Here is a 144179-nt window from a genome sequence, read left to right on the forward strand (position 1 = left end):
TCTTTTTTTACTATTAAGTTGGTTAAGTTTGATAGACACTGGCTGATCCTCTGTATGTTAAAATTACATATGTTGTCTGTTGCAGGTGCATAGGTGATTGAAATCGGTCATTCTCAATAAAACTGTCACCAACCTCACATCACTTAAACCTATGTTTCAATATACAACAGAAATGACATATAACAGAAATGTCGAGACCCTCAAATTTAAACCCTCCCTCTTTATCTTGATTAACTGTGTCCAACTGTATTTATCAGTTTGGAGTCCACACTAACTCAATTATCTCATAAAAACAGTGAATTTATAGAAAAGTACTGTGCTTTTATCTCACTTTAAAGCCCTTTACAAAGCTTATGAATTTCATTAGATGTAGGGAGTGAATAATGTGTGTGAATATTATCAATTACAAATTACTTTAAAGATTTTAAACTCAGGTTTTCAGTTGGTATTGGAGCCATTTGTTGTAACTTTTCTGAATTAGATATAGTCTTTACCTGAGACATGAGCAGAGCTGACTTTGCCATTTATTAATGCTTTATCATGGAGGTGGGTGAACTCATATAAAGGCGAGGGAACAGTGACAATGTTTACCCTTCACCACATCCATCCAAATAGTGGATAGAAAAACTTCTGAAGTATCCACTTTTTAGTTTCTGAAATGCATCACTGCACACAGACCTTCCTAACTCCAACAACACTTACAAACTCACACTTTTCCAATCTATAGAACTTCTGCTGGGGAACTGACTTACACCACAGTAATCTCAAGAGAGATGGATACATTTGAAATAAATGCTAATTTGGTGCAATAATGTGCAGACACGGGGCTTCAGTCACAGTTGCACAGTTAATGGACACTTCTCTGACCTCACTTTTCTCCCCACCGTTGCTGGTGGCATGACAAAACAGTGCTGAGCTGAAACAAATAAACACAAACCAACAGGAGGAGTGATGCCTCATTATTTAGTCAACAGAGTACTGGAGTTCTTCTGTTGCACACAGTTTATTTAACAATATGGTATATAAGTAAGAAATGAGTCTTTTACCAGTTTATACAGTGATTTCATTCTCTCTTCCTTATATTTATAGTATTTTGCTTAATAACTTGATTTACAATAGGAGAAAAAGTAAATCCCCCCAATTCAAGTTTTTGTGAGAGAGGAATGAGGGTTGATAGAACATTTAGTTTTCCTCAGGGTGAATCTCAAATGTGTCCCTCATCCCTAGATAGCACACAACTTAGTGTAAAATTTAGAGGATGGGGCGTCATCCGAGATGTGGCCTACAAACAACCGGTGATCATTCCACCTCAGCTTAGGGGGCTGGTCTCTTTCTCACACTCTCTTTACACTTTACAACATTTGTATGACAAAAAGGTATGACAAATTCTTTTTAATGTCAAAGCAACAATTTTCTACACCTGCAAGACAGATTTTTCCAAATCCCAGGCCACTGAGATGTAGGCTGCAGTCCTTGTTGTCTGTGTTGGTGAAACCAGTCGGAGCTATGTTTCTCTTAGTGACTGTGAGGGTTTGTGTCAGTGTCTTCATGTGTGCCTGCATACATGCCTGTGTATACACAACCTGGCGCAGTCCATTTCCTATTTTAATACAACTGAGTGCTCTTCATACACACAAAGAGGAAGGGAGCAGTCTCTGCCCCCGAACGCATCGTCTTGGAGTAATGGTACAACACTAGATTACAATTGCCAGGAATGACAGTTTGAGAAGAAGAACAAAAAACCTGGCCCATTTCCCAGACAAATTATTTTACAGTTTCAACACAAAAATGCTTTAAGTTTTTTTTCCAAAGGTACAAAATAAAAAGATATGAATAATATAATGCAATTGTACATTTTCTTAAAAAAAAAAAAAAAAAAAAGAAAAAAGAAAAGAAAGAAATGAGAAAGGCATGAAACCATACCAAAAGCAAACTAAAAATAAATTGAGTATTGAACACATTTGGTCTCAACCAAAAAATATATTCTTTGTGATTTAAATTTCATTTAAGAAGCAACTTGCAAATCCCTCAACATCTTAAGGAAGAAACACCCTTCCACTTGGGTTTAGGAAACAATTATATTCCCTAGAAGTGTTGACTTTTTTTGTTTTGTTTTGTTTTTTCTCAACCAAATTTTCTTTTTTTTTCTTTTTACAACAGTTGAAACTTTTTACATGTCAGTACAAAAAACCGTTCTCAACCTTAGAAACAACAAACAAAGCCCTCTAACGGCATAAAGAGTCTGAGGGGAAACTAGGAGCAAGAGGAGGAGTGGGAAATTGGGTCCGTGGGAGCGAGATTGTGTTCTTTAGTTCCCAGCAGAAATGCTACAATCCCTCCACAAACTTCTCCAGAGTGTCCCCTGTAGCATCTCCCACCATCCCCAAGTCACTGTTCAGCCCCCCTCTGTTGGGTGTGTTAAGCTGCGGTAGCATGGCACTCTGTTCTGGTGTCCCCAAGTGTCCCTGCTCCATGGACTGCAGTGGGCCCCCGAGTCCCGGGTGTGGAGAACCCGAGTGTGGTGGAGGCGGGTGCTGCGGCGAGGGCTGGGGCTGGTTCTGGACTTGTGGTGAGGGACTGGAATGTGGTGGCTGGGGCTGCTGGGACTGCTGTTGCGAGGGCGGACAGGGGGACTGGACGGGCGCGGGGGAACGGACCTGGTTGCTGAGGGCGTTGGCGAGCGCGGGCTGGCCGGGGAGGTGGGCTCCTCCCTGGGGTTGGCCAGCCAGCAAATGGGTCTGGGGGCTCATTGGACTGGGCTGGGCAGGGGAGCCCATCTGCTGCTTGAGGACGGCCTGCTGCTGCTGGGGAAGCTGCTGCTGCTGCTGCTGTTGCTGCTGGAGCATTCGCTGATGCAGCAAGTTCTGGGTGGAGTCCATCCCCATGCCGGGCTGGGCCATCTGAGCCATGGGTGGAAGCTGGCCCATGGGACCCCCAGCTGCTCCTGCGCCTGCCTGCATGGCTATCTGCTGCTGCTGTTGCTGCATACGGAGCTGGGAGTACGTAGCTGCTGTACCTGGCGTCTGTGCAGGGAACTGGCCGGGGTGGCCCTGAGCCATCACTCCCTGCTGTTGCTGCTGTTGCTGTTGTTGCTGCTGCTGCTGCTGCTGTTGTCTTAGGAGCTGCCGACGATAGAGCTCCTGGATCTGGGGGTTGGTGTTGTGTGCTGCATTCAGCAGCTGCCCTTGAGCCCCTAGTGCTGCCATTCCCTGCGCAGGAGGCTGCTGGGGCTGCTGTGGGGGCATCCCCGGCCTCTGGACTGCCCCTCCTGGCATGGCCATGGTCTGCATTGTTTGCATGCTGGGCTGTTGTTGCTGACCTGCTTGCTGCTGCTGCTGTTGTGGTGGCTGGTTGGCATGGTACTTTGCTGTTCGCTGTTTGATGAAAGCAGCCATTAGCTGAGGGTTTGATTTGAGAATGTTGAGGACTTGTTGCTGCTGCTGGGGTGAGCTGGGAGACTTGAGGGTGCGAAGGAGGTCCTGTAGGGCATTGGGGGCTATAGCACCAGGTCTCTGGGGTGTTTGTGGCCGGGCACCGGGCTGCTGTGGTATGAGCATCCTCTGCCCTTGCTGAGGTTGCTGCCCTGGAGGCATCATGGCTCTCTGCATGGTCATGGCCTGCTGTGGGGTCTGGCCTGGGACAAGGCCTGGTTGTTGAGTCTGAGCTGCCTGCAGGGGCCCTGCAGCTCCAGGCCACTGTCCTGGGGCCATGCCCGGTTGCATGACCTGTGGTCCCCTGGGCCCTGGCACCATCTGCATGGGTGGCTGCATCGGTCCGGGCATGCGCTGCTGTGGCTGCTGGGGATTCATGGGCAAGCCATTCATGTTGACCCGGTAGTTCTGCTGGTTCTGTTGGGCCTGTGCCATCATCTCGATGTGCCGTGCCATCTTGACTGCAGCTAGGGGAGGCTGCTGTAGCGGCTGAGGTGGCTGAGGCGGCTGGGGCAGAGGGGACTGCTGCTGGTGTAAAGGGGAGGCCTGGGGCCCCGGCTTGCCCTGGGACACCGGTGTTTGAGGCTGGCCATTGCGAGGTGCGTTGGGGAAAGAAGGAGACATGACGCCGGCTGAGTTGGGGGTCTGCGGCTGGTTGGAGAGTGGCTGCTGGGGTGTCTGGGGAGTGTTGGGCTGGGCATGGGAAGTGGGAGTACTGGGGGCAGCTGAGGCCGGTGGGGACGGCAGCGGCATGGTTCTTCCTTGCATGGTGGCCATTCTTCTCCTCATCAGCTGGGCCTGCTGGAGCCTGTGCTGCAGCTGCTGCTGGCGAAGCTTGTGCTTGATGTTCAGGCAGAACGGGACAGGACACTTGTTCTCCTGACAGTGCTTTGCGTGGTAACAACATAAAGCAATAAGCTGCTTGCATACAGGACAGCCACCGTTGGTTTTGCGCTTGCAGCCCTTGGTGTGCTGAACCACTCGCTTCATCTTCTGGCAGGACGGCAGAGAGCAGTTGGCATTGCGACACTGACAGGCGTGGACCAGGGACTGGATGCAGCGTTGGATACTTAGACGCCTGCTCTCCTGTGGGCTCTTGGAGGCCTCTCCACTCTGACTGTTGTTGTCGTCGTCCAGCCCGAGGCCCCACTTCACCATCTGGTGCTCGTGGCCCTTCGTGTTATAACAATTGATGCAAAGATCAAAGTCCTGAGAAAGGGCAGAGAGAGCAGGACACAGTCATTAACATGAATCTAACAAGATCTGGTGAACAGATTTTTTTTCACAAGTTATCTCTAGTCCATCCACCCAGTCCATATCATTTCACAGTGTGAGTCTAACCATTTCAGAGACGACTAATTCCAGTGTAAAAACTCAGTGCAGCACAGCGATAGCTGTAACTCACCTCGCACACAGTGCAGTGCCAGCGTGTCTCCACATGGTGCTTGCACTCATTACAAGTGTACACAAAGCGGTCCTGTCCTTGGTTGTGCAACTCAACCAGCATGCACATGGTGCTCCACTTGCACCTCCTGAGGGAGCTGAACTCCCAGTGTTTGTCCCTGGCTAGAGTCAGGAAGGCATCGCGGCCATCCATCAGGTCACAGGAGAGCAAGGGGTCGGGGTCAATGATGGGTGGCAGGGTGTTGACCATGGGACCAGAGTGGAGGTGGATCACAAAGAACACCTTCAGGAGACAGAGACACAGAAATGAGAGTCAGAGAAGCATAAGCGTGATGAATGCACCTCAAAAGCATGTTATGCCTATTGACCACAAAACAGCTTTTAGTATCACATGTAAACAATATAAAAAACAAATCTCACCTCTTTGTGCTTCTCCATGGTGGCATATAGCTTCTGGGACAAATCATTGGCTACATTCGGCATCCCAGGCTTCTTTTTATTGGCTCTACTCACACTGCTCTTGTTTTTATTGGTCTTCTTATTGTTCTTCTTCTTAGCATTTTTGCTGTCACTTGGTGTACCCTGGGGGAGATACGCAATGACAGATATTAAACAAAACAGTGTATTAAATGATCACATATTCTCACTGTGTTAATTATCAACAAACACGTTCTGTAGTAGTACTCATTACAGTGAAGATTTTGGTTGTCTTCAAGATGCCTTGTGTTCCCCAGTTAAACTGTGTTACTCCTTGTCACCTTGACCCATCCTCTCATAGACATTCATTAAAAGTAATCAAATTTGATTCAGATTGTGTTGATAACAATATTCCAGGAGGTAAAAAGAAGTGGCATCTGAAAGATTATTCTCTCTATAGAAACCTTTAAGGGCAAAATGCCTATCAAAGATGACAATACATGACTAAACAGTGGAGTTGTAAATTAATTTGTACTCTAGTATCATGTCATCAAGCCATAAAACAAAGCACTAACCTCAGGAGTTTCAGAGGCGGCTGTGTTCTCCTCTTTCTTCCTCTCTTCCTCCTCCTGTTCCAGCTCCTTGATGCTCTCCTCCAGCACGTTGGGCCAGAAGTCACCTTCAAAGTACGGCAGCTCATTGGCGCTGGTCAGTCGGTCCTCAGTTCGCCTGTTTGAAGATGTCCTGGGAGGAAGACAAAAAACATTCATGATTCAAAGCCATTCAGTAATCAAAAATGTTGGGTTTTTAAATGTTTTGTGTGGTAGTAAATGTGTTCTGACTAGGACACAAAATGTGAACTGGGACGTGATCAGAAACAGGTAATCAAAACCAGAACAAGACTCCTTTAACAAATTAATCAAACTTTCAAATGCGCATGTAATTTTCCCTTTGATCTAAATACTACAGACTGCAAATTCAGAAGTACGCCTTTTTGGCCTATTTGAAAGATCTTTCTCCTCCTCACCTTGTAGTCATGCAGGATCCTCTCGGCAAAGGCCTTGTCCAGCATCTTCCTATACCACTCCTGCAGCCTCTTTGGCTTGGGGATCTTCTGATCGGGAGGATGGCAGTGGAAGATGTAGTCGTCTCCTTCACTGGGAGGACATGCCCAGATGTGGCCCTGAGCGTACCTGCAGAGGCACACACACCAAAAACCAAGGGTTAGGCCTATAACTGGATGCCATCACAGAGTTCTTTCCCAAGACTCTTCTCCATGTTGTAAGCTTTTGAAAGGAGAAGCAGAGGAGCAGAGGGGTGAGACTTACCCGAGTTTCTTGACATATTCTAGATAGCCGATGAGGATCTCATGGTAAACTGCTGTTCGTAGAATCCGAGGTCTGAAGAAGTGAATACTGTCAAGGTATGATATGTAGACCCGTCTGCAGAGGTAGAGAGAGGGAGGATAGTCAATTTCACAGGTAAGATCCCAGATAAAATGCCATTTTCCTGTTGCCATGTACAACACGATATTTAGATGTACAGACCTAGTGTTGGGGAATGGGCACTCGGAGCCATACTCCTGCACGTGCATGCCAAAGAAGCAAACGTCGACACCGTCAATCTCCTCAAAGGCGAAAAGTGCTTTGGTTCTGTAGGGAAAGGCTTCGGGCATTTCACCCGTGTCAACAAACCTGTTGTGATAAAGAAAAACAAATTAGAATGTGTTAACAGATCTCATGATCTACACAAGAAGCTAGAATATTCTGTTACATTCAGCTTTGGTTTATTGTTTATTGTTATTGTATGACTTTAAAAAGTTTTTTTTTTTTTTTCATTTTTTTCTGGGAAACAAGAGTCACAAGCTGACCAAGATGCTTCCTTATGTGTCGCTGGGTTTAGAGACACTCAAAGGTATAATGGGACAATTCAATTTGAGTGGCCTTGAGTCAATAAAAAGCAAATGGCTTTAAATCAGTCCACCTGAAGATAACAGGTTGCTGGATGAGGGCCTCCTCCCCGCCAGGATGGGACAAACACTGCAGACTTTTGATCTTGTGTGAGGCAACAATGAAAAACCCTTTGAGGTACTCAGAGAGGGTGTACACTCCATCTTGTCAAACATGCAGGTTCCACAATCACTCTGAGTGGGTATAAAAGCTTTATAGAGGGCATTCAGCTTTGTATGGCAGGGACAATAAAAATAACTTCACGACAAATATGAGCTGTGCCAGTGCATCAACAAATCAAAGAGGGTGAGGCAGGTATTTGGTTGTTTACAACATTATGGCCTCCCTCATCTCAAGTCTAGTTGATAGATAATAAATAATAATCAAGTAATATAAACAATAAAGTAATAAAATTCTAAGCATACATTGCTTAAAATAACCAGCCTGTTTTAAGTAACCTGTATTGGTCCTGAATGGAAACTAGATCTAAATCTTATTCCACCCAGACCTCTGGTCTTCCTGTGGTCAGTGATGCACTCACCTGGCTTTCATGCCTGGTTTAACCTCCACTGTTTTGTCAGAGCTCGCCACCACTCGCACAAACACCTCTCCAGCCTCTGGGTGGTTCTGTCTCTTCAAGTATTTATTCACACGGTCCTCTATGTACATTCCCAATCGTGTCGACTGCAGCCCTTTAGTGAACAAACACACGGGAGAAATATTTCAAACCTGCTACTTCTATTAACTTTCCAGGATGAAAGAAGAGAGAACATGTCTAAAACAACAAGCAGCTGCTATCAAGTTAAGAATAATACCAGTGAAATCACAAGTCCAGCCACAGAAACAACAAAGCTGCCAATGCAGGAAAACTACTTAGAGACATATGCAGTGCTTGTACAGATGGAGGTGGTTTATATCACCTTGTGTGCATGAGACAGTTATCTGTTGACATTTTGAACACTGCACGTAATTTTACATGGAAAGCTGGCTCAAGATTATTTACATATATGGAACATGACAGCGGCAACATTTAGTCGATTAATTCATTAGTCAACTGACCAAAGAGTAATCTTCAACTATTGGACTAATCCAAAAATGTCAAATATGAGGATGATATTTAATGGCTTATTCTAGTCATATATTAAAGTGAATATCTTTGGGTGCTGTACTGTTGGTCAGACAAAAGAAACTGGTGAGTGTAAAGAAAGGCGCTAACTTTTTGCTGAGAACTTGTTTTCCTTCCGTGTTTTTCCACTCTTCTTCAAACAGTTGTCACAAATGAATCTGTAAAGAGAAAGAGAGAAAAATAAGACTTATTGTTACAATTAAAACATGAAACATACAAAATACATATTTAGAAGTTGAGTTTGACATCTCACCCAGATGGCCAAATGACCTCGTAGTGTAAGACGCATATCTGGTGCATTTTCCGTCCACAATCTTTACATTCAACAAACCTGAAGAACAGCAAACACATATATGAGACTTCAGACATTTCTACATCGAGTGTAGGTCTAATGTTCAAAAATGCAGAATCTAGCGGAACTAAATTAAAGGCAACTGCACCGTTCAGTTCGCTGCTCGACATGGACGACTGAGAATTTTCATGCACATTAAGCACAGATTAAAAAACACTGTTCCAGTTCTCAAATCTGTCCAAGTCATGTTTCTGAAGGCCATTATTTGTATGAATGTTGATATCTTAGCTGCTGAAACAGCAAGACAAACATCTCCATTCAAGTTCATGTTCCTCCAGTTGTTACGCAATTGCAAGCCAGCCAGTGCAAGTGCGCCTTTGAGGGAGGTTTAGTAAGTTTTCTGCATCTAATTTAAAAAGAAAAGTCACAATGACAACAAGAAAGGCAATCACTGCATGTCAAAGTACTTAGAGCCTGCGCTCTCTGATGGAAAAACTCTCATTGGAGACACACAGAGTTTTAAGTTCCACTCAGCAGGTGGCGTTGCTGAGTTGCCCTGAGGCTGCACTGAAACCGAAGTGATTGATCAGAGAGCTCCAGAGAGAAAATATGCAGACTGTGCACCAAATGCACAAAAAGAAAGCCAGATGTTGGTGGCAGAAAATAACTTTTAAAGACGTGATCCGGAACACAAAAGTAGGAAACATTAGTAAAATGATTATTCAACACAAATTAAACTAACTTCCAGAAAGGAAGCACAGAAAGAACATGGTTGTCTGTCGCCGTTAGTCCCTCTCTTTAAAGGGTGTGGGGTTTGAGTCAACTTACGGTTCAGGGTCGAGTACATCATTCTTCTTCCGTTCGAACTGGTCTTTTGATATCATCCTGAAGCGTTAGGGAACGGAAGGAGAAGAAGAAAGGGAAGAGTAAGTAATACAACACACCCATGCACACACAAACAGTTTTTCAGCCCAGCTCAGCTCTGTTTCTCATTGCTGGCTGAGTCGTCATAACAATTTAAATACAACAAAAAATGGTCTTGAAGGTCAGCGGGTAGCTGTGTGGACTGTTGTTCAGTGCGGTTTCAATAATGCATACACAATAAACATCTAAAAATGACCAATACACTGTTTATGAAATATGAGCATTGACAGATCTGTAATTAAAATCCATTAAAAGGTGCTAAATAGTGAATATTAACTCATCATGCAAGCAACATGCCTCAATGAAATGTTTGAAACAGCTGGAGAGATTCCCAATATTTTATTACAAATTGTAAAGGACACAAGTATTTAAAATGATTAACAGTAAAGTTTGTTTGCTAGATTGTAAAATACTATGGAACATGAGGATAAACCGTGTTCTTGAGCAAGGCTATGTCTATGAGATACATAGCTGCTGTCCTGAATCTGATGTGGTACTTCTGATGAGTGACAGGGACATTTCTGTTTGCTGTTAAAAAAAATAAGTTGGGAAGTTCCAGAAATAAAAAACACCTGAGGTCTCCTCTCACAATATGTTTCTTAATATGACAGACTAAAACTTAAGTTGTTGTTTGTCTTTTGTATCAACCAGTTTACTCACGTCTGTGGCTGTGCAGGATCATCTCCTAGCGTCACACTCTCCCCTTGGATCTCATTGAAGCACTTCTCACAGAAATGATACCTGCAACAACACACATTCAACATTCAGCACATTCAACACTATAAAGGTGGCTGAACAACAGTTAAATGCAGATCCTCCTGTTCTTCTTTTACACTGCATTGCAACATTTAGTATTCGGTTGCTGGTTTATGTGTCTTCAGTACAACTGTGCACAAAATAACACTAGTCTTTTATGGTTTTATAATAGAGAGCGGGGAATCCCTGAGCTCCCATTGAGAGTGTAAATGGACTGCGCTGCAGGAGCCTCATGCTGTCTGTCAGGCTGTGCTGTTTCACTACTGCTGCTGTGCTGCTCTGCTCTCAAAGTGCCCAGTCAAAGTGTGAAAAGAGGGCTGCAGTTACACACTTTATACAGCAGGGGGTGCAAGGGAACGTGGTGTAGACCGTTATCTGCTGGCTTTCAACTGAGACGAAAAGGCAATGATGGGCAATGCCGTTTTGTGGCCTTCACCAAAGCATTATATTTTCATCTGTCGCACAAGTGAGGGGGTGACTGTGACACTGAATTCACTCAGTCCCTTGATAAAAGCTGAGAGAAAAACAATAAGCACACTGCTCTCCTGCTTTCAGTGTCTGACACTCTTTTGAGTTTAGGGTCTTCAGAGTGTTTCCCTTTATGGGAATAGGATGCAGTGCTAGAACCTGACTGTTAATAAATGTTGTTGTGAGCAAAACCCATTTACTCCTTCTCATGTGGTGCCAGGACCAAAAGGCAGAGCCATTAAATCTGTAGCTGTCAGGATGACAGCGCTGCCTGGACCATAGCGGTCTGTCTACAGCTACAGAGGAACAGATCCCAGGCTGCAGGGGATGGGTAATACAGTTCAAATGGCTGCATTTATTGCCCATCAAAACACTTAATAAGCAACTGCGTATGCAAATGTGTGACGTGTATGACATCATTCAGTGAGATTAAAATTCCTGAGAGGGCAATATTATTTTATACCTGAGTTCACAGCCACCCATAACTGTAAAGACATACACAGACACACATAGACACAGCACAGGTACCTGTTCTGGTAACTGTAGTATGTGCCTCCAGTAGGTATGGTGCAGAGCTGCTTGCCATAGCAACAGAGGGTTTGAGGAGAAAACTCGTACTGCAGAAAAAAAGTGAGATAACAAAGGTCGTTAAACATTCAAGAGAAATTTTCAATTAATCCTTCAGGAGAAGGGAAATCAATAAGTCTGACGGTTATAATTTTAAAGTTTAGCAATTTGGTTTAGTATCTAAGTAAGCCTCATCTCTTAGTCAGTGCTGGATGATGTTGACAAAATGTAGAGAAAACACCAAAATTTTCATGATTACACTGTGAAAAGTAAAACTCATGTTCATAGTCTTACCAAACTAAATCCAAGAGTGAAATTAGAAGTTAACATTGAATTTTGAGTGACTTGGCAGCTAACACCTAGGAGCTATTTATGGCGGACAGCGTATCAATGCTGTTTCAGTCTTTCCTACTCTATTTATTGTATCTTTAATTTCCCTGTAGTCTGCTCCCTCCATCTCACCTTCCTCCCACAGCAATAGCCCAGGCCCTGCATGACAGGGTCGATCTCTGACTCAAACACCTCAGCCAGCTTGGAGCAGTACTTGTAGACACGGGACGTCTTGCGGTTGTAGAGCCAGGCGTTGTTGAACATCAGCCAGACATCGTCAACGTACTGCCAGGGTTCTTGGTATTGACCCGTGTCGAGCTTGCGCTTTATTGTGGACAGATCTATTGGATTCTTAACGATGTCAAAGTAGTCCTAGAGAGAGCAAACAGACAAAAATTTTTGGGTTACAGATCAAAGAGCTAATATAGTGCAGCTGAATGACATGCGTCAACCACAGCGAAAACATTAGATGATAAATGAATATGTACTACCTACCGGGATACCAAGAAGCATGGGGTCTACTGGCTGTCTGAAGGGCAGTGACTCAGGGTCCTGCCTGTAGAGAGACTCCAAAGTTGGCATCAGAGCCTGGCGCAACTCCTCGGGCTTAAAGACTGAAAAAAGCGCAATGAAAAAACTGTTAAGTTAAACAAAAAATGTTTACTATACATTAAATATGAGAGGAAGCAAGAAAAAAACAGAAAGGAGAGAAGGCTACTGTAACACATATTGTGCTACCTTTTTCAGAAGATCTCCTAAATTTTCCTGTGGTTAAAAATAAGTGCAACATTTTTGTCTCGTTTGCACCCTCACATAATTTTGGGGGGAAATTCTGAATTGCCTTCAGAAACACATCAGTCTCAATGAAAGCTACACAATAGTCAAAAAAACAGTACTTTTCTTCAATGACTATAAACACTGAGTTTTGATTATCTCTAAATTTAACCCACATTATTACTTGTTCGTAAATCAATAGTCACTGAATTGAGTCAAGTGGCGTTCAAACAGAGGATATTCTACTAGCAGATGCACAGCCTGTTCATTATTTATGTAAAGTGCCAGCAAGGTCAAAGACTCTGGACACTCTTCAGAGTCAGTCTCCAGTCGCAATAATATGTTTTACTGAAACTTGGTACAAGTCATGACTGTCTTACAGTTGGCACCGTGTGGGTGTATGATCATTACTGGCAATAACAAATACCTTGCTGTTTACTTAGTGGAGCTTGTTTCTATCAGTCATAGAGACTCCTACACAGGTTTTATTCATCCCCTGGTTTCAGACTCACTTTTCCTCCGTGACTGAGAGGGGGATGAGGAGGTTGTGCTGTTGGCTCCACCCTCTTCCTCTTCTTTGGGTTCTGTCTTCATTTCCGGCTTTTTCTCCTCCACCTCCATTGGCTCCGGCTTCTCCTCTGGCTCCTCCTTCTTCACCAACGTTGAAGTAGAGTCGTCCTCAGTCTACAAGACGGACAGACAAACGACTCATTGTACCACTGTCAGGTTTTAAACTTGAACACTCTACGGGGTTTAAAGACTGATAGCATTCCTGATTCCAATACAAACTATAAGGCAGTATGCTCATTCTACTGAGGCTATGTCCACAGATGAAAAGAGATGGTTTGCTCCTCAATCAACAAGTCTCCAAATTTATTCAACTGTTTGGTCCTAATGGCTGCCGAGGGGAAAGAAGCTCACTAGATACTGACAGTCAGTCAGTATCTAGTGAGTACATTTAAAGTCTTAAGATCTACAATATCAAACAATTCAACAGCCTACAATATCATAAATCCACAGGGGAGAAATGCCAAATTAAAAGTGAATTAATGATCAAACTTCAAGCTTCAGAGGCTTTACTTTATAGAAAAACACAAGGTGTATGACAGATTGGAGACTGTTGGCTGGTCTGTATGACACGCTGCATGATATCGTTGCATGAAGTGGGTGTGCTCGTCAAACTTCCAATTCTGACATCGGAGGGGGTTTCAGATGCTGTTTGACCATCTGACAAGCACCATGTCTAAAGCATACTGATGCTTTTAGTGTCTTTGACCATGCAGCCCCAACCCACCTCCATCTTGGGCTCAGTTTTGCCGCCAGCGGCCTCAAACTCCTGTTGGTCGTGGTGCGTCTCCGCTTTGACCTCCTGGACAGGCAGGTCTGCTCCAACATGCTGCGAATGCAGGTCGGCACTGGCGGCTGAGGCTGGCGTGGGCACCCGGTTATCCAGACTGGCTCCTGGCTGAGATAGCTGAAACACAGAGGAGGGAGGGAGGCAGAAAAAGAAAGACAAATATGAGCTATATGCAACAGCTTTACTGCTTTATTGCATGCAGTACTGAAGCTATGACACAGATGAACACCTCCCATATTCAATTCAATGCTCCCTTTAAGATGTAACATTCCCATTGTGACGGATGCTACAAACAGTGGTGAAGATGCAGTTATAAGACAGAGAGGTGGATGTGGATGGGACAAGTTGATACATGGCAGTCAGAGGGATGGGAGTTTGCACGGGAGGGGGTGGGGTGGGGTTCAGAGTGGAGGGCATGCGGAGGGTCTCAGTCTCACCGGCGTGGTAGGGGGCTGAGGTGGGGGCTGCGTCTGTGCTGCTGCGGGGAGCTCCGCCTGGGGTTGGGGCTGGGTGGGACAGGGCGGGGTGGCACCCTGGGCTTGGGCAGGGCCAGGGAGGGTGGGGGTGGAGCTGCGGCTGGAGGGCTGGGGGTGCGGCAGGTTAGTGGCCCCCCCAGCCGTGGAGGCAGAGGAGGCAGCAGGCGGAGGCGTGGAGTGCAAGGGGGTTTGGGAGGAGGCTAGCTGAGGGCCCAGCGAGGGGCCAAGTGCATTCATGGGGATGTTAGCGCTCTGCTGCTGCTGCTGGAGAGAAGGACACACACAAAGGGCAGGCACACATACACATACACACACACAAGAGAAGCAGACAAACATACAGTCATAAGGTCAAACAGACAAACACAACACCACACACAATTTGGGGTTTAGAGGGCACCTTGTGATTGGTACAAGAACAATTTTAGAGAAATTAGTGTGTAGTATGATTGGTTAAAGTTTGAGTTTAGTTCCCCAGCAGCTAGTTGGAATTAGCACAACTTTGTAGCATCTCAAAAAGGGATAGCATTACCGAATACAACCAATCAGTTGTCCAACTTAGTATACTACAGCTCTTGACTCCTCTTACCTGAGTAACAGCAGCCTGTGCCTGTGGCTGACCCATGCCAGGGCCCACAGTGACATTCATGGCGCCTGTTGCAGCGACTGCAGCAGTTCCTGCAGGGAACTGGGTCTGAGCCAGAAACTGTCCCTGGTTGGCCGTCTGGCCCACCATGTTGCCACCACCGTGTCCGGTCATCATGCCCTGGGCCTGGGGCATCCTGGAGGGAGACATGCCCAGCTACAAGGCACGAAAACAAGATGTTACTATGGGCATAGTGAAAGAAATTCTTGGACTGCTTCCACTGACCAACACCATCACAAAGATCAATCACATAACTGACATTCTGGCTGCACAATAATGCAGCTCTGATGTATTATGAATATTTTCCATCTACAGTAAGGCTGTATGAGAGTGTGTGTGATGGTAGATTGAGGACTGAAACATCTAAATCATCTACATTCCCCTCTGCTTCACAGTCAGACTTCAGTCCATACTGCTGCTGAAATTATTAGATTCTTGTTTTTTAGTGTACAAATGGGTAAATGCTTTCATTTAAGTACTCTGCATGTTTGTCCTCATCTAATTAAAATCTTAAAAAACATATTAAGTTTGATCCTTTGAAATTAGTTTTATCCATTTGTTGACTAATAACAAACTGTGTGATAACAGGAGTATAAATTCAGAGTGATTAATTTGTTTTATTTCATTGATGATTCAAATAATTAACTTGCTTAATTTAAGATTACAAAACCTAATTTACTTGTGTTGTGATTTGAAAACAGGGAATGTCAATTGTTTCAGTAAGGATTTCACAGAGGAGAAGCATGAATGTAGTATTGTTAAACTTTATTATACAACATTACTATACATCTTTTTTATTTATTTAATGTAATTCTCAAGTCTTCGTATCGGCCATGTGTTACCTCCTTGTTGACTCACAATCACTTGAAAAGAAATGCACATGTTCACATTTGTGAAACCTTAATTAACAAAAGGCTGAGAACTACCTACCTCTACCCAAATTCTATGGAATTATTTTCAATAAAATTAGGTAAATATTTAAATTAGTCTCTCTCACACTGCACTGGTTAGGCTTATTTTTATCCAGGATAGAAATGAACAAAAATGGCCATGACACAAACTCTGTGTTCATTGAGTTCCTGTACTTTAACAAGACATGTATTAACAGGCACAGTCCGTCACCCATCACCTCTAACACGCACAAAATCTCTCCAGTGCCTAACAAGCACAGCTTGGCTAATCATGATGCTGTGCAGCAACACAATGGAAAAATCCACATAAGCAATAGGTCGCTCTTTTCTGTATCGTTACCGGCTTCTGCTAACAGCAGGTCTTTGTCCACTTGGTGCAGTGACCCGTCCATCTTGAAAATTCACCAAACACTCACGACCTGACCAGTCGACTACATTTTTAATAAGCCTGAGGTACCTTGTGCAGACAGCCAGAGTTTGCTCATGTTACTTGTATGGTTCTGTGTATCTGTGTGTGTGTGTGTGTGTGTGTGTGTGTGTGTGTGTGTGTGTGTGTGTGTGTGTGTGTGTGTGCGTGTGCGTGTGTGTGTCTCTCCACTGTGATTTGTATGCCCCTGTGGCTCCTGCCCTCCTTACCGATGGGACGGAGCTCATGTTCATTTGCTGTGGGTGGTTCATAGGTGAGGCAGCTCGGGCTCCCATAGGTGCCTGGGATATCTGGGCATTGGGCAGGGCCATGTGGTTGAACTGGTTGATTCCTGGACAGAAGAGTGAGCCACAATGTTTAACAATGGACACACAGAAGAACTACACAAAGACAGTGGTGAGTGTTTATACATCTTTAAGTCTCCTCCTTTGTTTTTCTACTGCATCCTTCTTTTTCTTTTGTCTCTTGCTCATCTTCTCCTGTGCTACTTTTTCTTCATAAGCACAAGCAGCCTATTTCTGCTCAGTATTCAGACTAAAAGTTGTTTTATTTGACTCTCCCTATGTAATCTGAGTCTGAAATGACGTACCTTGTGAAACCTGCATGCGATTCATGATCTGATTTGGCATGTTGGGCAGAGGTACAGGTCCATCTATAGAATAAAAACAAAATATAACCAACATGTAGACAGAGAATATATACATAAATAATCACCACATTACCAGCTCTAATGAAAAACTCCACTGCCACGGCATAGTTTTCTGTTTTAGAATTATATAGTTACTCTCAACTTTATAAAAGAAAACAAAAAAATTGAATATGTTTCATCAGTGCCAGCAGTGGCTAAATACAGGGGTAGGAAAATTGAATAAAATCACTGCACACAAACACAAAAAGTTTGAATTTATGGCAGAGCTTTTGTTAGCTCATCACTAGCTAGGTAACATGTTAACTCAAAAATCATTTGAGATTTTACCTGAAATTCTGTTTTATTTACACTTACTCTGTGGCCTTGGGCCCAAAGCATTGGGCTGGGCGAGGCCAGGCTGCTGGGTCCCCTGGGCGGCCATTGGTGCCTGGTTGATGATCTGCTTCTGTAGCCTTGAGCGTCTCTTTTCCTCCAATTCCTTTTGGATTTTATAGATTTTCTCCGCCAGGAAGTGATAGTACTCATCCTGTAGGCAATAAGGTGGGAAGAGATGGAAGGAGATAGTAAAATTAATTTTAAAAAATACATAAACTGTGTATTTTGTGGCCAAAAGGCTTTGTGACCTTCATAAGGTGACCAACTCAAGTCATGTCTTGATTGAGAACCAGTTTAAAAGACCTACCCGGCTGTTAGCTGACTCGTACATGTCTCCCTCCACCTTTCTGGCGTAGGCCACCAGGTTCTCCATTCGTCTGTCCTTTAAAGCTGCCGGGTCAGGGGTAGGGAATATGGCTTGTACTCTGCCAAAGAAGAACAGAATTTGGAAACAATTAATATCTCTGGCAGTTTCTACTGCAGTCACTTCTGGCCTTGAAACAAAAGTCAAGAGGGGGTAAGGAACAAGTAAGGAGACTACCAAGCAATCTCCAACTGTTACATCCAGCAGGGTTATGTACTTACAGTTTGTGTACGAGGTGATTGCGCAGGTCCTGAGTGACATGCTCATGCCAGGCTTTCCTGGTGCCTGTGGCAGAGACGGGTGCTGCTGTAGGTAGGTTGCCCATCGACCCCACAGCTGATCCATCTGACAGCAGCTGACTGGAGGTGGAACGGGAGGAACAAAGAAGGTGAGTTGTTACATACAGTTTCCATTCATACATATAATAAGAAATTCACACATGAAATCAGCTCAGTGAATTGAAGCCAGTGGTTATTGGCAAGGACTTACTTGTTAGTGTTGAGTGTGTTGGGAAGGGAGTCTGTGTGCAGGTTTGTCTGTTCTGAAGTGGTCACACCCAATGCCGCACCTCCAAGAGCCATCTGGTTACCTGTAAATACAGAACACTGAGCAAACAGCACTGCCTGATTTCAAAATCAAGCTCAGTACATACAGTATGGCTTTGAATAGCTGCCATGTCTACAACTGAAGTGAACTCTACAGAGCAAAATGTGTTAAAAAGTACTGAAGTTTACAGTTTTATGTCTGAACATATTTTTATAATATATAATTTTAGACTATATTTAGGATCCCTGTTAGTAAGGTGTGCTGTGTATTTATAAGTCAGTCAATACACACATACAGACAAAAATCAACAAGAGAAAACAGAGAATACAATGTTGGAAGGCTGGTAACAGTGCTCACAGAAACTCTAGGAATAAAATCAGCTTTTCTGGCTTTACCAAGTGCGTTGATGGGTCTCATCTGCTGCGAAAGCTGTTGTTGTTGCTGGGCCTGTGCATTCTGTGCTCCTGCTGTCTGTCCTGGGCCTGGGGCCTGCTGGGCCTGAGCCTGCCCAGTGGCCTGGCTGCTGTAAGGCAGCCCAAGTGCCGCGTAGGCTCTCTGCATGGAGCTGGGGTCTATGGGGGCTGAGGTATTGATGGTGGGAGCACTGGGCTGGCCCACACCAACAGAAGACATGGGGTTCTGGAGGCCTGTATTAGGAGAGCTCAGCATGGCTGGGGAGAGAGACGGATCTGTCAGTCCAAGACACTCACATATAATCATACTGACTTTACTGTTGGCAGCTTGCAGTATTGACCATGTTGCTAACTCTGTTGCTGCACCAGCTAGGGTACGTAAACAATATGCAAATGTTGACACCATGTGCCAAGCCCAATAAATACCAAAAGAATGGTGAAAACACAGGAAGGACGTAGAATACTTATAACAGGCAAGACAAAATACACATGCATTTGGACACTTTGACCTCTGGCAAGAAGAAGTCATAATATGGTGGCATGATACAGTGAGAACATTAATGTAAGGTTAAATGCTTTAAAAAGCAGTGAACTGAATAAATGCATAAATCCCTTCGGGGGACAGAGCATTAGCATATTTTTTTGGGTTCAGGCTTTGGTTGGGCTAAAAAAGCACTCGGTTTGTGCAAAGACAAAAATCGGAGGAGGCAGAACAAAGAAATTCTGCGCTCTGTTTGCGTTGGCAGGAGAGACACAAGCCCCGGCATCATGTTCTTTAACATGCAAGCCAAACAGGGACAGACCAACACTGGAATGCTCTGAGTGATGAAAGATGCTGAGCAGAGTGGTGAAGTAAAAAAAAACAGAGAGGGAACAAAAATAGGGGAGACTGTTTAAAATACATAATGTAAATAATCAAGCAACTAATACAAGCAATCCAGAGAAGTCTCCAAAAGATAGAAGAGCATAAAACACAACAGAGTGTGAGCCCATGACAACAGTTACATGGAAAGAGTGAAAAACAAAACAGAAAGAGGAGCAGTTTTGGTATGAGGCAGAAAGTGCGTCAAACTCAGCTCTGTTCTAGTGGGGAGTAGCGGTGAACAACCTAACAGCCAATGGCTCAGCAGGACTTCTCGAGCACACGCTCCCCATTTCCACCCTCTCTCTCTCTTCATCACACTTCTATCCCTCCTGTGTGTCAGATTACAAGCCCAGCAGGACCACACTCTTACTCATCGAGTGCTTTTAGTCATTGTGGAGGAGCATGAGCCTAGAAATAAATTGCCTGACTGGCTTGAATGGTGAAACATAAACACATTCTACGCACAAACATCTTTAACTGGTTTCAGGAAAGAAACAAGCAGGTCTGATTCCTTCTACAGCTGTCACTATGGACTATTAGAGCACAGTATACCAACATAATATCCTGTCATGACTTAGGTAAAAATTGAGACCTTTGTAATTTGATCCCACAGGTTGCCATGTCTAGATGTCCTGCTTATTCAACACAGTCAACAGGAGGTAATCCAGCCTTTGTGTTTACAGTGAGTGGTTAAAGACAAACAACTTGACAATGGTTAAGCGACAGTGGGCCAGAGCCTGCTACTCGTACTCACGCTGTTGGGTGCGCTTGTCGCTGGCATTCTTCAGCGGCAGGCAGACGGGACAATCATGTCGTGTGCAATTTTTCCAGTGGGAGATGATCTGTCTGGACGACGCACAGTGAGCCACTGCGGAGAGAAAGAAAGAGGGGGGGTGGGGTGAGCGACGAGGTATAAAATCTTTATGTTGACTATTTTCTGCACTTGGTCACGACCAAATACTTAACACAAGGGAAGGGCAATATTACCTGAAAGTACTATAATGGCTGTTATATTTGACCCATTGACAATGCATATTTTGTATTTATTGAAGTGTGTGAGACCATATGACCAACATGGCATTTTGTATCTGTTCCAGCATTCTGTATCATAGACTATGCAATTTTAGCAAATGACATTACATATGTTAGTCATGAGGAAAGATGCTGCATACAGGTTCTATAAACCTGGTTAAAGGATGGACCTAGTGGGGAAAAAAAGAAAGAAGACATTTGCAATCTAGTGAGACAGATGGTCAGAGAGTAAATGAGAGAATCTAGAGAAAAGAAATGTGGCTGCCCAAAACTCAAAGATCTCAGGTTCGGCTCACTGCAGTAGTTTCTTGGAAGGGAAGAGGGAACCTAAACCATATTTCCTGGTGCGTGACTGAACAAACTGAGGCACTTCATTTCATCTGTGGCCAGGCTAATGTGCTAGCAGCTAATCTGACAAGAAATCACAAGTAAGCTAAACAAAAAAAAATACAAAATCTGCCTTGCTAGATGCCTGGCACTTTTAAGTGCTGCTCCATATACAATTACTACACAGCTTCAAGCTTCAAGGGCTATACACAAATAAACACAATTAAATCTTATTTTCCTTGTAAGAACGCCAATACTACTGGCGAAGACTCAAACATAGCAGTGTTATCATGTTGGTGGCTTTCTGTGATTTGGAATGCAGTGATAAACAAAGAAAAGCCAAACCAAAGCCAAACCAAGCAGAGTCCAGGGTCCGTCAGGTGAAAATGAACTAAGCCAACAAACATCAGATAGATCTGAAATCTTAGACATGATAACTACGTGTTAGGGAACAAAATCTCTCACCATTGTTATTTCAGTGGCAGTGAGAAGCAAAGATCTTGAGCAAGAGGAAATGAGCTGGCAGACTCCTTTACCCTAAACACACCTGAGCCTCTCAATGTTTGTCTTGAAATTTAACTTTAGCATTCAAGTCAGAGAACAGCGCAAAAAACATGGACTCAAACTAAAAATCAGAGTAGCTTGAGGGGAATTTTTCATCACAGTAACGCTAACAGTGAAAACAGGAAGGAGTGAAGTGGGGGGTTCAAGAGCAGACAGAGACAGACAATATCGTCAATCTAGATAAAGAAATTAGTGGTGGGAGGAGCAGCAGATCAAGATGCAAGGGCAAACAGGCAAGCCAGTAGGAGGGGAAGAGTTGTTTTTTTTTTTTTATTGGATGGAAATCCCCCAGTATGGAGTCTGAATTAGGCTGAGACCCATGGTATGACCAACAAGGAATGAAGGGAAACATATGATTGGTCCTGGCTGGGCTACTATCCTCCCCATGGAGAACAGGGAGGGATGTAAAGCATAGAGATGACAGGAAGCAAGGCTGCTCAATTAATGGGTTAATGTGAATATGACTGAATTAAATTTTGCATCCAACAACTCTCACATGTTTATGATTTATTATAACTCTAATTATGTCTGGCCGATGCCATGTTTTTGAAGTCTGTTGTTATTAATGTTCATGTGTTGTTTTTAATGTTATGTGGTGAAGCCAAAGACAATTTTTCAGATTATGGACAATTAAGTTTCTTAACTGACTTTGACATCATGACCATATGCAACCATTATGTTTGTAAAAACTGAGTTTAAGTTGGAAAACAGGCCAGAAAAGACACAACTGACATGGACCACATTATCAGTGTTAAGCAGAGTGATGAAGTTTGAATGATCTAATTAATCGAGCAAATATCTGGAGACATATTTTTACAAAGATGATTACATCAAGAGCAAGTCTGATCCAATGTAGCAAAAGTAAACGAAGAAGAAAGTGTACTTGATGTCTACTATGTGATATAAATGCATTATTGTGCAAAATAACTGGGATTATCATTGTGCAACTTCATAAAGTAAAATCTACTGGTAATTTTGCAAATGCTAACTGAATGTAAAAAGTCAGCCGTTAACCCTAACTTTCCTACATTAAATATACGTTACATCCAGTTGTCAACATTTCATTTTAACTGCCCACTCTCAACACCCACTACACACCTTATTGTCCCATTAGGGAAGTTCCCATCTATGCTGATGCAATTTTCTTGTTGTCCTTAATGAGTTTATCATTGCCTGCTAGTTTTACATGATGTGGTAGGTGTTATTTTTGCCTACTGTTTTTGTATGTGGTAGGTGTAAAATCTACCCAGACCGTAAGTAAAAAGGTTATAGCAACATAAGGCATGTAATAAATTGCATGCTAAATTGAGTGCTGTCTGATCTTTAAGTGTGGTTGTATAAAGAGAACTGACTGTCAGACACTCAATGTTAAGAGCAGTATGGGTACATGTGTTCACCATTGAAGTTTATTTGTTCATGACTGACAAATAAGATTTGGTAGCATATTTGTTGTATTTCTAGCTACGCAAGGCACAAGCAGGTGGTACAACCTGCAAACTTTTTTTTGGCAACGATACACATCTTTGGGGAATCACAGAGGGTAGGGAAAGTAATATAATGCTATAAATGTTATTTTCCAAAACAGGAGTACTTTCAAAATTATTTTCCACCAATTTTCCACCAACCAATGCAGAAGCAAATTTGAAAATCAGTGGTTTGCATACAATGCTCTGTTTGTGGCATTAAATTTGAAAACAACAGGAGTGGTATCATCATCCTAAAATGTTGTCATTTAAATGTCACTTCATTAACTGGTTCAAAACAAAGTTGGGTATTTTACACAGGATGCAGAAATCAAGAGGTTTATGACCAACATTTTTTTTTTTACTTTGTCAAGACTGACAAGAACATTAATTAACAACCAGAAAGAACTGAATTGTGTTCTGATCCATTAATAGCAAAGTCTCAAGCAGTAAACAGTGGAGTTCCTTTCTTTCTTTCAGACTTTTAACACCTGGAAATCATCAATTTGATTTCACTGTATATTCTTTTCCGATACTCACCCTGGCAGGACTTGCCGGCCTGGCAGTGGGTCATGTGGTTGAGGACGTTCTTCATGGTGCGGCAGTGAGGCAGGGCACAGGCCCTCACCTCCCCATTGGCCTGCTCCCGTCGCTGGCACTTGTGTGCGTGAAGCAGCAGGACCAGCTGCTGCTGGATCAGCTTGCGCTTCTCTGGGTCAGCTGTAGGGCCTGCCGAAGGCACTGCCACGCCTCCGCTGCCGGCCAGGGGGAGCATCGCCGCCTGCTGCTGAGGCTGCTGCTGGAGCTGCTGCATGGTTGACAAAGAAAAAGGCAGATGTGTGTCAAAGTTATAATGAGTTAAAATAATGCTGCCAGTCTCTTCTTGCTGGCTCTTCCTCTTGTCGGTCAGTTAAGGGGAGATGTTTCTCCATATTTGGTTCTGAAACTTCATCAGGGACTTCAAGTGGTGCTAAAACAATTAGTCAAAATATGCTATCAGAGTTTTCTGAGCTGTTCATTCATCAGTAGTAGTAAAGTACAAAAAAAATAATGTTTCTGAAGAGTAAAAAAAATTAAATACTACACAGCACAGTAAATAATTTCACCAATGCTAAAAAAAAAATGTCATCATGCATCAGTTCTCATGCAGCTCTTATTATATGAAGTTATAAAAGTTCTTGGCAATTGCAAGGCCTTTCAACATATAATACAGCAGATAAGTCATCCAACTATAGTCTGTCAACTTCCAATTATCATGAATCATCCCACATTGATCAAAGCAAGATTTAAAACATTCCTCAAGTTCTGTAACCACTTTACAAAAACTGAAATAAATTAAAGCTTTAACAGTTATTAATTGTAGAATATAATCTATACCGAAACACTGATCACAGACAGACATTTGGAGTTGAGAGGTTGGACACAGATCTGAAAATTATCAAGATATGTGAGTGTTATTAGAAATAATTAATTATGTATTTATAATGTATTTATTTTGTCACTAATAAACCTGGTAGTTGAAAGAGTACTGTACATGCATGCTGTTCATAGCTGTATCACTAATTCAAAATATGTTTCTAAAACATAGAGAGAAATGCTGTGTTATAATCTGTATGGTAATGTCTGATTGCGTGTAACAAGCACTAACCATGTTTGGCACGCTAGTGACGGCGGCCCCTTTGAGCTCACTAGGGGAACGGTGGCAGACTGTTGGCAAGAGCAGCCTTGTTCTGGAGCTGCTGCTGAGGATTTAGCTGCTGGCCCGGCCCTGCAGCACCCTGACCGTAGGGCTGAGCCCCAAATGGACCCCCATTGCTACCCAGGCCCATCTGGAAAAACAGACACATTGACAGAAATGTTAATGAAATAATTTAGCAGCATTAGCTTCACAGACTGACAGGATAAACTGCTTTACAGCCCTAAATTCTGAATGGCTTGACATGGCTTGTTCAAAGTATTAATGAATTTAAAATATCGATTTGATATGCTTTAATATTTACCTGGGGGATTATAACTCACTGTACCCAAAAATCATTTACACGCTGCTACTACTTAGCAAGTGGGTAACATCTGTGAGAAAATAATGTGGTGCCATTCATGAAACACTATCCATAAACAAAGACTCATAACTGTTCCTGAACAGTTGCAGTTTACTGTTTTGAGAAGTCCAGATGTTACAGTTTATTGAGATTTTCTTAAATATTCTTATTCACCTACATCTATCAAAACAGCACCAACATGCCAACAAAGGTTCCACCTCCATTTCAGTGCCAATTTGTCATTACAAGATCCCCTCTCTGCCAATGCAGGCACTAATGTAGCTGCGCCAGGCTGGCTGTGATGGTTTGATCTTAACCAGCCCACTGATGCTCTGGCACCATAACAGCTCAGCATGACACCAGCTATTGGCAGGAAGGATTTCTCCACCCCTCAACTACAGAAACACTTCCAACCTTCTCCTCCTCCGCCCCCTCTCTTCTTTTCTACAACCTACAACAGTAGTAGAGTTTGCAACCAGTGGATCCGCTAGAGACAACACAGTTAAAATCATTTCTAATGCTGTAGCAAGTAGGTGAGAGAGCCACCAGATAAATGCTGTTCTATTTTGGCAAAGTGTTTCTTCAATTAGCCACTCTGACAAGTAATTAAGCACAAACTTGGCAGTCGTATTCTCAAGATCCTGTTGGTTGTAGAGCAAATTAAGTTTTCAGCTAATTAAGGCCCATAAATGAATTTTCTGCACTTACGGGTCTCCCAACAGGAAGAAAATATATCAAGAGACTATGGCTTGGCAATGTCAGAGATGATATTGTGTTGTTTTCCAAAATTCATGAATTGAAGCAAAGTGCAAAGAGTTTTATCACACAGTTTACTGTGCAGCAGTCCTGCAGTACATCCTAACTTTATCAGAATTAGTTTTTGTTCAGTTTTTATTGAAACTGTCTTAGAGAGGTGTTGTTCAACTATATGATCATGAAGCAGACGAAATAACAGAAAGAAAATAATATTGATCCAATACATTTCAACAGCACCACAAAGTATTTCCTCCAAAATGATCATAAATTTGAATCAGCAATCTGTTGAGCTGCTTCAACAAAAGCTAAACATTCTAATTTTTATAAAATGTAGGATTTGTTACAGGGCTGTTGTATTAGACATTATTAGTTTTAGATTGGTTTATTAAATAAAATCCCAAATGACAGTATATCACAATATGAAATTACTGTGATAAAGAGTTTACTTATTCTGCCCACCTTTAACAACCATGACTGCGTACATTGAGATGTGAGGAGCCAGGGGGATTAAAACCCCTGTTATTGCCATGCTTTACACACTCAACAACTTGCTGCTCTCTCTTCCACGGAGCTGCTGGGAGACCAGACCAGACTCCGCCATGCCAGGCCAGGCTGTATCCCCTCAGGCTGTTGACACCACTCCAACAGACCAGATAAAAAAAGACCCAGCTGAGACGACTAGACACTGGCAGCCTTTCAACACAGCTGAGCAGGCAGACACACACAGTTGCGCGCACACACACACACAAATATGCACACCCCCTCTGCTCCCTTCTTCCCATTCAGCCACCTCCCCCCGCTCCCGCCTGCTCTCTAACACACTCCACACATCGGCAGGCAGGACAGTTGCCACCTATCACCTCAACGCTCTGCTGCCAGGCCAGACTATTCAGCTGAGCTGAGCTGAGCTGAGCTGCCCTCCCTCCTCCCTCCTCCTCACTGCACTCGCCCTCTGTCATTGTAACTGATTAAGAGGTTTACAATACCTGTCTTCCCCCGTGTGACTGACAGGGCAAGCTGCCATCCAATAAGCCAGAGAAAGCGGGGGGAGTGTTCACGCATATACAATAACAAAGGAGCATGAGGCGGGAAGGAGTGACAGCAGCCTCTCACCAACACACATGCCCAGAAAGAGATTTACAACCTGCGATTAAAGCACAATAGAGGAAGCCACACACAACGACTGGGCCCAGTGGTTTTCTCCTCTAGAGCTGTTGGTGACATGATAATCACAGGAGACTGGCCCAGCTTACAACACACACACACACACACACACACACACACACACACACACACACACACACACACACACACACACAGGGCTCTTCTTTCATGATGCTGCCCTACATCAACTTGTAACCTTTCTTGTGGTTAAAGCACGTGTACATAATCTATTTAAGAATGAATCTCAATACAAATATTCACCATCTCTCCTAGTCTCTTCTCAGTAGCTCGCAGCATCTATCTGTGTGTTGTGGTTAGGTAGCGCTTTAGTGTCTTGGCTCTGACACACAGCCAGTAAAATAGATGGCTTCCTACTGATTTCCTGTGAAACCACATTGGTGGCAATCTTGCATTTAACCAGCCAATGACACTATGAACTCTCTCTCTCTCTCGCTTGCACACACGCACACGCACGCACGCATGCGCGCGCGCACACACGCACACACACACACACACACACACACACACACACACACACTGTTCAGAGTCCCAAGACTAATCTTTACAATGACTGAGCGGTTGACAGTCGTGTCAATATCAGTTCTTTGCCAAAAGTGAGAGTAGAGCTGCCAAGTGTAGAGTGTACATTTCATTTCTAGCCAGTCAGAGTGCTGAAAATGAGCAGCCAGGTAGAAAAGACTGTGCAGATAAACCAACAGAGCAACTGGCACAATGTGTAGATACAGGCATACCACAAATGCAAAAATCTGTAGTGTAGGAGGAAGTTCCATATCACTGACCTCAAACATTTTGGATCGTTCCTGTAGTGAATACATGAATATATTTCTTAATCAGATTTTGTTTGTTGGCACCTATAACTCCTGCACATTTTTCCGTAATCTTAGTTTTTAAAGTTCGTTAAATTTGCATGCAAACGCTGTAGCGTTGTACTATGTCAGTTGAACCAATGACACGGAAAACTACAAGTCACGTGATGTTATTCAGCGAATCAGACATAGATATGCGAAGAACAGCTGTTGATCGCAAGTTTCAGCTGGTGGACACAGCAAAAAAAAAAAAAAAACCAACTAAATATTATGAGCTAAAGAAGCAGCTTCTACATGTGTAAGTAAGTATTAATCTCTTTTGGAAAATGCTAGCTATGCTATTTATTTTATATATAACATTTTGTCAATGTTTAACAAATTGTAAAGGTAACACTCGCCTTTAGTCTAATTTTAGGTCTTGTTAACGGCATCCGATCCGGTGTCACAGCTCTCGTCTCGGTGGCACCAAAACGCGCCCCGTAACTCGAAATCTCTTGTTTAGAGATTATAGTAATAATAGTACACAAATACACACATTGTAACACGTTTATTATAATCCACTGCTCCACTGATTAATTTCTCAATGGCTTCGTTGAAAACAGCTGCACACGGCTGAGAGGAGGGTTAGCAAAACAGAGGAAAAATTACCAGATTTGCGTAGCTCACATTTAAGTGCACATGAAGCTCAAGAGACTTGAATCTATATTTCAATATCGCTTAATAAATTATTCTTGTATTAATATTACATTATTCATTTCATGTAGTGTGAAATAACCTAAATTATTGGAAGTTAAGAGTGTGGTAATTTGGCAGCTGGCCAGCGTCAATCATTAAGAGCTTAACAAGCTATGTGTAAAGCTAAGCTAAGTATAAAATTATACTCACACACTGTGTTAAGATTAACGTTCTGGTTAGTTTATTTAGTGTATTTCATTGCTGTTACCATAATGTAAATTGCCAGAGAGAGAGATAACAATCCCATTACATTCATGTTGTAATGGGACTAGCGTCCAGCAAGAAAGTTGTTATCACATCTTAATTTTTTCACATATTTCTGAGAAGAATGTAATAATAAGCTTATGCCATAAGAGTTAAAGACAAAGTTTGGTTCTCAAATGTAATGTGCATAATGTCATTGTGCCTTGATGCTAATTTACAATCTCTTTCTACACAGATTCACAGTTGAAGATTAACATTGACATGATGATCTCTGCACTGCCTCTTCTGCCACAGTACTCTCTCTGGTACCAAGGTCTTTCCACAGAAACACAGAATTAATAAATTTCTGTAAAATGGGTTATCAGGACCATCTTTCTCAAAAACATGCATACAGCACTCCATATCTGTGGTGTTTGCTAGCAAACATAGTTTAAACAAGAGGGGAGTAGTGTGTGTGTGGCTCATTGTTGTGACATTATGCTCATCATTTTGTCAGAAGATTGACAGGTGAAAAAAACTATTCACTGGAACTCAAATGTGGGAAATCAGTAATATGTATTATGTGCAAAGTCCATAATGCCATTTTGAGAACATCATTAATGTTACAGGAGAATTACATTTTCAAAAGAAGGGATGACAGTAAGAACTACATTAAATCAGACATTTCCTCCCTTTACCAAACTTAATATGAACTTTGGAGACCGTTAACTTTTGATTCATTTCACATCTCTTTAAAAGTGATTGCTACACAGATCTGTTGTAATTTTAACAATGTGTTTAAGTGTATAGTGCGATCTTTAACTGGTTAATGTACTCAGCGAAATATAAACTCCGATAGCGCTAGCTTACAGCCGCCGCGGCAGAGATAAAATCCGGCACATTTTGAGGCATGTCATTGGAACAATAACTACAACTACATCATGCATGTAGGACCTTGAGCATAGCTGCCCGCTCGGTTTGCCGGAGCCGGTAACTCCAACAAAGTTACAGATAATCAAAAAATGTGCAAGAGGTAAGAGTGCCAACAATTTTTGTTTAATTTGTTGAAAAATGAAGATGTTGTTAACAAAAAAATGAGGTCCTCCCTTGGCAGGCATTGTCTAAATACATGAAGTCTCCCCTTGGCCCACCGCCTATATCAAGCCATTTGAGACAAAGCATGAATGGTGTTATGGCTGCTCATGAAACATCTCCTCTCTCATTAACCAGCCAATTAAGAGCTACTTGAAGTTGAGCACTAGCAATTATCACACACTCACAAAAGCAATTCAAAAACAAGCCACTGTACGCAGACCAAAGCCCCACTCTCAATATGAGTAACTGAGGCTTGATTCATTGTTGATGATTTGCCAGGATTTGCCATATATCTGGAGCTGTTATCAGAAGCAGAGCAAAAAGCCCCCCCCCCCCCCCAAGTTCAAAGGTCATAACATAATGAGTTATCAGATGAAGCGCATAGCTGTCTACACTGCTGCCAGACCAACAGAGGAGTTAGCAGTGACATGGACCACTGTTTACATCCTTTTGACACTGTAATTTGGAAAGTAAAGAGAAGACAAACAAACAAACAAACAAACAAAAATAAGTCACACCCAAAAATTATCTGTTTAGCTTCCAACCAGCTGTGGTGCTGATGAGCAATGTTTAATTAGAGGGTCGCCATACACCATTGTGTCTCATGCTGTATAGTGGTAATGCACCATAAAAGGCAGCAATGTACCAATAAAATTTAGTTCACAGCCATGACACCATGCTAGCCAATCACATTTGAAGAGATTACGGTTTGCCACTGTTCACTAACATTGTTTTTATTCCAAAATAAGTGAATGCAAGTTCAAAGTCTGCCAAACAAGAATGAACACGCAATCATGTTGATTGCTAACTTGTCAGTTTGGATCAGTCGAGCTTCACCGAGCTTCAGGAAGAAAACACAGAAACACAGAAATCATCATCATCAAGCTTATTAAGTTTGTCTGTCGGGAGTCTGCACACTTCCAGAAGGCACACATTCATTTGTGTTCAATGTTAAAATGGTTTCCACCCACGCTCCAATCCACACATCCTGAGATTGGCAAATTAATCATTCTATACAAATTACTGAATCAACAATGAATGAATCACAGCTTGAGATATATTTTGTTGATTAGTTGTGATGTCATCGTTAAGACATGCCCTCCACCAAAACCAAAATAATAATATGTTGTCATGTCATGTTTTTTGCAGTGTAGTGTACAGATACACTAACTTTACCTTCCAAGCCCCACTCATCAACAATGCACCTCAGACTAGTGGTGACGTTCTCAGCAGTGTGTCTCATCTGTGCTGTGATTCTGGAGCACAGAACCGGAAATGTTCCAGTAACTGTCCATGTAACGGCAGGTGACAGTGACATAAGACTCTGATGTGAGAGCTGTCAATGCAGCGATTCTTTTTTTAGAGCTGTAGAGCTGCTTCATTGTGCCTTTTCTCAATCTGGCTGGTAATGGTATTTTCACCCGACTACTTTCTTAATGTGTCAAGTCACTTTACCATCACTTTCTATAACGACGTCTGGATCTTGCGTAACAGAGAAACAAGCTGAGCAGACAGCCCCTCTCAACGTCCTGTGTCCGTGTCACGGAGAAACATAGATTTTTTTATATGAAACTGCTTTATTCAGTGTTTCGACCGACTTTAATTACTTGGTCCGGTTGTTTTGGAGTTAATGAGACCGCTGTAGATAGTTTGGCTCCCAGTAAAAACCTCCTGAACAATGAACACTCACAGAATCCTAACCTAAAAACAAGCAAAGCATCTAACAACAACCTGAGCTAACGTTAGCAGCAGCTCATTTAACAGCCCGCTTCCCTCCTTCTTATTGCCGACGTCTGTTCCAGTGTTTTGCTTGCACCACACAGAGAGAAGATGCGCACTTGGGCATAAACAGAACCATAAACATTAGTTCTGTTTCTCTATGAAGTAAAACATAAATCTCCTCCCACCCCAACCAAATAAAAGTTAGTCAAAATAAAAATTAGTTGATTCTTAAAAAGGTGTCGACTATGCTTACTGTTTCAACTAATCGACTAATTGATTATTCGTGCACATCCCTAACACGTACTATACTGAAAAGAATGGTGATGGAAAATGGAGGTGTGACTCACCTTGTTCATGTTGCCTGCTTGCTGGGCTGCACTGAGGGTGGCAAGGGCTCCTATCTGCTGCCCTCCCTGGGTGAGAGTCTCTGCCAAAGCACTACTTGCTCCTCCTGGTCCTGCTGCAGCTCCCTGCATTCCCGGTCCTTGGTACTGCATGCCTGCTACTCCTGCTCCCCGTCCTCTCCCAGCTCCAGGTCCAAGACCACCATTCATGACCTGCCCAGGTTGGGGCTGCCCTCCCTGGGTCAGTAGCCCAGCATGGCCCTGGCTATTGTTAATTATGGCCTGGTTGAATCCAGGAGTGTTCAAGCCCATTGTTGCAGTATTGTTGTTGTTGTTCTGTCCTGCTATTCCAGTTGGTGTTCCTGCTTTCTGGGCCTGGGGGGATGGGTGGTTGTTGGGGGAACCCTGGCTAAGGGGGCTCTTACCCAACGGTGTGCCCAGCTGAGGCCCCATACCACCTGGCTGGGGGCTAGCGGAGTTCAGCCCTGCGCCTGCGATACTGGAGGTGCTACCGGCTCGAAGGAGCTCTGAGAGCTGCTTGTGCTTGGCGGCTGCATCTGGGACGACAGGGGTGCCACCTGGCCCGCCAGCTCCAGGTGCTGCTCCACCATTTGAAGGCATCCCACCCATCAGGACTGAGATCTCCACCATTAGGGATCAATTCATCTGGAAGGTCATTCTCCAAATCATCCCAGGATAGTGACCCCAGATCTAGGAGAGAAGGAACAGGGGAGAAAAATTTGATTAAGATTTCAAGGAAGTTTGATGGTGGTTTCAACAGTACCACATTTAATTGCCTGGAAAAAATTGCATATAGGCATTTAAACAATGTGTGTCAGTCAGTGAGGAACATTCACTTTGGTAAGCCACACTGCCACTACCATCACATGAGCCTGTACAAGAAGCATTTATTGCTAAGTATTTATATCTTCCACACGTACCACTGGCAACACAACCTACAATTCAGCACACACGACAGTAGGTGTCAAAAATGAAACAAATATCTTACTCCTCAGTCGACCCTCATTCTCAGCTCAAATGTTCACAAACACTCCCAATTATGGGATATTAATGAGCCAACATGCTAACTGGTGCTGCATCGTGGCCTCGTCCCTGCAGCACAAGACAGAAACAAGACGCAATGCGATAATAAGAGCATCGCTACTGGCTGACAAACGCAGTGTGACAACAGAAAGGATCCAGCAGCACTCAGGGTTCCTGCTGGGCGGTGGAGGAATATTTGTGTCACACCATCCAGAGGTGTGAGCATAATTTTGAGTGCCTAGGGAGCCATGATTTGTTTGAGATGAAGTGATTAAGACAGAGAGAAAAGAAGCATTAGGGCTGTCCTCGACCAAAAAAACCTGTCTGACTCATCAGTTAGACTTGTACAAAAAAGACTAATGAGTTACACTGTTTCATTCGTGTGAGAATGTACTGGTTAATGTCTCTAGAGCCACAAGACTGAGCCACACTGTGTAGACAGAAAACAACTGTGATCACAACCTGTGCAGGTAGGCAGTGATTTTCAACATGAAAGAAGGTATGGTAAAAGCTGTTGTCAGTGATTAACCTCAAGACATGTCAGAGATAAGTGACCACTCACACTGTAATGAAAGCACATGCTCACCTGTTGCTCCTAATCTAACCAGACCATCAGTGTTTGGTTTTCTCATTTCTCTGCAATACAATACAATCCCTTGTAAAAATGAACTAATTGAACCTTTCAATTAGTAAGGTACTGTACACTGGGGTATTGTGCATGTGCAGGACACAGTGGCAGGGAATAAGCCAACCATTAAAAAACTTATAGAATTTTAAGGTAACCCACTAAATAATCTCATGGGAAAACTTGAATAAGTTAGAATTTCCTCCACTAAACAGGCCTAAAGCTGCATTCAGACAGATTTTGACTGTGAAATAAAGCAAAAAATGTCAGGGTCTTCCAGTTTAACGGTTCAACCTGGCTCAACATTTTGCTGGAATGCAATGTGACATCAGCTAGCAAGGTGCTACAGTGGCCAATATTTCTACTGTTTAGCTTGAAGTTGCCAGAAACAAAAGATAAAATGGTGTGACACCTGAGTAACCTTCAAACTTACAGATATGTTACTCTAAGTGAACCTCCTGGATTGCATCTCAAAGTATGTCTCAACAACACTGTCCTTTACCTTGTTTAATATAGGGCTGTTTTTGATCTGAATGCCCACTAACAGTTACAAAAAAAATAGGGGGAGAGGGCAGAACAGTGAGGAAGTCAGCGTCCCATCTGCCGTCTGCTGCTGCTTGATGTCTTCATTGAGATTCAATCAGGATCCAGCCTTTAATGAGGGCACCAGACCTACACACTTCCCTGAGTAAACACAGCCTTCCAGATCTGCCATGCTAGCCCGCTGTCTGTCCCTGGCATCAGGCAAGCAGGTGCTCCATGTGGTGGAAGCTTGTTTAAGGCTGAGGGAACCATCCGTCTTTTCCTCACTCACTCCTCTCAGTCCCTCCTCTCTAACCAGCAGCCACATGGATACTCTCAGAGCAGCAGCATTCAGTTCAATCACATGTGCTCAAGCCTGGCCCTGCATTCATTTCTGAATGGGGACACACATACACACGCTGTGCGACCTTGCCCCCAGGCTCCTTGGCTGGAGACCAACGATGCAAAGCAATGTTTTGGTTAGGTAGCGCCACATGCAGTCAGGGGAGCCCCAACCATTAAAGGAGGGGGAAGGGAGACAGAAACTAAGTACTGCTCTTCTCTTCTTGCAGCACCCCCCCCCCCAATTTTCCGTTCTTACATTTGTTTCCTATTAATCCTTCCTTCTTATGTCCTTTTACTTAATTATCTAACTTCTTTAACTGACTTATTGCCACAATACTCTCTATTTTTTCCTGTTATATTCCCTGTGGCTCCTGTCTGGGAGTTGGTGGCTATAAATACCCGCAAAAGCAGCCCCAGCAGTGGTCCAGACTGGGGCTGTCTGTCATCTTGCCTTAGGGCTGAGTGTCTGGCCTTAGAGGGACAGGTGCAGCATGGCTGCTGGCAGCCTTTCACTTACTGTTCAGAATCACAGCAGGAGAAAGAGAAAGCCACTTAAGTAAAAAAGTAATCTATCCATTGCTATTTCAACAATACTTTACGTGTCCTTGGAGTGGGTAACAACACTCTTGAGAGGGAATGCCTGTTAAGGCAAAGTGACGTTGGAGGTGTGGAGAAAAGACTGATTAATGTCCACATTAGCCATCCCTGTTCTGTGTGAGCATTTTACTGTGACACCTCATTAGCAAAACAACACCATTGTTTCTATACTTCACCTAACTGTCTGCATATGTCAGCATTGACCAGCATACTTGGCAAAAAAGCAAATTATTAGCCGAATCATGCTCCAGCCAACTTTATCTCTCTCGGCAGTCTCCCCTTTTTCTTGTACTCCCTGTAACTCTCCCTCAACTCATACTGTGACTTCCTTTCCTTTTCTTTATGCATGTTTGTGTCCAACCAAGTTTTAAAAACATTGTATCAGTTAACACGCTCGCGTTCGCGACAGATGGCAGCTACCTTTCAACGGTACTGCACAGGCACACAGGCGCAAATGTTGATGTTGCAGCACTAAGTAACAGAGACAGTCCCACAAAAATCATTAGCAGAACAACAATGTCACAGGAAAACAACATAAAATTCAGTTCTAGTTTGTTTTTATGTCAGTATTTTAACTTGCCCGAGCCCTGCATACATAGACAAATGAGTCTGCTATGAGAAATTTCTCAGATAAGATGTATCATCAGTCATCTTGAACATGGGTGCTGCACCATTGTTTCTCAAGTCTCTGTTTCTACCCATCCAGTCTAAAACACAACCCCAGAGTTTTCAAACTAAAACAGGGCTGGCCACGTTACCAGAGGTCTCCATTTTAGGGGCTTGAAAACTCTGGTGTACTATGCACGCCATGATCACTCTGGGAATAATTTTCACTGAACAGCAGTATCTCGAACTAGAAACCAGCTGCTCATTGCAACTACTGGAAGGCCAATTCAGCCAGGTTTGTCCACTTTCATGAGTTTATCCATGCTAGTGGAATGGCCCCTGTTAATAGGTAGGAGCAGTTTATAATTATAATTATATAAACTTTCAGTTTATAATTTAAACTTTCAGTTTATAATTGTGGTGTCTGACCAAGTATTAATAGCTAGTATTTTACAGTATTAGTTTTTTATTTGATGAACATGGGACTTACCGCTGATACACAAAAATGAACCAAATGGATTTTATGTCTATTAAAAACTTTTAAAAAAACACAGTGGGGCCAGTGGGAAAGTTATGAAATTGGAACGTGCCTGAACATCATGTAACCCTGGTAACACCTACTACCGCAACAACCCTACTCTCCAGTGTTTTAATCTATCAACAGTTTTGTTCCTTGTCTATTATTACAATGTGTCAGAATTACACCCTCATGGGGCCACTCTGGCTCAGAAGGCAGAGCAGTCGCCCACCAAGGTTGGTGGTTCGATCCCCGGCTTCTCTAGTACCGCATGAGCAAGATACTGAACCCTAATTTGCCACTGATGTGTCATCCATGTGTGAATGTGTATGAATGAATTAGAAAGCACTTTGTGAGTATAGAACAAGTGGTGTATGAATGTATGAATGTGAACTGTAGAGTGAAGCGCTTTGAGTGGAAGACTAGAAAAGTGCTATAGAACTGCGGTCCACTTACCATTTAATGGGCTAACTGCAGATTTCTGTTGGCTATTGACAGATTCCTGTGAAGTCAGTCTTGATGTATCTTTACACAACATAGGCCCTAGAATAGCCTGAGAAAACCTAAACAGGTCTGAAAAAACAAATTGCTTACAATGATTTGGTGTCCTCCGTTACATGGTAAAATGTGTGATAGTAAGTGAAATCACCTAGAGCTACAGGAGATGTATATATGAATATTATATTGATGAAAACAGCACTGTAGGCTAATCATGACAGATCACGTCAAAAATTCCAGAAACTTCAGCGAGATAAAATTTAATGGTACCACATTTCTCAGAGAGAAATCTACATGGGGAGCTGGAGGACAGAGGATTGTCAGTGTCCATCTGTTGCACTAGGAAGGCCTGGACAGGAATTATACATTTTTTATCTCCTTCACACAGTGACAAAATACTGAAATTTAAATTCGGTTTACCCTAACAAAGGCAGACAGACATTTGTTTTTATCCAGCTCTTCTCACACTGCTCACTGACACACACTGACAGATAATCATTAACTGAAACAGCAGGATGCTGAACGCTTTTGGGTTGACTTGCTCCCAAAACTGTGTGACAGAAGACTTTCCAGGGTTTTAATGGAAATCAACAGCTTCTGACAGCTAATGTATCCTGGGCAAACAAACAAAGGATCATAAATGAGTATGAAGGAATTACATAACAATTTTACATAACAAAACATTCGATCCTGGCTCTTTGGTGATTGGCTCAGGGGCATCACTACTACTGCCATTAGGCCTAAAGTGATCACTACACCTGTGTCTCCTGACTTTGAGATAACCAGACCCTGACTGATAATGATCCACCAACAACAAAGATACAGACCAAGTCACTGCCAACTGCAGCTACTGCTCTATGAAAAAGTTGTTACACCTCTTCACATTTTGCACATTTGTTGTGTTACAAAATTATTTAAAGATGTAAATATTATCACCAATATCCAAAATGTTGATTGAGATATGTACAATGTATTTTAATACACAGATTTAAGTACTGTACTTTAATATGTTTGAAACAACTAAAACTCAAATAAAATTGTGCCAAAAAATGTATGTATACAACCCATGTGAAGAAAATTAAGTAGTATTAAATGTGACATTCTTGAAAAATTCACTCCTGAGTTGCAAATAGTATGTACAACTGCATGATGTAAATTTTTAGCAAGGAGAATTTGCGGCCGTGGACCGTATGTACTGACACGCCTACCTAAGCAGAGACCCAGTGAAGCAAAAATGTACTTTAGTGATGCATAAGTCAGCATTAAACCTCCAATAATTAATTTTTTTGGTCACTTGGGCAAAGTTCCAATACCATGTGAAACACACCTTTGACATACTATCACTCTAAGTTGATAAAGCAAACAGTTGCTTATTTACACACCCAGCAGTTATGGCAACATTACAATTCCTTTGGAGCCAGTTTCTTTCCAACTTATGAACATAGGACAAATATAAACTTTCTTTTAGAATTGTGTTTGGTCTTTACCAACACCTGGCTCTTTAGAAGCTAAATGCTCCACAATGCTCACAAGCTAGTTGCTAACTTTATCGGTCTGCTATCTGATGCTCAGCACATAGCATACAGTGGATTTTTTGAGCTTTTTTGCTGATTAACAGCTCCCTGCCTTGGCCAATAATGACACTGTGAGAGTGTTGAGAGTAAACCAGGGTACTAAGGTTGTGGGCCAGCCGACCAAACAGTGACCTGAAACTCACTATAAAGATCTGTAAAGCCAAGCAGAGATGCAGATTCAGGTGGTAACTCTCTGTAGGTTCATTTCTATGAGTGAGCCCTTTCACACTTATTCACATGGTAATTTGATACACTGCTGTTATGAAAATATGATTACTGCCGCTTTTAATTTTTCAATTTTGTCTGGACACCTGATCTACACACTTCAGTGTTAGCTTGTTGAAAACTTATTTTATATCCTCATAGGCACTCTCTTGGTTAGCATCCTCAGCAGATTATATGCCTCAATAATTAATAAGTCAAAGTGACATACTGACATGTCCAGCACATGTCAGTATGTCACTTTGACTTCTTATTGAGTAAGGCCCTCTTCTCCCCCAGTAAAAAATGTGAGATGGTCTGGTTAAATGCAAAAGCAAGAGATTTGATGATTATGCAGAGCTTCCTTTCAAGTCTTCCCACAACAGCTGGATAAGGTTGCATTTCCTAGGCAAATGCTTTGGGACATAATGTGAATTACTAAAAGATCTATTTCATATAATAAGAAAGTTTGTGGTGGGACATTTATATTTGAAAAGCCAGCTTTCTTTTGTATAAATGTTTGCAAAAAGAAAAGGCATTACTATCTAGGTTGTCTACAAACACAAAAATGTACTTTATTTTCAGCATCAGTCTCACACATTATATCTCACACACAGACTGTATTATAACAAGGAAATGGAGCTTAAACAGACACGTGATGAGTGGCACTGAAAAAAATGATCAGACCAAAATTCATTATTAGCCCGTGCAGCAAACAAAACCAGCTAAAAAAAGAGATGCCGTCATCAATAAGGAGGGGTTTGCGGGTGGTGGCGCACCACCCGTCACCACCCCCCTCTGCTCCTCTGATCCCCCTTCATTTTTTCAGGGTTTTTCTGGTTGCCCGCAGGCAAAAGCATAAATGGCTCCATTAGCGACTGCGTCATGAGCTTACTCTCTGCCTGCTAGGCATTTAAGGTGCCATTTGTGTGATGGTAAGTGAACATTTGGGTACTGGGATGGTGGGAGTGGGGGGTTCACTGACATGGCCGTGACACATGGAGTTGAACTAACATCTCAGACAAGCATGTATCAAATATTCACTAGTTGGGTTTTAGCACTAACACCGAGTACACTGAAACTCACCCTACCCACACACACCCCAACTTTGCCAGAGAAAAGAGGTCTAATAGCCAAAGACCGTCTGCCATTTTCAGACTGTGATTAAAATGCGATCTGTGAAAATACAGCAACACCAGATGTGTATTAACACATGTTTGAACAACAACAGCCATTGCCCAAAATTCAAATGAGTCACTACAATGTCAAGACATTTTAATAAAACCTATTTGCACTACCAATGGATTTTTTTCTGGACAGGGGGGTAAGGGGAATTGAGGGACCCTGCAGGGTGACAGATGGCCTGAATAGACAGACAGGGGGCACGTGTTTGCTCTCTGCCACAACAATAAAAGGAACCTCCCCAAATGAACACAAAATTTGACTAAATAAAAACATCACAAGTACAGAGACACTGCAAGTATGTATGCTCTACACACATGATTATGCAAAGCACAAACACTCCCCATAAAATGTGCAAAATTACACCCAAAAATGTGACATGCAGTTCAAACCAGGCTCTACTGCAAAAGGCAAAGGCCAAATGTCAAGGCCGCAGGCTGCTGCTCACAAAGCTCTAGACATGACAGTCGTCAAAGAGTGAAAGCCAACTCTTTATCTGTAGTAATTTACGGCTGATGATGGTGCTGCCCAGTGCTGTCCCATGGGGTCCGTTAAGTCCCAATTGTAACTGGCAAAAACTATAAAGAGGAGGCGGGATAGGTTTAATGATTGATCACTGCAGACATGTGGTGCCTCTGCCATGTGTGATGGGCGTTGTAATTCATTGTTGTTGTGACTGCTGTTTTTTTTTTTTGAAAGGCTGTCCAGCTTATTATTTTTCTTGCAGACTCGACAAAATTAAACTCAATGAAGAACACGTGCCATTTCATAGACATGATCCTCAAGAAAATAGTTATTCTCTGTGCATTATGCAAAATGTGTGACAGGGGTTCTGCAGCCTTATAACTTTACTTAGATACAATTCTAAAACTTTTCGGGCCCAAATACATGACTTTTTGTCTTTGAAAAATCATGTATGAAAGGTGAGGGTCCTATTTTAATTGCAGACTATTCCTTGAAGTATTCATAACAGCAGGCAGACTAAGTACAGCTTGTATATAGCACTGGCTTATAAAATTATTTCAGTTAATGTGTTACAATATAACAGATTTATACACTTATTTGCATTCATGTTTGTCTTTAAGCTCTCTTTTAGATTCCACAAACTCCTAACAAAACTTAACAAATGATAAGACTTTTTCACCAACCACGTAGTAACTGTACTGTTTAGTGCTGGACACAGAGTGTACAGTACAACAGTTTTTGGTGGAAGCAGCTGTCTACAGGGTTCGATGAGACCAGCTTACACTCAAACATACAGTAAATCAGCAGGTCGCAAAACAAAAACAATGACCTATAAGAGGCTAAAAGTTAAGTCTCTGTGATTCCAATTTAATATCAAACATACTGATTGATTCAGGTTGTAGACTGTGGTATTATGGGATCTGCTGTTATAAATCAGTCCCAACAGTGTCTAGTAAACACAGTTTCACCTCCAGGGGTTGTCTGTTGGCTAATGTTACATGTTTTGCTGCCGTAGACAAAATAAATTCCTAATAACCTCTTTGACTCAGAAATGGACCAGAGAATAATCTGTCAAGCAGCCAAGAAACACAAGTCACAGAATATCATCTCAGAAGATGACAAGTCCGAAGAGGTTGAGAAAACCTCTTTCTCAAACCAGCAGCTTCCAAGAGCACAGCAGAGTGTGTGTATGTGTTTAGTGCACTAGAAACAACCTCATTTAGTTATTTTATTTGTACTGAATTACTAAATTGAGCAATACATGTAAAATACGTTTGATACAGAATGAAAGCATGCTGTGTTATAATCTAAAATATCTCCAAAATGTACTTATTCTGAAACAATATTCCAAAAGGGGACAGACAGAGAGAAATGTCACATAACAACTTTGTACAATGTGTAATGCAATCTGGAAGAACTTCAGCAAATAAAATGTTTACTGTGTAATTTAAGTCCAGTGGCACCCAGATTGGTGTGTGGGTTTATATGCTTGCTTAGGGTCGCTGTGGCTGAGGAGATGACAGAGTTTGTGATTCTTTTAATTCATGTTTTAATGCTCAGTAACTGAATCAAGCTCCAGCATCAAAAACTGTTTCTTACCAACCCTAACTGGAAACTAAGGCCTGATCGACATACTAGACAGACCTGAACACATAAATAAAATGTAATCTCTCCTCTAATGAATGGAACCACTTTAGCAGGGCCAGCCTGGAAATTTGATTAGCTAAATTAGACACAGATGTCTGATGCAAAGTATGCAATAAGTTGAAGTGGTATCTGACTTTAGAAAGAGTGTGATTTTGTGGCTGATTTTGCATTATTTAAGTATGTGAGATAATCTTAAGTCATAAGACACACTGTCTCCATCATTATCTGCTACTATGTATGTTACAGACTACCAGAAAGGACACCACAGTCTTGTACCTACATCTGTGCTGAACAATTATCTCTATCGTTAAAACTTTCTAAACAGGGTCATTGACTACAAGTTCGGCACATTTAAGAAGTACTCTTTGCAAACACGTACATGTATGCTCAGTTGCCAGTGAGGTACACTTTGTTAAAACTAGAGCAGTCTAATGGCAAAACGCTGCAAGATATCCAACTTCTTTTAAGCAAGAATGCTCAGTTTTTTGCTGTTAACTGTTTTAGAGAGGCGTGGCTTTAACTGTGTGGTCATTTTGGAGCTTGTAGTTTATACAACTGTTTGTTTTGTTGAGCTAAACAGCGTTATCAGTCATTGAGGTAGAATTAGTCGCATGCCTGTTGTAACAACTGTATTCGACTGCATTAGCCAAAGGGAAGTGTACCTAATAAACTGGCTTTTAGGTGTTCAGGGTAGGTCTTAGCAATTACATGCTCACCACAGAACCAAACCACAACACTGCAGCAAATGCAGTAAAACCACAGTAACAACTACCAACTACCACCTCGGCAAACTTAGCTGACCTGATAACTTTACACTGAGCTGCACGGGTGGACGGAGGACTTATCAACCAATGTCACGCAGGAATGTGAAGTGTAAAAAATATAAATGAAATCGGTGTTTAAATGTGCAGACAGTGTCGAGGCCTTTACCTTGTCCATCAGACGCTGACAGGGCAGGTGAATTCAGCTTCGGCCGCTTAGAGTTGGGAGGTCCGACGTCCAGCAGGTTTTCAGCCATAGTTGTTCTCTTGTTCGGCTGGTTGCTTAAGCTGATAATTATGATTACCTTATGACAAGGAGATGTTCAATAAACCTGAACCTTCCCTGTTAGCACATTAGCAAGCTGGCAGCCTGCTAACGTTAACTAACTGGCTAATAGCTAGCTAATTGCCTGCTACCAGCTAAGTTAACTGTTAGCGTTAGCTACTTCTTGCTGCGAGAGTCCGTGTCTTTCAAAAGAGATGCAATAGCGCCCCGCTTCGCCACCGCCATTCACCCCATGATAATCCAACACCCAACACCCACATTATTATCGTTAAATAACCCAGAATAAAATATTCCCCATGTAAAAATCGAACTTCACAATGACAATCCAATAAAATCAGGTGGATTGCTGCATTCCGAGGGGAAAGTCGTAATTTCTAGATGTTCAAAGTACCCATTTTGCGTGACGTCAAATTTCTTCATGCAAAAATCGCGCGAAGCTCCACAAAAATGCACAATTGCATAAAAATGCTGTATTTTTGCAAATCACTTCGAAAGTCGCGACCTGGTCTCCGCTTGCCCACGGTAAACAATACTGCTCCCGAACGGCGACAGGGGCTGAATCGCCGCACTCTGAAGGGGAAATCAGATATACGGAGCTTTTCTGCCCGACGACCACCGATCCAATTCCCGTTTTTTCTCACAAAATGTCTCCGAGGCGACGTTAAGATTTCGTTTTCGGGGGAAGGACGCTTTCATATCGCGGTAAGGATGCTCGATTTCTACGTAAAAACCAGTGTTGGACCGAAATCCTAATTCCGAGCCACGACAAGATGGCGGCTGTTGATTCCTTCGATACAAAAAAGTTTTTTTTTTTCTTTTCCAGATCGGCTGTGGAGGGGGAGGGGCCGCGCAATCACGCCCTACGTGAAAACACCGCTCCTGTTAACCACTGGGGGCGCTACAGCATTGCCACAGATACATACTGCTCAGTTACTACATTTTATAAGTTAAGTTAATTATTCCATGTACATTATGGTTAAATTACATATAAATAAAATAATTTTAAATCAATATTAATAATGAAGTATCACATGTTTAATTAGATATTCAAAAACAAATCTGCATTTAAATTATGAATTAATGTTGCACGTTATGTAGGTAAATTGCTTATTAAATTCATAAAATTAAATTAGATATTAAATTCAATACAGTTATGGCTCACTTAACACATTGATAATGGTAGTAAGATAACCCGTTTTTAATTCAAAAAGGAAAAAAGTTAACCTAGACTCATATCACTGTATCCTTGAGCTTGAAGTAAAAATGATCATAACATTTATTTTTCAATAACAATAATATGATTTTCTTTATCACAAATGTAACGCAGAGTATGTCAGAGAATGTCAGTCGTCCCTGCAGATGTGTACAGGCTACAACAAAAAACAACAGCAGATGCCAACAGTCAGTTGGTGACTGCGTAGTTCACTGATTTCCTTTTGGATTACATTTTACTGATCTGTGTTATTTTTAATGTCTACACTCTCATCTTTCTTTTACTCTGCTGCTAGAAGTCAATGACTACACGTCTAAAGCAAATTATGCACTTACATAGGTACTGACTGAATATTTAGTAAAATATACTGTAGATACCCAACGTTGGCTATTAGCTGGCTGATCAAAGACCTCCACCCTGCTGCCAGTGTTGGAACCATGTAGATTTTGGTGAGCCTAAAATTAGGCTAAATTTCAATGTGTGTATAGCCTGGTTCCAGGCCTCTAAATCGCTGCCCACATCTTTTTTTTTTTCTTTTTTCAAAAAACTGAAAAACAGTGGCAATTCAGTCTGATTATCCGACTAATGTGCATATATGCTTCGACATGAACCCATCCTCACTTGATACTTCACAGCGCACTCAACTATTTTCTGCTTTGAGATTTATTTCTCTCATACTGGAAAAGAAAAGGGTAATAAAATCATAACACTCACACTTACTCAAACAGACACAGATTGAATCTGTTTGATAATATGTGTCTCTTTTCATTGTTTTCTGGCAAAGTCTGACACATGCACATGTATAAAAAAATCATATGTGACATAAAATAACTGCATATGTACAAACACTGAGTGCTTTGTGCAAATGTGTACAGATTACGATCATGTGTTGATAAATGATAACATGGGTATTGTGCACAAAACATACATAATACATCTCATTCATAAACAAAGCAAATACACAAAGATTTAAAAACAACTCTGTCTAATTTTTGTCCCAGTGTAATTAAAAACACATACGGGTTGAATTTACTAGAAAATGTATCATGAAAACATGTGGAGCTGTCACCATTTAAATGAGTGATTAGGCAATGCTATTTTGCTGTGATGCTTTTAACAAGTGCGAATAAAACACTCTATTCCTTTATGCCTCTCCCTTTTTTTCTGTCACAGAGCAGAATCACACTTCTTCAACAAAAATGGATGAGTGAATCCCTTAAACTTCAGCTGTTTTCTTTTATTTGGAGCACTGGACATCTAGGAACTCTTCTTTCCCTCTGCCAAAACTAAAAGAAACCTTGTCATACACACATCATCTGACAATACAGCGTCAGAGAGGGGTGAAATCCACGTAACTTTAAATGAGCAAAGCTTAGTGATTTGAGGAATCCTGCGTGTTGGCAATACATGCTTAATGTTCAACATAAGTGGAGAAAGAATGACACTGAAATGAAATACAAGGATGAGAGTATGGTGCAGAATCAAACTAAAATGTAGTGTGTCTAGCAAAGAGGAAAATTGTCCATCCATTCCCATGCAAACAAGTTCACGCTCACTCATCCCCACCCACCCCCCCAACTGTATCACAGATCACAGAGCCAGCAGTGTTCACTTTAATGTTTTATTTATACGTGTGTACAGATGTGCGCTATTGGAGAGGTGGTGTGCCCATCAACCTGTGGAGTCCCACACCTCAAATCTACTATGGACAGTTTCGGATATGGACAGCTACAGTGCAACAGCCTGAAAATCACAGAGGATTATCTAATAACGTAAGGCAGGAGGGTAATCTGGAAAATGTGCACCAAGAGGGGGGGGGGCTTTCCTTCACAACTGACACCTGATATTCTTATTTGTTTCCATAACTTTTTGTGCTATGGTTTATTAGGTTTGGCAAACATGAGCTTGTTGACAATATGCATTACAAGAGTACAACGCGAGATGTGCCTGTTAGAAAATATTAAAACCAGTGAAAAGGATTTTGGCCAACAAAGCAAATCTTGTAGCTATTTTTGTGCCATGATATTCTGAGATGACAGCTCCTACAGAAACTTCTTTGGGATTTCAGGGTATTTATGCTACTCAGGTTATCATGATTATTTGATACAAATAATCACTGCTCACATATTCCTCATTCAAAAGGCACGGGTTGCGTGAGTTTGTAGTGCACAATGGCAGAGGTAAACAAAGATGCTTTTGATGCTACAGATGTAGACGGCTACATAAATGGAGTTGGTTTCTACTTTTTCGTGCTGTCTTTGTATCCACGTGTGTGGTTGTAGCTTCTCAAAGCAAGATTCTTTGGCCCAAACATGTGGTGGTGATATGTATTTGCAGGATCGTTATACAGATTTCAAACTTCAGGGTTTTTCTTTTCTCCCTTTCAAAGAATGCAGCTTTATGCATGTAATTCCTCTACTTAAGGCAGCGACAGCAACATCACAGTTAAACAGTGGCCATTTGGTTGATTGATTTCCTTTTGCATCATATAACAGTGATCTCTTCTGTGTTATTGACTTGGAGTAAAACTTAGATATCTTTCTCACACACGTACACATACACAAACACACACACACACACACAATCACACAAGGTACAAGGGGGAAACAAGTGCTTTCAGGGGTAAAGACACAGCATGAAGTGATTAAGAGCAAAGAGAACTACAGAGGTGCCAGGTACTCGATGGGAACACCACCACATTATTCCAGGCGGCCGGTTGATGACAGAATGAAAGAACTGGAAAAGAACAACAAAAAAAAAGATGGAATTTGTCTAAAAAAAAAAATGCAGCAAAACCTGCACAACAAGCATAATTTCCTCAAACATACAATCATAATCTATCCTCATTATGACAACAGCATGATAAAAAAAAACTTTCTGAAATCCAAAGTACTCAAAAAATACAGTCATACTTTTAGGCACCACAAAACAATCAGCTAGTTTAGGTTGCACTGCACCTATAGATCACTCAATTAAAGTGGCACAATTTAAGTATATTGATACAGTAGAGGCTCCCCTCAGTGAAGAGGCCGTGACAGGATCAAAGTTAAAAGTCCCACCCCTTCAACAGCAAATCACACAGCTAAAGGCAGACAATACTGAACTATTGAATAAATCTATAGTGATGGACTGACCAATGTTTGTTTTGTTCTTGTTTTTTTTTTTCTTCTAGCAATGAAAGCAACAAATGGAACGTCACTAAATCTGAGTCTGAGGTGTTACACACAGTACTGTAGAAACTGTAGTCAATCTGTGCTTTGACACTTTCACCAACAGCAACATGAACCACCCTATCATTTATCAATAACTACACAGTGATTGTCCCTCACAGTCCCACTTCAAGTGCTACTCCACCCAAAATTTTTGGGTATCAAACCTTCACCCCACTGTAGCATTTAAAGGATAAAATCTGGTGATATTCTGTATTTCTACCCCATGAAACGACCAAAACAATGAATAGAGTCTACTAACAAGTGTATCCAAACCCTGATATATCTTACTTCTCTGTGCTGCATTAGTGCCCACTGTTAGGCTGGGTGACATGTTCCTTCATAGAACAAACTTAGGCTCTGTCATTTATTTTACAGTTTCTCACATACACTGTCCTGCTGCTGTTAATACTCACTACAGCACCAATCCGCCACTAAAAATAACCCCAACAAGTACATTATATTTACTGCCCTGGCGGCCTGTGTGTTAAGATGCAAACCAAAAAGCAACGTCCCTGGTTCATGTACAGCCGGGGGACCTTTGCTGCATGTCATTCCCCAACTTTCTCTCTACTTGTCCCCTGTCATCACTGCTACAATACAAAAGGCATATAGTGCGCCCTTAAAATAACAAAAATTTGGGCTGAGAGCTGCAGACAGGGTGAAAAAGTATAGAAAAATGCTTTTACACATTGTTGGTTTTGGTCTTTTCATGGGATTTTTTCAGCAACAACTAAAATATAGAATCAGTCAGTCTTATCCCTTAACGGTGGGTGTAAAAAGGTTTTAGTTTGCTTTTTTTTTATGCAGCACAACTGCTTTCAATCTAGTCTGTGAGTAAGCTCCAATAGAGTGGTTCTGACCCAATGAAAAAGCAGACTGACACTGGAGCAGAATATTTAGCCATACTTTGGTAGAAATAATATGTATGACAGCAGAAAAGTGGATTATAGTGCAGGATTGGTTTGAGAAGTTTCTGTCCAATTTAACCAGAGTCACCCTAAGCCTTCTTAGGACAAACCTACATTTTTACAGCCACCTTTCAAGTGTAGATGGGGTGAGTGTTTCTTACTCAAATGTAGAGTATCACTTTAAGTATATTTAAAGTGCCTTCCTGCTTTGCTTTTGTGATGATCTCACTTTTAAAAAAAAACACCTTTTCTTCCAGATCTATTATTCCCTTATCGGATTTGATTTTGTGCTTTTGATTGTACTTGTTGTGAAAGACAAGAACTCTTGTTTAAACTCTTAACAAGCTTTCTCACTGTAATAACTACCAAATACAAGTGGTCGAGAAAACACTGTGCAAGACCTGTGCTTAAAATGTGCATTTAGCTGCTACACAAGCTAAAAACTATGCAGCCTGCTTTGTAGCATGTCCCCCTTTAGTGAGACTCTAGCACAATTGAATACTGTATTAAGCCCTCATGTCAAAGCAGAATACATAAATTAACACTGCTTCATGTGATTCCCTCATTCTTCCCTTAGTTCCCTGCTCAGCCCATCATGCTGCACTGGCACTTATATAGAATCTAAAATTATTTTCCCTTAAGTAAGGTCAAGACTTTGATCAAGTTAAAACAAATGATATGGCACAACAATAATGATTTTTCTTAAGAAATACTTGCATTGAAAATAAGAGCATGGAGTAAGAAACCACAGCATGTTCCGTAGTCTAAGATTGTTAAAACTTTGTTCAGTATTCATATTTGTTTGTTCACTGTCTAGTCCTGAAGGCACTTAATAACAAAAATGAATAAGAAAAAACATCAACAACAACACCAACAAATCTTCCTTTCCCTCTCACCCCCTTTCAGCCTTTTCTCCAATATAAACTGCTGTGCTCAACACAGGTCTAACCCACCCAAGCACTCAGGCAACATTTTTAGCCATTTGTAGCCACTGTTTGTGTTGGAGCGACAAACTCCCTCTTCTTCATCCATGCCGAAGACACTTGCCTAATGGAAGGGACATCCTGCCCACACCTGCAATCAGTCCTGGAGAGGCAGCAGCTGGGGGCAGCAGGGGGACAGAAGACAGGGGAAGGGGAGGAGGGATCAGAGACGAGCATAAAACTCCTCGTTGAGTTTTGTTAGCTCACTGGCCTCTTCTGCTTCATCTTCCTCCTCTTGAAGTGCGAGAGGAGCAGGCTGCACCTGGGAGGGCACTTGTGCAGCACTAGGTTCTGGGCCTAGTTCAGAGCGGGAAGGGGTGTGAATGTCTGTGGCCGGGGACTGCCTGTGGAGGTGTGGAGCGTCCCTATATCCTTCCTCCCTGACCTCTGTGGACTTAACTGGGACAGGCTCAGGCCCTGCTCCTGAAGGCCTAACAGCGCTTTGGGGTTGAGGAGGGAGTGTGGAAAGACAGAAGGAAGGAGGAGTGGAAGAAGAGGAAGAAGAGGCAGGAAGAGCTGCTGCCTGGGCAACAGATCCTGAAGTCTTATTGGCCGGTAATGCCACGGATGAAGGTCCGACTCCGATGGCTTGTTCCAGGGCGATCTTGACATATACTTTCCCCACTTTTCGGGTACAGAAAGGTCCTCATTTGACCTTTGCCCTTAACATTCACGGTACCTCTATAGTCAAACTCTAAACCCATGGCGCTGAGCAAAGCATGGCTCTCCTCGCTCACTTGCACCCGACACTCCACACCGGTGGAGTCCATGCGGCTGGCAATATTGACCGTGTCTCCCCAGATGTCATAGAGCAGCTTAGTAGTGCCAATCACCCCCGCTGTTAACGGCCCGTGGTTAAATCCAATGCGGAGCTTGAACCCAAAACCTAGCATGTTTTTGTTGAAGTCATCCAGGACACCCATCATCTCCAGGGCAAAGTTGAAAAGTGCCTTCAGGTGAGTGTGTGGAGAGTCAACGTCATCCTCAGTCCGCTGCCGGACATTCAGTCCCGACGCTGCCATGTAGGTGGCACCGATTGTCTTGATTTTTTCAACGCTTTTAAATTCAGGTTTACGAAGGAGCTCATCAAAATCTCCTATTAGCTCATTGAGGACGCGGTAGCACTCTTTTCCACCCTCATAGCTTTCTTCATAGAACTCACTGAAGTTTACAATACTGGCAAAGATTACACCCACACTGTTGTGGTTCTTGGAGTAGCTCTGGGTCACCTGAGGAAACAAAGACAAGGCAACGTGAGCTACTGAACTAATATATTATTTCTGTTCTCTCTTTAAAATTAGATGGCTGTGCTGAGTGGTGATACAGTGGTTAAGATTCTCATGTTTCTTCATTCAAATATACCCTAAAAAAATGCTGTGCTCTGGATTACAAAACAAGAAGAATGTCTGTATTAACCATTGTTCTGATAACCTTCATAATTACAGCAAGTCTGATATTTTTGTTTTAACAACAACGGAAACCTTGAGCTGGTCAGCAACATGGATGGGAATTATGTTGCCCAGTAACCACTCAGCCTGGTCTCGCATCGTCTGGATCTTGGAGCGATGTTTGTCAGCCTCCACGTTGCCATGGTAATGCAGACGGTAGCTGACCTCAAACTCACGGTTGAGGAACCAGACCAGTAGAAGAAGCAGGAAGAAGGCCAGGACAGCCTCTGGGACCAAAAGGTCAAGAGGTCGTGGGTCAGGGCCCAGTTCTAACTTAGCGACACTCGATGCGGAGATGTTCAGTCTGAGAGAGAAAACAGGGGGAGAAAGGACATACAAAAATGAACATGATTAGGAGGTAGTCCAGTTTATTATGAGGTGATGTGTGCTAAATCTAGATGACATCATGATGGAAATATTCAGGTCCAGCCTTAATGAAGTTTGATGGCAACACCTCTGGAGTCAGTCCCTTAATATGAAAGAGTAAAATCTAGATTTTCTTTTAGCGAATCTTCAAATTCATCTTAGAGCAGGACGAGATACAAGTTTCTCCACTGGCCTCAATAAATCACACTCAGTGCTCACAACTGGTTGAGTACCTAGCTACATTTGTGCACTTGTGATCCATCTTTGAGTGAATGATGAGATGTTTATTCCACATCTCTGGGATTGCTGTCAAAAGACATTCAGGGAAATGTGGGAAATAAGTAACTGAAGTCGAAGTAGATGACAGATAAAATTACAACAAGGAGCAGTGTAGTGAATGGTGCAGATAAAGCCCTGAGAAATGTTGTATCATATGTCAGTGCATGTTTGATCTGTAGATGTCATCAAATATTACCTGAATTTCTTACTATGTAAGAATGTATGAGGGGTTGTTTGTCCTTGAAAACCGCACTCCACATCTGGTGGACAAACTAATAAATACAGATAAAGACCCAAATTCTCTCTGTCTGAAAATGTGACTGAAACTTTGCCAACTGCGTCATAAACCCTAGGCACCAGGGCTGTGGCCTCACTGATCCATCACTGAATTGCAAAAAATAAAGTGCTAGAGAATTTGGCTGTCTCAATTTTGATTTTAAACTTGTGTCCTGAATGTCTAATCAAAATGCTAACTGATAAAGAAAGAGATTTTCACCAGTGCCTTTCTCCTCTTCAGCAATGTAGTTAGTTAACTTGTGGCTCTAATATAAAATTTAAGCCAGCACAGGCTGTATGAGTCATTTTCACCACTAGTGACATTTAGCCGCCACTGGTGCACACAGGGAGAGACAGAGGGAGAGAAAGAGAGAAGGGCAGAGGTATAAAGAGCAGAAATGAGCAAAAGCTGGAGAGAGCTGTAGTTGATGAAAAATATAAAAGAGAGCCATTGCTCATGTTGACCCTTCAAATGTCAGTCATCCATCAAACCACTCTGTTTCCACGGAGACACTCACCCATGAACTGGCAAGCTGTTATTACCAGAGCTGAAAAAGACAAGAGTGGTGTCAGTCAGGAGAGAGCACGGGTCACATATACACACACACACACAAACAGACGTATAATACCAATCAGATTAAATCCTCTTCACTGCCTGAGGAACAGGTAGGTGGAGGTATGCAGTGCCAAACCAAATGAGTAAATTAGTGTTGAAGAACAAGGAATTCATGTAGAAATTTGCTCATGAATTCAAATGTATGCTATTGAAGACAGAGGTGGATGAAGATCGTATACAGTAAAATATGTGTAAAATCTGCATGCTGAACACAAGGCTGTAAGGCTGTGTTCATGTTGTGTTCTTAATTCCTATCTTTAACTTACACACAACTCATAAATTACTAATTTTGATTCCTTAGAGAACTGCACAATAATCATTACATATTTCACTTGCATGAAATGTGAGCTGCCACAGTGAGTACATACCATGGATATTATAACCCTGTGTGGGTGCGTATATACACACAAATACATGTACTCCTGCATGTGTATCTGTTGACTCTGATATTTGAATTTGGTATTTGTGCATACATGTAAATAACAAGGGCTCACCTGTACCTGTGTAAGGGGCTGTACAGCAACAGCAGCAGAGCGACCCCTGTAGTGGTGGCCAGCACTGACCGCATCCAAAAACTCAGCTGACAGAAGTTACAATACTGGATGATGGCCAGGATGGTGGCACAGCACAGGAACATGGTCACCTGTTTGAGGAAAAAAACTTGTCGATTAAAGTGACTTAATAAAGAAACAAAAGGAACAGCAAACAGGGTTCTCCATAGCTTCAGTCAATGTGGATTACTACTGCTCTCTTAAAAAATGAATGATATTAATAAAAAACTATACATTAAAATTTGTTTATGCATCCGACTGTGGTATCTGCAGTAAAAACCACTTGACGAGCAACAAGTGTATTTATGAGACTAATGAGTGTAATACTGATACACTGTTACAACTTCAGCTGTAAGATCAGCATGTTCTAAAACAATCAATGGTTATATTAACATACAACATAAATATGTCAAATTTCTTCTTTCACACCAGTGCAAACCACAACTTCTGCCCTAGATTCATTTCTGCTTGTAACCATTGTCAGCCCACAGGCAGTCTGTAGGCTGATACGCCACATTATGTTTATCGTTTTCTACACCACCTTTTGTCACTAAACATTGAAAAAAAGCTTACACAAAATTTGAACTGACTTTTATCTGTCTATTCAGATAATATCCTACTTTTTTCCACTGCGAACCAGTGCTAGTACTGTAATATTACAAAATCCTGTCTCAAACAATGATGATGGGACAAGCATGGTACATATTATTTTTAAAGGTTCAAGTCTGAGGCTAGGTTTGACCTTAATTTCATTCAACTTTCATTTTAGTTTCATTTTCAGCGAGTGTATGTAGAGTTTCATTTTCAGTTTTCATTTTGTGACTAGTTTTAGTTTTACTTTTTTCTTTCATTTTTTGTTCTTGTGTCAGTGTATTGTCAGACTTTTTTATTAGGATTAAAGATGAGTGATAATATGAGTTTTCTTACAAAGATAGTGTACTTTCTTTGTGCACTTCAAGTCTTGCTCACAGTATTGATTATAAACCATAAAAAAAAAATATCAGAATTCCATTCAGTCCTGTCAAAATAAAACTTAACCGTCACCCAATAAACTGAAAATAATAATTAAAAACACTATACTGAGGGTTGATCAGTACAGAGCAAATTTAAATTCAGTCTAACCTGTGAATAGCCTTGTAAAGGGTTGGAGTGAAATCACTTCTGGTCTTGATGCCATATCTCGACCTGAATGTTTTCTTGGCCACTTATTTAATAACACAGAATGAACAGCCCAAGGTACTAGAATACTTATTTTATTTTTATTTCATTTGAGATAAAAGCACTGGTTACAAGTAAGATAAATATCTCTAATTAGTTGGAGATACGGCTAATTAGGTATTGGAATATTACTTTTGCACTGCGGCCTCTCTGCATGTAATTCAAGCGGGTATTCAAATCTAAATGTCAAATGCAATATGAACCAACTGTGAAACCCAGAGCATATTGCATTGCAAAAAAAATCGTTTCATGAATCAAATACAGGGGAAGGTCCTTCAAGGTCAGTAAAGGGGATTTTGATGTGAAACATGCTGATTTGCTACATGCAAGGTTACTACATGGTTTCATGCAAACACACATGGAGACTGCAGTAGTAATTTGGGGACATTCACAGGTTGTTAAAGATTACACTGACAGGATAAAATCTTTTCCCCTCTCATCCCTACACATGTCTCCCCCCCACCCCACCCCAAGCACTGTTATTGGGTCTTAATATCTTCAAAGGCATTAAAGTCCAGAAAACTGCATGTCTAATTAACAACTCTCCATGAGACTACCGCTTTGATCTGTAAGCCCCGAAGAGATGGAGAGAGTGGAAGATAGAGACAGAGCAGGGTGGGAGAGAAATGGATAGAGAAATGGAGTGTTGAAAATCCTTGAAAAAACAAGATATCAAAACACCACACACATCTTGCAAGCAGCCGTTGGCTCAAAACTGGAGGGCGAGAGTCAAACTTATACAGAGTTGGATTTGGCCCTGACTCAAAACAGCACAAAAGCACTGCAAAGTATGGCTGCTCTCAATCTTCTCACATGCAGGACTCAGAGAAGAAGAAATGTCAACATTTCTGGTGCCAAGGTCCACAGTCCAAACCTCCTGAAGCCTCCTAGCTGTTTTCCTTCTACAGTTCCTATCAGTGCTAATGCCAACTAATGGCTCTGCTGGTCTCAGAGGATCTCTGGCTTCAGACCACTATGGGCAAGGTTTCAAACCGCCCAACTCCTCTCTGCTTACTTTAGCTTAGAGATATCAGTGAGGGTCAACTATTATAGCTTGGAAATCACAAGTACCAACACTACCACAATTATAGTAGCCCCTGTAACAGCAGAGGTAGCACAGTTGTACTGAGAGTATAGGAGTAGTACTTAAATGAGCTGTAGTGACGGTACTAATGGTTAGTTAATAGTAGTAGTACTGCCACCAGCTATAGCAGCAATATTGTTAAATAGTAATACGAAGCAGTCTTGGAAAAAATTCAATGTGTGCTTCAATGTGTGACTGTATAAAGAGGTGAAAAGTGAGCAAGTAGTGAAGTCACAACCAAAAAAATTCAGGTTCTGGAAGGATGAGATCTTGAGTATAACAGGAGCCTATTTACTCTGATGAAGACAAACTTCATGTTGAAACATCTGATTATGCACCTTATTAAGAAGCTCAGGTAACGCTTTATTTTACAGGTCCATTATTTCCTAATAATTTCTTGAAAGTTTCCTGGAGAGAACTATGTAGTTTGGTATAATTACAGGAGAAATAGTGAAAAAGTCATTAAACTATTGTTTAACTTTACTTTACTTAGTCCAGTTAGTTGTGTTGAGTTTATTTCTGGCTTCCAGATGAATTTCTATGAAATAAACTGCTCCATTTAAACTTCAGTCAATATTTAGATCTCATTTATTACTGGAAACTTTACTCTTTGCTTATGCTGAACTGTATACCTGTTTATAGACACATTTCACATCTCACGTTTATACTCTGAATCTCATCATCATCTGTTGAGGCACTGGTTTGAGGTATGAGTTAAACTAATAATTGACTCTTCTATTATTCAACTAATTGTTTCAGGACCATATAAGACAGTAAAGCAGTCATCAACCAAGCTGCAAACAGTGTGATATGAATCCCTTTTGTGCAGAGCAGGATTCTTAAGACAGTGATGGACAGAGTGCCCACATACTTACCTGGAGGGGCAGGTGGACACCGGAGGTGAGGTGGGATAAGACAGAGATGGCAGGGAGGGAAACTAACACAGCCCCGACCACATGACGGGGAACCCACCCAGAGACCACCAAGAGCAGGGAATGAGTACAGTTCATCACCTCCTCCAAATGGAAGGCCATACTGCAGGAGAGGAGAGGAGAGGAGAGGAGAGGAGAGGAGAGGAGAGGAGAGGAGAGTAAGAAAAAATATCAGGAGGAGACGATAGAGGATGACTTTCAAGCAGCACAACTCCAAACCAATATCAGTTTCCAGTCTTTAACTTGTCTGAATGAGAATTGGAATGAACAAAAACTTGTGCAATAACTGAACAAAAACTAATTTACCCAGAAAACAGAGTAAAGAAAAACTAATTTTCTCTCCCCTCTATAATTCTCACCCCACCCTCAGTCCTCTTCCTACTTAGTAAGGGAAAAACTGTAGCAGACTCGCATTAGTCCTTAATTAAGACACATTATTAAAACACAACTATGCTGTCCAGTTCCCTGTGAGAAGATGAAGATTTATTGCCCATTTAAGCATGGCAGTAAGTGAAAATAAATTCATTTTTCAATAGTCTCCACTGAGAAGTTTACATACCCATTGAAAACTCTCTGCAAAATAAAGAAAACAAGTCTATTGCGCTCAAATACTGGAAAATCCAAGTAGAAATGGTTTCTTGCAGGTTTGGAACAGTACCTGGTACCAGTATGTCATTATGCCAATGTCTGAGCCAGTACTGGTCTTTCACAAAAAACTGGACATGAGCCAGTTGTATCTGACCAGGGGAGTTAATCCGTTGTGGTGTGGGAGCCAACCAACACATACAATAATTTGTTTTGGTTTCAGTGGGGAGGCGTAGTGCTGCATGATGGTCTATCAGTGGTTTCCCATTTTGTGCCACTGAGGCCCAAGAGATACAAGCTTTTATTACAATGAAACACTACAGTGGCTGACAGGAAACAAACACTTGCATATTCTTAGGTCCTGATGGCAAAACACTGACAACAACAACAACAACAACCGAAATGAGGGCTTTTCCATCTTGCCTGGAAAAAATAAATCAGTGGAAAACACCAAGTCCACAATCTTTTTTAACAAAATGGTCAAAGTTTATGACAATAAATGTGTTATATAAATCTGTCTTTTTTGACCTTACAAACCCATGTTGGTCAAAACCTCTTTGATACAAAGCATGTGTGAGCACTCCCACACACAAAGATTAACCAACAAACACAGAGTCCATCTCCATGTCATCTGCCTCTGCTTCCTCACCGTATGGACAGCACCAGGGAGGCCAGCTCCAACAGACCAGCCAAGGGAGCCAAGGCCAGGGCGGCGGGAGCTGGAGAGCCAACAGTGGCTGGGCTCACGAGAGGTGGAAGGAAACAGGCCAGGGTCAGGGCCAAGAAGACAAAACAGCTGAGGAGAACATCCAGGAAGGAGCTGAAGGTGGAGCTTGCAAATGTCTGCACCTGAGCCTGGTTTTTCACCTGGAGGGGCAGAGGGATGTGACACTGAGGAGACACAGTGGCTCATATACATATGTTACCAGTATTTTGTGTCTACTTTAGAGATGATTGCAGTGTTTGAAAATAAATCCTAACTTTGATTGCATTGCTTTCTTATTTTCCTCATTTCTCTGTGGATATAATATTCACCACACTCCCAAGTAGGTTAGAATCAAAGATAGAAAAGAGTGTTTGTGCCATTGAAATGTAACTGCTGTGTCTACCTGATGATTACTTTTTCTAAATTACAGCCACTATTATTTTACTACAAGATTTTGCATGGCATTTTTTCTCCTCTGTAGTAACACTGGTGTAACAGCAGGGGGCTGCAAGGCTGTGAGGTCAGAGCAGGCCAACTGGAATCGGTCTTGGGTGTGTGAGTGTGTGGCACTAATGTGGCATAAAATTTGTGAAACGGGGGGCCATAGGAAGGAACAAGTTACAACAGCCCCCCCCACCCCACCTCCCACGCCATCACTCAAAATCATGTGCACAAAGACCAAAAAAAAAAAAAAAAAACTGGCTAAGACGCCTAGATGTGTTATAACACTACTGTTTGTCTAGGTCCCACGTGCCTGTCTGGGGTTTGTTTGTGCTCTCTTTCCTATCCATGTACTTAACAAATATTATCACAGGGAGATGAGAATGAGGAAAAGTTTTTAACGTCTGAACATTTCACCAGTTCTCTGTTTTCTGTTGTGGATGTGATTTATGGCTAGCACTGAGGAGAGGATGGCAGTGATGAAGGTTATAATTACAGTGACAGGTAGGGTGACGAAAAAAGCCAATACAAAGCAGAGTTCTTACAGGTATAATAATACAGAAGTAGCAATGTATGTATGTGTGTGTGCATGTGTGTGTGTGTACCTCCTCCTTGTAGCTGCTGCGATAGGCCTTTTCCAGAGGTCTCTCTAGAAAATTGAGGCTGACCTTGTTGATGGGTGGCTTGAAATAGTAATCCTTCATCAGACTGTGAACCAAAGAAGACCAATTGTGAGTTTATACGAGTTTCCTTTGGAAATCAAACAGCACTGAAAATATACACCTTCACTAAGGTTCACCAGAATTGCACCAAATGTACTATTTAATGAATATCAGATTATAAGAAGTCTTTGAGTAGATAAGATTTTGCAGAGGTGTTAGCATGCTTGTCCCTGTGTGTTTCCTGCTACAGTCCAAAGACATGTAGAATGTAAGAGTGAATGTATCAATTTAATGATGTGTATTATCCCTGCGAGAGACTGGCAACCCATAACCCAGCGCACTGTGAGATGATACTCCAGCCCTGCAATCCTGAACATGATAGAAAAATGGTTCAATGGACAGATACACACCCAGTAAAGAGGTTATATTATTTGTTTAAGTGATGCTTACCGAATGGATCCCTTCACCACTACTCACTCTATCACCTTTATCATACATTATCTGTCACCATTGAGTGACATCATCATAAATATCATAAATTCTACCTTTAACCCCTTTGCTCACCTGTCCTCCCTGATAACATCCACAAAGTGGGCATCACTCTTTTCTCTGAAGTTCTTGGCACGCAGCTGGATCAGGGCGGAGTGATCCATGCCTGGACCCGCTGTCCCCGTGCCACCAGTCATGCCTAGACTGGTGCCAGTCCCTGTGCTAGTGCTAGTCTTCTTCTCTTTCTCCTGGAGCATGTCACACAGGGAGCTCTGGCTAGCTCGCACCGGGTCTTCCAGCGGGGGACTCAGGAGGCCGTTGGCCGCCCTGGGGCTGTGTCCTGGGATGAACTGGAAGAGGAGGAGGACAGGGTGAAGAAAACGAAGAGAAAGAAGATTCGGAAGATGGAGGAGAGGACAAGGAAGAAGAGCAAACAGAGAGGACAGAAAAGGGAAGTGACAGCAGGAGTGATTGTTGAGTAGTTTAAGTGACAAATGCTTTCAAGGGGTGCTTGATAAGTGCACTTGTGCTGCTACTGTGCACTGTGTGTTATACCTTGGCACTAGTAGTCTTGTGCTCTTCCTGGCAGCCATTCAACACAGCCACATCATCACCCTGCTCTGCTCCCGCAGACAAGGCCACACTACGGGACACACAGGGAGGCTAGAGAGAGAAAAGGACAGTGGAGGGAGTGGGTGACAAATAAAAACAGATCACACAGAGCAAGCATGAAATATAATATAGACACTTTATATATGACCGACTGACAGTTTAGTCAGTCTCAGTCAAAGGGTGTAGTCTCTTACCTTCCCCAAATTAGCTCACTCAGAAATAAATATGTGCAAGTAACTGGGTGCATGAACCACATTTGGGCGTAATGAGGCAGGTCACATGCTGCCTGATATTTGACAAAACCTTCATAATGTCAGAGCTAAGTTTTCATCCTTTTCATCTACAATTGTACAACTGTTACAGCAACAACTTTCTTCATGTTGTAGAGTGTGGAGAGTAAAATTTTCCACCAAAAAGAACTAAAGTTTCCAAGTGCACAGTCATCATAAGAAGCACAAACAGAGTGAATGTTACTTTGAGTTCCATACATGTGTTGTTAGCCACACAGAAAGTTTTTTTTTTTAACCTCACTTACCCCGATCCTGTCTGGTGGTTGATGAGACAACAGGGGCTCTGTAGCCTGGGCTCCTCCGGGGATGAGGTCCGGTGTGCAGGGCTGGGGACAGGACGACAAGCCGACCCCTACAAAATCCCCACTTGGCAGTCCCATCTGAGAACAGCCACACTGCACATCATGCTCCAATTTCTTCCCTGAGATCAGGTAGGTCCTCAGTCCTGAGGGGAGCAAAAACAGAAAATCCCTTTTGTTCAGAACTTTACAATCATGACTTTCACAGTTTTCATGGTTTGAGTTAAAGAAACAAGACAAAAAAAAAAAATCAAAGAACTCCAGCACACAGAAGAGACATCAGTGGCACAGGAGGGGTCCCACTTCAGTACTCAAGTATTTTGTTGTCAACTGCAGACATCAAATTAGTGGCCATTAACAGGGAGATGCTCCTACAATTCATCATTCTTGATGGTTGCATTGAGAATGAAATCCTTTCAACAACACAGGAGGCTTGCCCACCACAAAGTGATGAGCAATTTGTTTATGCCAAACGTGCTGGTTATAGTTTCAAATGCTAAAATTAGCTTGTGTTTCTTTGTTTTATGTAATTATGAAATAAATACTTTTTTAATTAGACTAAATCTGACTTGAAATGTCAAAACAAAATTCTGGGCTATCGGACAAATTGACATTTTTGTGGGAATAAAAGAACACAGATAATAATATTGGCTAGACATAGACATACACCCTCATCGGCCAATCAACGGCCACCCTTTGTTAATGCACACGAACGCTGACAAGCAGGTGGTAACGCAACACTGGGTGTTTCACCAGCAATGTTTGCAAATCAGCCCAGAGCTCTGGCCATATTCACACTGGTGTAGGGCCAACAAGGAAATACACAAACAGTGGATTAGAGTGGTGGCCCACAGCCAGCCGCTATCAGCCTGACCAAACACACAGTAACCTGGTGAGCTGGCCTCTTTGTTCAAACAGCTAAATATGTTAACCTTGTTAGCATGGTGATGACTAGAGGAGCAACTGTGGGCCATAAAGGGATATCCAGGAGGCTCCCTGTCTCAAAGTGATTGCTCATCTTACATTTCATTGTTATGTGAAATGTTTACTCAAAGAAACCCGTCATTTGGCATCCCTGCTCCATAGGTATGAGTTGTCCCTACAGCACAGACTGAAGCCAGTTTTCAACATTACGTCTGTGTTTTCGCAACCTTTACAACCCTACAGACGCTCATTCCTGAAAGTATGTGAGATAAAAGTCTTCCAGGAGAAACACACTGTATCAGTGCATGCCTAGTTCTGCTTTTTTGAAGAGTTCTGACATATTTTGACTAGATTATCACAGTGGATCATTTCCAAATATCAAATAAAAAGCATCACGTGTTTAAGCTTTGTCTTAGTTGTTTTGCAGATAAAAACTATTGTCTCTAAATATCATATGTTTCTCATAATACGGAAATTTGCAACTGAAGCCCAAACAGTGGAAAAAAACTGCTTTTATCTTGTTCCATTTTATGAAATTTGGTTTTTAGTGGCTGGGTAAAACCATTTTATAAATATATAATTATAAAAATGGCACAAAAAATGAGAAAATAAGAAAGATTATCTGGTATTATTCTCAACCTATCTTAAAGTTCACGCTGCCCCTTCCTGACCCAGGAGCAACTTTTGAACTCTGTTCCCTTTGATGCATGACGTCAGCTCAACAGACATGTCAGTTTCTTATTAAACAGAAAAAGTTTAAACTATGTGATGATGTGTCAACCTGTGTAAGTGTGACTGATGAGCTCCCATCCCATATGTGAAGCATGTGCGTCAGTCTGATGCTGAGTAGGTGTGTTCATAAGTCGGTTTATGTACTACAGTATACTTGGAGCATTTCTAGTGAATAAAACACTCACATACACAACCACAAGCCCACACACACACATAGCCCATTCACCCCCCCCCTCATGTGTGTATCTCCTGTATCTCACTGGATGCACCTACAGTGGATCATCCTTCCATCTTTTTTAATTCACCTTCTCTGTATGCTACTCATTTTCTTCCACTCTGTCCACTTTTCTTAGTGAGTAATTGTAGAAATCTAATATGCTAATAGAGTAACAAATGCTGGATAAAAATTGGACATTTTGTAGAGCAGCAGCTGTAGTACTACTACTATTACCACCCATGGGTTTGAATGTCAGTAAAGGCTGTACAGCTTTTCCAACCTGCTATTAACAGTGACAGTCGTAGAGAACCATCAAACGCTTCTGATTTTAAGATTTCATGAAGCAGAACAAGAAATAGTCTTAAAGATCTCCTATTGATCACATTATTGGCAGAACAAGAGTCAGTTTCTGTGATTTGGTGTATGGTTGTCTCACTGATCCAGGGTTAGTCCACCATCAGCTGTATGCATACAACAATACACCAGAGGTTAAGTTGGCCACTGTGGAACCAATGGGCATGACTGAGTTTCACCACAGTTTTTTGTCCTGTTTCCTTGTCTGCATAAATAAAATTAGTTATGAATGTGTAACTAACAATGAACTTATCTAGGGAGTCTGGAGGAACTGTGTGTTTTGTTCTGGGCCCTGGGACAATGTAGACTTGGCAGATGTCCTAAGCCTTTAGGCAAACAACAGTCTTAACTTAGGGTTTGAGCCCTTTGCCAAACAAGCGACAAAGTCCGTTTATGAGATCTTGAGCCACTCACACTAATACATGTGCACAAACCTACATACACAGTCGCGCAAAGGTTCATTGCTGTCCATTAGATCTTGGGCAAGAGCTGAGTACTCTATCAGATTTTAATGGATGTCAGACAGAAACATACACAGAGCAGGGCCATGACAGAGACAGATCAGTTTGCTGAGAGAAACAGCTTGAGCAACTGAGTGAGGGTCATGTAATAGTTGACATTATAGAGCGAGAAAGGAGGATGGGTATAAAAAAAAAAAAAAAAAAATTCTATAATTTCTTTTAACCTGCAGTATACTGCATTTGCCTGCTGTGAAGTGAGAGTGAGATGTACAAAGGCACAAAAATACACAGAAAAAAATAATTACACAATGGTAAGAGTGCAATTTTTTCTTGTCATCATTCTTTCCCATGAAAATCCCAAATGGACACGTTAAATAGCGCTCTTCACAACCATCATCAAAACACCAAATGAGGGAATATCTTTTGGAAAAATGGAATTCACATATTTGTGCAAAGGAGTGCTGAAGCTAAGGACATAGCTGAGCAGCTCTTGCTTTTCCAGGTAGCCTCCCATCCCGAGTTAAAAAACAATCAACATAATAACAATCAATGGAAAATGTGATTAGCTTATAATGCGGTAGAGCAAAGTACCAGCCAAGCCATCAACACCATGTCTGAACACTGAAGCCAGTGCAGGAGCAGCTTAAGATGCAATTTCTCTCATCTTCTCTAGATGCTGCCTCTAAGAAAACTCTGAAAACTGAAACTGGCAGCGAAACCCCCAAATTATGTTAAAATACAAAGTCAGTAAATTATCATTTTTATTACATAAGAAATAAAAAAGCTTATTTTGTTTCTTGTAATGTTTGTCTTGGTCTTAATGTCTCTGCTCAATTTAAGTGTCCCAGTGACTCATAGCAGCGTTAACAGTGAACCAGCAGGAACAATACCAGGACCTTTAAACTGTAGCAGCTAAACGGAACTTAGCCATCATTAATTTTATCATGTAAACCTGTGCTTTTCCAACTGTGACGAGTCAAAACGTCAGATGTGAAGGAGGTCTTTTAGGTGGATATCAAAGTTTGAAAAAAAGTAAAATCTCCCACAGAAGCAAAGGCACAAAATCTATCAAGTACATTTAAAAGTCCTTAGTGCATAAAAACCTACTCTCTGTGAGCAGTGACAGTGACTGATTTAAGAAACTCCCTAACTTCTAGAAAAGCTTAATGGAAAAGACACATATCTTTGTAAATATATGTACAGTATATAGTCACCAGTTTGCAGTTGGTTGAGACTGTTGTTTTCATACCAGTAAAGGCCGTAAAATATTCTAGTTAGAGATGTAGAGGTGGGCAGTGACTACAGGCACTTATTCTGTGGGCTTCCCTCTTACTCTCTCATGTGTCCTGCATGAGAGGCGAAATGTTGCTGAGTTTAGAGACCCAGAGATAAAGGAGATAGTGAAAGCAGAGTGGCAAACAGCGTAGAGATGGCAAAGGGGAGGAAGAGACCGAGAGTGCTTTGAAGGTCATTGAGTTTAGCATGCCTCACATAACCCACATTCCTTGTCTACTTCCATTTCAGCTTTCTAACTTTATCAACGGCCTGCTCTAAACAGGCCTTGAATTGCGAGGGTATTTAAAAGCGCAACAAAACGACAGTGAAAAATTGTAGTTTTACAACAGTCAAGTGCACAGTAGGTTAATATGTGTATGCTTGAGTGCAAAGGTATGGGTGTCAACTGCCTTCTAGATACAGTTAAGTGCCACATGTATCTTCTGTGTGTTTATCCGAGCCCTAAGGCATAACAAGGCTAATCCTTCACCACTCAGTTTTTGCAGCCAGTCGTTGTAACACACTGCAGTACTTTCTTATATGTGTGTGTTTGCGTATTGATCTTCTCCAGGCTCTGTAAAGGCAGCACTCTGGGAAAGAAACTGACACCGGCACTCTAAGGTCTCAATGCAGCTGAATGGTTTTTATTGATTTATTCAGACCAGCTGGCTGAAGCAGAGAGGGTTCAGCTGAGGACAGCTACTACTACTACTACGACACACACAGACACACAAACAAAGAGACAGAAATATCCATACTGTATATACATACACCTAGTCATATACACACTGACCAGACCAGAGGACCTAACTCAAACTAAACTATGTGAGATAACAGGAACAAAACATGGAAATTACTGGCATTGGTTAGTGTTAATTTTGTTCATGAAAACAGAATATATTCAGTGACAACTATTTTCAGAATGAATAAATAAAAAGTAACCTCAGAAAATGAGAACTACATTTTTTTGTCAGCAAACATTAAATGTAAGCTAATTTGGGTCTAAAGATGCATCTAACGACAACAAGACATTTGAAAAACAAATACTGACCAAAAACTGATTCTGAAGTGCCATATCTGACCCCAGCATCAGAGATGGGCCATTAACAGAGACTGCAGGTTGTCATTTTACTCCAGCAGACTTAATGTGTTCTAACCAGCCCAATGAGCTGAGTCTAATAAATCCAAATCTAAATCTCCCATAGGTATTTAATTGGATTGATATCCGGTGACTGTGAATGCCATAGCAAATGACAGATATGATTTTTATACTCATCAAACAATTTAGTGTCCTGTGTGAAAGCATAGCATCTGCAATAGTTTTGTTTTGCCACTCATTTATTCAGGTTCCTTTAATTTGTCACCCATTTTAAGTGTATCACCCAGTAACATGTAGTATATTAAACTGTGTTTAAGTTGCATGTGTGTCTATATGCACAAAAATAATATGAAAATATGTGTACAGTGTATGCACTGGCAAAAGCTCAATAAAAATTACCTCACTTAATTGTTAGTTTTTGTTTGAGATTATTGTGTGTGTGTGTGTGCAAAGATAGAAGTACAAGTACACACAAACACACACATCCCCTAAAAGGGCATAGCCCTTTACACACAAGGCACCCTTTCCAGGAAATAAGGAGCATCTGTCTGAGACATATTGAATGGATGATCTATCTGAGCGTTGCACGCACACACACACACACACGCACACACACACACATACACACAAACACTGGCATTTCCTATGTGTATGACTCATCTAAGGTACTGCAGTGCAATCGCCTTTGCCCCTCATATCCTCATATATTAGAACTACCCCAAAATGCAACAGTGCATGCTCATACACACACACCATATTCACAGTCACTTTCAGAGGACCAAGCGTGCAATGTGTGGACACATGAATCAATGAAAAAATGAATGAATGAACAGAGGGATGAATGGAGAGGAAGCGAAGCTGAGCTGCCAAATTCCACATGTACACCCGAAGACCATGCACACCGTGGACACACACACACACCCGAAAATTACTCTCTTACTTACACTCTTCCACCAAACACTAACACATACAAACACACTGCAGTAGTGCTGAAATGATTGGTAAATTAATTGATTACTTGAAGTATATTTTATGGTAATAAATAGTATTTCAGGAGTTGTGACTGAAAAACAATCTATCTGAAGATGTCCTCGTAGGCTCTGTAAAACTACGAAAGGTCTTTTTCACTTTTCCACTTGCTGACATCATACTGAATAAACAATTAATTAATTAACTGAAGAAAGGACGAATTACTTCACTCTGGAAATTGCAGCCTACATTGCACATGAGCTCATACCAGCATAACTTCTTTTTCACACACAAATTCAGTTGAATAATTCCAAAGCTTTGCATATCTACATACACAAATACTGGTACCCTCACCCTTTCTAACCATCACTGCACATTAACACACACAAACTGCTGTAATACAGTCCTTCCACAAACGCACACCCAAGCCTTTGCTCAGCAGTCCTCCTGTGAGAGCGTCTGGGTGAATGCTTTAGACTGAAGCTGACATTTCGAATAATCCCCAGAGGGCCGTCCCAATCCGGACTCTGCACTTCCTGACAAATGACCTTTGACCTTACGGCGGCTTCCAACCACATGATCAAAACCATCCCCAGTGACCCAAAGGTCGCCATCTCCCCTCTGGTCCCACATACAGAAAAGCAAACAGGCGTGTGAATACGAAAAGACAGAGGGAGACAAAGAAAGGCACTTCAACATTTACTCAGACCAATCAAGCATCAGAGCAGCTGAAGTCAGCCTCAGAGCTGAAGCAGAGGAGGACAAGGATAAGACAGACGGGGGCTAAACTTCCCCTTCTCTCTTCCAGCTTCATCTAACCTTTTCTCTCATTCTTCACTTTCATCTCGCTGCTTGGAACAGTCAGAAAATAAACAACTCTGGCACTAAAAATAGACTTCAACTTGTTTTCCCTTTTCACAGACTTGGCCCTCTGACTGTCCAACTTTCTTCATCTATCGCTAACCTTCGTCTTCAACTTCACCCTCTCTTTTGTCTTGCCAAACCTTGCATCTCTCACCACCTCTCTCTACCTCCCTCTCTATCTAGCTAATCTGTCTTGTCTCTGCTGTCTCGTTCTCTCATTCTTCAGCCATCTTCCTTTTTACTTTCTACCCCCACCCTCACTACCCTCCGGTTTTCTCCCTGGTCGACAGTGGGTCTTGACTACAGGCCTCATGCAATAGCACATGCCTCCATATTTGGACACACTGATGGAACTGAGGGATGAGGCTCTCAAACGATCCTCCTTCAAATACCCTCCCATTCCTCCCTCCCATCCATCCACCCCCCCCCCTTCCCTCTTTTGTGCCATCATTTTAGTCCAGGGAGTTCCTTGCTTTCTCCGTCTCCTTCCTCTCTTTCTTTTTTCTCTCCACCTCCTTTATCTCTCTTTTTAAATCACACTCCAGGGAATTCATAAAGAATTAATAGAGATCTGGTAGATCAGTGGGTATGTACCATGTGGCCATGAGTTCTTGGGTTTGACTCAAACACAGGACCTTTGTCACCTTTTCATTTATATTTTGGTTTCTTTTTGTGCTCATATAACATGACATGAATTGGACCCAGGATTTAATAACTTGACTTTGAATCAATACAATCAAAATCATACCCAAACCTTAGTCGTCCCCCCTCTCTCCCTGTTCCTGATCTGTCTAATAAGAGCAAAATAACTAAAGAATATATATGTCTCTTTTTCATCATGCACCATCTGTTTCGATGGCTCTTCTCTCAGTGGGTCCTACAAGTTTGTGTGTGACAGGAGCAATGACGCACTCCAACTGTCACTGCGTCACTCCGATAAACACATACACACGCACGCTCACAGCTGTTAACAAGGCATTTTAGTGTCTCACTTCATAGAGGCTCTGAGTTTCTCTCAGGGAGGCTGTCGATCAGCGGCAGAGGACAGTCCTTGAGCAAGAAATGACCAACCTTGGTCCTGCTGCAAAGGGGACGCTAATGACAACTGGCAAGTCACTTTGTTTTATGCATGTTCACACGCTTGGCCACATATTGACTCAAAAAAAAGCTGGCAAGTTGACAGCGTATGGTATTAAAATATGCACATGCGGCTGGATGCCAGATGTTTATTTTCCTTATAAGGTCTTATCTTCACATAACATCTTTCTAGGTGAGCACAAATGTGCTTGAACTGCGTGGTCTCATTTGAATCATACAGTCGTTGCAGGGGGTGATTCACTCTGCTGTATACCATGGATCCAAGATGCCCCTCATCAACCACACACACACACACACGCATACACACAAACACACATCTAAGCCCGCTGTCCTAAGCTAGACTGTGGGAAATCCTTGGGAAAGGGTTATGACCAGAAAATATGCTCCTTCTTCTCCCTTCTTCTCTCTCCCTCCCTCTTCTCTTCTTCCCTCTAATGTCACACGACTCTCTCTTTCCACAGACCACCAGGGAACAGCGCTTCACATGCTTTTTATGGTAGGACCGGACTGGTTCAGGTTTTAAGGCCAGTATTAAAACGATAGCTTGGATAATGCAGAGACCCTGAACCTGAAAATATACACCCTGAACATGCATGTTTAAAATGTTACTCATTTAAAGTATCTTAACTTAAGTTAAGTGGTCACTAAAATGTCAATGCCACTTTGTTGTTTAGTGTTACATATTAATATACATATTTAAATAATGAAATGAAGTTTTAAAACAAAATTTTACTAACTACAGTAAGGCAGGCTACGGAAAAGGAGGCACACCTAACAAGAAAGGCCCGTTGGTAAACAGATAATTCCCTAAAAATTGTGACTCGCAATGAAGTCACACACATTGTGGGGAAAGGCATGAAAAAACAGTACTGGTACAATCCCCCTACACCATAGGAAGGACTCAACTATCACCAAAAACAATGACCACTGCAAATAGATTTTATATCCTTTTTTATTATTTAATATACATACAGAGGAAGTCAAGCCAGCTCTATATCCATTACTCACAACAGTTGTTTAACACAGCACCTCTCCACCATACTGTAGGTGGCACACACTTGCACAAACGCACAGCGCAGTAGAGACAAACAGATGCTGTTGCCACACTGACACTTACAGCTGTCACAAAAGTGGAATTTTAAAGAGCTGTCATATTACAAACATACAAAGAAAACACAAAGTAACTAACTATAGCCAGTAAAAGGAAGATAATACTGTGCTGCAGAAATGTGTCTGGCCATATGTATGCAAACCTGCACTGAAAGTTTGCAGAGAGCCATGACCCAGCCTTGACCTACACACACACACATGCACACAGGCACAAACACATTCAATTCAAATTTTGACCTCTGCTATTGTGACAGTCGTGCATTCTGTATGAGCTGGTCAATGAGTAACAGTTTGACAGGCCTGTCAGGTAAGCCTTTGTCCTCAGGAAGTGAATTATCAGGACTATCCAGCATTTGATGAACAGTATACATCACTGTTCATCAAATGACAAGGCAGAGTTCAACATTTCCAACATTTTGTCAAAATAACATCACTGCCGAAGTTTAAAAGAAAGCCACTAATGGTGTCCTGGTGGCCTGAGCTGCTGTTTACCACATAACCACAATGTCCGTGGCTCGAACCCGGCCACAGACCTTGATGAATGTTATCCCGCTCTCTCTCACTCTCCCATCCCACATTTATTTTCTGCACGCTAGGAACTGAAAGTGATATTGCCCAAAAACGCCCACACTGATAGAGCATTGGATTTTTATTGTATTTTGACACGAGTTGAGTATTTATGCAAGCCACCTTTATCCATATCTACTTAATGTTGAAATATTTTCTGGGTATTTTAAGCTGCACATTTCACTGCCAGGGCCAAAGCTACTGCAAGGTGACTTCTGGGAATAAAATGCAAGTCACTTCATGTGTAATAAAACAGTAAATGAGACCAGGTGAGTGAGTGAATCCACCTATAACAAGTCACATTCCAGTAAATCATTACATGGCTTCATGAGTCCATGATAAAGGCAACAAGATAATACTTCAGTGTCTGTTAAATAGAGGCAACGCACATGTATAAACTGTAAATGTGGCCAGACACTGTTGTATAATGCTTCATTGAATGACTGACTACTCACATACAAACATAAAGCAACCTTAAGTGTCTATCTCACACACACACACACATGCACACGCAAGAAAGACTGGACAGACCTGTCAAAAAGATTAACCACAATATGAGTAGGTGACTCATCTGTTTGGAATACAGTTAATTACAGAAATTAACTCAGACTTCCACCAAAAATAGCACAGTGTATTGCATGAACAGCAAACTGTCTGGAAAGACTAGTCAAAGTGTGTGTGTGTGTGTGTGCACTACACATCTGTAATCAGACTAGGACAGGGCTGGGCACGCTTATCAATGCTGAACACACACACAAGCACAGTTGACTCAACACATTCTTGAGCAATAGGAATGACAAACTTCTAGTGAAATATGTGGGGTGGATGGATAAAAGAAAGTTGATTTGACAGCTGTGTGGGAGACAGAGTGGACAGATCCATTAAGAGAGAGAGCTGCAGAGGATAACAGAAAGTGTTATTAAAGGTCTGTTAGAGGAGAGCGTAGGAGATCCAGAGAGAGACAGACAGCAACTGGATTTCCATTAGGAGAAAGAGAAGAAAGAAAGCTATCTGTAGAGAGCACCTGCGATCAGAGCTACTGGCCTCCCCTTATATTCTGCTGCTTCATTAGCTAGTAGCTGCCACTGTTAAATTATGATTTAGCATCAGATCTACGCCGTCCTCTTTCTCTGGAACAAACACACTGCATTAATGATAATGGAATTAGGATGTACCTAATATGATACTGTAGAAGAGCCTAATGTCAGTAATTGTAGGTCCACTTCTATTCAGTATATGTGGTGTGCAGCATTGAAAGTCAGCAGAACTGCACTAGTGATGCTTTCTTATCTTTATAATTCTTTCAACTTTGTTTAACTAGCTAAATGACAGTTTAATGCAGAAAATTTGTGTTACAGGTTACCTTTGTCTGTTGGCAGTGTGTGCTATCAGACACCGTAGAAAATAAATATGATATACTTTAGAAAATGGCTGGCAGCAATGTGGAATATTCAAACTGTAGTTAATTGGCTAAGAAAAATATAAAACCAACCGTTCAGTCATTTTCTGCTGCGTAACTAATTAACTTCTTAACTGAAGGTAGCACAAACAGCAACAGTTACCATGGCTGAACAGACAATGAAAAGAGCTCTGTATACAGAGACTGACTGGAGTGTTTTCCCTGTACTGTATACCGAATCTCTCTGTCTTAACCTTCTAGTTTTATCTCAGCTGGCAAAAAATCCTAAATACAATACAAACATTGAAGAATTTAATTAAATTGATTCATATCACTTGTGGCACAAAAGTAAGAAAACACTGCTGTAGTGTCTGTTAAATACAAGCAAACACACATGGGTAAAATGTAATGTGTCCCAACATTGTCATAGATATTAATGAAGAGGAATTTTACAGGGTAGACAGGTCAAACGTTTTTTACCAGGATATTACCACCAAGCCAAATGAAACCCAGTTCAGGCGCTACAAGAGAAAGTGAGTGATAAAACATGAACCCTGGTCCTCTTTAAGTTGTAGCAGAAATGTTGCTAAAACAAACAAAACAACAACCCAAGTAATTATCACCATAACAATCAAAATGTATGATCCCCATCAAAAATCCTGTTTTATCTTTCTTTTCCATCTCCTTCAGTAAATTTATGTCTGTTCTCCGTCTTCCATCTGTTTTCACATGTTCAGCTCTAATGCTACTGGACATTTTTCTTCTCATTCTGTTATCGTACACACTGACAGCCAGACACAGACAGAGACACACAGAGACACTTGAAAGACCACCTAGTCAAGCGATTACAGTTGACCTTTGAACCTTGTAGTGACAGTGATTCTAAGAACCTATGAGGTAAGAGTAGCAGGCACGAAGCAACACTATGATAGGTCACAGGCCTGAGGAAAACTGTCTCCTCTTGACTTTATACACAGCATCGCTCTTGCACAAACACACATATAACACAGACACACAGGAAAGAGAGACAAACTTTATGCATACAGAGAAACGGGGGTTAGTTTAGGATGGTGTGTGAGACAGCGCAAGAGGAGGGCACTGAAAAAAGCAGGGGGAGAGAGGAAAAAAGAAATGAAAAAGAAACACACACACACACACACAGGGAATTTACTGTACAGAGACAAAATTTAAAAGCCTAGCCTTTGCACTCACCTCTCAGTACTTAATCTGTGTGTATACATATGTGTTTATGTATCTAAGTCACAAAGATCAGTCATTTTGTTTTATGTCCTGGATGTCTTATCTTTATTATAAAACACACAGACAGTCACACACACACACACACACACACACACACACACACACACACACACACACACTTTGGCCATGCAGCGCTGGCACTTTCTTCGAAAGGTGAAGATCTGAGGGGAGGCAATTATAATGCAGCAGAGAGAACAACCTTACCACTGTCGGTCTCTGCTGTACCTCTTTACTGCTTGCCTCTACTTTCTCCCGTGTTCTGTAATAAAATTTGAATCCACTAAAAACAGCTGAGAAATTTTGGCTGCAGAGAGTAAAGAAGTAATAGTCTTTTCCCCCATACTGCTGTCAAGGCACCCTTGGGCAAAAACTAGTTTTAAGTGGTGTCAAAGGAGATTATTAGTGCTCAGTATGTTTGCCTAGAAATAACTTAAAAGATTATTAAGTTTGAGAATGTTCTGTTGATCAGCTAATCAGTTGATTAAGCAGAAATTTTGACTTGTCATAAGAAGAGATGCACAGGCTTTTACTACTACTAATAATGGCTCTGTTCTATTCTTAACAGAGTGACAGTGAGTCAGCATGAACAACACCAGGACCCTGAAACAGAGGCAGCAACATGGAAGTCAGCTGTCATTTATTTCATTATATACACCTGTGCTTTTTCTACTGTGCTATGTCAAAATGTTGTCAATGAAAAAAGTCCTGTTAGTAACAATATAAAGCAGGGTATAGCTGATGAGAAACTAGACAGCAAAACCTTCACTAAGATAGCCTGAATAAAAGTCGTAAACATTACGTGACACAAAATGAGCTAGGGAAAACGTCATCATCAGCAAAGTTATTATATGTCTGTTAGTTTGAAACTCCCCAGAATTTCACACCAACTCATAAAGGTATTTCAGTGAAATCTGGTGTTTAGATCAAGGTCTTTGGACTACTGATAGTGTATTATGTTGATCTAGATGAGGAATTTCCATGACTCCACAGGAGAAAACAAGAGGAAAAAGGGGATTTTCACTGCCCTCAGTCTGAACAGAAGGATCTAACAATCACCAACACTAATGACAAGTCTGTAATGACGCATGTGGTGGCTTGTAATGAAAATAAACATGTTTTACCACAAAATGATCCAGCTGGCCAACAGATATGTCACTGATGTTTGAAAATGAGACAGTTACAATGGTTACCTTTACAGGAAAACAGAGGATAAAGACAAATATGGAGTAGAATAGGAAAGCCCATGACCCACTGGGGCAGGCCTGGTTATGGTTAAGGATCTGCTTTTTGTTGCTGCATATTTAGGTGACACGTTTGATTTAGCGCAGACTAACCAGCCTGGGGGCATGGACTTCTCACTGCAACACACTGCACTGATAGGATGGACTTGTTTGTACACATGGGTGTATATGTATGTCACACAAAAAGAACCTATATGCATTTGCAAAAACACACAAGTATGCACAAACAGAAAGTGCCTCCAGACCAGACAGATTGAAACTGACAAGGTGCCAGTGTCACCCTATGATACCATGAGAATAGTTCAGGGTCCAGACCTTGAATCTGCAGACTGTAAAATAAAAATCTAGACAGTCTAGTGCATGCACACACACACACACACACACACACCACACACACACACACACACACACACACACACACATGCCTGGAAACTCCACAACCTCATTTCCCCAAGCTACAGCACTTAACAAGGGGAGCCTAAAAAGGCATTAACACAGCAGATACAGGCAGGATATAAAGACCAGCTAAACAAAAACCCAGGGTTGAAAACTGCAGTCCTCACCACCTGCAGTGAAATACAAGTGTGTTTATGTGCTAGAAACAGAAAAGAGACATGGCAGGACTGGATTAGAGAGGATGGAGGAGACACAAGCAGTCAAGCAGGGGAACTGGCAGCAACTTGTGACACAACTGAGACTCATACACGAGACAAAAGGAAAAGGGAGTAGGTTGTTCTAGTCTCTCACTGGAAATAAAAGGGAGTACGATGTGAAAAAACCTAATACCATTAAATGACAAGGGAGTTAAAACACATTTTCATGAGACAGATGACGGAGAAACTCACTAGGCCTTATATGATTCAATGAAAAATTGCCTGAGATTTGAATAAAAAACCTGACGCACACAAATGGACACAGATTGCAGAAACTCAGAGGATGAAGGAAGTGGGGGCAAGAGAAGAGTGTGACAATCACAGTGTTATCATCTAAGGATTTAAGAGAGCAAGTGGTCTATGAGAACAAAAGTAACCAGTAAGAGACGGATAAGAAACTGTTGAAATACACAAGTTTTAAAATGATCACCTGGGTGAGTGTCTATATGGTAACTCATTTGGTGACAAATCTAGTGACCACACATTTGAAACCAACACAGCAAATGCGTCAAAAGATCTGGTAAATTTTAAAACTGTTGTAGTGCTTTCACTTTTAAAAATTAGCCTAGCAACTAATGTTGCAAAGGTGGGACAGACTATGCTCCTATTTGCCCTGATCACCACAGAAAGAGCAGAAAAATCTGTCACTTTTATACATATAGCTGCTACCTCCAGCATCCAAGGTGTGTAAACAACATGGTACTCTGGTCATTCAGCACTCCTTAACAGTGTCATATGTGAATAAGGATGCATTACATTAGAAAAGCTAACAGAAATTGCAAACTTTAATACAATCACCTGTGTCATTATGTTTTAATTTCATGTCATGGCTTCAAACTATTACTGTGTATATGATATACAAGTACACTGTACATGTGTACTTTTCAGACCTTTGCACAGTTCAAAGTTTAACCAGCCTAAACTTCTCATCTGTCTCTGAAGTGCTGCAAGACTTGAAAATATTGCTTATTTCCCCCAGAATTTAAATTCTTCACTGCATACCTGCATAATTCATGCATTTGTCAACAGAGATATGACTCATCCCTTCCATGTACTGCACTGTGATGGAAGATTGTTTGCCGCTGCATCATTCCTCACAATCCATTACATAGATCACTTAGACAGGAGTGCATTACTGATACAACCACTGCTAAAGTACAGTATCTTACCAACAGCCTGCATTCATGGTCAAACAAAGCTTGGTTTGCTCAGTTCTAGCTGTTTAAAGGAGAGCGGGGTGATGGGTGTTTAGGGACTAACAGAGAGAGAATGGTTGAAAGCACGCTATCTGAGGCGAATCATTCGGCCTGCTGGGGGATCTATAGCAAAGCCTTGACTAAAAACAGACAGACAGCACTAAAGCAGTGTTACACAACAGACCACATGCGCAGGCCTGGGTGACAGGTGAGAGTCTGAGGCAATGAATGTGATAATAACACAACAAGGATAAGGAAAAGCAGAGGGAGAGATGTGAGAGGGAGAGAGAGAAAGACAGACAGCCAGAGGGAGGTGGGGAGCGAAAGAAATACACCATGCTAATGCTGAGCGTATCAGACAGGGGAAACAGTCAAAATGATTTATAAAACCTCAGTTTCGAAACTGTCTGCACTGGGAATTTTTATCTACTGTGCAACCTCTTCTCTAACCAAATAACTGACTAGGATTTAACTGCTGTTTGTGAGTTTTTGATGGAACAGAGGAGAATGGAAAGCAATAGAGAAGAGGGGTGGTTTGATGTGCATTTGACATTATGAGCCAATAACTGTTGTACAAGAAAATTATAGGTTACAAGTGACAGTGATCAAGATGAGTGGCTCTAACATCCTCAGACAGGATGGAACTACACTACAAATTGAGAAATATGTCCAACTGGCAACACTTGTTTACAACAACTTACAAACTTCAGAGAAAATTAATTTTGTTTTGGGGAAACAAACAAAAATATAAAGGTATTACAGTGGTGTGAAAAAACTCAGGCAAATAGATCCACATCAGATGAGCAAACTAACATCATGAGCACCTACAAAAACCAATTTCTCCACCCCTTGTAGACAAATGTGTCCAGCCACCAGTCTCCTTTGCAAAATAGTAGTCTGTGATTCTGACAATATACTTCTCTCAATAACAAGTGTTATGTTAATTCCTCTCAAAATGAGATCTGTCCATTTATCCACAAAAAACCCTGTTTCTCTGTGCTATCGAAGTTAACTGTTAAGGTCATCTCTTTCTCTGAGCAGGAAACTGTGGGTCTCTGTTCCAGCTGGGAACTAGATGTCATTCTCCCCTTTTCTCTCCCTCAACAAAAGCCGCATGTCAATATCTCACTCTGTCACTGTTCGCTAGTCTGGAAATAGAGAGTGATGGCACCATTTAGAGCCAAGTGTGAATACACTCTGACATAAGGCCTGACAATAGAACAGACAGTCTCTGTTCGCAGGGGACCTAAGATTAGACGGTCCACGAGAAATTCCCTGCTGGAGAGATTAGCTCCATTGCTGCTGCTTTTTACAGTAGTACTGAGACAGACTGTGTGTGTGTGTGTGTGTGTGTGTGTGTCTTATGACAAAGCTCCATCGTGCTACCAGAGCTCCAAGTGATGTCTTAATAATCCTAACTTGATCTAACCAGCCGCAGAGAGGAGCAAGCAAATCTTGGCATTTGGGAGGCTGTAACCATCAAAATGTTTATTTTTTATCTGATAAATGACCAAGAAATTTATTGCACCCCCCCGCACTAACTGCAAGGTCCTGCTGTTTATGCCTTTTAAGTTCATTGTCAAGTACACAAGACTATGTTAGTTGCCTGAACTACTGAACACCACTGAAACAAATTCCTTTTTTTTCCACTTCGCAAATAGTATGACCCGTACATGGACAAGTTGCAGACAAGTCAAATTTCTTTCCATATCTTACTGCCCTCTGTCTAGTCCCTGCACCATCCCACCACTATTCCTATCCTACAAGCGGTGGGCACAATATGGTGATCAACTGTTTAGTCCAATGGAATCCAGTACAATACCTGCCTCAGAACAGTAAAGCCGCTCAGTCCTCCTCTTATCAACTGCAATCTCTAGCTCAAACATTCTGGCCAACCACAACAACAAGCCACAAACACAGTCAGAGATAGGACAAACAAGCCTGTGGAGGCAATACACTTTTAACTAGACTAAAGTGATTTTGGTACGGTTGAATACAGTGTTTAATCCAGGAGAAGGCCTAATCTGTGCAGCAAAATTGACCTGGTTTGACTTCATCTAAACTACTTGTTCAAATGCTCAAATATATCAGCCTTAGGTGTGAGTCACAGTCACATGAAGTAGCCAACACTGCTGCACATCCACACATGTACTCACCTGTCATTCTTGTGCCATAACTATCCATTAATAGTATTAACAATGAAAGTTGTCAACATTCGTCTGTAGCGAGGATTTTAAATCCATTTGTTGTATTTGGAGATTAAAGGCTCTAATCTGAAGAACACAACGCTCTGTTGTTTAAGTACAGAGCTCCAAAACAAATCTGTAGAGTTCTGCTCCAAAATAACAAAAATATAAGTCATACAAATTCCTACAAAACCATTGACAGCATGAGGCAATTAGGGTTCTTATAGAGAGATTAATACATGTCCTTGAGCAATAAAATGGCATTAAATGTATGTGCTAGATGCTGCATATCTCATACATTTTAAATGACTGAGAAACATATTCTACAGGTAGTGACGGTGACAATTATTAATTGACTGCTACTGAATGTTGAATGATATCTGGTTGATATAAACCCAAACATGTCTCTCTTCGTGGCGCTCTAATCTCTAATCTCTCTAATCTCTTGATCTTGTAGCCTGATCTGCTTCTGTTAGGAGACCGTTTCAGCAGGACTAACTGGTCAGATAACATATTTTAGTGCTGTCTAGGCATGTAGTGACCCCACTCAACCCTGATGACCATGTTCAGACAATGTAGGCTTTCAGCCTTTATCCTGTACATGTATCAGTCTATTGAAATATTATGGCCTCCCCTTATCATTATTTGTAACCTTTGCTGCACTCTTCAGCATTTTATCACAAGTTCAGTGGCTGCCTTGAATTTCTTTAATATTTAACTTCTGTACACTGAGTTTCAGTTCATCCAAAGCTTCAAATGTAAGTCCAAGGTGAGCAGCCACTTACCCTTTAGTTTCTCCACCGCGCTCTGCCCGGCTCTCTCTGCCACCCGCCCATCCTCCCTCTGGTAACGGTCATCCAGGAATCGGGCAGTGGCTTCTGACAGATGGACCTTGCCTGCCACACCCAGCTGCTCCATCAAGTTAGCCAGATTGACATCATTTGACCACACATCAAACTTGAAGCGCTTCATTCCCAGGATCCCACACAGGACTGTGCCCGTATGGACGCCAACACGCATGCTGACTGTCTCACATGTCTCCTGGCAGAACTGCTCGATGGCCTGGATCATGCCCAGGCCCATTTCTACGCAGCAGTAGGCGTGGTCCGGTCTGGGTTCAGGGCACCCTGCTACGCAGTAATAGCAATCTCCCAGAGTGCTGATCTTCTCACAACAAGTTAGTTCACAGAGTCGGTCAAAACGTCCAAACAGGTCATTCAGAAGGCCCACCAAGGCTGGTGCCGACTTATTGGCAGACATTTTGGTGAAACCCACAATGTCTGCAAAGAGGATGCTGACAGGCTCCATGCGTTTCATGTTGAAGGGCCTAAATATTATCTGTCCACGGGGGATGGAGGTCTTCTTGCGTTTGTGATTGTTGTGAGGGTGGTTTTTGGGGCTTGTGGCACTTTGGGCTTGTGAAGCTCCACCACTTCCTCCACCACCCACTGAGACGGCTGAGGCAGAGCAAGCACCGGAGGAATAACGCTTGCCAGAGTTCTCACCACCGCCCTCATCGTCACCCTGCTTCATCAGTTCGTCTGCAACTCGCCGCGGCATGACCGAGTGGATCATGCGTTCCTTCAAGGCTTTCTCCACCTCTAAGTCTTTGCCATGCATGATAGCCTGGCCCACTTTGAGGAAGGTGCTGCGGGAACGCACCTCCGACATGATGAACAGGTGGATGCCAATGACGTGGGCACACAAGTGGAGCAGGGCTTTGGCTGGGCCTAGCCAGCGGAGAGTGTCTCCTTCCCAGTCAGAAACTGAACCCGCTAACTCTGTTCCCCATCCGGTAGTGTCATAACTCCTTTGAAGCAACGGTAGCCATCCTAATGCCTCAAATAATATAGAATAGAGGAACCCCAGCATCACTGAGGCATACAGACGGACATGGAGGACACTGTATAACAGCAGCAGAACCTCCATGCACAGCGAAAAGGTGCCTACAGGGGAGATGCAATGAGTTGGAGGTGGTGCTTGCTTGTCTAGTGACAGATAGGAGGCATTCCCACCACCAGCCCACTCCAGCTCAGTGTAACCAGCAGTCTGTATCTGTGGAGCTAAGGTGATGGCAAAGGTGACTGCTATCAGGAGCAAGGATGTTTGGTTGTACAGCCGAGTGTAGGGCTGGGTAAAGGTGAACAAAAAGAGGAGCACTAGAAGAACCAAAAAGGAGGCCGTGGGGGCTAGGAAGGTCATGGGGTCACAGCGGTCACTATTGACCCCAAAGTACACCCCCCAGAATAAAGCTGCCACTGCCAGGTAGAACAGGACATAACGGAAGCGCCGCTGCGTCTGAGGAAAGCACCTCTCTTGGCACGCCTCTTCCAGGATGGGGGAGTCAAACTTGGGGTCCCAACACTGGGCAGCAGAGCGTTCAAACAAAGGCGGAGCCTTCCTTTGCACCCTGGAAGTGGAGGTCACAGCCGGTCTGGAGTCTGCTGAGCTGCAGCTGGAGGAGATGCTGTATTTGTGGAGGTTAGGGTTCGTTTTACTCACAGCCCCATAGCCTCCAGCTCCTCCTCCTGCTCCACTGTTGGCAGCCCTCAGTGGTTCATGTTGATGCACGTGTGGCGCGCTGTTGGTAATCCGCACGGTCAAGGCGCCATCCCCGCTGGAGTCGCAGCTCACTTCCGTGCCATGCATGAGAAGCTGCCGGTGATGTTGCAGAGTGGCCATATTGACTGGTGTGACGCGGAAACGAGGGGGGTGGAGGAGGAGGGGGTGGGGGGGGGTGTTCGGGAGAGGTGTTAAATATTAATAATATCTCTTCTGATGGCGCTCAGGCAATTAGACGCGGTGTGTGGGCGCCGTTTGTGCACATGTGGCACGGAGAGGAGGGAGAAGGCGGCGGCGAGAGAGAGTGACAGGCAGGCAGACAGACAGAGAGGGGGAGAGAGAGCAAAGGTGTTTGTTGGAATAATCACACTGCATGAATGGTGAGCACGGCACAGACGTCTTTGCTACGCACACAGCAGCCTGCACACTCACTCACACAAGACGCGCCGTTCCAGTTTCTTGAGCAGTTCATTATCCGACCCCGGGTTTGCGTCAGTACTCACATTACATGTATCCTTCTCCAAAGAGGCTCTGGGTTTGAGCCCGGCTTTCTCTCCAGCTGCGGTAAAAACACTGTCATCACTCTTTCTGCCTCCTGAATTGAACATCCTTCTCGGAAAGGACTGGTTAGTGATGCAACGGCTTTTTTTCTTCTTCTTCTTCTTCTTATGCCTTCATCAAGTCAGTCCTGACGTTACATGACTGGAAATTACCCCCTCTGGATGTGCGCAATGTTTCGATACCGCTGACATTACAAAGTCAGACAGCGTCAGGAAAAATGCCCAGATTTTTTCTTCATTCCAAAATAACGTTTGTTTGTGTGGGGGTGGGGGGTATGGGAAAAAAAACCCCAGCGCTCAGGTCCAGGGCTTCATTGTAAAGAGCAGACACAGATACAGGCTGTCAACAGTTGGCGTTGTGCACAGCAAGTGGCTACAAAAGTTACTCTGTCTCTCTTATCTCCACAACATGCGCATACAAAAGGTCAATTTACGCGTCCTTTCACCTCTCAAAAACACTCCCAAAGTCTTGTGGTTATCAACCGCTAGTGCTAGGAATAAGATATCTGTGGACATGTCATCAGAAAGCATTAAAACTATAGGGGAAATATTGTCAAAGAAATAACTTATCAGTCCCTTCTTAAAAAAAAGAATCACTCCCGTTTTACATTACGTGTTGACTTTTTATGCTGTGACTGTACATGAAACGTAATGCCAACTTAAAATGTGGGTAAACTGACAATTCCGTTAATTAAGATAGAAAAAGTGGGTGATCTGTGATTAAGGCGACTTTACCTTCCACTACATCCCTTCTCCTGTGCTGCTCAGTGTGCTATGGATATGCATTTCTCGTTCTCATACATTCTCCGTCCATCTTTATTCCAGCGGGCAAAATATTCCAGACTGAGTTATTTTGGAGCCCTGTCCAGTCCAAGAGTCAGATCATAAGAGGCCTGACAGGCAGGCCTATTCCCACGGATCCAGCCCCGTCCTTTCCTGAACTCCCTCTCCGGATCTCCACCGTTTATTCCCCCTCTGCCTTCCAAAGAGGGGGTCGGGGAGGGGTATGCGCTATTCAAAGACGCGTAATCCGAAAAGAGAAGCGCAGAAAATACCATCCGGTGGCCCAAATTAGCGTACGTTTGCCTCTGCTGGGAGTGTCTGCAACTTGTTGCGCGCAGTTGGCAAAACATACAGCTATGAGGAACAGCCTCGGTCGGAACAGGCTGGTCTATAAATAGTGATGATCAAAACTCTTGCAATAACAACACCGACGGCGTGTAACACTTGAATGCTTTTCTTCAACTTATTCTGTGGAGTAGCAGGGGCGTTTGGTACAAAAACAAAACGTAATACTTTGAAATCAAGTCGTAAAACGCGTGCAAAACGTCAGCGATAGGCCCCCTCTCGTTACCAAAAGCTCCCAAACTTTTTTCCCAGGCCGTATTTCCTGCGTTTGGAGAGGAGACCCAGTTAGGAGTCTCTGGTTATTTGGAGCTGAGGACTGGATTTCCTCCCCTCGCATTCCCCCAGAGCAAAGAAGTAGAAAATCCCCAGAGCAATAAAGGAAACCCCTTGGATACCTCCTCGGTGGGATTATCAAAAACCGCCCCCACAAGCAGCAATGTCTCCTTATCTCAACCAATTCCTTAGGTCTGGATAGCACTAGTTTTCGCTGGCATGCATGTGTCCAACAAACACAACACTGTGCGCTCTGGCTGTGGTGCGTCCTCTTCCGTCCGCCGCTGGTTGCCACCCTTTTCCCCCTGATATATCTCTCTCCTGGAGTTGGAGGGGTGGGCTAAATAAAAACAGACCTACAGCGGGAGTTTTGCGGCTGGTTTTCCGTCTTATCCGGGCGAAGGTACTGCCTCCACTCCTGTAGCTGCCACCATCTTCGCTGTGACTGGGTCGGAAATCCTCCCCCAGCTGTTGTGGCGGTGCGGGTTGGTGGGACCAGCCAGTCAAGCAAACCAGAGTTTTAAAAAACACGGTTTCCGGTCTTGCCTTTCAAGAGACTTAAACTCATGATTTAAAAACGTAGCTTTTATTGGCTTGAATTAGACAGTGGTTTTGAGTAAGCTGCAGACAACAGGAAAGGTTTAAAATGCGCAGTTTCGTTGGTTTAAGAAACTGCGGACAAAAGCACGAGTCTGTGTTATTTAAAACTCACAATAAAAGCCAGATAATTAAAGGTGCTAAATTAAATTAATTATTTAGCTCAAAATGGACAACATCAACTAAAGGCTGCAAACATTACTTCTTTCATACAGGTTAGTATCATATAAAGTTATTAAACTATGTCTATGTCACAGGCACAGTACTCGTTTGTTATTGCTGGTCAGATTTAAAAAGCACCTTGAAAGTAACATAAACACCACAATACGCAATAAATAAATAATTAAGTGACTCAAATTTTTTTTATTTATTTATTTATTTACTAATTAGCTTACTGTATAAGTACCTAAAAGAGTGTTTTCCCCCTTTTTTCCTTTCACAGGTGTTCAGGACGGGTATACTTTAGCAAAAGATCAACATGTCATATGGAAATAATTGGTTTTCAAACCACCGTTAACTACGCCCAGAAAGTGAACTCAAAGGTGTATTTACCACGTATGGACTACAGACTGTGCAGTTTATGACAGTGACCAATGTGAAGAACTAGCGCCTTTAATTTGAAGGCCTGCGGTATCTCCCTGTTTGTCTCCGTGTAACTTGACAGTTGGTGGTGGAGGTGGTGTGTATCTTGAGTGGAGCTACGTTCATGTCACATATGCATGACTGACACAAGCTCATTACGTTTTTAAAACTGCCCCCTGTAATGTTTTCTGTCTAATCTTTGCTGCCTCTGAAAATTATTATGACACGCTTCATACTTAATAAGCATCACTGCATAAACCAGTTGTGCTCATAAGCTATTAGCTTCTTGTGTTTATAATATTACCCTACATTTCCAACCACAGACTGGAAATAGTGGCATATATAGTAACATGGCTCCTTTTCTCCTCTTTATTTTTAAATGTATTTTGGTTTATTAAAAGTATTCACAGATGCCAGTCTCTCCTATTCAGTTTTTTAAAGAATTATTTTTAAAAAGCCATTTGCTGACCCTCTTAAAAATATCCTATGTACTACATATACATCCAACTCTCTACTTGTTGATTTGCTTTTCTGTGATTACACCTCCCAAATCTGGCAAATGGTATTAGCTCAATTTCCTGCCTTTCAGTGCTTGGTCAGGGGAGACGAGGTAGATGATGTTACCTACATCTGTCTTGTACTGAAACATCAACAACAAAATAAGCATGAGGCTGTGGTGAATATTGAATGGGTCTTAATTCCTTTTCCAAAGTTCATTTAAGGGGTGATCTGGATCTTTCCAACACTGTTTTGAAGATGCTTAAGCTGCGCACACAATCCATATCCGTATCTGTGGGATGTGGTTGGGAGATTATTCAATTTGGTCTGATGTCTAGGAAAAATATGAATTCTAATATGTTACTTTTTTATTTGTGTGTCTAATATTTCTGCAGTTGAGACTCTTGTAACCTTATTTGCTGCCAATGAAAGTGCTCTGATTGTATTTGCAGTGGGGTCAGGTTTGGTGGAAAATCTATTCTCAAAATAAAAGCCAGATGGAAAAACCACTTTCAAACAGAGAACGAATTTCAAGCAGCAATTTTTGTGACAAGAATCAAAAGAATTTAATGTGGTCTTTATATTGAGAAAAACAAAGTTGGAATGAGCTAGATCCTATGATTTTCACTCATAGTTTTTGTTTTTATTCATTTTGTTATGTATTATAGTATACTTTAACAAGCTATATTAATGTTTATTTGCCACAAATTCAATTTGTAGCACCATTAATATTGCCTGGGGAGTGGAGGTACACCACTGTTGACTACTGTATCTCATCGTAGGGGAATAGTGCTCACACAGTTTTTGAAGGGGCTCAAAATGAGTATTTACACAATAAAAAAAAAGAGTTATGAAAGGAATGTGTCAGTTTGGGAAAAGTTTGATCTTCAAGGCCAAGTAAATCCAAGAAGTCAAAAACAACAAGGAAGGAAGAGGGATGGTTTACTGTGCTGTGAAATATGACACAATAACAAATATTCCTGGCAAATATTGCAGAGGAAACATAAAAGTATTGTCACCACACTGTATTTCTAACTTCAGATAGTGAAGTGATGAGATTGTGAACAGCAGGTGAATAGGAAGAAGATAAATAAAGTAACACAGGGTTACAGTGATGATTCATTATGTGTGTGTGTGTGTGTGTGTGTATCCTCCCCCTTTAAAGTAGCAATAATGTTTAAACTTTGAATCCAATAAACCAAGTTACCCTCTGTGTATCATTCAAGTATGCGTTCGTGTGTGTGTGTGTGTGTGTACATGACATGTGGGTGGCGTGTGCATGTGCGTGCAAATGTGTGTGCTTATGTTGAAGAGCTTACAAGTGAGGCCTGTTTGTAGAGTTGATAAAGCTACACTGATAAGTCTTTGTTAACACTGTGACTGAACCCTGGGAGTACCACCCGTCAGCTCAGCAAACACAGATTATACACAGAATATGAGCTCAAACACATATTTACACTGCATATACACAGGTGTGTTGATGCCGTGTGTCATGGTGTGATATTTTATTGGCCGCTGCGGGGAAATGAACTTCTTTGGGAGGTGTAGAGCTTAGGGTCAGCTGCAGGACAGGTTGTCTTGCAGGTATTTACGATAAGCACTGCTGAGGAGACATTTTTGTGTTCTGTGGCGACTCTGTGGAACAAGTTACCGACAATATGGTAACAAAGAGACTTTCAGTCCTCTCCTGTGAAATGGTGAGGGGTTTTCCTTGCATTCTACTTCCTAAAATCACACGTACAATATCAGCAGTTTTAGCCATGCTAGCGCCGTCATTCCACCACTTAGGTCCAGACTCAAAGCTATTGGATGACTGCCACAAAATGTGGTACAAACATCCATGTCCATTAAATTTGACAACTATGATACCCTGACTTTTCATCTATAGTCTCATCATCTGGTCAAAATGTTCATTTATCTAGTTCAGTTTTTTTTTTTTATCATATAGACATTATACCCTCTTATCATCAGTATATTGGAGTTGTCATTGTTACCATGTTTGCATACTAACGTCAGCATTTAGCTCATAACATTGCTGTGGCACAGTACAGCCTCACACAGGCACGTTTTACATTATTTTGTCTTTTGCCATTGGTGGCATGACTAAACCCCAAGCTACATCCTTGGATTACTGGGTCACTCAGTTGTGTTCATCATATTTTACTTTGGCTCACTCAAACAAATCATACTAAATAAACAAATCAAAATAAATAAACCCACTAACTGAATTTATTATCAGTAAAAATTAGAGACTAGTGCCAAACCAAGTGTCTAAACTCTACACTACAGGGGCAAAAAAAGACAATAATCCATCCATATATTTCCTGGGCAAGAATGCAAACATTTAGAATATTTATGTTACTGTATCCACCAGAAGAGGTTTCCATGTGGCACTGACAGTTATGAGAGAGAAAATGTTTGTGGCAGAATACCTTAAAGTTAGCTTTTCCATATAATGTTCATAATGTGCTTTCTGCATTCATGTATATGGATTTATTGCTCTGTATATGTATAGGGATTATTTTGTTTTTAAGAAAAGCTAGTTTGGAGTACTGTTCATCTTATTACTAATTTTAAGATATTATTTATTGTAAGTATAGCAGTGAGAGATTTTGCCTCTGCCTACTGTGGTGTACAGTACAGCAAAATCTCACTTTGTTTAACTTTATTCATTTTACATGAATCAGCAAATACGTCTAAGATGTGGGCAGTGATTTAGACAGTATACAGTCAGCTGACAAAACTGTTTTAACTGTGTAAACCTGAAGGATGAAGTGAACTGTTAAATTAGTGAGGTACTAGTTAACACAAGGAGTGATATTCTGATAAACAGTAACATTGTCTGTCATGGTGATGTGCCAAATTATCATTCTAATGTTGTTCAAAGGAATTTCCTCAAAGGAAAAAAAATCACACTTGGTTATATTTGCTCTATGCAAATACAGCTTTACATAACTGAATTTACATTTTTAATGGGATTCGTATCTACTGTCTACAGAATATCCTGGACTGTCAGGGTCATTTTGTTCTGGTATAGTGTATATTGGGAGACTAACTTCAAACAGACCACCATTGTCATATACCTGGTTTCCCACTCATACACTCATGTCCTCTTTTCTAACTTAATCATACTGAGATTACAGTAAACTCATGACAAACTCTCAGTTAAGACAGATTTTTCCTCTGAAGTAGGGAAGTTCTCCCCTGGGTTTGGGGTTTTCCTATTAAAAGTGAAACTATAGCAGCTAATACAATCAAACTTCTTTCTTCCATACACTCTTGCTACTTATGTAGTCAGTGCGATTAACACATTGAATGGAGGCGCCTCCTGGTGGCTGTTGTCAGGCACCACGGGGACATTTAACCACCACCTACCAAAGAATAGTATTTTTATTTTACTCTTAACAGGGATTTGGGCAGATGTGTGCTCACCCAGCTGTTACACATTTAACCATGTTTCTAATCCATATGATGCTCTTATGTATGACCAAATTAGCCTACAATATTTTACAGTATCTCCATGAAACTGCATGTTGAGGAGATCTATAGCTAATGCTTTTAGCTTGTGTATGTCCAACAACACCCCTCCTTTCACTGCATTTTGCAGTTAAACAACCAAATCATATGAATTATATATTGTTTCAGTGGAAGAGATTTTGTCTCTGTGATGTGTTTGTGGCCTCACAAAAGAAAAAGGCTTGCAGGATTTTTTTTGTTGTTTACTCAAAAGAAATCACACAAAAGAATAACAATTACAAACAGACCCAAAAGAATGAGGAAAAGATTACATTTTAAAGGAAATGCCCATGTGGTATGCAGCCGTGTTGAGGTAAAACTAGCAACAGTTCAGAGGGCTGAAAAGGCCACAAATACAAATGCACATGGACAGAAAGCTACCATTAAATGACAGAGCTTTGATAAAAATATCATGGTTGTATTCAGTCAATTCAGTCCCAGTGCAGTACTGAGAAATGATAAAAGAAAACTTAATTGTCGCTCCAATGAAAATATGTGCCCTGATAATGACCTACACTGGTTTAACTGTAGAAACACAGCACAGCAGATGTGACAGAATCTTCAGACTTTGCAAACAACACAGAAGACATAAGAGTGGCAGCATTTATCTCTAGAGGAGTATGGTCACTGCCAGCATCTTTCTCTGAAAGAAACTTGAATAAATAATGTACAAACTTGAAAACAACGAGAAACAAGAAACTTATCTACAACTCATCAGCACTGTCCCAGTGTAGTAAACCCCATCCATTTGGTACATCTTACTGAGAGGGATTCTTAAATACTCAGGTCTGTTTGGTACTTTAGATCTTTGCACATTTTCTATTCCCTTTCTCTCTCTGCTCAGTCTCTCCACATTGAGTCCTAAAAATTACAGCAGTGAGGTTTAAACCCTCTGGCTTCTGCTGCTGCTGCTGCTGCCATCTGCTACCTCTGTTTCTCCTCCTGCACCCTTCTCCCCCACCTCATTGCCTCCTCCAGCGATTCTTGGGTTTCTCTTCACACCCGGGACCTTCGCAGGTGCCAGGGAGAGGCGGCGGGGCTGGGGTCGTTGGCGTGGTGTTCGCCGGGGCGGGTGTGCCCGTGGCCTTGCTGATGCTGCTGAGCAGAGCCGGGAGCTCGTGCGAGATGGCCCTCTCTATCTTCTCCAGCAGACAGCCGCTGGTCCAGCTGCAGTGGTAGGAGAGCTGCTTGAAGTTGGACACAGGGTTCACGCCGAAGAAGTCCTGGTAGGCCTCCTTGTTGGGCAGGTCGAACTTGCTGACATTGGTCTTGGCCAGAATGGACTTGAAGATGTAGTACTTGTCCGGGTCGTTCACAATGTCTTGGAACACCTCGTAGGGGTCGCTGAACCAGCCCAGTTTGTCGTAGTAGGTCTGGAGGTAGCGGTCCACCAGCAGGGCGTGGATGCGCACGCGGATGCCGTGCTGGCGGATGAAAGCGATCTTGTTCTCCATCTGGTTCTCAATCACCTGCGGGGGAGAGAGAGAGAGAGAGAAGCAAGAACAGACAGAGGGAGAGAGAAAAGATAAACACAGGGGGAAACAGTAATGATGAATTATGGAAATATGGAGAGGATTTGTGTTTCCACTGTTATAAAGGACTTGAGTGCCATCTTCACATCAAGTGCTACTTACACAAAGATAAATTATAGAGAAGATCTGTACTCCAAGGTTTTTGTTGAGTTTTAGACACAATTAGGTTTTTCATGAGCGTATTAAACTCTTGAAAACAAAACCAGAATGAATATACCTGCTGTTTAATGATGCCATTACTAAGTCCATGTCTGTCTGTCTAAACTCTACGAATCATTTCGGAAACTAAAACAAGTCAGGGAGTTGTACCTGGTTGAGGTCCTCCAGCAGAGAGCTCTCCTCCTTCATGAAGAGCTGCCGGCTGGTGTCCACAGCGTATTCCTGGGGCCAGAAGGAGCTGACATAAACCCGAGGGGGTTCTGTGACGTTGATTAATGGTGCCATGCTCCAGAACAGGGCCCCGTAGACCCTCATCAGGTCCTGGGTGGAAAGGCTGTCGGCCTTGTTGAGGATGAGGCGGATCTGGGACTCGCGTCCCTTCATTTGCCTGAAGAGCATCTCCAGCTCCCCGCCCACGTCCAACTTGGTGGGGTCGAACACCAGGAAGATCAGGTCGGCTCGATCGATGAACCACTGGCACACCTCGTTGTAAGGGTAACCTGAGGGAGAGGAGGGATGAGAGAGATACAGGACATTAAATATTAATATGTGAAAATCTCACACTCACTCTGTAACACAAAAAGGGTTTGTTAAAAACAATTCTTTTGCTTGTACTAATCTGCATCCTGTGCTTTCTGTACAAAGCTTAGTGGTGAATAACACATTATAAATAAAGATGATACACTGTACAACTTTAATATTTTATGCATTACTTATCATGGTTGTGTTATGTGTGCATTTGTGTGTCTGTTTACAACCAAATGCAGGCTCATTAGACTGCCTGTAGGTGATGATAAATAAAGAAAATGAATATCAGCTGTCTGCTGCTTTGATAAGAAAATATTTCCATCAGTAATGATCACCTCTTTCCTGCTGTTTGCGGTTCTCAATGATGCCGGGCGTGTCGACGAAGGTGACCCTCTCCAGCAGCTTGTGGGGCATCTCAATACCCACCAGTCGCTCCAGGAAGCCTTGGCCGAACTTCTCCAGTGGAGAGAAGGACCGTGAGCTGTCTGCTGCCATGACGATGCCCTCTATGGTCCGAAACCTTTCACCGTGCATTATGACGGTGTACTCAGAGGTGGTGGGTTCAGCACCTGGTGGAAGGATGAGGAGGGGATGATTTGAAATCATTTGTATATGTGGGTTAAGTTTGTTGTTGGATGGTTTAATTTTTCCTGATATGTGGTAGTATTTTATCAAATTAACTGGTGAAGCAGTGTTTAATTTGCATATTCTGCAGTCCAGTAAATGACACCTTGCAACTTTAAAAGAGAAAATCAAGAGAAAGAAGAAAGAATCCATTCTTTCACTTCTAAAGGAAAAGTTGAATTTGTTAAGAACAAAAACCCCATCATTCAATATAATACACTCCAGGGTTTTGTTCTTATAGCTGTACTTAGTCTGTTGTGACCATTAGCTTATGGTGGCTAATATTAGCTTAGCTAACTTTAGATAGATATTTCAGTGTAACTGGTGCTCTTATCTACTTACACAGTCACAATGAATTTTAGCATAAGCTAGCACAGCATTTTACACCAAGAGACTTGTTTTTCATCTCGGTCAATTTGCCTAATGATAATATCTTTAAATTAACTGACTCATGAAAATATTGGAAGACATAGTGAAATGTAATACGACAAACAGGTTGTTTCACTGTGAACCTGTGTAGAGTTCCTGGGAGGTGCTGTGAAGGCCCAGCAGGTAGTTGATCATGGAGGACTTGCCGACGCTCCAGGGTCCCAGGAACAAAACCATGGGCTTAGAGGTGATCTCAGCATCTGCAGTGTTTGTGTGTGTGAGGGAGAGGGACACAGAGAATGAATGAGAAGGATTGAGAGAAGAACAAACAGAAAAAAAAAATCTGCTTTAGACAGGATGCTACTTTGAGTTGCAATAGTATTTTCATTACACATGATGTTTCAGAATAGTTCATGCATGAATTTTGTTCATTGGATAATTGTTTTGTTAATTTTTTAAATGATGCACAGCTGTGGTTGTTGAGCTGAAACCCCAATTCCTGTTTGTGCCACCACATTCTGATACAAACAGGAAGCAATTTCTCATGTCATCTCTAGCTTTAGGTTAAAACTTCCACACAGGAAATATCCAAATCAAATCGGCAAATTTAAATCAACTGTACTGAGTACATTCAAGCTCCCCTGACACTTCATGAGCTCACCTCTAATGCTGCCACCCTCAGGCCAAAATGTCAGCTCAGAGCAGTTTTAATGATACACTTTATGATTAATACACTGATGTTTAAAGGACTGCTTTTATGTGAACATGTTCTTCCATTCTGTGCCACAAGGTGTCCCAGAGTCACATGACACAGTGCTAGGTCTTCATCCTGCTCCTCAGCATAAATAATATTCTCTGCCCTCAAGTGCTGGAACAAAGTTGTAGGGAGTCTGGCCCACACAACGTTCCCTTTAATTTTCAGCAGACAGAGACCTTATTGTGCTTCTCTGTGTGCCTGGTTTAAATAATGTCAGGCCCTGGCTCTATTTCTACTTAATTATAACTTTGTTTGTTCTTCACTGTTTCTGTGCGACTCCAGTTTATTAAACCATGTAGTGTGTGTATTGAACAGTGTGGTGAGCTGATAAAGGCACGCAGGTGAGCAGGTCTGATGTGTTACTAATGGATTTCCAATGAGTCACGTTGGCTAGAGGCGCAATTATGGTTTTGTACACAACCGTTAACTGTTTGAAAAGGAAACTGGAGAAGCTAATTATATCAGCCAATCTGCGGTTATTTGTATTTGCATATTTCTAGTTTAATTGGGCTTGGTGCCAGAGCTGCGGTGTGTGACTCACAACACACTCACAACTGATGTATGCAAATATTCATACTTGTACTGTAACTTAGAGTAAGTTAACTTAACCACAGTTAAAGCTGAACAGACATAAAGAGATCACTATCAAGAGTTGGTTTTCACATGCTGCTGATGTGGACCTATTCAGGCAAACTGTGACACACTGTAAAGGCTGTTTAGTCTCCAACAGGAACCTGTTACCTGTGACTTCATGCTGCCTGAGCTCGTTGTACTTGTAGGCTTGCTCCATTGGTTTAATGGCCGTGTGGTAGATGTTCAGCAGCTTCTTCATAGCAGCTATAGAGACAGAGAGAGAGGAACTGGGATGTAATAATTGGGATGTAATGGCGAGAAGACATTTTGGACAAGAGTATTATTAATGTTCTCACTACCATTACTGATTACAACAATTGCTTTGGCAGTACATGATGAATTGCCCTCAAAAAGTTTATTGAATGGAGCGGAGGTGATTAAGAGACTGGTTCTGCTGCAGCACTTCGGCCTCCCTGAAATGAATCTGGTTTAACAGAACAGAGAAGGCTTTCATGCTGAGGACAGAGTTACACATTTGTGCTGATTAATCACCTGCCTCGAGCCATGTCTGCACGCTCACACGCACACACACGCACAGACACATATACATGCACACATACAGCACACACACACCCACATATAAAGGCCTCAGGATCTAGACATCATGAAACAATTTTCAGAATAGTTTCAGCAGAAAAGCCCCCAAAAGTGTCTCAAACTTCCTTTCGTTCACATTCACAAAACATCTGTTTTTCTTTTTCCACTGACAAAGTAGCTGTAAACATTCTGCTGCATTTTCATTTCGGTCCAGAACTTCAGGCATTTCCGCAGCAAAAGACATTTGAAACGGTGGGCAGATCACCGCAGTGTGGAAGGTCCAGTTTTTGATCAGGAGGGTGGGTTTGCATGTTTGGGTGCGTGTATGCTTGTGGTAGTGTTATTATTCTTTCGCATGTAAGGAGAAGACATATGTATTTTCTCATGTCAGTGATTTTGAGATAATTCTTACTGGTAAACTCTGCTGACGGTTCAGCAGTGGCCAGTCGCAGCGTGTCCTCAATGTGGGAGCGGTCCCTCAGCGTCGGGCCGGCTGCCTCGTCCACCTCATGTCCTAATCAGAAGGTCAGACTGTCAGTCAACTGTTAAGGTCAAAAGCCCTGACGTGCATTTACTTGTGATTGCAGGAAATTAGTAATGCTTACTCTGACAAAGACGGCCTTGGACAATTTTGCATACTTCTATGACATACACTGACAATTCATGACAATGTTGTATCTGTGAAATGAACCACAGTCTCTCCATTAAAGTTTCAAGTTTCAAAAGCAAGTAACTCTACTGCCATGGTTACAAAATCATCAAAAATGTGATTCCCCAGGTAAATGGCTTCCTGAGTTGTGAGTGACCAGACCATCTGGGCAGAGTACACGTCCAACTGTTATGTCATGCTGTTGTCCATCTATCTGTCTATTCCTTTCCTCTGCTATTTCAGTGTGTTTATTTCTGTACCACAGGTTGTTGCTAATTCCTCTTTAGCTACACACAGTGTCATATTCTGGGGAGGGTTTGGCATGATCCAGAGAGAAAGAGAGGAAGACCAAAAGAGACCTTTGCTGTCATTTCATGACCCATATCAGATACAAGAGTCACATTTCCAAATAGACTTGTTGGTACCACTTTCTCATTAGGAATATGTTATATAAAGTTCATAAGTTGTAAGTAACTACTTTATAAAATAATTATGAGAAAGTGTTAGCGGTTGAATATTCTGTCTGGAGGGATCCTGCATATGAATGAATATGCTCATACACTTTCTTGTTAAGACTTACATTAGAAGATCAACACCTTTAGCTTAGCTTAGCTTAGCTTAGCTTTAAACTAGCTTAGCAGCATTCAGCATTAAGACTGGAAACAGGGATGAAACAGACAGACAGTTAAAATAAAAAAAATTATACCAGCACATCTTGAGGTCACTGAAACACACGTTGCTATGTATCTATGTAAGTTATGTATCAGACTAATTCTTGGCACAGAGCCCCACATAAAAGCACAACATGTTGTTTTTACACTCGTATAGAGGCCAGGCCAGTTTATTCGCCTGTTTCCAGAATTTGTGCTATGCTAAGCTAACTGGCTGTAGCTTCATATTTAACATACAGACAAGAGAGTGGCAGAGATAATATATAGAGATAGATTAGCTTTTCCTGTTTCTATTATTATCCTGGATGTCCAGAGAAATTTCAACAGCCAGGTCAAAAAAAGACAGCACACATTACAATAAACCACTTCCAACGACACTCACCCAGTATAATGAATGAATAAATGAAGTGGAATCAGAGTAAGAGATGGGAAACTGTTTTAAGACTCAGCCATCGTCTTTTATAGCAAGTGTCAACACCCAGACACCAGATAATGGCGTGCCTACTTAATTACAGAAGAACAGACAGGATGGGGACAGATTTACAATAACAGGATCCTTCCCTCTCTACTGGAAAATGAGAACCAAGACAAGACATTGGCCTGTGGTGTCAGTGAAGAGATTTATATCCATGCTGCAGCTTTTCTCTTAAGATATAAGGAAATAAACATAAATACTTGCGTAAAATTTAGGCATAATGTCTAGATATTCAAATCCAGATGGTATCATATTGTTATATACCTTTGGTGTGAGACTCTGTGGGCTCCTCTTCCTCCACTGTTGCCTCCTCCTCAGTAACATCAGCAGGTGCCTCTTCCTCCACAGGAGCTTCCTCCACTGTGATTTCCACTGGTACATCCACCAAAGCTACTTCCTCAACAGGTTCTGATGTAACCTCCTCCACAACAGGCTCTGTGTCTACTTCAGAAGTCACCTCTGGTTCTGGTTCATGGCTCTGAAATCACCTCTGGTTCTGTTCTGGTTCTGAAATCACCTCTGGTTCTGGTTCTGAAATCACCTCTGGTTCTGGTTCTGATATCACCTCTGGTTCCGGTTCAGGCTCTGAAATCACCTCTGGTTCTGGTTCTGAAATCACCTCTTGTTCCAGTTCAGGTTCCAAAATCACCTCTGGTTCTGGTTCTGAAATCACCTCTGGTTCTGGTTCAGGCTCTGAAATCACCTCTGGTTCTGGTTCTGGTTCTGAAATCACCTCTGGTTCTGAAATCACCTCTGGTTCTGGTTCAGAATCCACTTCAATATCGGGCTCCAAAGTCACTTCAGGTTCAACCACAGATTCTGCTGTGATTTCTGGCTCTGTTACCTCAGGTTCAGAGTCTGCTGCAGGAACCTCCTCTGGTTCTGCTTCTGGTTCAGATTCAGCCACTGCCTCCTCCTCCTCCTCGTCCTCTTCCTCCTCCTCAGCTGCATCCACAGCAACATCATCTTCCTCCTCTACAGCCTCGCTCAGAACAGTTTCCACACTTTCCTCCTCGTCCTCAGCTGCTGCCTCTGTCTCCTCTTGTGTGTCTTCACCTTCTGGTCCCTCAGCTGTCTCTTCAACTGTTTCTTCAGCAGCAGGTTCCTCCTCTTCTGCAACTTCTTCATGAAGTTCAGTCACTTCCTCCTCCTCATGTGACAATTCCTCCTCTGCTTCAACCTCTCCTTCCTCAGTTTCCTCTTCAGGTGATGCAGCCTCCTCCTCCACACTTTGATCCTCCATTGACTCAGCCTCCTCTGAAGGCTCTTCCTCAGACATTGCCTCTTCTTCTTCCTCTTCCTCCACTACCTCCTCCTGGGGAGCCGCCTCCTCCTGCTCCTCTTCTCCATCACTTGCCACCTCCTCAGTGGAAGCTGCTTCCTCTTCTTCGTCTTCATGCTCTGAGGTGGAGGCTGGCTCCTCTTCCTCAGAATCAGTGCTCAAAGCTGAGGGGGGTGTGCAGGGCTGACACATGGCCCTCTCCGGGGCCGGGGTGTCGTTGGAGGAGCTCTGGCTGGCGTGCTCCTCTGTTGTGTCACATCCGCAGGAGAAGAGGTCTTCCTCTGGCTGCTGAAGCTGCAGACTCACCAGAGCCTCCTCATCATGAATGGAGGACCCTGCAAGGAGATCTGTGAGGACGAAAGAATATGTGATTCAATAGTTCAACTTACAAATATGTTTTAACACCCAGACAGTAATTGTCTTACAGTAAGATTAAAAAAAACAGTATTGATATAAAAATGTATAGAATTCATCCCTGATGACCAAAGCATATGCACAACAACACAGGCCTTTTATATTCCAACTATTAAATAACAAAGTCTAGTAAAAAGTTAAAAATGTGTTGACGTATTTTGACGAACTGCAAGAACTGAGATGCTTTCTTCAAAATTGTATGCATCCATAAGGCTGAAAAACACGTCAGAAAACAAATGCACTCAGATGCATTTCTGACCAATCAGACCGTAGTGTAAACTAGTGGGACATCTGCAACCACTGGTCACCTTTGTTTGTTGCATCAGCGCTTGACCAGTGCTCGGTCAGTGTGCAGGAACAGAGAGGATCAGATGCTCAGCACATCTCTGATTTGAGACTCAGATTTCAGCTCCTTGAATGGTGACACTAAGGCACGGACTATTTGAGGCCGACGTACAGTGGCAGTTGTGTGGGGGGGGGTCTAAAAAAAGACAGCTGAGTGGACAGGATGGATTGGAATAGATTAATGTGTTTACTGTCATTGTATCGATTTATTGCTGTTGTCCATCCATCCATTATCTATACTGCTTATCCATTAAGGGTCGTTGACATTGGGTGAGAGGCAGGGTACAACCTGTACAGATCGCCAGTCCATCACAGGGCCAACAACCATTCACACCTACAGGCAATTTAGAGTCACCAATTAACGTTAATTAACGTGCATGTCTTTGGACTGTGGGAGGAAGCAGAGTAGCCGGAAAGAATCCACGCAGGCACAGAGAGAACATGCAAACTCCACACAGAAAAGCCCTGGGCCTGAACCCAGAACCTTCTTGCTGTGAGGCGACAGTGCTTTCTAATTTAAATTATTAAAAGGAATTTCCATCGAACATTGCAAATATACTTGAATTTTAAGGTTGTATATTAACACAGCTAAACACAAAGCGAATGTAAATCTGTAAGATGAGTATAGAGCTTGTCTAGTATCAACATCTGACACAATACATTCAGCCAATATTTTTGCCAATATTCAACATCTGCTGCACAGAAAATAATATTATTAGTTAGATAATAATTATTCGTTATTATTATTAATTAGAATTATTAGTGTTTCCCTAGAATGAAACACCACTTGAAAGTAAAATTCTAATAACCAAACTACAATATCCGTACAATAAACAATATAAAACATATGTATGTTACATATCTTTTCCATATGTTACAATAAAAATAGGTTTAGGGCTGCTAATGACATAGAACATTCACTTCCTGTATATGCTATTTAATTCAACATGCACTTGATCAAATAATTTTTTTGTAAGTTACTGAATGGGGTAATTGTTATTTTGATTTAGACTCATGTTTTCATTGCCACACTTCCTCAAGAGCAACACCAAAGATGGTTTCATTCTTTCCTTGAGGTATAATAAAACACAGAAGAAGACATTTACAGATGCAGATAAACATCAGACATCAGCACTGCTCAGCATCATGCAGTAGATTACAGTTACTATGGCTTCAAAGCAATCATATCTAAAACAGGGGACTCCCTCTCTGTTACACCACATGCATACACGTATGTACACTGGATACTCTTGAGAGCCACAAAGGGCACAAGGCCATGACCTCTATTTAATTATAACTGCCTGTGAGGTCTTCAGACAGAGGAACGCATAGTGGTACATAGTGTGATATGAGGCAGCTAAATGTACGTCTGCAGTTCATGTTACAAGATGGGGTCAATGTACTAGATGAAGACTAATAGCTGAAGGCAGCTGTTACAGGTTTTATGTGTTCGTAAAGCTTCTGGACTGGTGCCTATCATGAGCAAACAGGTTAATGCTAAGGGAGAAGCTAACAGGTTTGATGACAGCTTTAGGTACTCTCACACTGTTAAACCTGCAATAACTGATTTTTGTGAATCAATCATAGCAAGTAATTGTTTATATACATGTCCACCAGTTACTGAGCAACATTATCATTCATTTGGAGTCATGTTTCTATAGAAACATTCATCTTGTATTATCTCTGTTTTTGGTCTCTACCAACCCCTGAGGAAAATATCTGGTTCTTTTGCTACAAAATGCTGTCTCCCTCTGCTGTTTGTACTCCCAGAGAGGAGATGCCTGTTGCAGGCGAAAACATTGCTGGTGGTGAGAGCTGTGAGAGTTAATTAAAACAGTAAAGTTATGAACCAAACACTTTGCCAAAACTCACTGTAAAGCTTCAGGTTCATCACTATAAGAGACGCCTTTCACAATTTCACATTGTTTTGACATTGTCATTTTATAAATTATCATAAAATATAATGTTATCCATGCTTAATGTGGATTGCAATTTTCTTATTTCACAAAATGGTGTTTAACACCACCCAGAGTAAGGCTGGATGTTAATTACATTATGTTAAATGTACTCAATTTTCAATAAATGTTTGATTTCCATATAATTAAACTGAGAATAGCCGCAACAACCAATGACATCTGACACACACACACACACACACACACACAGGTGTTTCCAATTACTCTGCAAAATTGCATACTTACATACTTTTAAAAAAGATGAGAATCATGTCATCAGCTGAGGATGCAACACATCCTTTAAGTGCATCTCTGAAGTTCAGTGAAGTGAAACCAAATGGCAGTTCAGTCCAATCATCAGCCTTAAAAAGCTAAAAGCTAAAAAGCATTTGTCTTAGATTTTGAGGAATGTGACACCAAAACCTGAAACTTTAAATAGCTAATTTAAGAAATCTAGTTAATTCTGATTTAGTCCATTTTATCTCTCTAATCACAAACATACATGACATGACAAGGTGCATCACCAAATGGTTTTCCCTGAAGTATTCCATGGAAGCTGCACAAACAGTAATATGCCTATTAACTACTATGAGTTTTAAATGTGGCTGTGAGAGAACCAGTGTAAAGCCTTGAAGCTGAGCCCACCAAACCAAAAACAGTTGCTTCTGAGTCAAGATATATTTGTGTTTTGGACTTGAATGGAGGGCTTAACGCTCAATCAGCTGTCCTAAATGATGCTAGCAGAACTCCATGTACTCTCCTGATCCTGCACCATCCTCCATGACGGTTTCTCGACCCTATTTTAAGGCCCTGAATCACACATCAAACAATTTAGTTCTCATCATGTTGCTTGTCACCTCTAGTATTTGGAAGCTTTGTTAGCTTAGCACCTCCTAAGAGGATTGTCAGCATTAATAACCAGAACATCAAACAAATATTGCCTGAGCATCTATGTTCTGTGTAAATTAGTTTTGCTCTATAATGTTTTGTGCATAATGATGTTAGTTAGTTAGTCTTATGTCAAGTCCAAGCAGAGGCTAAGGTAAGAATGTGGTCATGGCAGGCCACCGTGTGTTGTAATACGAACCCAGTCTGAACAACTGAACTACAACTGAAATCAATGGATTTCCATTGTATTGCTTGGCCATCAAATAAGGTATAAAGTCAAGCACACATGTCACCTGTGCATAAACTGAAGGTGTAAAAGTCAAAACAATTTAAGCTCCAAAGAGGCAGTGAGTGGATGCCAGAGAGCTAGTGCAGACGATTGAGAAACAATCACACATTCATTGTGCACTCTCTCGCTGTAACTGGCAGAGGTCAAAGTAAGAGCCATGCCTGTCCAGCTTGTAAAACGTGTCTTGGCCAGACTTAAGTGTACCATAGGTGACAGTAATTGAGCGGAGCCAATAAGGGGGAGATTACTGAGGAGTAACCTGAGGATGGCGGTGGGATGCTGTTCTGATAGAGCCATGGGGGAAGTTTGGGTGCTGTCCAAAGACAATAGTGCGACTGTATCGTCTGCACTGTAACATGAACAGCAGCAGTGGCTATGACCCTGAAGTGAGTTGGTGAAGATGGGCTGCCAATGTTAAGTGACACTACATAACAAGGTCAGTTCCTAATGACTGTTTACCAGTTAGTTTCTGTTTCATCTGATGAGGTTAATTATCCATTTATTGCCTGGTTTACATAGGAAGAGGATACTTGTGCACCTTGATGCCATAATTTAGAGATGAGTCCCCTGTCTTGCTAACTGCTAAAGAGCAAACAACACTGAGTCACTGGCTTTATCCCACATTGCATGCCTTGAGATAGTTAAGAAGATAAACCAAAGATCATTTTCTGCTGTGCTAGTGGCTTGTGATTGCCAAATTAAATTAAAGTTAACATAATTAGGAAGACGGAGAAAGATGTGCCAATGGGGGAGGAAAATATGAGAAACACAATACATGTGGAAATAACACTGTGGGACTTCTAGGACATGTTCTGTCAAGATTAACATAATAAAGAGGGAAGGGTTTAACAGACAACTACAAAAAATAATACTATAGTTGGAAACCAAATAAACAATTTCCCATGCAGGTTATGTTTTTAATCACAATAGTGACACAGCAATGTGGGTCTGTTGGTTGGCCAGTTCACCACTTTGGTCCAGACTGCAATATCTCAACAACCATTGGATGGAGCACCAGGAAATTTGGTACAGACAGTCCTGTTGAGGATAAAATACAATAACTGCAAATCATATGACATTCCCTTCAACCTGAGCATTACTTTGTGCTAATTTTAGCATGCTAACATGCAAAACTACTATGCTGAACATGGTAGACATGACATTATACCTGCTATAGACCAGCATGTTAGCATGATCAGTGTTAGCATATTAGAATGCTGATGCTAGCATTTAGCTCAAAGCACCACTCTGCATATGTAGAACCTCACAGAGTCACTAGCATGGCTGTAGACTCCTTATCTTGTTAGCTTTCATGTAAGTATGTATGGTCACTACCTACCCTGATCTTATGTACTCCTGGATTCATGTTCATTGTAGCATGAGGCTACTGAACAGAGCAAACCACTGGCAGAGATGGCCAATAAATGATATGTATCTGGGGATGAAGATAGATACCCAGGATTTTAATTATGCTGCATGAGTAATTTGCAGCACATGAGTAATTTTCACCCACATAGAGAAACTGACATCCAACACTCTGGGCCATATAGTGTGAGTGACTGAAAAAATATATACTTATTGCTGTCAGACACACTTTTGTTTCAGCTGCAAGCCTGGTACATTTGGTACATGTTGACACAAAATGGCCTTTTCTTCTTTTTGAAGCAGTATCAATAGATTTTTTGGCTGCTGGTTGTTATGTAGTGTGTTATATGTTATGTGTTAGTGAACGTTTACCTGTCTACAAATCTACCAGACACTGATTGACGTTTGCATTCAATCAGTATCTGTAAGCGAAATGTAAGTCCAATATTAACTCTCTTTTAGCTCTGCTTTGTTCTCCACCAACTCCTGAGGGAAATATCTGACTCTTTATCTGCTAAATGCTCCACTGTGTTCATCAGCTACTCGCTAACTCTGACTGTGTGCTGGGCAGGGAGTGTGCAGCTATTCTGTCGCTCAAAACAGCTGCCTACTGCGACTGGAAACAAATTCGATGAGAGCAGTGACGGTGATGAAAAACAGTAAATTTCCAGGCTGTAAAGCCAAAACACTAAAATATTTTTTAGAGCTGCAGAGTTGGGTTATATTTCTCTGTGGGTTCGTCACTATGATTGAGCCCTTACACATTACACAAAGTCGTGTAATCAATTGTGAACATATAAATATTGATCAGTGTAGCTTTAGAATTTGCTCTATGATAGTACTTTCTTATATCCATTGAATTTTACTTTAGTACAATATACAACCAAGACAGGTATGCAGTTTTCGTAATGTAATATGTAAAAGAAACTTGGTCCTTAATGTTTTGGAAGTAACAAATGATAGAATGGAGAGTGTTCACATAAAAGAAACTGACTACCACTATTAAAGTATAATGTGATGTGCCACTGTTGTGGCACATTACTGGTCTCTCCGGGACCCAGCTGTTACTGCAGTGAAACCTGGGCAGAGCCAAGTGTCGTGGGGATAGAGTGGGACAGGTGCCTGGGTGCTGGATGGTACATCTCTGAGACAGAAATAGACTCACAATGAGTCAGTGGGTGAAAAGAAGGAGGGATAATTCCACTCCTATTTTCAGGAAGTGTGACGCTCCTCTCCTCCCTGTGATTGTCATGAGGCTGGCCTACAGCTCTGCTGCACTATTGCTCACATTCCTGCAACAGTCTGCAGCTGTGCGTGACTCAGAATCTTTTCAAAGACAAAGAACAGTAAGTGCATTAGCACTAGGAGTGATGACACACAGCTTGCTCACTGTGTAACTTGGGGGTAATAGACTGAATTAATACATGAAACATTCTCCTTTTTAGACATCAGTAATCAGGAGCAGAAACAAAAATGCAAGCAGTGGTGGCTTTGCATTTCTGGCTCATTTACAAAGAAATCAGCATCTATCATAGCACCCATACTTCCTATGTATGAGCAACCTGAGCTCCTCTTACCACTGTTCTGTAACCCTTCACAGATCTTTTGTGAAATCTCAGATTCCCAGACACAACTCTAAGTGGTAGGATGTTGCCACTTGAGCTGTGTCACTACTTCAATTTATTTCCACTTACTGTGACTTTTAACAGTCCTTGTTTATGTAGTTATGTAACTTTAAACAGCCCAACTGTTAGGCTACTGTACTCTGGTCCTACATGCCCTCTGCTGAGCTCTCTCATGCCTGTTTTAGCTGGGACATCCCCTGGACATGGACCCTGCTGACTGGAATGACGGATTAGTGGCTCTGCAGACAGAGCACAGTGGGAGTGAAGAGACTTTATTGAGACATTAAATGCAACTCAGGCTTTAGCTGTATATACAGTGTCTATTTGTACTCATGTATCCCTTTATGATTGTCTTACAGTTACAAGCATATGAGTCTTTGTGTGTGTGTATATGTACATGATAAAGATGTGTGAGCATTCCTGGGAGCGTTGAAGAGATGTGTGTCAGTGCATGGCATTGGTGACCACAGTATCTGGTGACGACTTTGTCTGACTGATGCCTGACACCTGACTACAGCAACTTGCGGGGACCAAAATGAACCAGTGCAAGGACAGACAAGGGTATTCCCTGCCTGAGCTTTAACCGAGTATCAGTGACTTAACAGTTTCCTGAAACTTGTGGAAACAAAGAGAGACAATTGTGCTGCATGAACCGTGAATGAGTGTGTCATTGCTGTTATTTCTGATTTGCTCATTTTAAGCATTCATTCATTTGCCTGACAGGAAATGAAAGGTTAGCCTGTAAAACATCAAGCAACTGCTGAAATGCCAAAATCCCCACTTAAGCACTGACTGGTGGAGTGGAGTTACACGCATGCATGAAACTGCTGTGAAAGGACAGTCAAACTGAAAGACATCCAGTGGGAAAAGGAATCATTTCAGCCAGCTTTTGCTTTGGCTGCAGCACAGAGTGTGACTCTTTGTAGTGGAGTCCAAGTCACTCTGTCAGTGCTGTCACTGTTGTTTCTCTCCGGGGCAGAGAGAATAAGCAGCAGACAGGACAGTTTCCATCAGCTGGTGTCACACCTCAGTCCTGACATTTCCACTAGTGCAACCACAAAGCTTTGCACTGCACCACATGGTAACACACAGAACACTTTTGTGTACACTGTGGTGTGTATAGCTTGTCATACAGTGGATATAGAAAAGAGGGACTGTTCTCTGAGGAAATGAAAGCTGTGCGAAACACTGCACATTTGAAAAACATAAACCTGAGAATGCTGCTTCCACATTGACTTCATGATTACAACCAAAAGCTGACAGGAAGCAAAATGGCTGTGTAAAATCAATCCATTGATAATCAGTGGAACAAATTATTTGCACATTATTTAGTCATTAAATAACAACAAAAAATCCTGTTCCAACATTAATAGCCCACAATTCATTGCCAACAGCCACTCCAAGTCTCAAAGAGACACACAAAGCTCTTGCATGTGCAAAGACATAGACCAAATCCATATCTGATCAGCATTACAATTTCACACACCACGCCTGTTTTAATAACTCCCTAAATGCATCTAACAGTGCTACATGTCTTAAATATTTCACCCAAACCCAATGGCCTTCCACCATACCTGCAGCAGACAGGGCCAGCAGAGACAGCAAGCAGCACACGGACACCAGAGACTTCATTTTGGCTGCCGGGGGCCTTCCTCTCGTCCATCCCCCATTATATATACTGCTCCGGCTGAAGGTCAGAGGGCATGCCAGGGGAGGTGGGGCGCAGCAACTGCACCCATATCAGCCATTGTGTGTCAGAACAGCTGCCTGGTCCAATCAGGAATGCTGAGAGGAGCAAGAAACAGGAAGAGACTGGCTGGTCATGCTGTAGTTTTAAGTTATTGTTGATAAAAAAAAATAGTAAAAGTATGCAAAAGTTATTGGTTTTGATGAGCTTATCTGAGCAAATTTGACCTTCAAGTTACCAGTGCCATTCATTCCTATCTTCACCACCATTCACATCAAATTAAATGTTGCTGTATAATATACACAGTTTTCAAAACTGAAGATCTCTAATAACTGTATTACTGTTAAGAATGTTAAAAATGAGGCCTGTGTGCAACCTGTGTTTATGTGAATTAAATGAGGAGTTGCTCAATATCACCACCTCGTGGACATAAAGGGTCACATGTGTAATTGAAGAATACCAGCAAACAGAAGGGGTGTAATAAAAAAAGTACAAATTTTATTTTTTTTTCATCTTTACAAAGGCCTGTTTACCCAAGTTTTTTATAAACAAAATATAACAGCTTCTCATCGACCTGGACTGATGGAAAAAAAAAAAAAACAGAAAAACAAAAATCACACAAAAAATATAAAAAATGCTTGTCACCGAAAAACGGAAAATGGGACAAGAAAGACAAATGAAAAGACAGAAAAGCAGAGAACACAATAAACAGATGTTAAATTGCGTCACAGCAAAGAGCTTACGAAAAATAAATTGCAAAAAATAAAAATAAAAAAAAATCTTCCTCATCATTGATTCAGGCAGTACAGAACAGCAAGTGCTTCATATCAAATATCTCTAAATTCCACCAAAAAGACAGCAGTGCTGCAACACAACGTACAGAAACATTTGGGGGTAAAGTGTTTTTCTGACCAATAACAAACCTCAGCAAGACTCAGGCTGTGGCTTACCATCTGTCAGCAGAACACCGAACCCTTTAACAAAGCTTCACTAACAAAATATGAGTCCCCTCCCACCCCCCTTGTTTGGCATGAAAAATACTAATCTAACCAGATATAAAACTGATGTCAGTGAGTGAATAGTGTCCACACATCTCACACAAGACAGTTTCACACTGAACGCATCAGTGATGTGTTTCCATGATCATGTGATCATGGAAAAAAAAAAAAAAAGGGAAAATCTGCAAAAAAAATAAACAAAATGTCAAAACAAAAGCCTGCTTTAGACAAGAGAAAACAGCAATTAGTAACATGCATTCAATTGGCAACAGAACATGTAAGAGATCAAAAGACAGATACAAATCCAAATAAAAAGGAATGTTTACAGCATCAAGTCAGCGTATCAAATTGAGTATGACAGGAGAGAGAGGCTTGAAGCAGGGATTTCCAGTCAAATTCCCGGGGGAGAAATACAAGCAACGTAACATGAGGTGGACAGATTTGGTGCGTTTTACAAAGAGATGGGGATTATTGGAGGAAGATCTGCAATTCAGTTCAGTCCATTTCATCCAAATTTCAGTCTCACTGAACACGGGTTTAGCACTTTTTGTGGCATTTGATGCGCTGAAAACATTGATCTATCGTTACATGCTTAGTTTTCCAACTAAAGCTGCTGAATACTCTTTTTACATGTTTTAAAAAAATGATTTTTGGAATGGAGTTCATTAAGATGTGATCCTAACGATGTTTTGAAAGTTACTTTTTTACATGAGCAAATATCACAATGAGACAACACAAACTGGGTTGCCATTTGTTATCAGACGCTCCCTGCTCCCCTAGTCTCTTGAGCCATTTTCAAAATGTGGAAATGACAAATATCATTTCCCTAAAAAGAAGAAGGAAAACAAATCAGGAAATGTGATCAAGTGTGAAGTTACATGAAGGGTTTTGGCCTCAGCTCACTGCTCGCCAGCAGAGCACCAGGTTGACAAAGAGCACCTTGCAAGTAGAGACTACTACATTCTTTGATACAAGCATGTCAAGTTTTCATACGTATACTGTAGGTGTAATGCACACACCTACCAACGGTGCATAGATAACTTCACCTCATGTATAAATGACACCAACAAATGTACTGAAGATGGGATTGCATAAATAGCAAAAAACTCTAGTGCATAGTCACTGAAATCAACAAACCAAGACCAGAAGATAGACTGAAGTCTTTGGAGGGACACTGGAGGCCTTCATGCTTTGTTAGCATGTGAATCGTCTAAAATCTGCTCTCATACTTTCACATCAGCCAAACTTATATTCTCACCTTTGAGAACCAAGTCTGACTCTGTGAAATTGTCTGAGATTGACTAAAGGTTAACACCAGTTAGAGACAAAATGCTGGTAAATGTTTTCAAGCAACAAACCAACATTTGGTTTGTTTTTTGTTAAAGTTAGGGCTGCAACAACCACCATCACCAACAACGCTGGATAATTTCAGTTTTGAGTCAGTCCGACTTTGACTGGCTCAAAACTGAAACAGACTTTTGTTGAATTTAACTGAAAGGCCTCCAGGTTCCCTGTGAAAACCTGACAAACCTCCAATTTTAAGTTGTTAATCTCAATATAACAAAATGTTCACCTTCAACATTCAGTAATCCTGACAGATTAAAAAAAAATGTTAACAAAAACATGAACAACATTAAAAACCAAAAGATGATTAATGTAAATTGTTCATCAGCTTATTTTTTAAGGGCTTATTTAGATATCAAAACACAACCTTTTTTTTCAAGTAAATCAGACTTTTTCTTTCCACGTGTATCTTCAAATTAATTTTGCAATTAAGTGTGTATTTTTCCCAAACTTTAAAATTTAGAAATGCCCTCAGTTGTAGTATAAGTTGGGTTTCATGGCCACTGGCACTAGAATAAACGAACCAGGAAATAAAGAAAAACAAAATTAAGACTGGGGAAGAAATAACTGCAACTCCACGTCCCTTTTCAGAATTAAGAGCTGCTTGCTTGTTGTGTTGTTACATTCAACTCTCCATTATATCAAATCCATCAGTTTGTATCACAAGTAATACTGTCAGCGTGCCAGTGACGACAGGTAACTGATACTGTGACTGTATGTAGCACACATAAACACACGACGGACGGATGGATGCTGAGAGCTTTTTACACGAGGAGACCCCGAGGGTTGCTAGTAGCGACAGACCGGGCTCAGACATTAGAAATCACACAGGGCCTCCTCTGCACGCTGACCATCCTATGTTTTCAATCTTCAGAGATTTTTACAGTACAAGACTGACACTGAGCTTAACCACTGGATTTAGTTTGGATAATGCCAAAGACAGATTTGTTTTAAAGAGTAGTCAAGCTCCTGGAGGGAATCTTACAGTGAGTAGGTATGTTAAGTGTTTGTGTGTGTATGTTCGTTGGTGGGGGGTGGATCAGTTCATCGAGCAGTCCTCTCCCTCTGTGTCGGTATCTGTGTCCGAGCAAGCGGTGTCCATGGCGACATGGGTTGGGCTGACGATGACGGCTCTTCTCTGCTCCTCCTCGGCGCTGGCTCTCCTCTCCTGTGTGCGTTCAATGTGCTGGATGGCCTGAGAGGAGGCGATGAGACACAGTGAAGACTGCAGCAAAGTTTCAGAACACTTATAGGAAAATGTTAAAGGCGAAAACTAATATTTTCACTATGAAATTACAACTTTATGAAAAGATTAATATATATAAAAGACAACAAACACATACCTGCACAATGGTGTCCAGGTTCTGTCTGGACGTGGACACAGTGCTGGTGTGGACAGATGGGCTCATGGTCACTACGGTGACGTGATGGTGGGGGTGCTGGGTTAGTGTCGGAGCTGGAACGATGACTGTGGGGTGATGGGTTGGAGCGGGAGGAGTGGGGGGGGCCAGCACCTGGAGGACAGACAAAATATGAATTAAAAAAAATATTTTCATTGCATGAGATCATCTGTATCTACACATGACAACTCAACATAAGTTATTAGCCTGAAACTGTAGCCTGTTGAGATTGAGCACAGATGCCTACCATCTTTCCTGTGTGTGTGTTTCTAACCTGTGGACTGTGTGTTTGTCTGTCAGCGGCGTGGATCTGCTGCAGCCGTAACAGCGTCTGGCTCTGGATGAGCGCCTGCTCCTCCTCCACCTGCTGGGTGATCACCTTCAGACGCTCTGGGTGCAGCTGGGTGTCCATAGTGCGCACCTGCACACACACAGAATACACAGGTATATGTTTATTACATCAAACTCCACTCCAACACCAATTTAAGACCAATTCACGCATACCATAGGCCTTTAAATTACAGGTAAACAAAGTAATGAGTTAAATGTTACATCCCAATAATCACAAGATTTGCTTGTTGCTACACATTTTACTGATAATGTGGGGTATTATTCAGCCTGAGATAACAGTTGTATGATGTCTTCTGTGGCTCTGAATTGAACTTTGTTCGTTTTGAAAGAATAACCTTGATGATGTCAACAGAGTTAACTGGGACTGAGCTTGAGACTTCAACCTGCCCGGGTTGCAAGATCCAGTGTTTTTGGAGCTTGATCCACAGGAGGGACTAAAAGTAGAGGATACATCTGCTGCTGCTTCTTTGTTTTTTGTTTTGTTTCTTGTGAATTACCCTTTAATGTACGGTAACAAAAGAGGTTTTCTTTGTCAAGGCCTTATTTGTCTCCTGTTTAATTTTATGAACTGTTTTAAACTGTATCTACTTCTCTGTCTCAGAGAAATAATTGGCACCATTCAGTATTGTGCTCCATTGGCAGAAAAAAAAATGTAATTACTGCCTGTTTACTTTCCTCTTTCACTTCCTCTTTAAGTTTCTGTTTGTCTTCACAAACTGTTCAGTTGTCTCTGTCGCAACCTGCTGTTCAGGTAGATCCAGGATGTGGCTTTATAAGGAACTGGCTGATGTACCTGGCAAATCTGTCAACACTACCAGCCCCCACCTTGTTAAAGTGGACCGGTGATTCTGGAAGATTTGTTTAATTTTTCAGGAATTTATTATCCACTGTCTTGCCTCTAGACAAGATCATTTTGTAACCTGGAGATGTGGAGTTAAATTCATCTCTGATGCCTCCTCTTCTTGTGTTCACATGTTCTCTTTTATATCTATTTGAACTGAAGCTTACGCTATTATTCATTTTGAAATTCAAAAATGAAGTTTGGAAAAGAAGCAGTAGTTGCAGGAAGTAGTAAGAGAATGGATTATGGTCATTGTTAATCATTATGTTCATCTGTGTGGCCTTCAATTTCAGTTGGTAAAGATACAGAAACATAGCGTCACAAATCATAAGCACTGTGCCACAAGCACAGACTGACAGAAATTAAATGTCTGAGAATCAAAACATTACTGCCATTGTTAAATCTACCAACTCCTCCACTTTTTGAAAGCAGTTAAACTCAGTAAAGAATAGGAAACAGGACATGAGTCATGAGGAACGTCTACAACTCTGGCTCCTCCTTGTGCCTCACCTGCTCCTCCAGCTGCATACGAGCCAAGCGCTCCTTGTCCAGTTGCTGCCGCAGCTCTAACATCTCCCTCCTCAGCTCCTCGACCTTCTCCTCCTCCAGTGTGTCTGGAGACCCGATCCCTTCATCCTTCTCCTCAGCTCGCCTCCTCTTCGGTGACGAACCACTGAACTCCTGAAGTGACATGGAGGCCACGTAAAGTTAAATGTTAAATGGTTGACGAGCATTTTGCATTGTAAAGCAGTAGTTTCTTCTCCATTTAAAAACAACACATGCTACTTGGACTGAGCTGAATAAATTGCTGGCGTGGCAAGAAAATAAAACACCAGGTGAACCAACAGCATGGTAAACAAAGGAGACTGGTAAACACACCTTTTTCACATAGCATGGCATGACTGACTACAGACTGAAAAGGCACTATACTGTCACAGCCAACACTCACAAGCTGTCTAAATATGAAAGTAATGTTAGGCTAGGTGTTACTTCAGTGTAAAACACTACACTACCTGGCTACCACACTATGACTGTTTTTTTCAGGGATCTCAAAAATTGCCTGTGAGCGATCTATCACAATAAATACATCGTTGTTGGGTGACTATGCCATTGATCCTCCACAAGCTAATAGTTTTATATGGCACCTGTACCAGCCTGTATTGTTATTAAGCAACCTGGTTTGATCCACATGGAGACACAAATATGGTGACAAACAATGACAGAGGCTGTTACCTGGATGAAGCGTTTGAGTTGGTTGTTCTGTGCCAGGAGCTGTGTCTTTTCCTGCTCCAAGGTGAAGATGTAGTCTGCTGTCTGCTGCAAGATGGCCGCCTGGCAGGGGTGACATCAAAAGGTGAATACAAGATGAGACATGTAGAGAAAACTCAGGACCATTGTGACAAAACGCAACATTTCTACGTCATGACCTAAACCATCAAGAGGGAGACCTTTTCTATGTGTCAGTGTTTGCAATGATTGCTGCACCTTGCTGAGTTTCTCTCCATCTGTGTGGGGCAGGAGTGTTTTGAGGGACTGGAAGCCGGCATTGATGCTCTGCATGCGCCGACGTTCATTACTGTTGGCGATCTCACGGCGGATTCGTCTCTCCTGGTCCTGGGCCGTCTCTGGACTGAGGGGGATGTTGGCCAGGCTGAGAGAGGTCAAAGAAAAAAGATGATCATTATTCTGTCCATGAGAACTTTGTGCCAGATGAGGCCATATAAGCTCCTTTCTAATGAAACTTTTGATCCTTGTTCTTTTACATAAAAAGTGGAAATTCCTCTGTACAAATTATTTTAACAAGGAATTTTCTTGATTAATTGTTTGGTAATAAAAGAATGGTTTGTAAAGAATCTCCCAGCACATGGCAACATCATCACATGTCTTATCTTGTGTGACCAACAGTCCAAAAGCACAAAATATACAATTCACTATAATGTAAGACTGAGCAGTAAATTCTCACATTTGAGGACCTGGAACCATCAAATGTTTGTTTAATGTATTTTCAAGCAAAAAGTCAATTAATCAATTTTCCAAATAGTTGGCATTTAATTTTCCCTCCATTCACTATTTGATAAAATCAACAAACCACTGCACAACTCTGAGACAGATCCATAATTCTGGGCTACATTAATAAAACTGACTCACAGCAACAAAAAAAATCCACTATCAGCTGCAATCTCTTACACTTTCAACCTTTAACCTGGAACTTTACTAGGTGTTAGTCCTGACCTCTTTACATTCCTCAGTCTAGTTGCCTAGAGGTCTTTGAGTTTGACTGAACTCAGTCCCCCCTCACACACCTCCAGCCCATGAGGCTGGATGTCATGGTGGCAAAACCAGCTCTGTCATATTTACCCAGAGGAAGAAATAGGTGAACCATTAAGGCGAAAGATGGTCGTGGTGCCAAAAAGACAACAAACCCGAAGAACCAGATCTGGGATGTTTACAAAAAAAATCTGAGAGGTCTGACAGAGGACACAGCTCACACAGCTCTGAATAGCTCTTTTCTACAAAAGATGAGCGTGTGAGACTGTGCAGTCATATTCTGATGTTCAGAGCTATATTTAAATAGTCTGATTTGATTTGAAAATGTGTGTCTACAAGTGAGTGACATCAGCATAACTAAAAGTGGAGAAAGCAGAGAAAAATAGCATAAAAACACACCCACTCTCTCTAAAATAAGCCGGCCCATAAATTGCTTAATTTCGCGCCCTTTTTTAATCTTAGTTTGAAAGCACTGGGAACAGCTCACCTAAATATATTTTAATCTAGTGGTTAAACCCCTCATGATGAGTGTGCAGACAGACTCTGAAGCATGAGAAACATTTAGAGCTTAATTTGATCTATTAGGATTAAACTGCTCAACCCTAAAAAGTTGTTCCCTGAACACACACCCGCTAAATGACATGTTAAAGTGGACCTTAAGGAATTTAATGGGGGGATTTGCACCCTAGTACTGTTCAGTGTACAAACCATTTGTTATCCTACATATGCAGTGAAACAAAAGATGATGAATGTATTTTTTGTAAATATCAAAGATCCACTTTAGTCCACCATCATCACATGAGCAATGTAGACGTCCATGTCACATCTAACTTTGTGGATACTGGTACATTCAAAATACACATCTCTATCACTGTGTACATTTAGAAATCTGTATTTATTTATGGATGGATTGAAATAATGACACAGATCTGTCGGATATTCGACCTGAAAAGGAACCGAAAAACAACCACATCTCCCACACAGGTTAAGCGTGTTGGGTTTTTTTGAGGAATGAAATCAGCTGTTGTCAGCTGCATCTGCCAGGAGCTGCGGACCTCCAACATGGCCGGCGGAGGGCGCGTCTGGACGGCAGCAGCAGAGAAATGTGACTCCGCTACAGCAGCAGGCCCCCTGGCATCATGGAGAACAATGCTTTTAAAGGCTAGCGCCGAGCTAGCGCTATGTTGTGAACCCGCTACTAACAGAAACACGTCTATGTCCACTGTTACAGCCATGAGGCGACGTGTTACAGTTAGACAAGCTGGTGTGCACTAGTAAAAATAAGTTAGTGCGTATACAGTGCGGTTAGAAAACGAGTGCGCAGTGAAAGCTAACTAGTTAGCCATGCTAGGCTAATTGTAGCACATGACACAACCATGGCTGCTGCGCGGAGTGTTACTTTCCTACGCATTTACAGCAGCCGAAACCCAAATATCCCACCTTCTTATTTAATACACATGGAATAAATGGTCTATACAATTACTTCAATACAAGCAGTACATGATGTACTAAAGTATGTCGTTACAAACGTGATTCTGTATGTAGCAACAAGGCGGCGGGTACTACCACGTGGTTGCTGTTCAACTGGACGCAAATGTATCGATTTCATCTCAACCATTTACATATTTCAGAGCCAAAAGGCTGCAGACGTGTTTTGTGGGTCATAACATGTCATTCGGCCAGAAAATGTAATAACGCGGATGAAGCAATCGTCTACATCCCCGCCGTCAACAGCAGCAGCTGGCACCACAAGCTGCTAATTTCCACAACCACGCTCCTGCTGCCTGCCAAGGTATCGCAGCGAAGCTAACGGCTAGCATGCTAAGTGAAGTCAGACTGCATCTCACACACATACACACACTGTTACAGCCACATGAAAGACGATTTGTGTAAGCAGTTTGGTATCGACACATTTAGGCAGCCGCTCACCTGCAGAGACCCCCTATAACATCCTTCTCCGTCTTCTTGAACTGCTGTAAGGACGGTATCTTCTCTGTCGGCATCATGAAATATTCCATGCTTTCAAAGCCACCTTCTCTGGTCCGTGTTTTCTGTTTTTTCTCCCTCCACTGCTCCCTTGTTAAAATATAAGGCTGCTCGTTTCTTGTTTTACCGCAGTGCTCTCGCTGTACTCCTCAGTGGCGCATATCTAAAACACCACTTCAAAATATGTGAATCTTAAGAGCGGAGTTAGAAAAATAAAAGTTAAAGCTGTGTGTTGCTTCCACCAGCTGATGGGGTTCCCTCCAACGTGTGTGTGTGTGTGTGTGTGTGTGGCCTCTTGCCTCCGCCTACTACGTGTCTGTGTCTGTGTGTGTGTCTGCTGCCTCCGCCTACTACTCTGTGTGTGTGTGTGTGTGTGTGTGCAGCTGATCTGTGTGAGGCGGGAAACAGCTGGTTGGAATCAGAGACCGTTTTCCGGAAAGCAGAACAAACAAACGAGCTAAGAGTCACTGTGTAGCTGCGGTGGAACAAATCAAACCCTCACTGAGCACATGGAAGCAAGCACTGAACTAAAATGCTAATAACTGGATGATAATGTTGGCGTAAGGAAGAAAGCAGAGCTAACATTAGTAGAGGAGATAACATTATGCTACTTATATAACACTGAAATGCTGTAGTTTACTCTGGTCATTTGAATTCCTCACTTAAATTACAGATGTCCAGATCATAGGTTTTTAATTTCTTACTCGACTATTCAGAGGCTGCATTATGCTGTTTGGGTTTAAATTATATGTATTTATCTCTGCTCCCATTACAGTGGGTTTACCAGCTGGCTAAAGGGGGAAATGCCCAGATTCCAGGTTAATTATGTCAGTATTAGTCATATTATTCAAATAGTTAATTTGTTTTTTAATACAGTATGAATCACAGAATCATGGACAGGATATGAGACAATGGGCCCCTGGGCATAGACACGTAGAAGGCCCCCACCTCTTCTGCATATGGGACATCTAGACTGAAAGAGGAACAAAATGACTACAATTGATGTGTTTACATTTTGCATTTCTTTGCGGGTGTTTTCTGTCTTCTTATAGTCATTTTGGGTCTGTTTGTTGCAGTTTTGTGTCTCTTTTAGTGACATTTTGCATGTAAAGCATAGGGTCCCCTGATCCCTCAAGCCTACCATACCTGCAGGGGCCCATTGGGTCATCCATTGATGACAAAATCACATTAAAGACTAAAATTACAGCAGTTTAAAGGCAACACCTGCATTCTTACTTCATCTTCAAGTCACATCAATAGAGGCCCACAGCCCATTTTTGTCCTTTTGCCCCTGGTAGATTAAACCAGTCCTGGCTTATTCACCAGGTTACCATTTGAAATGACCTCTTCTGCCATATTTCATTTCTAGTTCATTTTCAGATTTATTTGTCATTTCAACTGTAACAAATATTCTTCAAAAGGAAAAATAGTCTCCCTTTGACAGGAATTAAAACTGACAAAATGTCAGACAAAAGCATCAAAACAAAAATACAAAACTTATTTCTGTAAGACATATACATTTATATATAATACTTACACAATTGAAAACTGATTACTTATATTCTGTATAATAAAGAGTGAATTTGATATCATGCTTTTCCCCATTTTATATAAGGCATCACTTTGGAGTTTGTAACTTGTTATATATTACTCAACTGGCCATTAATTGTAACAACAGTGAAGTATGACTCTTCCAACTATATATATATATATATATATAATAATAACTTCCCATGCCCATTTTTCTCCTTGATCACAAAAATTGCAAACTGAAAAATAAATTATTTACAATAAGTATGAATAAGGTTCCAGGTTGGGTAACAGTTATCTATGCAGGGAGGCAATGATATAACAGGCAATGTACGGTATACATAACACATCCAGCAGAAACAGTGCAGCATAGTACAGCAGGTGGCAGTGATGCACCATAACACTGATTTCCAACTACTTTTAAGTAAGGAAGTAGGATGTTGCATTTACCTGAACAAATATTAGTGTCAAAATGGTAAAGAGCTGCAAACTTGATCTACAGCTGTTGGAGTGAAACTGATGTGTATAGATGCATATTAATCTGCAGGTGAAATGAAATGGTATGTTATGGATAAAATGGAAATTATGAAGAGAATTGCTCAACATGACTGCCAGATTCATCAAGGCTTTGATTTGTTTGGCAGTCACTTTGTAGTTTTACTATAAATACACCTCTACAGGGGCTTTTTTGGTTTAGACTTGTCACTTACTGACAGCCAATTTGAATTCAAGAATCGTTTCGGGACGTGAAACGGGCAGGACAAATGAATATGAGTGCCACTTCAAAAATTCAAAAATCTTTTCTGAAAATTGCTGTTTAGCAAACACCCACATCCACCTGCTGGGCTGCCTGGCGTTCCTTCAGTCTGATATTGTGGTTGTTTGTCCTTTAACTCCAGTGTGATATGCAAAGCCTTGCAAAAAGACACTGTATACATACTCAGTCAACTTAATCCAAATAAACTGGTCAATATGTTTTTCTTTGTCCATATGTTCTACTATTGAAACTACTCAGTGTCTCTAAGACAACCTATACTGTACTGTTCCTCTTCTCTTTTCCTACTGCATGTTATGGTATTGTACACAATTTACTATTCTCTGATTTTCTTAAATGCACCTAAATGCATCATACTGCATGTAGAACCAAAGCAAATAGTGTTTCTTTGGTTTTTATTTTTTCCATGCAATAAAAGTTTACTACAAAGTCATAAAAACAGCAGAAAATAACATTATATATTGTACAATAAGACAGATAAATATTTGGCCCTTATTCCACTGAACAGTTAAACAAAAACAGATTCTCTCTCATTTTCCCCACATATCTTGTTTTAGTAAAAACATATAACCTTCCTCACCTCACCTTAAAATAGGATAAATTATTTTTTGGAATAATACAAACCTAATAGTAGGCTACTCTTCATACAAGAAATAGCACTATATTCTACATTTAGATATGTTAGTGTATCTACTGAGCTCAGTCCAACATCATCTGCAGCAAAGTTCATTCACAAAGAAAGCACAGACTGAATATTACACCTCCACTACTTGTTGTTAACTGAAACAATTAAAGATGCAAAGCAGGATATCAGGTAACAGAAAACAGAGCGATTAAAACACAAGAGCGTCTTTGTTTTTAGCATACAGCTGTGAGTGAACGCAAACCTGACAGGCACAATGCTGCAGACGTGAAGCTCCAAACAGCGGATACTCGACAGATTCATAGACCCATCACATCTTTAACCCTGTCACATGTTTAACGGCTGCATTCCTGCAAAAGCCAAGCAGTCTAAAGACAATACAATGACATGTATTCACACAGACCTTTCTTTGGCAAACAGTTACTTGGAATGTTTAAAGATGGTAATCCAGATTTAACATAGACAAATAAAAAAGCAATTAAAAGGAAAAGCATGACATTAAAACAGCCAAACCACCTGAATGATTGTCTGTCTCATGTAGGATGGCAGTGCTTTAAGATGACCTTTGAATTAACTCCATTACAATAAATTCTTTACACCCGAAGCCCTTTAAAACTTCATATTATAAACCTAAATGTAGGCATGATCATCCTTCATCTGTACCATGATTTGAGATGTCATCCGAAAAAAAAGAAAACAATCTTTGGACAGCAAAACTCTAAAATCTGGTATTGTTAATTTGTCTAAGTGCAAAGATCACTGCGCTGATGAGGCGCCTCCGGTCAGCAGTGATGGCCTGGTCCTCTTGGCAGCAGATTCCTCCACAGTAAAAGCATAGCTATACTGAAAAAACAAAAACAAAACAAAGTGAGTATGTTTGTGCTTGGGAAACTTTATGTTCACACTTCAAAAAATGATTTGACTGAAATCAAGGGTCAGATGTGAGCCTACCTCATTTTCAATGTCTTGGAGTGACTTTATTTGTATGTTGTTTAATTGAGAGTTGAGGGGACACTATAGGAGAGATATAACAAAGAGAAAGAAATGTTATGTACAATTACAGATAAAGTGACAGGGGGAAAAAACAGCAACATTTTGCAACAGAATTTGTCGCCTTAGTGCTGCTGAAAAAGTCAAGCCTACCGTCCCATTTGCCTGGATGTTGAATTTTGGGTGCAGACTAAAGGGAACTCCATCCAGAGCTGCAGGGAGAGAAGACAGGCCATAGGTGAGTGGACTGCCTCTACTGAGAAACTGTGATACATCAATAACAGTGCTCTTATGTATGTGGAGAGACTCAGAGTACCTGTAATGCCAGAGACACTGCTGTCAGCAGGTTTGTCCAAGTTGTCCTTGGTGTGGAGGCTTTGGCGTCTCTGACTCAGTTTACCATGTGGCACTGGAGGAGGAGGGTTGCTGTGGAAACAAAAGATGATGTTATTGACAGGAATAAAAACACCTTCAAGATGTAAAACTGTGTTATAGGGTTATGAAATTGTACACCTGTATACCAGAGCAGCTGTCAAATAAATGAGAAAAAGTTCTAATTGAGGATAATGAAAATGTATGGTTGGACTTCTCTGTGTTAGACATTTAAAAAGGAGTAAACCTGGGTCTGAGGGGCAGGGGGGGCGACGGCTGCTCCAATGAGAGTCTGCGGAGATCCAGGCTCACACTGCGGGGTTTGGCTTGGGGCATGGGGCTAGAAAAATGTCCCTTTCTGCACCACAACACGTAGCCATGGATGTCTCTGGAGAAAAGGCACATTTATGACTGTCTAATGAAGTAACTGAATGCACAGTTAAGAGGAAATGTGGTCTTTAAATAACTCCTTTCTGAATAAGGACAGGTCCAATGTTTGCGTGTGTGAATGCTACCAACCCCACATATGTGTAATGTTGCAGCATCATTTTGCTTTTGGCTGTCAGTTTGATATCCAACACAGCTGTGTCCACACTGCAGACTGGGACGACTCGCATGCAAACCCGTTTCTTCTTCGAAACAGAGGCCTCTGCACATGCACACAAAGAGAGAAAATGTCCATCAGACTGCTAGAGTAAATCAGCAGTGAGTAGTTTGGACACATATTCCTAAAATCTGCATTAAATATTAGGAATGTGTGTGTACTCACTTGGTTCAAGGTGCTCTGCTATGTAGCAGTAACCGTGAGGAATAGAGTCTTTGTCTGAGAGAACCTGGATGTCGGACACCACCATACCACCTGTCAAGTCCTGTAAGAGGGAGAGAGATACAGTCCATGTACAGAAGACAAAAGGGACAAGTGTGGAAAACAAAGAGCTGGTGGGAAACATACATGATGTATTGCAGTCCTGCAAAACACAGGCAATATGGTCATTAAAAGTGTACAAGTCCCCTTCTAATCGGCTCACAGTTACCTTGCTGTAACAGAGGTAATATCCAGACTTCATTGCAAAGCTGCGTGTAAAGTTTGCCGCTGCTCCATCCTCTGTGATGTTGATCTGCAGAAAGGCAGAGAGATTGAGGAGAAAGTGGGTGCAGTTACCACATTTCACATCATAAATATGCCCCATTAACTTAACGGTAGGTGGATAACAACAGCAAGGCATAGAGAGAGTGGCTGATGTTCACGTTGGTTTAAAAGTTGGCACTACTGAGTCAAGGGGAGAGTAAACAAGTGACACCTGCATATTCATTTAACTACTCTCACTGAGACTGTATTTCCTGATTATGTCAATGTTTATCAGAGGCAGGAAGTGCATAAGAAAAACAAATGTGCTCGGTCCACTTGAAGAGCAGATGAAAAAAAAAAAAGAAACTGGCTATCCATGGCTGCAATTAAGACTGTGATTATTATTGGATAGTTTGTTGATGCTGCTCATTCAAATTACAGACAAATATAAGACTTTGACATTCATTGGCTGCACAACATCCTTTTTTCTGATTTTAGAGAAGGTAGTTTACAGTCAGTGAATGGCTGTTAAACAACCACTCTGTCTCTAAAGGTCAGAATTTCAGTTCAAAACACTCACGCTGTCCCACTGACCACTGCAACACTCTTTCCCTCAGCCTTCAGAAAGAATCTATAAATTGTGTACAACTCAATGAAGCTAATATACAAATACAGCTGCTCCCATTCTTGCTGAGACTAAGGACATACAGTAGATTACACCACCCTTGTTGTGGCCCCTTTAGTTACCTGTGATTTTTTTAGGACTTGATTGCCACAAAATAGAGTTACTAAACAAGGAAGGGAAGATCTATTGTTATTTTCACACAGCCCTTCCTATTTCTTTGGTTATTCGAGCACCAGTGAACTATTGCCTATGGAGAACTGAATAAACCATTGATCTATATCTCAGTTCCTACCATGGTGAAGTCTTTGGGGCAGGTGCCAGTGTTGGAGGTCCACGCCACTGCTGTAATGGGCCGGACTCCCCCATGCTCCATCAAGGACATCTGAGGAAGAAAATAAAATAAGTGTTAAGTATATCAGGAAGTTAGAAGGAAAAGAGAACAGAAATCCAGATATGTGTTGTTAATGGTGGACACTAACATGAATGTATAAATAAAAGCTCCTCAGTCTTCTCACTGCCAGCTTTTCCAACTTTTCAGGAATGTTGTACTCAATCTATTAAAACACATTTTAATACCTTAAGTCCATTCATGATTGTACAAATGACACTGCTGTGATGACACAGGACCTAGTGAGTTGTTATGTCCATGTGGCAAGAAGTGAAGACTCTCAGCGGTAAACAGGCTACGTTTCAGTCCAAGAATTCATGTTACCCCAGGGCTACATTGTCTAGGACAGAATGATCCAATTCAGTCTAAACGGTCACATTACTTTATGTTCAAGGACAGAGAAAACTTTTCAGTGAAGGAATTTAAAATTCTAGAGTTACCTTTTTGTGAGATGTTTTTATATTTAAAGTTCTTTTGCTCAGCACCTCCGTTCAGGTAGTTGATATGGATAAAATCATCTATCAGGGTAAATGTAATTTTATATCAGAATATTGATATGTATTGTGTTACAATACCTTTTCTGTAAAATTAATTTGAAATGATTCTAAAATAGACCTGTAGTGTCTGTGTATGATAAATCCAAATTACTTACCTTAAAAATCACATAAAAATCAAAAGCAGTCCTTCTAATTGATTTGATGATGGACAAATTTATATTGTGTCATGTTACAGTATTGAGTGACCTAGTACAAACTCTCAGTGTTTTAGGTTTGTGACTCCTATAAAATAAAGAGATTTTTAGTGGTGACTTGTTCCATAGATGAAATACTTCCCCTTTTCAAAATGTGTTAAACTTTATAATTATGATATGCTTAGAAGATGACAACTGTCCTCAGTTTTCAAAGGATAAAACAAGAACAATCAGTAAAGTATGAGTGATTAATTCTGGATACACAAATATTTCTAATGCCTGACACTGAATAATTAAACCTATGTAATGTGAAGTGTAAAGTGAGGACAGATGTTTGATGAATGTAAAATACAGACTATATGTTCACTGACTTGACGCCAATACTTACTTACGTGACATTCACTGTTAGACATTCATTGTGTGAGATCTATTTTGGTATCAGGGTGGGAAATCAATACCAGCCATACGCAAGTAAATCAACCCTGACTGTATCTGACAGTTTAACTGTTTAACTTCATCACCAGCGTTACCACACTGTTATATTTTCCAATGTTATTAGTTTCTCATGCTGAGAATAAAATATGAGTGAATTATTAATGAAGACTGGTTTGAAGTCATATATCGTGTATTTAGATGACAAGCCGAGTTTACCTGACAATAGTAGCGACTGTTCCAGTGACAAAACTTCGCTGTTTCTTGTTCAAAATGTGCTTAGTTCTTTTTGTTTCGTGAGTCAACGAATAAAATCGTAAAAACATACACTTACTTTGTGTCTGTGTCCACTTCTGTCTCTTCGAGGTGGCGTGGTCTGGCAGGCAAACAACTTTTTGGTTATCAGCCGAAATGTCTTGGTCTTCCTCGTCAAAGCAGGAAGTACTGAATCCATTCTGACTCCAACTCCCGTCACACCACGGGGCAAGACGTCAGACGTCATTATATACCGACTGAAAATCTGAACCACGGTCTGAACGCAAGAGGGCAGCATTACAGCTCCATGTGAATAAACAGTCTGGTGTCCATTTCCACAGAAGATGAAGGTGAACGAGGCGGACTGAGGTGGAAGGAAGAAGAACGTGAGAGGAGAATAGTGGAGCAGGGAGAGCAGAGGCGAATTAGAGAGGCTGCTACAGCTTATTCCTCTGTGCAACAGGCCCAGATTTATGTCCAAAAACTATTAAAAACACATCAGTGTGCCATATTGTTGCACTGTGTGACATACTCCTTCATTACAATTATTATTTTACATAATTCCCACATACACTGCACGGCTCTTGTAAATACCCATTAATACTACACCACAAATGTGTAATCATCCCTGGCTGAAAATAGTTCTCTAAAAATGCAGTGTAATAAAATGTAAAAATGACAACATCAAGCTGTTTTGGAGAATTAGCCAGCCTTTTATTAAATTAAATCAACTATTTTAGACCCCTTTATAGTCTTTAGCTAAAATCAACAGCTATGGAGTTGAGTGCCACAGACAGGAAAGATAAGACTGAAAGAAATGAGCTAACACACTGATTGTTTTGGTCTTTTCGTGGGATTTGTTGACAAGAAGACAATTATAGATTAGCACCAGCCCTCTCCTTTCATGTTCTGTTTTAATGTGAACATTTTGTGGGCCAACACAGATAATATTAAGATCTAACAGCTGCAGCTGAGTCAAATCCAAAGAGGGAACTTTATTCTGGCGTTGTGGTCTACTTATTTTTCCCAAGGTGAAAGGATCATCTGTTGTGAATAATGTCAATCTTTTGTTATTTCTTTTAATAATATTCCCCATGTAACATGGAGGCAGCTGCACACACAGGCCAGCTCCATATGAAGACTTAAGTTCAATATGTCATTAAGAATAAGGCCCTTTGATAACCACAGACAATACACACTCCTAACAGACACAGACACTCATATGAATCAGCTTTAATGTTGTGTGTACATGTGTGAAATCGAGAGGACAACACTTGACTGGAGCATCCAGAGGTGCTCAGGTCCCTGTTGACATGGCAACATGCAGAGCAGGCCACAGGAGGGTGTTACGGGGGGGGGGTTGGAGCAGGTGGACTGTTCCATCTTGATGAAGAAGAAAATCAGTGTTTACTCACAGCATTTAGCTTTATTGGTTGATTGATCAATTAATGAGAATGAGCCAGCCCAGCTGTAATCTACTGAGACTAAAACAGGAGGAAAGGAGGGCAAATTGCCAGTGAGTGCATCTCTGTGTGTCCTGATGCCTGCTCGCTTTTTGTGAATGCATGCAGCAGCCAGTGTGTGTGGTAGTAAATATGAGAGTGATAGACTGAGTGAGAGAGTAGTTTCAGCTGCTCTAGTGCTTCCTGTGCTGGAGGAGTCATTCATCATTTTCCAGCAAGTAGGTCTTGTGTTTGCAGTGGGATGGGATGGCAGCAGACACATGCATTCAGGTTAATGTGCACACACACTTCTCCAAAGCATGAGGTCTTAATCACAATGAACTGTCAGAAAAAATACTATATTGCTTGGTGTCTTTTATTTTCAATCATCAAGTCCACATTCACACACACACACGTACTGACATAAAAAGAGGTGGTGGTAAATGCAGAGAGAGAGACCAGTGTAGTCAACCGTCCTGAGAGGATGCTGGGGGCTTGTTCATGTTCCCCCCAACAAATGAAAAATGAACACATTAAAATGCCAATTTATTTGAAAGATGTGTAGCAGTTATTTGGCATTACTTAACTATACTTAACAACACAATGCTGGACATTACCATCAGAAACCAACGAACACAAACCACTAACAAATGAAGTTACATGACATTTCAGAAGCCGCTCAATAAAGCTCTAGCACCTAAAATATCTGAATAAATATCATTAATTAATCTTTACATTTAAATATATAGAAAATTGGTCTGCATCACACTGAAATCTGTAAATCTGGAGTCCCCACAACCCAGTTTGGGACTGTACTGATTGTCTTAGTATTTTGAAACAAAAGCTGACATCATCATACTGCCTGTATTAAAAGCAAAGACAGTCTGCATAATGACCTGCTGTGCTGCATAATTCAGATAAAACTGATGAAACATAACGTCCTGTGTAAATACAGTTTCATTATAGACAACAACAACAACAACAACAACAACAACCTCTTCCCGGTTTCAAATCAAACTGCAGCATTCCCCTGAGCCCGCCGACATACTGGCAGAGAGCTGCGTCAAGAAAACCAAAAACAGCCAGAACAAGACCGGAAATTATTCAACATTGATTTCAAAATAAAAGTACTAAAAAGTAAAACATTCTTTTACAACTGTGTAGACTAATCGTTTTTGCAAAGTTGTGAACATTATTCCAAGTTTATCTGAACATTATTCAGAGATCTGCAGTCTCTGTATTCCAGTGGCCATCTCAGAAGGTATAAAAACTACTTTACTGACACCATGCATGATATGTCTGTGGCACAATACTCACACATCTGTTCACTACAGTCTCTAAATACACAAATAATATAAAAGTATTTATAACCAAATATTGCACAACAGATATGAGAGCATCAGTTCAGGAGGATATACAAACAAATGTCTTATTTATTCAAACATGATATGTGTTCATGCTGCACTTTAAATAAGTAATGACTTGTCCAGAGTAGTCCTGCCTCTCTGCCTCTGTGTAGTGGGATACACAGGTTAGGCAACTCTGCACTGACTGATGGCTTCTGTGATGCTAGTGTAGTAATTTTGTCAGCTGGGTGAAGAGAAAACCATCTCTGCATTCTTCTATTTATCCTCTGACTGGACCATTTGGCATTTTACACTGATTCCTGCTGTCAAAATACAGACAAAAAAATTTAAAATTACATTAGTTTGTATTACTTGGAAATGTCTGAGCGGAACTTGCCGTTATTCATAGTGTGTGACTTGACAGTGGACGGTGTTGCTCCGTGGTGTTTCTTAGGGAGGACTGGAGCAGTAACCCCTTTAGCCGTGGTGAGGGAAGGAAAACAGGAAAAAGCAGCAGCTCATGGTGCAAACCTGGAGGTGTGGGACCTTGGACAGAACCTGGTGGACGAAGTTCTTCGGAAATACCTTTCCTAGACCGTCTTGTAGGTGACCCTGTCGCTTCACACTTTTAATGACCAGCAGGACTGATAAATAGAAGGGGAGCAGGCAGAGACATCAGAGGGACTCCCAGGTCGTCAGATAATAAGCTTTAACACCTTTCAGCCCATTATTTAACAGACTAGGAAACGCTCTGGCTTTTATACAGTGTTCTCTGTTTGTTTAAGACAAATACTTTAGCCATAACGTACCAGTTTTGGTAACTGTTGCCGTTTTGTTGCTCATATCAAGCCCACTCTCCATGTATGACCGCCCAGAGAGCCCACTGTACCTTTCTGTTTCTTTTGAAGCATTTCAACCTTTCGGAGCCTCCTGGTTTTGTCTTTTAAGGGGAAAAAAGACCTGGTACACTCACCACCAGGCTCCTCGTAAAAACAACATAACATACTGTAATATTTTGTGAACCGTGCCCTCCTGTGGTCAAGAAGAACTACAGCCCTAGCTGAGTTGTTTTTACCCATTTTCTTCACATAATTAAACGATAAAACTGCTGCTCTTTGCCCTCTTTCTTTCTTTCTTTCTTTCTTTCTTTCTTTCTTTCTTTCTTTTTTCGTTTGAAGCAAAACTGAGTTTTTTTTTTCTTGGAAAACTTTTTAAATTTGTCATTAGTTGGAAAAGGAAACCCCTCTTTGTAGTCCTCCTCCCATCTCCCCCTCCACACTAGGATAAAAGCAGCACTGGAGGTATGGAGGACCAGACCCAACATATTGGACTAACAGGAGGGTCTCAGGAGGGTGTAGGTGATCCTAACGACATAAGGACACACCATCACCTCGGCCAGCAGCCACAGCAGCAGCAGCACATTGGTGACATCCTCCAGCAGATCATGGCCATCACAGATGAGAGTCTGGATGAGGCCCAGGCCAGGTAATAACAGAGGTACAAGACCAGAGCCTGATAGGAGAAATAGCATGTGATCACTGTACCTGCCTTTCACACACATTAGCCGCTGCAATACACTGTAATAACAAACCCCACCACCCCCAATACTGCTGGTATGTTTGTGCCCCTTCTCCATCTGTGGATCACTATTCAACTTTAACCCCACTTGCCTCATCAACAGCACTGAATACAAAGCTGAGCCAGTACTGACAATAGGATTTTTTCATGAGCGATTAACTGCTACTAATATGAGCAGAAACTGTTATATTCCCTAAAAAAATCACCAAGCAAAATTTATTTTAAAATGTTCATTAAGATTTATGTCAGTCTGTTAACTGTGATCAAATTCTTGAATGAAACTGCAGTTGGTCTGGTGAGTTTACATACACGTACACTTAGAAACACTGTGAGTGGGCCAACTTGTAATTAACACCTAGCCAGCTAATGAAACTCACTTGGAACTGAAGGAGGTGTTGGCTGTTGCTGTGAAGCTGCTAATCAGTTACATGATGAGATAATTGATTTTCACTCCATTTTACCCTGTATCTGCTGTAAACAGCCGGTGATCCTCCGTCGCACCCCCAACACACAAACACATCATTGTTAAATAATGATAAAAATGATAAATGTTTAACTGTAGAACTCTTTGTCTCAGTAATGCAGCAGAAAATGTCCTCATATGAATATCCCCATCAAACTGAACAAATCTTAAGGGTTACAGGACAGGCACCTTGACATTCACAGTATATCATGAAAGTGATTATTTACCTCAACCCCAGTGCCAATAAACAGAGCATGTTCTCCTCCTCTCCTCTTTGCTTTTCTCTTTCTTCACTAAGGTGAGTGAGTTCAGGTGAATTAGACAGCCATGTACTCCAGCCTGTTTTCAGTCAAAGGCTCAAACTGGTCTGTCTGCACACACACACACACACACACACACACACACACACACACACACACACACACACACAAAGTATATATACTATATGATCTATTGTTGTTGGATGTCAGTGCCTGTAACCTGTAGGCTGTAAAATCTACCAAATAGTGGTTTGTAATTCACAGTCTGTTTCTCTGCCTTTCATTTCCATAAAAGGAAACATGCTTTAAACTGCCACAGGATGAAGCCCGCTCTCTTCAGTGTCCTGTGTGAGATCAAAGAAAAGACAGGTAAGTTGTCCATTTGTCACTCGTTTTCCCCCCATATAAGCCAGTGAAGAAAAAGGTTAAACAGATTTTCTCTTCCAGTACATTCATGATTGTAGTTGAGATTAATGTCACAGTTTACATACTGCACATTATGTTGAACTTTCTGTTTCAGGCTTATAGAGATGTCACCATACTTGTAGAATTGTCAATATAAGGATAAGGGTTTTAAAGGGGAAATGAAATGAATTTCATGATGTTTTTAAGATGTAAGTCATTGTTATTTATATTTTTGATAGTGAGTCTCACAATGACACATCTGTGCCAGAGACTGAGAGAGAGATTGGAGACAGATAAGCAGATTTCATATTAGTCCAGCTACATTCTTCCAGCCGTCATTCATCTGTTGCTACTTGTTATTAATGCTTTGTCTCTCTTTCTCCCTCTCTTGCTCTTGTGCTCAGTGTGTCGCACTCTCACGCCTTCAGTTTGTGATGGGATTTTTCTAAAACTCATCCTCTGCTGGCTGCCTTGATGATTTTTTTGGTGACACTCTCCTCCAAATGCTCAGATGGTGAAAAGGCTAGAAGCGCTACTGGTGGAGGAGCGTCATAACAACAGACGCTTTTGACTGAGAAATTCATGGGAGCAACAGGATCGTCTAATCTGGGTGATTAACATTAGGAAGTCAAGATGATGTAATGTTGCTCTAATTTCTTGTGAATTACATGAACAAACTGAGCAGTCTCAGGATGGTTGAAAGAATTTCTAACACTGTGTAAATATTAGATCCTGACTTAGTTATCCTCATTCAGTCCCACCCCACTGATGCTCAGCAGTGATTTTGAATTTACAATAAAGGAAGGAGCTCATCTTTACTTCACTTTTGAGTTGAAAGCTCCTCCCACACAAAGCACAGAACCTTATAATTACCACATTTCATTCACTTATCTTAACAGGAAGCCTGAGGTGCAGCAGCGGTTTCCAAGCAACTTGATTTTTTTTAAAAAAGGTTGTGTAACTTCTTTAAACGGCTAGGCACTGTAGGTTTTGCCAAAAGTTACTCAAGGAGAAGTTAATTTGTTGAGGACTATTTTCAGCAGTGAATAAACACAGAAACACAACCTAAGTGAGTATTTATGACAACAGGACAGCATGTGTGCATTTGATTCAGAATAAACTACAGTGGCCTTGTTCATGGTAATGACAGAACGTGTTTGCATATTAGTCCAATTGAGTGCCTCATTCGTGTGTTTTTAAAGGAATAGTTCAAAAATTTTGGATAACACTTACTGTCTTGCTGGCTGGGAAATTAATGAAAATGGATATAACTCTAACATCTTTCTGTTAAAGGAGCTAATTGTACGTTTTGCTATTGCTAAATAGCCAACTGTTCATTTACCAGTTTAGAGGAAATGCTTTGAGTGCAGCACCCACACAGGAAACCACTTTCTGCAGCAGAGAAAACATACAAATAGTCCCTTTAAATATGAAGCTGGAGCCAGCAGCCAGTTAGCTTAGCATAAAGACTGGAACCCAGAGGAAACTGCCTGGCACTGAGGGATGGTTAAACTTCTATTTTTGTGGAATAACTGGCAGGTCAAATATGTCTTGAGCTCTTCTTCAGTTTCCTCTGTGAAAAGGTGATGGACATTTGTTGTTACCCTCCTTTTTATTGGTATGTTGGACTCTCTCTAGATATTTGTGGAAGCTTAGAACATAAATCATTCCCTTTCCCTCTTCTCTTCATCTTGCTCAAGCTCGTGCTGCCTCCCTCTCTGCTGTCACTGGCTGGTTCTCTTCCGCTATGTCCCAAGTTAGAACCATTAAAATAACTCCTCACATGACTGCAGCAGTCCAAAACACTGCTGTTTTCTGAGGTTATGTACTCCCTGCACAAACCAACCCCCTCCTCTGGATATATCTGCCTACATCCCTATCACCCTTTACCCACTTTTCCCTCCTTCCTGCCTACCCTCTTTGTTATTCTCATCTAATAAGCAATTTTAAATCATCAATCATTTTTTGGGGGCAGTTTTCATGGTATAGGACAGGTACAGACAGCTGCAAACATGGGAAGTGCAGACAGGAAAAGAAACAAAAGGGAAAAGAGAGATAGAGGGAGAGAAGAAAATGCTGATAGATGGACAGATTGATATATGAGTTTGTGATAGAGGCTGTGATGGTTGCATTTCATGGATTGGCAGACAGTTGATAATCTCCAGACCCTGGAGACCTGTCAGCCTTCACTACAGACAGACACTCAGTAGGGGACAGTTTCCCACCCACAGCCCCAACTGGGCTCACAAAGCTGAATTTACTATGCCCGTGCATGGGCTCATGCTCATCGCTTCACAAAGACTGTATGTGTGAATGTTGTGTCCATCAGTGAACAGTCTCTGAGGCTGGCCCAAGCGCTGCACTAATTATGAATTACTTGATATTAATGGGACCTGGCCTCTCTCAAACATCTATTTTAGTCATATTGGAAACAAATCTCAGTATCACTATATAACACAGTATACTTAACCTAATTTTCTCTCTGCCTTTATTTTAACCTTTACAGGTAGTTTAACCCAGAAATATTAGGATACAACATGATGACAAGAGACGGAAATAGAGGGGTTGCTCTGTCGGAAAGTGTGGATGTGTAAATGGAGGAAGAAGGGGAAGAAGGAAGGAAGATGGAGATTTGGAGAAGCATGTCTTTGTAAAGCAGTAATCCCCCTCTCTTTGTCCATACTTGGAAACACTTGTGTGTGTACCCCTACAGCACATTTATGTTGACTGTACTGCGATGTTTGTGTGTGTACTTGGTGAGTTGCTGTTATATAGTTATCTGGTTAATCTGCTATATTAGTGTGTTAGGAACAGTGCTCTTGTTCTCTTGTTCTCAGGTGTAACATCAGGGTTATCCAATGCAGTGGAGTGTTTACTGTGTGTGTGTGTGTGTGTGTGTGTGATGCGGAGGCATCATTGCCCTTGTTATGGGATTATGAATGTTGGGCCGATCCCTCGAACTACTTTATAATTGTCAGCTAGTTTGCATAACTGTGTAAATTAACGACCTCTCAAATGAGCTTTCATTTTTCACAGGGTCTTTAGTCACTCCTTAAGCGCTGGCCTTAATTAATAGCTGTGTGTGTATGCGTGTGTGTGTGTGTGTGTGTGTGTGTGCAAGAATACTGGTGTATGTGTGTCTTTTTGGTTTGGGGATGCCAAGGAAAGCTGGCATCACTGCCATAGCAACAGTTAATATTTTTCTTTTTTTAAACCTCCTTCCTATCAGTCTTGTTTTCTGTCATCTCCTCTCTCACTCCAGTAGCCCCAGTGTACAGACTAACAGACACTACTTTAGACTTGATCTCCATTACTGCCTACAGCAAACACAGACACATAAACAGAGCTATACAGAGGTCACTTAAACCATCCAGTGTTTATACTGTTGGTTCTTCCTGAGCTATTACACTGGGTTTCCCTGAACTTGAGTTGCACTGTCTGTTTAGGCTGCACATCTGAACCACTGAAGAGTTGTTTTAACGCAGTGTTGCTGGGAAAACTTTGTAGGTTATTCTAATGTTTCACTCTAACTATTGAGATACTATCTATTGAGGTACATTTAGAAAAAAATAGGAAGACGGAAGAAAATGAAAGATCTTGAACATAGTGTGTAAATAATGCACTTTATGTGGATCTATGTACTGTGAGCTAGTGCTCTCTGCTGGTTGCCTAGAGCAACCTTGATCTCAAAAGGACAAACTCACACAAACCCCTCAGTTTGTGTGCAGTTGATGAACAAAAGGTACTACAAACATGCTGCACAGTGTAGTATGCAAAATGCTTTACTTAGAGGAAAACCAAAACACCAAACCACAAAGCATACCTCATGTTTGTCTAGTGGCATGTGTTTTCTGAGATTCTTTCATTTCTTTATCACAGACTAGGCATGCACTGCATGACCCAATGTACTAAAACATTATTCAACATTAGCTACCGATTATGTAAAAATGTCTGTTAATCCATTTAAATTTGACACACTGAAACAGAGCACTGCAGTATTTGGAAGCAGTTTTTAAGTAAAATCCACTGACTGGTCAGTGGGTTGTGTACATTGCTACTACTGATGTTATGTCATTGTTCCAGCTTATCCTCATACAGTGTGCATCCTGTTTGTCTAGTTCTGAGCTGAGCCAGGAATTCAGAATAAGCATTACAATGTTATATAAGCAGGATATACAAGTTATTATTCTGCTTCCCAGTCTCCTCTGCTCTTTTCACCCTTTAATGTCTCTATTCGAGTTTCACTGTCTTCCCAGTACTATTGATTACAAGGTGTTCAAGGTGTTTTGTGCGTGTAAAAGTTCATCTATGGATGACTCAAGTAGTATATCCAAACATATTCATGTTGCCAGAAAAGGGCCCTTACTGCTAAAAAATAAAGTTACACCTGATGAAGCTGTGACAGTTTCTATCCATCTCCATAGCCCTGACTATCCGAGGCGTCCAACAGGAGGAAGAGCCTCCAGACCTTCAGATCATGCGACTGGACAACATGCTGTTAGCAGAGGGGGTTGCGGGTCCAGAGAGGGGCAGGGCCTCTGCAGCGGCAGCAGCCATTGTTGCGGCAGCTGGAGGATCACCTGATAATGAAAACTTGGAACATGCAGACTACAGGGAGAAGCTTGCTCAGATACGACAGATCTACCACGCCGAGCTGGAGAAATATGAACAGGTTTGATATTTCAGCAAAAAAATCACAAGAGATTTTTAAGGTGACTTCACAACAGAAATGTTCCCTCTCTCTCAACGTCATTCCTGACCTATTCACTCCTCCTCCTGTGCAGGCTTGCAGCGAATTCACGGGCCATGTGATGAACCTGCTGAGGGAACAGTCCCGCACGCGACCCATCTCACCCAAAGAGATTGAGCGAATGGTGGAAATCATCCACCGCAAATTCATCGCTATCCAGATGCAGCTGAAGCAGAGCACGTGTGAAGCTGTCATGATCCTACGCTCCAGGTTCCTGGATGCCAGGTTGGCTTATTACTTTTTTTACTTTCCTGACTTCTCTTAACTTTAGTCTTCTAATGTGTGACAGTGCACTCACAAGACTGTGAAGAAAGGTGTTGTTGCTGTTTTCTGACAATCGCTCCTTTTCTGACAGGCGGAAACGAAGAAACTTCAGCAAGCAGGCGACAGAGATTCTGAATGAATATTTTTACTCCCACTTGGCAAACCCGTACCCCAGTGAAGAGGCCAAGGAGGAGCTGTCCAAGCAGTGCTCCATCACTGTTGCTCAGGTCAGGACACAAAAAACACACTGGGGGAAAAAAGTAACATAATGAAATTGATGAGTTTTGAACATGGTTTAGTGTAATGAATCATTAAGAATTTCTTGGCTTGGAATTGACGTTCTGTGTACACCTCGAACTCTTTTAGGTGGCCAACTGGTTTGGAAACAAGAGGATTCGTTACAAGAAGAACATTGCAAAGTTCCAGGAGGAGGCTAACCTGTACACCATGAGGACAGCTGTGGATGCTGCTGGAGTGTCTTCACAGACTAACCAAGCCAACTCCCCAGCCACACCAAACTCAGGTACAAGCTTTGAACAAACCTTTGATTACTCAGGGGTTTTGGTGCTACAACCTCACTTTGTCTGGTGTGACCAGTAGCTACTGTTAGCTGTTACTTAGTGTTGGCAAACACTGGATAGATGTTGATGTGTACGCTTATACACCACGTTCTACTATTCACCATTAACATGTAATTGATAATCCTGATTCACTTAATCTGTGAGTGGTCATAATGTATTTGTGTGTGTGTGTGTGTGTGTGTGTGTGTGTGTGTGTGTGTGTGTGTGTGTAAATCTTTTAACCTTAACGCAGCCCTGTGTTACACTCCTGATGGGAGCTTATGAGAAGTCATCTCTACTGTCGCCATGTGAGTAGCCACATGGTCATACACTGTTGCTATAGTTACACATAGACAGAGTCGTCATGGTAACAGCCTTTCCCTGTGTTTGCATGTGGTAAGGCTTCTGATGGGATGTTTGTGGGTAACAGCTTGATAATATGTTAGCTATAAATTGCTAAAAGTTGTTCAGTTTTTAAGTTGTGAAGAATTACATTAACATACATTACATTATTTCATTAACAGAAATCTGAATACTGTTGGAATAATCTGATTATTTAAGCACATGAATGCAGTCAAAGTGGATGCACTGAACTCAACACATTCATACATTAATACTGTCAGTGAATCTGAGGATGTATTTTTCCCTTTAGAGCAAATACCCAGTGCCACTCTGAATGTCTGTATCTGCAGGCTGGTGAAGGATGGCAGGGCAGTGGTGATACCTCTTTCCATCTTCCCTCACCGAGAGCACCAGGAAGCATACGCTGTCACCTCCAACTGATGCTGTACTGTCCCCTCCCTACTCCCAGTCCTGCTCTTCAAACCAATACAAACTCAGACTGTAGGCCGACCTCCAGGCAAGCCGGAAACAGACACTCCAGCATTTTCCCAAAAAACTATTTTTTAATTTTGCTTTGTGGTGCTGATTGTATTCCATGCGTCTTCCATGAGTATTTTTTTTTTTTTACTTTCATATTTTAACTAAAGTGTAGACATTATAAATTTCTTTTAAATAATTGCTCATCATGTTTTTCTTATCCTTTAGAATAATAGATTAGTGATGAAAGGATTTTTTTTTTTTAAAGAATGCTCCGTCAGGATGAAGGGTTGGGGCTTGTGTGTGGCCTTGAACCAGATGTGGATTCATCATTTTATTTCCAAGAATTAGAATAAGAAAAAACAGGGCATGTAGTCATTTTGGACAGGAATAGTCTTTTTCTTTTTTATTACTTTTAAAAACATTTTATAAGAAAAAGGTTGTCAGAGAAAATGCATTTAAGACATTTAAATGGTAGAAAAAAACAAAAACAAATAAACACATTATCACTTATTACATCTTTGTATCCTGTGTTGTTTTGTACAAGAACTGGGATTGTATTTGTTTCTGTTTATATGAGTGTAAATACAATATTGCATATTAACAGGTACTTATATTTCTTTAATACTTCTGAGTCAACTAAAGAGGCTTTAGACCCAGGGGACCAGGCTCAGTTTGATTGTACATGTGCACACCTGAAACATCAAGCCAATATTAATAGTTATATGCAGTTTCATATGGGGAAAGTATAACTGTATACTGGGTAGTTTAAAAAGTAACTCCACCTCGACTAGCGACAGTAAAATGCTGCTTACACATAAATGCATCAGTATTAACCATCTAATATCACATACAAGAATCAGTCACAGAGGACACTGCAGAATCAATATTTCTATTTTGATACTTAATTTTACTGATGATTCTGTTACTTGAGTATGATTTTGAAAGCAGGACCTCTATTTATCACAAAGTATTTTTACACTTGTATTGGTACTTTTCCTAAAGTAAGATTATTTTTAAATTATTTTATTTGGGTGAGAATGTGCGTGTGTGTGTGTGGTTTAGTTATTCCTCATTTTATGGAGACTGAAATCTGTTTACACAGTCCCGTTATGGGGACATTTTTTTTCTTACTGGGACAAAAAGCAAGTCCACATGAATAATCAAATATTAAGGTTAAGACATGCTTTAAGGTTTTAATGAGTCTCTTTTTTATTTCTCTGGGTTACCGTAAATATTGTTAAATGTCTAAATGTTGTCTAAAAGTCTGTCAGAAATAGAAGTGGAAAAACAATAAATCTCTATAGAACTGCTGAACCATAATTCTTTCTATGTACAGAACAAAATGTGTCTGTAAGTATCAAAAATATGTCAAGCCACCTGTTGTACTTTAGTTGTGTATTTCCACATTATGCTACTCTGTACTTACACCCCATGGTTTCGAAGGGCAATATTGTACTTTTCACTCCCCTACGTTGATTCGACAAATTATGTTCAAATCATCCAATATTTCGCTAGACAAAGGAAAGATTAGAGACAAGTCCTTAATCTGAAAACAGATTTGTGTATCAGAACTTTCTGTCCTTTCCTTTTAATCATCACACAACTTCTCATGTTCATTTTATGGAGGGCTGACTCCTTGGTTGGAAACTAATCTAAATGGGAGTATTTGTGTTTGTATTGATCTGTGCCCTCTAGTGTTGAGCAGTGTCACTGCATCTACTGGGCTTCTGGACATTTTGAAACAGCTGTGTTCTCCTGCCTAACCAGGCGTACCATGTCCTTCCTTCTTTGTTTTAACTTCTTTCATTTTTATAGTTCATTTTAGTTTTATTTTCAGTGGTGATTGTTGACAATGCCTGATGAACAGAGAACAGGCTTCAAATTAAACAGATAAAATTAGATCTAAATTAGATTTGAAAACCATTTATCTCTAGGAACTGCTGAGCTGCACGTTCATCCTGTATCCTGTATCTGAACACCACTCAGTGCAATAGCTTCTAAGTATGAGAAAATGCTACATAAAAAAAGAAAAAGAAAAAACATTACTGCAAATGTAATTATAATAATATGTTTTGATATATATATTGTGACTCGACAGGATGCAATGTACATATAGGATGATAATGTAATTATCAGTACATAACATCCGGAGTCTTAGAAGCCTATTGTTTAATTAGTTTAAATCACATCATGCTTGTTAAAAGTCTTATAACGTCTGGTCTGTGTAAACCTTTAATGTGACATTATCCATAAATATTGTACCATCAGGTTTCTTTACCTTTACAATCCATTAAAATGGACTTAATTGCTTTTACATTTTGTGATTCTGCAAAGATTACAGCAAACTGCTACATATCCTGGGAAAATTGGCAGTGATCTGCAGTGCAGAGGAGGGTGAGGTGAGGACTGAGCACTTTTTCACAGTTCATACAGAAGGTCTAAGAGCAAATAAGAGTACTGATCCAAACAAATGTATGGAAAAAATAGTGATCATGCTCCTCTCAATAATTTTTTGTTTTTGTTTTATTTGGTTGTTGTTCTTTGTTTGTTGTTGTTTTGCTTTTAAAAGCATTAGTTCATCATATTCTCAAGTTTTACTTTAGGTGACTCACTAATCAGGACAAAAACAAAGGACGTTTGTACTTTGAGAGTCCTTTGAATTCTGTTTCATCAGCCGCTATCACAGCATGCTCAGTGGTCAGTACAGACTCATGGAGTGGAGCAATTTCTTGGAAAACAGAATAATCCTCTGAAGACTGAAGTGATGAAATCAATGTCCCCATGTACTGTAGTTTGACACACATAAATCACTTGCACTTCTCACTAGTATGTTTACTTCAACTTTTGTGCATGTATCAGTGACATGAGTTATTTGTTAGCATTTTTCTCTCTGGATATCAGTCCACACAGGATGATTTTAGAATTTTTTTATTTTTTCCAAAACGACAAAATAGCAGTGAAACGTTTCAGACGTGACTGCCACTAGACAGTGTTTGAATAGGGGAAGGGGTAAATGGTAAGCCAGGGGTTAAAGGGCGAAAGTGATTGTATGAAAAAGAGACAGAAGCAGTCTGAGAGAGAAAGAGAGAAAGGTTGTACACTGGGGAGAAGGTGGGATTTTTCTAAGTTCATCATGGATTTATCACCTGGGGTTCTGATCCTGTGTTCTCTGTTATGTACAGGTAATGAATCTGATTTCATTTTAACTGCAACAAACTGAAACAACTGTCTCAATATTGCAGATTTAGCAGATTTGTCTTTCATCTTGACAGCTGTTCTGTTAATCTGCTTGACGTCTGTGGAGATGTATGTTATTTCTGTACTTGAAAGGCCACGCAAACTGGTGCTAACACAACAATTTGGAATTTTTCAACCACAGACAAAAGTGCCACAAACAAGGTAGAAAACTAATAATCTGGGCAAATCCAACCAAAACAATCTGTATTGCCACTGTTTTTAACATTTGGTTAAACGAAGCTTTAATATAGTAATATAAAGGGTTATAGGACATTTTTCTTTTTTGCTTTGTCATCAAATAGCACTTTTGTTCAATCTGTGTATTTGCTCAGGTTGTTTGCTTTGGGGTGGCGTTTGTTTACACTGTATTTTACCCAGGCCTGTCTAAAGGTTCACAAAGTTCGTACATGTGTGTGTTCTTGCATGTGTGTGTGTGTGTGTGTGTGTGGTCTTACCAGCTCTCATCTTTCTGTGCAGTGGCAGGCCAGGCCCCAGTCATTTCAGCGGTGCCCCGGGCTGCTACTGTGCGCCAAGGGGAGTCTGTCAGCTTTAGGTGCCAAGTGGGGAGTGGTGCACAGCCAATCCAGCTGGAGTGGAAGAGAGCAAATAACCAGGCATTACCAGGTCAGGGGTAATAACTTGTAAGCAGAAGCATCTCTCTTACAATATCATCCATCTGTGAAGTTTTAACTTAATTGTTTTTCTCCTGTAGAAAATGCTAAGACTGGTCCTGATGGCTCTGTGCTGACGATTGCTAATACCCGACCTGGAAACCAAGGCCAGTACCGCTGTGTGGCGGTTAACTCTGCAGGCCGCAGCACTGCCACAGTTGTGCTCAATGTCAAACGTGAGCTTGTCTTCACACTTCAGTATCTCTCCAAGTGTGTGTGCATGTGCAATGGCAAAGCTTCTGACTTAAGTTTAGTTGACAAGACAAAACTGAAGTCAATGAATAGTTGGTAGAAACCAAAAACAGAGCTACAAGAGAATGAAAATTGTATTTGCATTTGCCAGGTGTCCAGACACGTGACTCCAAATGAATGATAATGTTGCTTCATTATTGCATGTTTAATGTGTCGGCCATGTCCCTGTTTCCTCTCTTTCTCAGATGCTCCTAAAGTGCGGCTGACACCAGCAGGGCCCCTGCGGGTCAGGCTGGGTGACTCTGTGTCAGTGGAGTGTCGTGCCACAGGCAGGCCACGCCCCACGATGATGTGGAAACGCCAAGGCTCCACTCTGCAGCTGGTTACCACAGAAACAAATGATGTCAACACCATACAGGTGAATTATGGACACGTGCACAAGTAATACCTTTATTTATTTCCACATTTTAATTGAATAAACAGAACGTAATTGTTGTCATCTCTTTCCTCAGTGGGCTGCAGTGCGTCCAGAGGACTCAGGAGTTTATATTTGCCAGGCTGAGAACAATGAAGGAGTGACAGAGGTCAAAGTTGAAATCATTGTGGAGGGGGGGCTTGGGGCACCAGTGGCTACTGTGAACCCTGTAGAAATAACAGCGGTGGAGGGAAATGCAGTCACAATAGAGTGTCAGGCCAGTGGTAAGATGTTGGTGTGCTTAAACACAGTATCTCCCAGCTCTGCTGTCTCTTCTCATTTTTCATTTTGCCCTCAATTTCTCTTTCTTCAAGGTTCCCCTCCTCCTGTCATCACCTGGTCCAAGCTGCGAGCACCGCTGCCATGGAAACACACAGTGGCTGGTGGTGTTTTGACACTGACCAGCGTGGGGCGCCAAGACTCTGGACAATACATCTGTAACGCAACCAACATACACGGCTACAGTGAAGCGTACTCGCAGATGGAGGTGGAGAGTGAGTGGACAAAACAGACATTAACACAGATGCTGTACATCTGTATTCTTTGTCACTGACACAGGTTATGAGTAATTGTCCTCTCCTTCATGCAGCTCCTCCATATGCCACCTGCCTGCCTGACCAGGTGAGACTTCAACCTGGTGACTCCCTGCGCCTGCAGTGCCTCGCCCATGGCTCTCATCCCATTCACTTTGCATGGAGTCGCGTTGGCAGGGCGAGCATGCCTCCAGGAGCAGAGACCACCAAGGATGGAAGGCTGCTGATAGCCCATGTTAGACTGAGTGATGGTGGAACATACAAATGCGTAGCCACCAACCACATTGGATCCAGTGAGGCAGTGGCCAAAGTCATTGTAAAAGGTGAGATAACGTTCATGTTTGGCCAATTTAAATTCCACCAAAATAACTGATCTTATTTTCTCCTCTTTCTCTTACAAATGTTGTCTCCTCTTTTCTTATTTTTACAGCTTAATCGTGGTCTGAATTGACAAATCCTCTATGCAATACTTACAATTTCTGCAAGCCTGGATCCATCACAGTTAATACTGAGAAACCAGAGAAAATTATATTTAATATATTCATATATTTTGATGTGTGAAAGTGAATGCTATCAATGCAGTTTAAACATTATTGGTATTATTGTGCATATGGGGTTAATTTTGCACTTTTACAGAAAATCTCTGCTGTTGTTATTGTTCCCGTTGCTATTGATGCCCTTGTCTCATATCTGCCTTTGGAAAGCCTTTCTCTGGACCTCTGTGTGAACTAATATCCTGCATTGTGGGTGGGGGAGTTGTCTCTTCTGCTGGAATGCCTCTGTCTTCCTCCCCTCATGTCATACACTATTGCACTTTCAAAACTGAAAGGAGGGCACAAAACAAACAAAAAACTGATTCAAGCCGCTATTATGCCAATAAATTTGGTAAATAAATGAAAATAAAAATCTGGAAATATTTTACAATATTGTTGTTTGAAGAGTATCCAAATTAGGAGCTGTAGAAAAATGATTAGTAGGGGTTGGAAAAGTGGGAGGGTACTGTACTTTTTCATTTGGCTAAAGGAGGGATAGTTTTACTTTTTTGGAAAGACAGGGGGAGTGAGGAGTGTTGTCTTTTTTCAATCTTCCCTTGTGATATAGTTAAAGTTAAGACCCTTTCCACTCTACCCTAGTAATTTTTGCCCCGTAATGTTTAAAGTTTGCCAAGATTTTATTCACTATGTGAATGCCTTAACATTTGAAACAGCATACAGATGATGTCAAATCTGAGCATCACTTCACAAAGTATTTCCTTTAACCACATGGTGGCAATATGTAGCTTTACGGCACGTGTGTTGTCTTCAGGCGATAAAAGAACAATTTGAGCCCTCACACCCTTAACAACTGGAGGGACAGATGCAGATCACAGTCAAACAAGCTATTGTTTTCAAAATGACTACATGTCATCCTTAAATTTAAAAAAAAAAAAAAAAACCAAACAAACAAAAAAAGCCTGGCTGATCATTGCAGCTCTGTGTAAATATGGACCATAAACCCCTCCTGAACAGACAAAGTTCAGTTTGATCAGACAAATGTGTTGCAAAATGAGGCACTGACTGCTATGCTGGTTGCACAAAATTTTAAGCAGCTTAAATGAGGTGTTAGCTCGACATTTAGGGTTTGTGGCTGCAGTAGAAGGTTGGAGAGAGAGAGCTACCATTTCCAAAGCTGCTGCCAGAACCGGGACTGTATCTGCTGTGTGATTGTGGCCTCTCTCGTAAAACGCCCAACCTCCACAGAGTAACAGGCTTTACCCTTTCCACTATTCCTCCATCTATCTTTACAAGCATCTTCAAAGCTGGGGAGGAAACATCTGCCCTCTGTCACTTCAATCCACCCCCTCACTTCACAGACAGATCGAGGGAGGGAGGGAGCATGGAAGAGACAAAATAAATGCTCTATGGAGGATAACAGAGGAGGGAAATCTACTTACATTTTTAACAAAGAGTGATAAAGAACCATTGAGGTAGAAAAAAGGGAAAGAATGTATCAGTGACAGTGAGGTAATTCATTAAATCTGATCCCCTTCTTTCTCTGTGTATGCTCTTTGTATACATACTAACAAGACATGGACATATGCTCTCTAATGGAGTCTGATATAAACAGAGAGATTCATGGAGTCCAGATGGCGTTCCAGAAAACAGATTTACGTACACACTCACACAGACAGTTTGTCACAATTTCAGGAGCATTACATTAGTTTATATTACTGTAGGAGTACACAACAGTGCTACATTTACTCTGGACCACATATTGCTTATGTTAGCCTTAAAAGCTTAGGAAAGAAAAAAAAAAAAACATTCAGTCTTGCAGCTATATCAATCAGCACACTAGGAGAGTAACATACTTATAAATATTCATTTTTCTTCACACTGTATATTCCAGTAATAATTTTAAAACTATAGCTGTTTTTGGAAAAAGGCTAGTGTGGTGTCCTTGCAGTAATAATATGGGAAAACCAGATCATTCAGGAAGGAACCAATGAGGTGAGAGCTTCCCCAGGAAGTGACAGGTGGAAGGGGGGCGCCTGTCAAGTCTGTTGCTATGGTTTCCACTGGGCGAACTCTGTTACACTGCGGCGCAGCAGTGGTTAGCAGAAACAACAGTTTCTCCAGACCATAGGAAGGCAGGCTGATGAGCTGAGTTCCTGTACTGTGTTGGCTGCAGAACCTAATATCAGAGACTGCTTTAAAACTGATCTAACCTTGTGTCAATGAAACATTTCTGTTTGAAAGTGGTGTTTAAAAGTTCAAATGCTGTCAGACACAGAAAGAGGAAGTAATCCATCTGTGAAAATGGGGTTTAACTGCTGACAGGAAGGGCTACGCTCCGAGCCAAACAGGTCTCTGAGGAAGGAAATATAGACTGCGTAATATCTGACTATTTTTCTTGCCTTGCGTCTTTTCTGAGTGAATGAAATATGAAGATGCTTAAAAGCCCAATCTTGACATATGACACTGAAGATAATGGATCCCCACCAAGGGGTCAGGACCCCTCTGTGGGGGGTTCCAAGATAATTTTGAGGGGTCACAGGAAAAATAAATGGATGAGGAGGAAAAAATATATTTCAAAATTATTTTTCTAAATATTTTTGTGGCTGTCTTTCTTTTTTCTTGTACTGAATACTTACGATCAATGCTCTGCACAGCACTAAACAGCAAACAAAGGAAAAGTAAGTGATTTCCCTCAGTTTGTGGAGACTAAACACAGAGCTAAAATGACTTACATTCATCAGGTGGCCACAAATGCAACTCAAAAAGAATGATAATGTCGATCCATAACTGCTGGAAGAGCAAATATTATTATTGTGTTCTTTTCTTAACACGCCTGATACACCAACTATCAAAGGTCATAATATGTCAAAAACTGCAACAAGTGGTCTCAATTAGTCAAAACATTAAGGGTTCACAGGTTAAAAATGCTGGGAATCACTGGCCTAAAAGAGTTTTATAGTTCAAATGTTGAATTTGTATTTCTAATTGTTCTAGAAACTTTGCTGGAGCTGTAGCAAAATGCAAAATAATACAGACACATGCAAATACACTGTTAAGTGTAAGTGTTGGTTTGATACTTTGCATCAGAGCTTGCATGTGCACTGAGAGCATCAACACTTTACTGACTTGTGTTGTTTCTATTCTCGAATGTACAGATGTGCTTTTTCACACCGACAGGACACACTGCCTAAGTAACGTCTTCATATTCTTAACAGTGAAACAAATGGGACAGAGGGTTGGTAAAGCTGTTTTAAACTGGGGTTTGTGGTCTCAGAACATTCCTAACAAACCAATGAAGAATCAGTGACTCTATAATTCATCTATAAACATCTATAAATAACCCCAGTCATAGCACTCAGTTTGGATGTTTGCACAAGTTATTAAGTCAAATTCTCACTTTCTCTTTTACGGGAGCTCTGTGAAAACCTTTCACAATAATGTCTTCTGAGATTCAGATTGAAGATTAGGGGCATTTCGTCTGGCACTGCCATGCATCAGATTGACGCAATAACTGAGAAAATAAAGGTTGGTCTTAGTTTGATTCCTTGTGTGAATCTTGATTTTTTCTGATCATACTTGCTTTTCAGACTTTATAGTAGGATTGCACATTAAAACACAGCCAACTCCCTTTGCCTTTAAAGAAGCTGCCGCTGCTGCTGCTGCTTGTTGCTGGGCACCATAAACACAAACCAGTGGCAGGCTGTTCTGTGATCACAGCCTTCACCTCACTTCACTTGAAAATAAAACCACAGAAAATGACACTTAAATTTGTATAGCCCTGCCATTCTTCATTATATTATGTCACAGGTGCTTGTGGTGTCAAAAGGAAGCCACTTGAGATTGGGGGGAAAAAAAATTTGTGCAACACTTTTGGTTAAAAATACACAGTATAAAAGCAGAAGAAAGTGGGAGGTGTGCAGAGTGATCGAAAGCCACAGACAGAGCAGGTTTGGTACATCATGTGCTGTACATCGCTTATTTTACTTCCTCTGTTCTATCTATCAAACCCAACAACATATATATTCTTGAGTGCTTTTCTCTGAAAACTGAAATAAGTGTTTTATAAATAGTGCTTTAGAAAATAAAAGTATGCTGTAAATTACTGTGCTGACAGTAAAACAACACTAATATAAGAGTGAATTAAATCAGCTATTAGCAATGATCATCACTGCTCCACCATCAATAATGACATATGAAAACATGATTTAGGATTTGCCTATGACATCATTTACAGTAATTAAACCAGACAAAAGAAAGAAAAAGAGCTGAGTCAATTCTGTACATTCTCACTAAGAGCAAGATTCAGCACAACCTGCTCCTAATACCTCTCAATAATCTTGTATACTAATTTACATTCATGAAGATGTATTGGGTTAGGAGTTAGGGCCATTGGACTGGAGCAGCAGAGATAGACGGGGCGTCTCTACGACAAGGATAGGAATCGAATGAATAGGAAAAAAAATTAGAAAAGAATTAATAAAACATGTAAGTGATGACACTGCAAAGAACAAAAGGGTATGAAGAGGGGAGGAAAGAGGATGTGGCAACTGAGTGGATGGTGACAGAGAGAAAATTTAATCTCTTTACTCCTCAGTCTTAATGGTAGAGTCAACTGTCATCAGTCATCTAGGACTGGTGGAAAATAAAATAATATGAGCTGACCAGAGTTGGTGTAAAAACAGTGAAAAGCTCTTTTCCAAAGCTCATCTGTCTCTGTGCCCATTTGAGTCTCAGGATGTAAACAGCAACTGCAACTGTGTGATTATGATCCATTTACTCTGTTTCCATATGGAAAGAAAATCCTGTTTGTGTGTGTGTGTGTGTGTGTGTGTGCCAGCGGCTCGGGGCACTAACATTTGCACATCTGTCAGTATTGTAAAGCTTTATTCCACAACATTAAAACAAACTGCAGAAACTTTCCACCATACTAGTGTGATGCAACAGTGAAACTACTTTCACATGCAGTATGCAATGATGCTGAATTCTTTTATCCTCTATCTAGAGCTTCTTTCAAGGGAACACTAAATTTGTGGGCAGCCAGGGGACTGCAAGAAATATATTTTACTGAGTGTATGTCTGGGTTTGACAACAGCTGATTGTTAGTGTTAGTTGTTGTTAGTGACCCCATGGGGATGCATTCAAACTCTCCCATGACCCATGGGTAGGTTGCAACTACTAACTTTGAAAAACAGTGATTTAGTCTGCTCTTTCATTGTAAAGCATACTACACATGCAATGTCTCTTTCTGATCAGTCAGGCTTTGATGAGGAAACAAAACCAAATGAAATTTGACATCCATTTTGCTCAGGAGCAAGGTTTTTATTATATCTGAAGAACTATTGACTCTTCTGGTGTTGTCTTTGTTTTGCTCTTTCTCTCTCATACAGGAAAACCAGAGCATTAACACCTCTACTGAATCTGACCAGAAACACACCTACACATGCACCATTTTCAGACACTGGTTTCAGCCTTACAGCCTATAGACCATGCAGCTCAGTAATGCCGAGGACAGATATGACAGGTATGTCCTGAACACCCACAAGCTATTACACTGCAAACTGATCCAGTTATTCTCCTATGTGTGTGCTTTTACTGTGGGAGTTATCAGTCATAAGTTTTACTGTGAGTTTCAAACTTAGTCAGGAAACACTTGTGTTTATTGTGTTAATCCAGTCAAATTATCAGGTTTGTGGTTTGTGGTGTTGCACTGCTAAAGTGATGCTTGATTTGATGCAGCCTTCAAAACCAGATAAACCAACGTGCATGCTCTCATCAAATTAAAATCAAGCCTGCTTTATTTATCTAGAACTCTTGATATCCTGCAGGTTTCCATACTGCTACATATCATTAGTTTTGCAAAGTTCACAAG

At 41.4% G+C, this 144179-nt stretch overlaps 7 protein-coding genes across 19 annotated transcripts; 2 read left to right on the forward strand and 5 right to left on the reverse strand.

Moving 5' to 3' along the window:
• Window positions 1-949: 949 nt before the first annotated feature.
• On the reverse strand, window positions 950-43391 carry crebbpa (CREB binding protein a). The gene is given in 34 exon segments (XM_018679751.2): window positions 950-4640; window positions 4837-5118; window positions 5256-5417; window positions 5828-5977; window positions 5979-5996; window positions 6280-6445; window positions 6581-6694; window positions 6800-6946; window positions 7743-7893; window positions 8418-8485; window positions 8581-8658; window positions 9448-9504; window positions 10204-10284; window positions 11296-11384; window positions 11797-12036; window positions 12160-12278; window positions 12951-13122; window positions 13733-13912; window positions 14233-14535; window positions 14858-15070; window positions 16462-16583; window positions 16842-16904; window positions 17256-17427; window positions 17584-17701; window positions 17862-17999; window positions 18130-18229; window positions 18582-18857; window positions 20219-20332; window positions 23391-23658; window positions 24499-24543; window positions 24545-24679; window positions 31719-32345; window positions 32347-32426; window positions 42469-43391. Coding segments are annotated over 34 exon segments (7449 nt in total). The 5' UTR covers window positions 42557-43391; the 3' UTR covers window positions 950-2327.
• A 446-nt stretch (window positions 43392-43837) lies between these two features.
• Window positions 43838-82386, reverse strand: adcy9 (adenylate cyclase 9). Its single transcript, XM_018679752.2, is given in 12 exon segments — window positions 43838-49502; window positions 49504-50130; window positions 50383-50653; window positions 51789-51818; window positions 52381-52529; window positions 55615-55774; window positions 56906-57123; window positions 58009-58111; window positions 58630-58904; window positions 59110-59217; window positions 59702-59901; window positions 78146-82386. Coding segments are annotated over 12 exon segments (4476 nt in total). The 5' UTR covers window positions 80043-82386; the 3' UTR covers window positions 43838-49064.
• A 4856-nt stretch (window positions 82387-87242) lies between these two features.
• LOC108885409 (sarcalumenin) lies at window positions 87243-103846 on the reverse strand. Of its 9 annotated transcripts, none has more exons than XM_051070758.1 (11): window positions 103748-103846; window positions 94762-95639; window positions 94576-94629; window positions 94509-94527; window positions 94275-94478; window positions 92628-92729; window positions 91787-91882; window positions 90432-90548; window positions 89631-89864; window positions 88918-89267; window positions 87244-88545 (listed from the first exon to the last, which is right to left on the reverse strand). In XM_051070758.1, exons 1-11 carry the CDS (start codon window positions 103803-103805, stop codon window positions 88039-88041), a joined length of 2619 nt encoding a protein of 872 aa, XP_050926715.1. In that variant the 5' UTR covers window positions 103806-103846; the 3' UTR covers window positions 87244-88038. The 9 variants fall into 9 exon arrangements, with proteins under 9 accessions (XP_050926718.1, XP_050926715.1, XP_050926714.1 ...); XM_051070757.1 differs by having other exon boundaries at window positions 94714-95639; XM_051070754.1 differs by having other exon boundaries at window positions 94576-94605; window positions 94660-95639.
• A 490-nt stretch (window positions 103847-104336) lies between these two features.
• LOC108885410 (transcription factor AP-4) lies at window positions 104337-113393 on the reverse strand. The gene is made up of 7 exons (XM_018679757.2): window positions 112992-113393; window positions 110280-110445; window positions 110028-110126; window positions 109305-109475; window positions 107877-108023; window positions 107546-107716; window positions 104337-107397 (listed from the first exon to the last, which is right to left on the reverse strand). Exons 1-7 carry the CDS (start codon window positions 113078-113080, stop codon window positions 107242-107244), a joined length of 999 nt encoding a protein of 332 aa, XP_018535273.1. The 5' UTR covers window positions 113081-113393; the 3' UTR covers window positions 104337-107241.
• Window positions 113394-115731: 2338 nt separating this feature from the next.
• mvb12a (multivesicular body subunit 12A) lies at window positions 115732-121030 on the reverse strand. 3 transcript variants are annotated; one of them, XM_018679760.2, is made up of 11 exons: window positions 120898-120968; window positions 119629-119780; window positions 119345-119434; window positions 118393-118476; window positions 118128-118227; window positions 117878-118007; window positions 117606-117746; window positions 117303-117412; window positions 117140-117198; window positions 116948-117010; window positions 115732-116839 (listed from the first exon to the last, which is right to left on the reverse strand). In XM_018679760.2, the coding sequence occupies exons 2-11, from the start codon at window positions 119641-119643 to the stop codon at window positions 116753-116755; spliced, it is 879 nt and encodes a 292-aa protein (XP_018535276.1). In that variant the 5' UTR covers window positions 119644-119780; window positions 120898-120968; the 3' UTR covers window positions 115732-116752. The 3 variants fall into 3 exon arrangements, with proteins under 3 accessions (XP_018535276.1, XP_018535275.1, XP_018535274.1); XM_018679759.1 differs by lacking the exon at window positions 119629-119780 and having other exon boundaries at window positions 120898-121030; XM_018679758.1 differs by lacking the exon at window positions 119629-119780 and having other exon boundaries at window positions 120892-121030.
• Window positions 121031-123730: 2700 nt separating this feature from the next.
• On the forward strand, window positions 123731-133221 carry LOC108885414 (pre-B-cell leukemia transcription factor 1). 3 transcript variants are annotated; one of them, XM_051070762.1, is made up of 9 exons: window positions 123731-124208; window positions 124889-125103; window positions 126203-126276; window positions 130737-130984; window positions 131097-131287; window positions 131418-131553; window positions 131693-131849; window positions 132140-132194; window positions 132579-133221. In XM_051070762.1, the coding sequence occupies exons 3-8, from the start codon at window positions 126228-126230 to the stop codon at window positions 132169-132171; spliced, it is 813 nt and encodes a 270-aa protein (XP_050926719.1). In that variant the 5' UTR covers window positions 123731-124208; window positions 124889-125103; window positions 126203-126227; the 3' UTR covers window positions 132172-132194; window positions 132579-133221. The 3 variants fall into 3 exon arrangements, with proteins under 3 accessions (XP_050926719.1, XP_018535279.1, XP_018535280.2); XM_018679763.2 differs by lacking the exon at window positions 123731-124208 and having other exon boundaries at window positions 124245-125091; XM_018679764.2 differs by lacking the exons at window positions 123731-124208; window positions 124889-125103 and having other exon boundaries at window positions 132539-133221.
• A 2500-nt stretch (window positions 133222-135721) lies between these two features.
• LOC108885413 (basement membrane-specific heparan sulfate proteoglycan core protein) lies at window positions 135722-139847 on the forward strand. Its single transcript, XM_018679761.2, has 8 exons — window positions 135722-135890; window positions 136423-136569; window positions 136658-136792; window positions 137054-137226; window positions 137321-137507; window positions 137598-137777; window positions 137873-138139; window positions 138247-139847. The coding sequence occupies exons 1-8, from the start codon at window positions 135722-135724 to the stop codon at window positions 138249-138251; spliced, it is 1263 nt and encodes a 420-aa protein (XP_018535277.1). The 3' UTR covers window positions 138252-139847.
• Window positions 139848-144179: the final 4332 nt, after the last annotated feature.

Source organism: Lates calcarifer, linkage group LG5 (assembly GCF_001640805.2).
Source record: "Lates calcarifer isolate ASB-BC8 linkage group LG5, TLL_Latcal_v3, whole genome shotgun sequence".
NCBI lineage: Eukaryota > Metazoa > Chordata > Actinopteri > Centropomidae > Lates > Lates calcarifer.

What these genes read in the sequence shown, in the direction of transcription:
- LOC108885409 (XM_051070761.1), bottom strand. Translation starts at nt 103,805, where the DNA reads ATGAAGTCTCTGGTGTCCGTGTGCTGCTTGCTGTCTCTGCTGGCCCTG. An exon ending in GCTGGCCCTGTCTGCTGCAG is followed by an intron (nt 95,640 to 103,747) that starts GTATGGTGGAAG and finishes TCGTCCTCACAG; the next exon opens with ATCTCCTTGCAGGGTCCTCC. An exon ending in CTCCCAGGAACTCTACACAG is followed by an intron (nt 89,865 to 90,431) that starts GTTCACAGTGAA and finishes TCCTTCCACCAG; the next exon opens with GTGCTGAACCCACCACCTCT.
- LOC108885410 (XM_018679757.2), bottom strand. Translation starts at nt 113,080, where the DNA reads ATGGAATATTTCATGATGCCGACAGAGAAGATACCGTCCTTACAGCAG. An exon ending in GTTATAGGGGGTCTCTGCAG is followed by an intron (nt 110,446 to 112,991) that starts GTGAGCGGCTGC and finishes GACCTCTCTCAG; the next exon opens with CCTGGCCAACATCCCCCTCA. An exon ending in ATGGAGAGAAACTCAGCAAG is followed by an intron (nt 110,127 to 110,279) that starts GTGCAGCAATCA and finishes CACCCCTGCCAG; the next exon opens with GCGGCCATCTTGCAGCAGAC.
- mvb12a (XM_018679758.1), bottom strand. Translation starts at nt 121,017, where the DNA reads ATGGATTCAGTACTTCCTGCTTTGACGAGGAAGACCAAGACATTTCGG. An exon ending in GCCCCAAAGACTTCACCATG is followed by an intron (nt 118,477 to 119,344) that starts GTAGGAACTGAG and finishes GCCTTTCTGCAG; the next exon opens with ATCAACATCACAGAGGATGG. An exon ending in CCCCTGCCCCTCAGACCCAG is followed by an intron (nt 117,413 to 117,605) that starts GTTTACTCCTTT and finishes TTGTTTCCACAG; the next exon opens with CAACCCTCCTCCTCCAGTGC.
- LOC108885414 (XM_018679763.2), top strand. Translation starts at nt 124,910, where the DNA reads ATGGAGGACCAGACCCAACATATTGGACTAACAGGAGGGTCTCAGGAG. An exon ending in AGCTGGAGAAATATGAACAG is followed by an intron (nt 130,985 to 131,096) that starts GTTTGATATTTC and finishes CCTCCTGTGCAG; the next exon opens with GCTTGCAGCGAATTCACGGG. An exon ending in CCCAGCCACACCAAACTCAG is followed by an intron (nt 131,850 to 132,139) that starts GTACAAGCTTTG and finishes ACCTTAACGCAG; the next exon opens with CCCTGTGTTACACTCCTGAT.
- LOC108885413 (XM_018679761.2), top strand. Translation starts at nt 135,722, where the DNA reads ATGGTAAGCCAGGGGTTAAAGGGCGAAAGTGATTGTATGAAAAAGAGA. An exon ending in AATAGAGTGTCAGGCCAGTG is followed by an intron (nt 137,508 to 137,597) that starts GTAAGATGTTGG and finishes TCTTTCTTCAAG; the next exon opens with GTTCCCCTCCTCCTGTCATC. An exon ending in CTCGCAGATGGAGGTGGAGA is followed by an intron (nt 137,778 to 137,872) that starts GTGAGTGGACAA and finishes TCCTTCATGCAG; the next exon opens with CTCCTCCATATGCCACCTGC.